The sequence below is a fragment of the Silene latifolia genome, chromosome 11, assembly GCF_048544455.1.
Source record: "Silene latifolia isolate original U9 population chromosome 11, ASM4854445v1, whole genome shotgun sequence".
Lineage (NCBI taxonomy): Eukaryota > Viridiplantae > Streptophyta > Magnoliopsida > Caryophyllales > Caryophyllaceae > Silene > Silene latifolia.
In genome coordinates, this window is record NC_133536.1 from 208,773,571 (window position 1) to 208,914,679 (window position 141,109).

General features: G+C 39.9%; 14 protein-coding genes and 1 non-coding gene across 25 annotated transcripts in view; 6 read left to right on the plus strand and 9 right to left on the minus strand.

The window, feature by feature from the left end:
• Positions 1-4,320: 4,320 nt before the first annotated feature.
• LOC141612506 (uncharacterized) lies at positions 4,321-7,474 on the minus strand. Its single transcript, XM_074431304.1, has 2 exons — positions 7,105-7,474; positions 4,321-5,001 (listed from the first exon to the last, which is right to left on the minus strand). The coding sequence occupies exons 1-2, from the start codon at positions 7,376-7,378 to the stop codon at positions 4,847-4,849; spliced, it is 429 nt and encodes a 142-aa protein (XP_074287405.1). The 5' UTR covers positions 7,379-7,474; the 3' UTR covers positions 4,321-4,846.
• Positions 7,475-7,924: 450 nt separating this feature from the next.
• On the minus strand, positions 7,925-14,161 carry LOC141612517 (ATP-dependent Clp protease proteolytic subunit 3, chloroplastic). The gene is made up of 5 exons (XM_074431324.1): positions 13,729-14,161; positions 10,870-10,984; positions 8,647-8,822; positions 8,449-8,544; positions 7,925-8,354 (listed from the first exon to the last, which is right to left on the minus strand). Exons 1-5 carry the CDS (start codon positions 14,044-14,046, stop codon positions 8,061-8,063), a joined length of 999 nt encoding a protein of 332 aa, XP_074287425.1. The 5' UTR covers positions 14,047-14,161; the 3' UTR covers positions 7,925-8,060.
• Positions 14,162-15,349: 1,188 nt separating this feature from the next.
• LOC141612508 (uncharacterized) lies at positions 15,350-17,306 on the plus strand. Its single transcript, XM_074431305.1, has 2 exons — positions 15,350-16,470; positions 16,984-17,306. The coding sequence occupies exons 1-2, from the start codon at positions 15,655-15,657 to the stop codon at positions 16,993-16,995; spliced, it is 828 nt and encodes a 275-aa protein (XP_074287406.1). The 5' UTR covers positions 15,350-15,654; the 3' UTR covers positions 16,996-17,306.
• A 2,385-nt stretch (positions 17,307-19,691) lies between these two features.
• Positions 19,692-25,607, minus strand: LOC141612509 (dol-P-Man:Man(5)GlcNAc(2)-PP-Dol alpha-1,3-mannosyltransferase). 2 transcript variants are annotated; one of them, XM_074431306.1, is made up of 14 exons: positions 25,431-25,607; positions 24,828-25,108; positions 24,576-24,610; positions 24,357-24,494; positions 23,780-23,848; positions 22,853-23,010; positions 22,707-22,773; positions 22,582-22,635; positions 21,596-21,684; positions 21,058-21,174; positions 20,502-20,617; positions 20,345-20,423; positions 20,175-20,231; positions 19,692-20,050 (listed from the first exon to the last, which is right to left on the minus strand). In XM_074431306.1, the coding sequence occupies exons 2-14, from the start codon at positions 25,012-25,014 to the stop codon at positions 19,879-19,881; spliced, it is 1,338 nt and encodes a 445-aa protein (XP_074287407.1). In that variant the 5' UTR covers positions 25,015-25,108; positions 25,431-25,607; the 3' UTR covers positions 19,692-19,878. The 2 variants fall into 2 exon arrangements, with proteins under 2 accessions (XP_074287407.1, XP_074287408.1); XM_074431307.1 differs by lacking the exon at positions 24,828-25,108 and having other exon boundaries at positions 25,431-25,563.
• Positions 25,608-26,121: 514 nt separating this feature from the next.
• LOC141612518 (uncharacterized) lies at positions 26,122-32,906 on the minus strand. Its single transcript, XM_074431325.1, has 9 exons — positions 32,619-32,906; positions 32,172-32,283; positions 31,247-31,337; positions 31,079-31,138; positions 28,479-28,541; positions 28,177-28,380; positions 27,971-28,082; positions 27,666-27,874; positions 26,122-26,569 (listed from the first exon to the last, which is right to left on the minus strand). Exons 2-9 carry the CDS (start codon positions 32,276-32,278, stop codon positions 26,477-26,479), a joined length of 939 nt encoding a protein of 312 aa, XP_074287426.1. The 5' UTR covers positions 32,279-32,283; positions 32,619-32,906; the 3' UTR covers positions 26,122-26,476.
• A 728-nt stretch (positions 32,907-33,634) lies between these two features.
• Positions 33,635-47,386, minus strand: LOC141612510 (regulator of nonsense transcripts UPF2-like). Of its 2 annotated transcripts, none has more exons than XM_074431309.1 (18): positions 47,266-47,386; positions 46,993-47,091; positions 44,882-44,944; positions 43,996-44,083; positions 43,457-43,659; positions 42,987-43,331; positions 41,431-41,532; positions 40,592-40,719; positions 40,304-40,480; positions 40,010-40,091; positions 38,983-39,285; positions 38,693-38,890; positions 38,484-38,585; positions 37,062-37,313; positions 36,754-36,972; positions 36,241-36,411; positions 35,323-35,508; positions 33,635-34,998 (listed from the first exon to the last, which is right to left on the minus strand). In XM_074431309.1, exons 2-18 carry the CDS (start codon positions 47,053-47,055, stop codon positions 34,042-34,044), a joined length of 3,639 nt encoding a protein of 1,212 aa, XP_074287410.1. In that variant the 5' UTR covers positions 47,056-47,091; positions 47,266-47,386; the 3' UTR covers positions 33,635-34,041. The 2 variants fall into 2 exon arrangements, with proteins under 2 accessions (XP_074287410.1, XP_074287411.1); XM_074431310.1 differs by lacking the exon at positions 47,266-47,386 and adding an exon at positions 47,196-47,261.
• A 512-nt stretch (positions 47,387-47,898) lies between these two features.
• Positions 47,899-49,706, plus strand: LOC141612512 (branched-chain-amino-acid aminotransferase 3, chloroplastic-like). The gene is made up of 6 exons (XM_074431312.1): positions 47,899-48,063; positions 48,444-48,712; positions 48,807-48,938; positions 49,031-49,286; positions 49,398-49,487; positions 49,617-49,706. The coding sequence occupies exons 2-4, from the start codon at positions 48,617-48,619 to the stop codon at positions 49,091-49,093; spliced, it is 291 nt and encodes a 96-aa protein (XP_074287413.1). The 5' UTR covers positions 47,899-48,063; positions 48,444-48,616; the 3' UTR covers positions 49,094-49,286; positions 49,398-49,487; positions 49,617-49,706.
• Positions 49,707-50,425: 719 nt separating this feature from the next.
• On the plus strand, positions 50,426-52,983 carry LOC141612511 (uncharacterized). The gene is made up of 5 exons (XM_074431311.1): positions 50,426-50,562; positions 50,998-51,109; positions 51,200-51,378; positions 51,475-51,595; positions 52,109-52,983. Exons 2-5 carry the CDS (start codon positions 51,029-51,031, stop codon positions 52,598-52,600), a joined length of 873 nt encoding a protein of 290 aa, XP_074287412.1. The 5' UTR covers positions 50,426-50,562; positions 50,998-51,028; the 3' UTR covers positions 52,601-52,983.
• A 2,635-nt stretch (positions 52,984-55,618) lies between these two features.
• Positions 55,619-59,729, minus strand: LOC141612513 (F-box/FBD/LRR-repeat protein At1g13780-like). 5 transcript variants are annotated; one of them, XM_074431317.1, is made up of 5 exons: positions 59,543-59,729; positions 58,425-58,548; positions 56,507-57,490; positions 56,264-56,416; positions 55,619-56,077 (listed from the first exon to the last, which is right to left on the minus strand). In XM_074431317.1, exons 2-5 carry the CDS (start codon positions 58,521-58,523, stop codon positions 56,063-56,065), a joined length of 1,251 nt encoding a protein of 416 aa, XP_074287418.1. In that variant the 5' UTR covers positions 58,524-58,548; positions 59,543-59,729; the 3' UTR covers positions 55,619-56,062. The 5 variants fall into 5 exon arrangements, with proteins under 5 accessions (XP_074287418.1, XP_074287414.1, XP_074287415.1 ...); XM_074431313.1 differs by having other exon boundaries at positions 55,619-56,120; XM_074431314.1 differs by lacking the exon at positions 59,543-59,729 and adding an exon at positions 59,236-59,513 and having other exon boundaries at positions 55,619-56,120.
• Positions 59,730-66,678: 6,949 nt separating this feature from the next.
• Positions 66,679-67,788, plus strand: LOC141615422 (heavy metal-associated isoprenylated plant protein 21-like). Its single transcript, XM_074433787.1, has 3 exons — positions 66,679-66,837; positions 67,022-67,097; positions 67,427-67,788. The coding sequence occupies exons 1-3, from the start codon at positions 66,766-66,768 to the stop codon at positions 67,720-67,722; spliced, it is 444 nt and encodes a 147-aa protein (XP_074289888.1). The 5' UTR covers positions 66,679-66,765; the 3' UTR covers positions 67,723-67,788.
• A 25,058-nt stretch (positions 67,789-92,846) lies between these two features.
• Positions 92,847-92,953, minus strand: LOC141615616 (small nucleolar RNA R71). The gene has a single exon (XR_012530028.1). It is a non-coding gene; the product is annotated as a small nucleolar RNA R71 (small nucleolar RNA).
• A 27,755-nt stretch (positions 92,954-120,708) lies between these two features.
• On the minus strand, positions 120,709-129,331 carry LOC141612515 (uncharacterized). Its single transcript, XM_074431318.1, has 13 exons — positions 129,165-129,331; positions 127,576-127,658; positions 127,339-127,396; positions 127,201-127,260; positions 126,924-127,053; positions 125,887-126,122; positions 125,712-125,804; positions 125,548-125,619; positions 122,557-122,589; positions 122,229-122,369; positions 121,608-121,664; positions 121,035-121,130; positions 120,709-120,943 (listed from the first exon to the last, which is right to left on the minus strand). The coding sequence occupies exons 1-13, from the start codon at positions 129,258-129,260 to the stop codon at positions 120,905-120,907; spliced, it is 1,194 nt and encodes a 397-aa protein (XP_074287419.1). The 5' UTR covers positions 129,261-129,331; the 3' UTR covers positions 120,709-120,904.
• A 2,087-nt stretch (positions 129,332-131,418) lies between these two features.
• LOC141615424 (uncharacterized) lies at positions 131,419-131,943 on the minus strand. The gene has a single exon (XM_074433788.1). It carries the CDS (start codon positions 131,763-131,765, stop codon positions 131,535-131,537), a length of 231 nt encoding a protein of 76 aa, XP_074289889.1. The 5' UTR covers positions 131,766-131,943; the 3' UTR covers positions 131,419-131,534.
• Positions 131,944-134,198: 2,255 nt separating this feature from the next.
• LOC141612516 (protein SENSITIVITY TO RED LIGHT REDUCED 1) lies at positions 134,199-138,910 on the plus strand. Of its 5 annotated transcripts, none has more exons than XR_012529111.1 (5): positions 134,199-134,379; positions 134,479-134,545; positions 136,157-136,242; positions 137,340-137,442; positions 137,961-138,910. XR_012529111.1 is itself a non-coding variant. In XM_074431322.1 (5 exons), the coding sequence occupies exon 5, from the start codon at positions 137,921-137,923 to the stop codon at positions 138,752-138,754; it is 834 nt and encodes a 277-aa protein (XP_074287423.1). In that variant the 5' UTR covers positions 134,211-134,379; positions 134,479-134,545; positions 136,157-136,242; positions 137,340-137,442; positions 137,881-137,920; the 3' UTR covers positions 138,755-138,910. The 5 variants fall into 5 exon arrangements, 4 of the variants coding, with proteins under 4 accessions (XP_074287423.1, XP_074287420.1, XP_074287421.1 ...); XM_074431322.1 differs by having other exon boundaries at positions 134,211-134,379; positions 137,881-138,910; XM_074431319.1 differs by having other exon boundaries at positions 134,213-134,379; positions 137,898-138,910.
• Positions 138,911-139,431: 521 nt separating this feature from the next.
• LOC141615425 (amino acid transporter AVT6A-like) overlaps positions 139,432-141,109 on the plus strand; it is a 1,877-nt gene continuing 199 nt past the window's right edge. The window contains exons 1-4 of the mRNA XM_074433789.1: positions 139,432-140,042; positions 140,130-140,282; positions 140,365-140,568; positions 140,643-141,108. Coding sequence (XP_074289890.1) covers positions 139,613-140,042; positions 140,130-140,282; positions 140,365-140,568; positions 140,643-141,108 — 1,253 coding nt within the window. The 5' untranslated portion in view covers positions 139,432-139,612. The remainder of the gene's footprint in view (positions 140,043-140,129; positions 140,283-140,364; positions 140,569-140,642; position 141,109) is intronic.

Sequence of the window (141,109 nt, forward strand, 5' to 3'; positions counted from 1 at the left end):
CCATTTTCACGAGTATTAGAGATTCGACGAATGCTGGTTTATCGCATATTGACACCCCGAAATGTCCTCTGTTGCTCCTCGAATTTTGTTCGGCCGTTTTTCCCGAGCCAAGGAACCTTCTGTGTGTTTTCTAGAGAGTTTTTTTCGGGACCCTGGAATCCGGAAAACCGTGTATTATACACTTCAATTTGAGCCATTTGGGATGTCGTACTGGACCACATTCTGGTTTCTTTCGGTTTTTATACCACGTGTCTGAGTTCATTGCAGAAGTTAACCTATTTGATTTCAGCCTAAATAACGAGTATTAATCCATTTTTCACGATTATCAGAGGTTCGACCAATGTTGATTTTTCGATTGCTGGCACCCCGAAATGTCCTCCGTTGTTCCTCGAATTTTGTGTGGCTGCGTGCTTTTCCTGATCCGAGTAATCTTCTGTGTGATTTCAAGAATTTTTTTTCCGGAATCCTGGAATCATGAAAACCGTGTATTATACAATTTAATTTAAGCCGGTTGAGAGGTCGTACCGGACCACGTTTCTGTTTCTCCCGGTTTTATACCACATGTCCAAGGCAATTTCAGGAGTGAACCTACTCGATTTAAGCCCCAAATAATGAGTATTTATACATTTTTCACGATTATCAGAGGTTCGACTAATGCTGGTTTATCGCATGCCGTCACCCGAAAATGTCCTCCGTTGCTCCTCGAATTTTGTGTGGTTGCTTTACCTAATCCGACGAACCTTGTGTATGATTTTCAGAGAATTTTTTTTCCGGGACCCTGGAATCTCGAAAATCGTGTATTTATACACTTCAATTTGAACCGTTTGGGAGGTCGTACCAGACCACGTTTCTTTTTCTCCCGTTTTTCTACCATGTGTCCGAGGTAATTTCTGGAGTTAACCTATTCGATATAAGCCCCAAATAACGAGTATTAATCCAATTTTCACGATTATCCGAGGTTCGACCAATGTTGGTTTTTCTCATACCGACACCCCAAAATGTCATCCGTTGCTCCTCGAATTTTGTGCAGCCGTTTTACCTGCTCCGAGAAACCTTCTGTGTAATTTTTAGAAAAAAAAAAATTTCGGACCATGGTATCTCGAAAACTGTGTATTATACACTTCAATTTAAGCCGTTCGAGAGGTCGTACCAGACCACGTATCTGTTTCTCCCGGTTTTTCTAGCACGTGTCCGAGGTAATTTCAGGAGTGAACCAACTCGATTTAAGCCTGAAATAACGAGTATTAATCAATTTTTCACGATTATCAAAGGTTCGACAAATGCTGGTTTATCACATATCGTCATCCCGAAATGTCCTTCGTTGATCCTCGAATTTTGTGTGGCGGCTTTACTTGATCCAAGGAACCTTCTGTGTGATTTTCAGAGAATTTTTTCCGGGACCCTAGAATCTCGAAAACTGTGTATTATACACTTTAATTTGAACCGTTTGGGAGGTCGTACCAGACCACGTTTCTTTTTTTTCCGGTTTTTCTACCACGTGTCTGAGTAATTTCAGAAGTTAACCTATTCGATATAAGCCCCATAAATAACGAGTATTAATCCAATTTTCACGGTTATCCGAGGTTCGACCAATGTTGGTTTTTCTCATACCGGCACCCCGAAATGTCCTCCGTTGCTCCTCGAATTTTGTGTGGCCGCTTTACCTGCTCCGAGCAACCTTCTGTGTAATTTTTAGAGAATTTTTTTCCGGACCATGGTATCTCGAAAACTGTGTATTATACACTTAAATTTAAGCTGTTCGAGAGGTCGTACCGGACCACGTTTCTGTTTCTCCCGTTTTTTCTACCACATGTCCGAGGTAATTTCAGGAGTGAACCTACTCGATTTAGGTCCCAAATAACGAATATTAATCAATTCTTCAGGATTATCAGAGGTTCGACTAATGCTGGTTTATCGCATACTGTCACCCCGAAATGTCCTCCGTTGCTCCTCGAATTTTGTGTGGCTGCTTTACTTAATCCGAGTAACCTTCTGTGTGATTTTCAAAGAATTTTTTTCCGGGACTCGGAAATCTCGAAAATCGTGTATTATACACTTAAATTTGATCCGTTCGACAGGTCGTACCAGACCACGTTTCTCTTTCCCCGTTTTTTTCTACCACGTGTCCAAGGTAATTTCAGGAGTGAACCAAGTCGATTTAAGCCCTGAATAACGAGCATTAATCCATTTTTCACGATTATCCGAGGTTTGACGAATGCTAGTTTATCACATGCCGGCACCCCTCAAATGTCCTATATTGCTCCTCAAATTTTGCGTGACCGCTTTACCTGATCTGATGAACTTTCTGTGAGATTTTCGCAGAATTTTTTTCCGAGACCCTGTAATCTCGAAAACCGTGTATTATACACTTCAATTTAAGCCGTTTGGGAGGTCGTACCGGACAACGTTTCTGTTTCTCCCGGCTTTTTTACTACTTGACTAGGTCATTTCAGAAGTTAACCTATTCAATTTAAGCCCCAAATAACGAGTATTAATCCATTTTTCACTATTATCAAAGGTTGACGAATGCTGGTTTATCTCATACCGTCACCCTGAAATGTCCTCCATTGTTCCTCGAATTTTGTGTGGCTGCTTTACCTGGTCCGAGGAACCTTCTGTGTGATTTTCAGAGAAATTTTTTCCGGGACCCTGGAATCTCGAAAATCGTGTATTTATACACTTCAATTTGAGCCGTTAGGGAGGTCATCTGGACCACGTTTATGTTTCTCCCGGTTTTTCTACCACGTGTCTGAGGTCATTTCAGGAGTTAACCTATTCGATTAAGCCCCAAATAACGAGTATTAATCCATTTTTTACGATTATCAGAGGTTTGACGAATGCTGATTTATCACATACCGTCACCCTGAAATGTACTTCATTTCTCCTCTAATTTTGTCTGCCTTCTTTACCTGATCCGAGGATTCTTCTGTGTGATTTGCAGAGAATTTTTTTCCGGGACCTTGGAATCCCGAAAACCGTGTATTGTACACTTTAATTTGAACCGTTTGGGAGGTCGTACCAGACCACATTTATTTTTCTCCCAGTTTTTCTACCACGTGTCCGAGGTAATTTCAGGAGTAGGAATTAAAAAAACGGGTATAGGACTTTACCGTCATTGTCTTCATCTAGATTGCCTTGGACATCTCATATTCTTTGTGTTCATCTTTATCTTTCCGTCTTCATCTTGATATTACATGATTAAATATATGGTAGATGAGGATATGAGACTATGAGAGTGTGGATGAGGGTGACAGAATATCACAGTGTGGATGAAGGAGGAGGCGAATCAGAGAATAAAAGTGTGGATGAGGGAGGAGGCGGAAATGATTGAGTGTTGATGAGGGAGGACGGAAATGAGAGAATGAGAGAAACGGTGAGGGAGGAGGTGGAAATGAAAGTGTTAAGAGTGTGAGAGGGTAGGGTTAGGGTTGAGGGGAAAGGGGAAAGGGGTATTTTATATAGAGAATTTGTGAATAATCGGGTTGGGCCTTTTGTAGTTTATAGATCGAGGGTAAGGTTACAATTGGGCCATTTTGGTTGTTGTTCTCAGCCCATATATAAGTAATATAATCGATCCATATTACCATACTCGGGTTTGATTTATAAACGTCTCATAATATCACTGTTAGCATATTCGATGTTTACATTTTATTTTATATAATTAATCGTTCATTTTATGAATATCTATTATTTAGACTCTATATATAGATAGATGGGAATTAAAGTGAGAGTAGGACATATATAAACTTTTGTTAGAATAATTTTATTAAACATGTTTAGAAATATATTATTGTTACGATAATTTTATTAAAATTTGCTTTAAATTGTAGGAATTATAAAAAAGTTGACTCTCTAAAATCGCTTGAAAAGTTCCTGCTAATGATTGGGATATATAAGGAATTTTTTGGAGGTGAGCAAATTGAGTTATTTAGATGGAAGTTCCCTTGAATAAATAGATGATTAATGATTTCATAGGATGCTTCATAATTTAGCACAGAAGTTTTAACATGAAGTCAGTAGGATGCGGTGACCAAAGTCCAAATCGGCTTGGCATCATATGGAATCCTTTTCCTCATCAATTGGTCTCCCTTGTGACGGGTTACCATTTGTGACGGATATTTTGTGAGATAAAATGGTAACAAAATGGGTTAGTGGAGAAAGGGGACCACATGAATAGTGTTGCAGAGAGAGAAAAAGTGGATACATTGTGAGGTAAAATGGTATCCGTCTTCAGCTTGTGACGGATATGTCATGTCTTCAATGAGAATTTGTGTTTCCTCATATAGGTCATAGGCCATGGACTTCATTTCATTCTTTATATCTTTCAAATCTACTTGTATTAGACATGGAATTTAAGGAGCGATTCTTACACTAGATACTTTATATATCCACAGTCAAACTAATTACCTTGTTATCAAATGGAAAAGCTAACCATTAAGACTTGGGGTGTTTGAAATCTGATCCGGACTGGAAAATCAGACCGATTCAGATCTGTCCGGACAAATACAATCCAGTCTGGTCCAAACCTAGAAAAAACCGGACATAATGGATTCCGATCAGGTCCCCTCCTAACCGGACTGGTCTCCCGGTAAGGTTTTCAGGCTATCCAGTCTCCTAGGTCCGATCTGGTCCCAAACCGGTGGACAGCCCTAATTAAGACCCCTCTCTTTTCAACTCAAACCGTCCAAAAGAGCTGAATGGAGAAATAACCTAACGAAACGGATGTGGAATTTGTGATTTCATCTTACAAAGAAAATAAATAAATAAAATCATCGAGGCAGAAGTAACAAAAGCTAAAATGTAGAATATGCTCTTCTTTTAAACCTGTCCATCTCAACACGGAGTGTTAATCATCGTAGGATAAGTGTGGAGATGACGTACAACCAGGATCAAAGGCATCTTCTGAGCCACAACAGTGCCAGTATTCGAGAACTTGGCCGGAATTCGGGGTGTTCATTGTTCCTCCGGTGTGAACGCTCTCAAACTTTCTCTTCGTCTCTCCTGTTACCAGGATTACAGCAAATTAAGTAGCGGATGATGAAGGCCCAACTTAGGGGAAAATAAGAACATGCAACATATATGATGACGAACTGTAGTGGAATAATCCAACACTAATGTCGATCAACCCACGACTCCATGACCTTTTGGTTGAGTTGATATGAGACTAACAGCTTAAACAGAGGTCGAGGTCTGGAGATCAAGCTTTAGGAATGTGGTAATGCAAAAACGGGCGTTGGATACCTTTGCCACCTTTTGTGGTTCATCCCAACTGGAATCCAGGGTAAACAGAACCGTGCACACAAAAACAAACACACACTAACATCACTTGTACACTAGTCGAAATCGAATTTCAAACACTAGGGTATAATGAATTTGATACTCAAGTTCCCAAGGCTGTTTGACCATATCTGAAACCTCCAAATAGTCTAGCACACACAGACATATTGGTCACAGGCATGGATGAGTCATATCCGCTAACTAAAATCTTTGAACGCAGAGGCCTGAGAGGAAGAAAACCAGGACAGTGTCTACTCATAACCGCAAAATTTTACTTAAGAAAGATAGGAAACAAGGCAGTTCTTCCATTATCTCGGAAATTAGCAACCGTGTAAGCATGATAGCAATCTCCTTCTCAATCAGACCACAAATACTATAGCAGTACAACTTTGAGTATCAAAGATGGGGTTCAGATTCGTACAGCGAGTAACCAACATGCCAGAGACTCTCTCATTGAGTCAGATCAATTCCGTATATAAAAATATAGTTGCAGAAGAAGCAAAAAGTAGCCAGCAACAGTTTGAGTCACACACAATTGCAGTCATCCACAAACGTACTTCAGGAAGCAATATTACCGAAATAAATAAGATATGGTCAATGCATGTCCTAGTATTCGGCTACACTATAAACTTAAAACTTTCAGCAGAGACTTTCTCCTGATACTCCTCGTGTTAGTAGCCATATCAGTGTCAGGCTTATAGAAGAACATTTCATGCTTGTTACTATGAATTTTGGAACATATTTCCAGCAGAAACTCTACTTAACTTTGCATCAAATCTTAACCTATGACTAATATGTAAACATGCAGACAACGCTGTGATAAATACAATCAATGTAATGGTCCAATAGTGATTATATAAAATTCACCCAAATTGGTCATGCAACAACCCTCCTTAGCTGAGCAAAAGAACAGACGGATGGTTGACAAGATTTGTATGCAAGAACAGCAACAAATAGTACCACAATAGCACAATACGGCATAGATTTAGCATAGTCAGCCAATAGAATGTCAGAGCTGCCTTAAATAGTGTTGAAAAGTGGCTACTGAACAAAATCTCCACCTCATGCATTTTGAAGTTTAAAATTAAACATCAATCTTTCTAATTACGACGCAAACAAGAGGTGCTTTCCAAGAATGGAAGCCTTTATATGATAATCTATGTTAAGACAACTACAAAGTTCACAGCTCACTTGCAAGTTGCAACTATGTTCACAAAGGCCTTTAAGGCTTTAAGCTTCAAGTCTTGGCTACAACATCTAAGGCTCATTCGTCCTACGAATATTGATCACATTGACCGCTTTTTATATCTGATAATCTATGTTACGCATTTCCGCATGCTCAGTTAGAAGTATCTGACATGACACATGAGAATCTCATGTTTTGGTTCAACTCCAGCTTTCAAGTTTCAAGGGCAGATTTGAGTGTCAAGTATCCGACATGGGTACGTGACAGAATTCGAAGACTTACACTAACATAGGTGATAATATTAAATAACCTTTTGCAATTCCCCCATTCCTTTACCTGATCACCAACTAACCACTTGCAAACAATAACTCCCTCCGCCCCAATCATTTGTTAACGTTTTTTATTCTTCTTGACGGGTATTTTAATCAAAGATAAACAAATGATTGGGACGGAGGGCACAATCTAATCAAAGAGCATCGCAAAATAATCAAATTTGTCAGCACAAATTTCAGTAAAATTATAATCCACACAATAAGATAAGATAACAGCCCCATCACGTGGCAATTATTTGTTTACTTGTTTTCATTATCATTCATGGTATTTTAATCGAAGGTAAACAAATGATTGAATAACGAGAATACCTCCGAAATGGGCAGGGTGAAAACGGCAAGCAAGAGGGTGATTAAGAGCAGAATCAAACTGGGTTTTGCAATTCTTACATGTTCGAAAAAGGCTTCTTGCAGTCGAATCATCTGAATTACTACATTTGATTTTGTTCTTAAATACTGAAACTGAAACTGAAACTGAAACTGCAGCTGATTTTGGGGAATTGATTGTTCTTCGAGCTGTAATCAATGGGAGTAGAGGTGTCGGGTTGAAATTGGGGAGATAAACTGATAACCCGGATGACTGCATTTCAGGTTTGCGCCAAATTGATTCGGGTCGGGTTTGGTATTAGTGGAGCTGTGGAGTTGAGGCCTTGAGCACAAGACTACTCGTATGATGTAAGAGTTTGAGGAAGGAAGGAATTTCAAGTTTTAATCCCTGGAACATAGACTTGAGTCACCGAACAAACAGTCAACAGGCTCGGGTGTGAGCCGGGTCTGTTCGAACCGAGTCATTTTCGGGTTTGGAAGGAATTGGGTTGGGTTGGGTCGGTCATATAAGTTCCAATCAAATTGGGTTTTGGGTCGAATTCGGGTACTTGGTTTGGTGTTGTTTTGGTTATCGAGTCTCATACTTGTGAATTGTGATCGAGTTGTGAGTTGTGACGTTGTCGCATTCATAGACTATCCAACTTAAGATTTACTCAACTACTCTCTTCATCTCGGTCAATTATTTATTTATTTTTGTACTGTCCACGTAATTTATTGACATTACTGTTGCGGACATGAAACTGTTGTTAAGTACACTCAATGACTCGATTCGAAATAAAGTACAATTACCAATGATCACCGGATATAGTCTCACCAAAGTAGAACCATACATTACGAAATAATGTGCATAGTTTTCATACATTTGGAATTAGTTGTACATAAAAAATGCAGGAACTAGAAGGCAGCATTATGCACCTAAGCTAGATGATTGACTGTTAGCCCTATACCGAAGTGGAGACATCTTTCTCTTCCGTTGTTCCCTTCTCATTGTCGCTTCCCTGTCCTCCGTTAAGGCCATTTTGAAGCATCTTGTTCTCGGAGGGAAGGTTCTTCTTAGCCTTACGGCTGCCCTCGATTTTCCAAAGGTCCCATACCTTGGTCTTGGGAGGTGGAGCTGTATCTCCAATGGGTGCGATCAACCCCGGCTTACCATCATCAATGACATCATCTACTAGTCCATATTCTTTTGCTTCCCAAGGATTCATGAAGTTGTCACGGTCCGTGTCTAATTCAATCTACAGACAGGAAAAGCCAACCCATTTTTGTAGCTTTCATGACGAAGTAAAGGGGAGACGGAATGAATGTCGTAAAAAAGAAGCAGTGACCAACCTGTTGTTCGGGCTTTCCTGTGATTCTTGAGAAAATTTTGTTTAACTTGACTTTGTGGTACGCCATTTCTCTTATGCGTATGCTCATATCCGTTGACTGATATTAGAAGCAGTCCACACTTAGCAGAATTTTAAGACGAATTTAGCACCTTGAAAACCAGAATAGTTAAAATCACAGCAGTTTAAAGCTCGAACTCACCCTTCCACCAGCAGTTCCAAGTGGTTGATGGATCATCACTCTTGAATTGGGCATACAATAACGCTTCCCTTTAGTGCCAGAAGCAAGAAGAAATGCACCCATAGATGCAGCTAATCCCATGCAAATAGTAGAAACATCCGCCGTGCATTGCTTCATAGCATCATATATCCCCATTCCTGCAAATGACAGCAATGAGCTAAGCAGTTGCAGCGGAGCAAATGGCTTATCACAGAATTTCACCATTGGAAAGATAAGTGCCTCTTTTCCATTTCATCTTTGTTTGATGAGATTAGGTGACTTCATTTTCAACGAGGCCACAGATTTCCCAATTCCCATGGAGCCAAAGTCTCACTATTTTTGGTTCTAGTTCATGGTGAAATAAAACAAAATTACTAAGCTAGCTAAACTTCTTTTTTATTGCGAAATACGTAATTTTGGAGCAATTTCCAATATAGATTTCACGGGAACATCCTATTTGTGTTGTTAACACAATGGTAAGGCTGCATACCCCCACAATCAGCCAATCGCGGGAGCCCTTGAGGAACTAGGGTAATGTTGTTATTTAAAGAGAATAGGTAGTGCAGAATGAACAAGTGCAACTATAAAGATCTGTAGATGTGAGATGAAATTTTTAAGACTAATATTTCAGTCGGAGTGTAATCACTACTTTCATTCCAGCATTAGAAACATAAGAGCTAGAGATAAAGTAACTAAGATCAAGGATGACAAAGAATTTACTTGTGATAATCCTGATGCAATTAAGAAAGCTTTTGAAGACTATTATACTCAACTCTTCGGCACAAACAAGGAGGTTACTAAAGTCTGTGGTCCTACTGTGCAGAAAGGTCCTATTCTCAGCAGGGATCAGCAGTCTCAGCTTCTTAAACCAGTCAAGGGGTTGAGATTAGGGAGGCTAATTTTTTCTATTCCTGGGACCAAAGCCCCGGGCATGATGGCTATAGCAGTCGGTTCTTCATGGACTGTTGGGATATTGTTGGGCCAAGTGTCATTACAGATTTACAGCCATTATGGATGTGTTTGAAAATGGTCAATTATTGAAGCAGATTAATAACACTACCATTACATTGATCCCCAAGGTTGATATTCCTCAGAATGTTACACAATTCAGACCAATCGGTAACACCATCTACAAATGCATTGCAAAGCTCTTATGTAATAGAAGCAGTGGAATTCTTCCAGATATCATAAGCCCCACACAAAGTGCTTTCATCAAGGGGAGAGATACTGTTGAAAACATCCTAATTTGTCAGGACTTAGTGAAGTTGTACCATAGGAAAGCCTGCTCACCTAGAGTTGGGCTTGGAAGAAGCCGGGTGAAGTGAAACAAAAATTTGTGGTTATTCTAATTCCTGTTGGTTGAGACCAGGGAACAGTTATACTATTGCTCAAGGATATGAATGGGTAGTGAATGAGGGCCAAAAGGTGTCTTGTCTAGCCGTCTTAGTACAAATTTGTTTGGAATAGCATTGGTCTACCTATATACAATTTTATTGGGTGGCTTGTTGTGCAACGAAGGTTCTTAACTAAAGACGGGCAGGCAAAAATGAATATATGCCAGGATCAGTTATGTGATCTCTGTGGAATGCAGAATGAAGATTATTCTCATCTGTTTTTCACTTGTGTGGACAGCCAGAAGTGTTTGCATCTTCTAAAAGACTGGTTCAAGATTTATATTCCTGATATGGAACATATGCAGTGGTGGAAGGGGAGGAGTAATTGACAGAATTTACAGAACAGGGTGCTTGCAGCCTGCATTCAGGCCCTGGAGTACGACATTTGGTGGAATAGGAATATTTGCGGGGTGGAGAAACAGATTATGAGGCCTGAATATATGATAACCACGATCAGGCTAGAGATTGGCACTAGATTTAAAGCATCAGAAATACCTGTCTCTATGGGATCAGTTTCAGTTTTAGCACAGGTTCTGTTGTTATTACTTATTAGTCTTGTATTGTGCATTAGTGTTTCGTATCATTTGGCTAAAGACATGATGTAATTTGTGTTGTGGGTTTTGATTAATATATTATTACTTACCTTTCACCAAAAAAAAAAGACGTTTTGTCCCCCCATATACAAGAAACCCACAATTAGATATCAATTCACAAATGTATACGCCTATCGACATCTCCTACAATCCATAACCATGATACAGCAAAAACAATTCAAACAAGCTAAAAAGAAGTGACTTGTGGTGGTTGGTACCTGCAGTAACTGATCCACCAGGAGAATTGATGAACAATTTGATATCTTTCTTCGAGTCTTCTGCATTCAAGAGTAAGAGCTGGGTAATCACAAAATCTGCAGTCGTGTCATCAATCTGCGCCCATAGAAATTGAGGAATTAGACACTCAACTACCACTAATATTCAATATTTCTCAATCTCACCTTCTAGTTTTACTATGAACCCAAAGATTACGAATAAAATCTAAAGTTTAAATCTTTCCTCGTTCTCGTCTCAACACCAACCTATAGCCCTGTTTTATGGAGTTACCAGACTCTTCAATTTACAGTTTTACTGTTTCCATCATAGGGTGGAAAATTACTCTCAATAGAACCAAATGCTAAAATTTCATTAACAACCATAAGACTCTACTTTTTTCCATTTATGGAAACATATCCAACATTCTAAAACACAATTCACTTGGATGTTCACATATTTACTCGAGAAGGTCTTACAAAAGCACAATCGGAAATCAATGAAAGCTTGAGATAATCTACTTCATAAGGCAAATCGGTTCATCTCAAGCCAATTTGAAGGAGTAGCTCCAAAAAGACATTCTCGTCAATAGTGTTATATGACATTCACAGACTAACAAACTTGGCTACAAGGTTAGATGTGATGCCTACAAAGTTGCACAATATTCAAAAACTAATTAAACTCTCCATCGTCAATTGTGAGCCAATTTGCTTCAAAAAATCTCTGAATTTCATTAATAAAGGGCTCCAAAACCTCGATTTTTCTAGGGAGAAATTCACTGACAACCACAACTTTATGAATAAAACAACCACAAAACGTATAAAAGATCAGTCTTGTTCACAATAGAATCTACAAACTGAGAACCTAAAAAATTTATTATAATCACGCTTTCATTGATGGTATAAAATGTTTAAAATCAAATTTAATTTTCACTTATATGGAGAAAGTCTTATCCAAGGGTCCCAATTTTACCTCGTACAGAACTGAACGGGTGAAGGTGGAGAATGGAAAACAACTTCCATCACTTGACAAGATAAAACTGTAACCTTTAAATCACATCTATAGTTCCGCAAATTCAAGTCAATATGGATCAACGACAAGAAATAGGGATAATCTGACTACTCAACCCAGAAATTCAAGCCACTTTGCTATAGTAACTAAGATACAATCCCTAAAATTCATCAACAGCAATTGAATAAGCTAAATTTTGGCCATAATGTTCATGCTAACCCTCTTGTTTCACTATGAATCCAAGAATAGGGATAAACTCTAAAAGTTCAAATCTTTCCTGGCTTCTCGACTCATCATCGACCAACAGGCTTGACTCTAAAAGTTTTACTATTTTCCATCAGAGAATGGAAAATTTATGCCCAACGAAAGCAAATGCTGAAATACTTTTTCGTCACCAAACAGAAGTCCCAAGTACATTGTAATACAGACATATCTAACATTCTAGAACCCAATTCCCTTGCTTGTTCATATATTTTACTAGAGACGGTCTCGCAATAAGACATTTGTGAAGTCCACGACAACTTAAGTTCCTTTATATGGGCAACAGCCATTTTGACCAATCATCTTAAGCGACATTTACAGACTAACAGACTAGGTTGTAAGGTTCAAATGTGGCCCCTGCAAATTGCACAAGATTAAAAACTTCATAATAACTCTGAACCCTTAATTTTGAGCCAATTCGCTCCAAATACAATCCCCAAAATTCATCAGAAAACACTAAACAGCCCCAGAACCTCAATCTTCCTAATGAGAAGTTCACTGCAAACTAAAAAAGAGCAAATTATATATAGTAGCAAACAAAATAAAGAAAGAGAAGCAGGAAAGATAAGTTAACTAATTGTGCAAAATTCTAAAATTCAACTCTCAACCTACAGAGCTACCGAATCAAGCCAAATTGCTAAAATACGCACACCAAATCAAGCCAAATTGCTAAAATACTCACACCAAATCCCCAAGTTCCACGAGTAAAACAACCTCAAAACCTCAATTTTTCGACCATGTAGCTCAACACAAATCAAAGCACCCAACATCTTGTTCAGAATACAGTCTAAAACCCAAGATAAGATGTGCTTCCAACGACATTGAAGTATTTGAATCAAAACACAATGTTTAATCATAGGTCTTACCAAAGGGACTCAATTTAAGCTACAGAGTAGTGAAAGGGCGAAGGTGGAGAATGGGAAACAACTTCCATCACTTCACAAGATAAAACTGTAGCCCTTTCAAAGTCGTCTAATAGCAAGTTCAAACGAAGAACCGAGTCCCCAAACATTTTAGAGACTAATTTACTGGCTACGTGCCCACAGTGGAGTATCATCTACTATTACATAGGGTCTCAAACAGTCTTTTGGAACTCGGGTGTCTCAAAGTTTATTTGACGGCCACATCTAAGTAAATATGAATCAATGATACGAAATTGAGACAACCATAACTCCTGAACCCACAAATTCAAGCTAATTTACTAAAGCACCCAAAATTCAATCCCTTATTCCTCGATAAACACCAATAAAAATACAATCTTCCTGAATAATAACAGGTACTCAGTACAAATGCAAAACAAAGTAATGCAAATATTTTAGTAAACCAAACAAAGAAGCTAACTTTTGCCCAAATTTTCAATTCAATTAGCTAACATACACACAAAAAACTCAATTTTTCAACAAAATAACTCAAACCCAAATCAATTTACAACATATAATCCAGAAAAAACAAGAAAAATAAGCTAACTTTTGCTCATAATTCTTCAATTCAGTTAGCTAAAATACAAACAAAATAATTAAAACCCAAATCAATTGACAACATATAATAATAAAAAAAGTAGAGAAAACAAGGAAAGAAGGAAAGAAGCAAACTTGAGAGCCTAAGAAGATGATTCTTTGACGAAGAAGCATGTTGGTAGTATCAAGTTCTTCAAATTTAGGTAACCATGGTGCAGAAGTTGTTCCTGCAATTTCCCAATTTGAAGATAAAGTTGGGGTTTGAAATGACGATTTTAATGCTTTGAGATGAAGATTTGTTCTTTTGGTTTGATTCCATGAATTTAGAGCAGGAATTGATGGTTTTAGATGATTGAATTCAAGATGATTGTTGTTGAAGAAGGATACTGGAGTTGATGAACATGATATTGATGATGATGATAATGGTGAGGTTGTGATTGTGCTAATCTCCATTGTTGTTGTTGAGTGTTAGTGAGGATGACTTTGAAGAAGTTCCAAAGGATTGGATTTGGGGGTTTGGGCAAAATGGAACTAAGAAAGGAGAAATTATCGTTAATTTTTTTATGAGACGGTTTTTTAATAATGTTTATTAATTTATGTGGTAATTGGGTCACTCGGGTTGGTTATGGCTCGGATCAAAGTGGGTTGTGTTATGTCGGGTTCAGGTTGTGTCAGGTCAGTTACAGTTTTTGTCAGGTCATTTTTTGATCGGGTTATTGACGGGTGGCAAGTCGGGTTAGGTCATTAACGAATAAGTACCAGATCAGGTTATCAATATATATTTTATCTGTAACTGTATAAGTATATTAATTGGGTAAACAATTGAGATAATTTTATGTTTAAACGAGTATAACCGTATGTCTGTATAATAAGTGTATTAATTGTAGTTCTAAGTGAAAACAATTGAGATAGATGTCAAATTTCGTCTTATTTGCACCATTATAAAGCTAGTTCATTAACAGGTCACTTAATATCGGGTCACGGTCAGTTCAGGCCAGGTCGGGTTTGAGTTGGAAAAATAAGGCTGATATCAGCTATCGATTTAGCCTCGAGTCGAGGTCGGGTCGATTTCGGTTCACCCAATTTTCAAATTCTGTTGGGTCGAGTTTCGATCGGGTTGCTCGGGTCGAGTCAGTTGTTGCCAGCTCTACGTGAGACCTTTCATATGAGATGCATAGTGAATTAGTGATATGTTCTTATGAGACGATTTTTCGATCGTGTTTATCAATTTATGTGAGACCTTTTATATGAGATAGGTAGTGTTATGTGCATCGACACTACACTGTCACAATACCTATTATTCATATTAATCTCACACATAAGAGGTGACTTAACAAAATGTCAATTTTAATTGCTAAAATTGTGAAAAATGCATGATTTAATCACTTATGTAAAAACACTTAGTTTGTGTGATAACATGAGGCTGGAAGTTCGATTCTCATTTGCGATTTAATGCAATCCTTTCTAATCAGAAAAAAATCGTTTATTGAGCAATCATGGTTGTCAATACAATTTCAAGTGTTTATCAGTTCACCAATATGTGCAACTTATAATTTAACATAACTTCTTATCTAAGATGGATTTATCAGTTTTAATTACATCGGAAATATTGTTACTTCAACTTTTATATTTACTAAAAATGGCAAGAGAATAAAGCGCCATATCCCTACAAAAAATAAAAAATGTAAATAAATGAACGAGACGGAGAGTTTGACCGAGTACGGAATATATTTACTAATCTACCGAGTACCGACCCAAGACCAATAGATATGTCAAAATTACCCCATAAAATAACTTCTTCAAAATTTAAGAAAAAATGCGACAAGTCTGGTGTCTTCCTGTATCAGTTTATTTGGGTATTTGGTCTGTAGAGTAAACCCTAGCAAAGGATTCTTCAATTTTCCTCCCAATTACCACACTTCACTCTTCAAAGCTCGGTTTGTAAAATATCTTCCCCTTGTTTTCTCCCCTTTTTGTTCTGCTTATTATTGTTATTGTTGTGCTTAAACTGTTAGTTTTTGGGTTGTTTGAGCTTTTTACTGTTAGTTTGTTTGCTGTAAAATGGGTAAATGTACAGACGTCTTTCCGTATGTGTGGTTTCTGAAATCCGATTCCTCTAATGATGTTTCCCATGCCCAACTTATGGGGGGTGCATTATGCATCCACCCGACTGGAATTCTAGTCTCAGTGACACATGCTGTAAAACCGGATTCTCCCTTCTTTAATGATGCTCAGTCCGTAGTGACTTTCGCTGCGAGGAGGCATACTGATGCAACGGGAGTTAGAGTAGTAGAGATGATTGAAAATACCGAAGGGAAAGAGTATGGGTTAAGCTTGTTTAAGTTGCATAAGATTAATCAAGATGAGGTCTTTGATGCTTTTCCGCTCCCTGATAGCATAGCATTCAAGGCGGGGGTTAAAATTTTTGCTTTCGTACACCACCTGTTTCCTTTTAGTGGCGCGTTTGGGTACGTTTGCCAAACTTATAAGTCAAATGCTTGCCTTAGTGTTCCCGTTCCTGGAGGATCCCGGACTGTTGGATCGGTTGTTAGTCAAACACATATGAAGAGGATTTGTGATTGTATGTCATGTGACTCACGTGTCTCTGATGTTATTGAAAAGGAAGTTTTTTATGAGAGCTTAAGGAAACTCAATCCTGATCTCCGGTTAATCCAAGTCCAAAACCTGCTTCATACCACTCTTGATGGTCAGTGTGGCTGGCCGGTCTTTACTGAGAAGACAAACAGACTTGTAGGCCTCATTGCTTTTTCTACGGGATTTTTCCAGTTCTTAATCCCTGCCCAGATTCTCCGAGAGGTGCTTGACCGTAATTTGGTCATTCTTGGTCTCGATGAGGCATCTCCACCGCAGTCAGAGGTAGTAATTCTATAATTCTAATGGTTGGAAGTCGTTTGATAATGGTTATAGGACTCATTTTCTAAGACATGTATTTGTATGGTGTTACAAAATTTACGTTGTGCTTTCTTTGTTTAGTTTGTCTGGTGCCCTGCTGGCTTGATTAATATAACTTATAGTCACCGAGATGTTTGAAATGTTATTTGCAAATGTAAGGGCTAGTGGTGATGTTCCGACTTGCATAAGGGATAGGCTTTATGTTCTTGGTATAGAGGGTTAGTTGAGTATTTAGAGCTTTTTTAAGTAGCTGTGCAGTCAGGGACTATAAGAGGAGAAAGATCAGTAGAGACGTGAAAGCTCTCGGTCAAAAGGGTCTCTTGTCGGAATCAATTGCATCAAAGAATAACAAATTAAGTTTTGTCATCACATGATGACCCTTTAAAGCTATAATGTGTGTTTTACCAGGTTTGGATCCGAGATCCTTAACTACCGACACATTGCTAAGTGGTAACAGCGCCTATGTTTGTTATGCAGGTGGCTCAGTAGTCTGTTGACACTTGACAACTCTACCTCCTCTGTTACGAACCAAGCTATTAACAAGCCTGCTTCATGTTGGTTTGCATTTGTAATTGGGTTTCTCTTCAAAACAGCTTAGTTTGTGTATTGTAGGGATTATGTTTCTTAGACTAGAATCAATTTCCTAATGTCCCGTTAACTTAACAGCCAAGTCTCCCTATGGCTTTGCTTATGTAGTAGTTATGTAGCCTTTTTAACTGATGAATTTAAGGCCTAATGCTTGTTGGATTATTAAAGTTCAGTGTTTTTATATTCAAGAGATTGCCAAGATTGGTTGAAAATTCAATACAGTCATAGAATGCGTATCGCTTTACAGTATTCGTATCAGAAATCACGCGGACCTGTTCTCATTAGAGTTTTACACTGTACTTACTAACTACAGCTGATCAGAAGAAATTTATAAAGATCTTCCATGGATATTATGATACAGTTGCTGATGTTCTACAGGCAGAGCATTCTGCGAGTTCATGAATATTAGGCCTTCTTCACACAATTACACACATCTTGAACCTAACTTTTTCTCTGATCCTGTTCCCTCGTTGGTTTGAGCATTCTGCAAGTTTAAGGACTTGAGTGGTGGTGAGAATACCGTGTGTTTTAAGACATGTTTGCTGCAGTTTTTGCCGCCTTCATGGCTGTACCAGTCTCTGGCTCTCTCTGCCTCGCTAGTTTGTCGCTTTATTTAAATTTCAGCTAATGGCCTTTTGCTTAATATTTTTCTGCCAGAGGATGAACATACCACCAGGTTAACAACCGGGGATGTTTCTGTTTCACTCGCTACTGAAAAACAATCTTCCACTGTCGAACCAGTATGGAAGGAATGCTTGCCAGATCTTAGGTTTGTTTTTTCGGCCGCTGACATATGTTACTTATATTGAGTGAAGCTTATATTGCAAAATAGAGAATTTATGTATATTTGATCCATGTGATTTCCGTCTTGCTTTGCATCTCTCAATACGCTGGAACAATCAGCGTTATAAGGTAATTGAATTCCCCCCTGCAGAAAGGTTAAATGGTGAGCTTTAGGAATGCAGATTACCTGCTGCGTACATGTAATTACCGACAACAATAGCATTCGTTTCTGTAACAGCTTTATGTCTGCTGTCTCCTGAGCAGTTGTCGCAGCAATTCTGTTGGGTGAAGCAAGCTTTATATTGCAAAATAGAGAATTAACATTGTTTAATTTGATGTTTGCTTTCTGCTTTCTAATTATTTTTATGGATAATTCCGACCTGATCTGACCCGTTTGCGATGACACGACCCAATGATCAATGAAGCACATGTTAAACATGAGATAGTTATGCGCCGTGCTTTGACAGGACTCTTTATCCAGTTCCCGCAAATTTCATTCATTTACAAAATAATAAAGCACACTTCTACATTGCGAGGATATTTGACATTTGATATTCCCTATGTGTCACAAAGACCTTTTTATTTGATTTTACGTGATTTTCGAGATAACATTTGATTATACGAGTTTGGGGGTGTGAAAATATGACACTTATTAGCACACAAAATTATACGTAGCATTAATGCATTATAACACAAATCATAGTAGATTACTCTTATGAGCTGATAATAAAGCGTTTCGAGGCCGACTCAAATAGATGAGGAAAGGCAATATGGCTTGGATGATCGATCGAACTAACTTTAAAAAATAGTTTCTCTGATCCATTTCATTTGTATTCAAAAATGAAAAGTACAACGATACAATAATTTGTATCGTTCTACTTCTCATTTTTGGAAGATTTAAGAAATAGTTCACTCATTTTAACATACTAAATTAGAAAGAAGAGAATTAATTTGTATATAAATATTATAAAAGTGGAATAACTTGAGTACTTCGTGTGTGAAAATGTAACATTGAAACGTAAATAAAAAAAAAGACGGGGTGTAACTTGCAACTCCATTTGGGCTTTCTTTTGTTAGTTTATCCATTTGGGTTAGTAAACATGTTAATGTAAGACCGCTTTAATACTTTGGATAATAAAATCAGTTTAGGAATCGATAAATTTGAATTAATTTAACCCAAATAAATTAGAAGGGAGATTAAAAAACTAACATGATTCATGATTTTCAATAAAACTTGACAATGAATAATTGATTTAACTTCATGTATCATAAGTATCGAGATTAAAACTTCGATTTGATCTCATTTTCAGTTTCAATTCAACTTCTAGTTCAAGTCCCAGTTGGGTTTATTTCGCTTAGCCACTTTAATAAGTTTGTGGTATTTCGTGTCGAGTACTGATTGTCTGGGTCGGATCAATGTTAGCTCTAGAGAGTTTCACGTCATCACTTTCTTGATCTCGAGGTCAAAAATGGCTTAGTATTCCTTATATTTTTCAATGTAATGATTCAAAAACATTATCATTAAATAAAGAATTAACGACAAAACCCTAAACGAGAGTATTTTTATCAGAAAATATATATTTTTAATTTAGGGCTCATCAGCTATTATCAGTTCAGATGCATTTGGGTTCGGGTATCTTTCAATTACGTTTAATACGTTTAATTTTAGTTCAGTTCAGATTGATTCGGGTTTCGAGTACTATTCAAGTTACTCAATATCGGTGTTTAATTGGTTATTGATTCAGATATCTTCGATCAGTTTTTTAGGTGCGGGATTATTTTGCTAGGCATAGATGAAGCTGCCGAAACCGATATTTTGAGGATCAGCCAAACTGAAATTGGCAAGGAAGCTGCTTATAATTGACAACTAAACTGTATAAAATGTGTAACATAATACTTTTACTCTGCTTTGATCCTACATGTATCTCACTGTAATGCTAAATGTATCCAAATCATTGAAGGGAAACAAGCTAACTATAGGCGATCCAAAAGTCGGTCTTGCTATTTCTTCTTCTTACTTGAAGAAGGGTTATCGTCCAAGTAGGGGTATCCGACAGGAGCAATCCACAATCCCCATAGTATCAGCAGGTGGACGCAAAGAAGTATAGCCGATGAGTAGCAGTTTGATGGATACACATTCCAACAATACTCCACCGTCGCAAACAATGCTATGCTGCAAACCAAGCACACTGGTTCAATACAGATTATAAGCAAACTTTTCATTTTTGTTCCCACAAGTTTGGGCTTATTCCTACTTCGACGACCCTAAAGTTGAATGGATTTATCAAACAACTTACCGAAGAAGAGTGGGAAAAGGGGTCTTCCACAAAAGATAGGGCACGCTAAAGAAGTACCTGCAATAATAGAATCAGATCAGGGGTCGTCAGGCAAATAATATGGGTTATGTGGTTTAAGTGTTAATTATGAATACTACTGTGAGTCTGTGACGTGACTATCGGGAACTTACCAGGAATAAAACTGGTAATGCAGTGAGCGAGCACAAACAATGCCGATGAAGTTTCCAACAAACATCGTAGTTACTATATCTGAAATAGGCATACTGTGATGTTTAGACTAAATTAACAGAGAAGCTAACAGAAAATGTAGAGACTAAAAATACTCACGTTCTTCCTTGAGAGTTTTGGAGGTAGTCCCGTATGCATAAAGTTGCCGAAGAGGGAAGGAACTTAGTGTAGCGACATAGGCAGTATGCAATACCTTTAAAAGCCCGCCCTCATGCCTGCAAAGCAAACATAGCTTTTCAAAACCCAGGGTATGGACAGTGTAAGACGACTGAAACCTTGAAAAGCAGCTAACCGATAAATGTAAGTTTACTATCGTCCAGGTTATCTCCAGGTTAAAGTTGCGCAAAAGATTATAAATTCTGAGAAAAAGAGACGTATCATTTGAACTTTGAAGAATGTGTTATCAAACCATTACCACAAAACCATGCTGCTTTAAATGAAAAATTCATCAAAAAGGCCATCACAACTCACAAGTTAATAACCCCTAGGTGGCTAAGGCAGTCTAACTTAGGTCATAACCATACGGAATCACAGTCTAAAAGGTGGATACATAGAAAAAAAATTGCAGACGACATAATTGTATCAGCGCATGATGGTAACAGGAATGAAACCATGCACATCCTTATGTTTGTGCAACGATCAAAAGTGAACTTACTTGCACCACCTCCTGTGAGCAAAAACAGCTAGGAGTCCAAGATGTATAAGTAGCAATGAGACTGCAAATTTCTTTGAAACAAAGACTGGTTCTGGAACAAACTTGAAGTTGACAGACCTGGAAATGAAACAATATGTCGAGAAAACGTATGAATCTAACATCAAATATATATGAATTCTTGGCCTTTATAGATTACATAGACGACACATAGTTCTTCCAGATAATGTCCTTTAAGAAAAGGAAAAGAAAAATATGATCACGCATGAAATCGCCAAACATTCAATCAAAGTTTGAGAATAGGTTTACAGCTGATTAGAATTCTAAGTCCAATAAGAACGTTTAGAATAACGAGTTTCTTTGTGGAGGTCAGATTATCAAATTATCAGGATTCTGTGGCCTTCACTTTTTTTTTATGACACCATAATAAAAGAACACATTGACATTAGAGATATCTGCCCTTGTTTGTGCCCATGAAGTAAGGGCCGTAGGGGACACAATTTTAAACTTTCAGCACAAATAAAAATAGAAATTCATGTACCAAAAATGGATGAAGACACGTCCAAGATTGAAGGCCCTGGATATGTATGCCACTGGATATGAAATCAAGAAAGGGAATCCGAGTACAATCTGCAGAGCCATTCACGTATTTGCATGTAGACATCAATGAGCAACTGGAAATCCGGAATCAATACCCTTGGCCCAACAGTAGCACTAGGAATCTTACCTGACAAAAGAAAAAGATATTAAAGAATAAAAATATAAAATCATTACTTACAACAAAAGCAATCTTACTCGGTGTCTCAACAACTCGCTTGTAGCAACGAATGAGAAAGGGTTAGAAATATGCAACCTCATCTCTGCGATGTTTGTGTTACAAAAATGTGGCTGTTCTGGATGACCCATAATTAAAATTGCATCTTAAAATGCATCTAAACTCTACTACTTCCCGATACTAACAAGTAACAGCATAGAGACTTTAGTGAGTCATTTTGCTTTATTCATAATAGCCTCGAGAATTGTGTAATGATTGATACTTTACAATAAGAAGAAACACAACCAGTTTAGTGAGCATTTTACTTTATTTCATCATAATCCAGCAATAACGAGTTTTCGGCTCCACAAAAAGTGCAGACAATCTTTATTTGACTAATAATGAAAAAATAAGCTGCCAGAGCCCTAAAGAGTTCGCTTAATGAGATAATACAAATTATACCCACAATTTCAACATCACCAGAATATCAGACAATAGACTTTGAAACAGAGTATTGAGAGGAGCTTTATCATGAAGACATGAACTTTGTGACACAACCCCATGACCAACTTATCAAGGTTTGAAGAAGGCTACCGAATATTGGCTGTGTTTATGACGCAATGACCAAAATTAGGCCACGGTTGCAAATTCCGGATCAAGGGTCTCAACTCCAACCCAAGATTAAATACCATGACTAAAAGAATGTCAAAACTGGTTTTTAAGATAAATAAAACAGAAATATTCTAGAAGCAGAATACAGGTTAGGCAAGCACCTGAACTGTGGCAGCTCCACCTAGAGCCACTATTGTTCCGCTTATATCCATAGCCTGTATCAAAGTTTAAACCATTAGGATACCCAACATGGTACCAAATTAGTTAAGTAATAAAGCATGTTTACCTTCAACATAAGTAGAAGTAAGGGTGGGGCATAGAGAAGCACGTTCATCTTTATTGAGACAGCCAAGCTGCAGGATACAAAGAATACTGTAAACCAACTTTACTAAAACCTATGTTGTCAACAAATTTCTGAATCCCAAAAAATACCTGAAGACTATCAACCCCAACAACCACTTCTGATAAAGAAGAGTTGCAAGTGCAGCATGTAGCAGAGTCATCGTAATGCAATCGTTAAAGAGACGAAGCACGAAAATGGAATGTACCCTCTTTGATAAACAAAGCAAGCTAAGCGCCCACCATGGAAGCTGTGAAGAAGTTAAAAGTAGATCAACAAACGACAAGATTAATTCATTTAGAAGCCCATGAATAGTGCATGCAGTTCACATAAATGTCACAGGACTTACCTAATGGGTAGTACAAAAAGCATAAAAGTAGTCAATATGAAGCATGAAAAACATTTGCATAAATATGTACAGAGTATGAAAGAGAGGGCTTATACCAGACAACTGTAGCCTAATTAAAATTTTGAAATATAGCAGGTATTATCTATGATATTTACCGGATATATAGCCTTGGATCAAATTTAGTAATATCAAGTAACACCCATAGATGAGTAGATAGTAATATCAAGTAACACCCATAGATGAGTAGATCACAGTTCCAACCTCAAGGCAACGAATAGTTTTTCGGCTTGCAGAACCATTTAGATATGCATTTTAAAGTTTCCAGTTCATCTTAAGCGTTCAAGTTCAAGTCAAAAGCTCACAAAGCAAAATAAATATCTAGCATTTTCTGTACTATGGCAACACTAAAGGGGGCGTTTTTCACTCCCTCACACTTTCAAGACAAACATGAAGGAAAATCAAAGGGAATTCATTTCCTTTACCCTTGTTTCCCTTTCTCATTCCCTTTCCCTTTTCCCTCATGCGAACCAAACGCCCCTTAATTCTTATTCTAGCATCATAATTATGAAGGAGCCTGGATTGCGGGACAAAAAAAAAACCTAAGATGAAATTATCCAGAAATAAAAAAGCATGTAAGTCAAGATTACTTACGAGAGAGGTAGTAACATACCACATCAGTCTTTATATAGATAAATAATATGATGGCAAGATTGATAATGTATAAAATTCCAAATAAAACCTACAAAACATGCAACAGTCAGTTATGAGCCAGCAATATTAGTAATGATTCCCACTCTTATACTAGATATAAAAGGGGCATAAGTGATTAAATGCCTCAGAAACAATATATTCATAAGAGTAATAGAAACATCTCTCGAATTCCTAACTATGTTCACCTAACACCGATAAGGTTCTCCCATTAGTCAGCGCCATGATACCACAGTCTCACTGTCCCACTCCCTACCTAAGTCCTAACCTGAGACAAGCCTACACAATGTAGTCTATACCCATGACAGCTTTTGCATCCAACCTAACAATAAGCATCTGTGTCATTCTTATGGAGGACTGTCATGGTAAGGTTTTAGAAACAAGAATACCCATATCCTTGAAACTTATTAATAATCGAAATAATCACATCAAGAAAGTAGATTAGTATGCTCTTTAACAGTTATCAAGAAAGTTTATTTTGGAGCCCCTAGATTCAAATATTTCCATAGACAACATATACTGAAGAAGAGGGAGCGAACCTGAGCAGGAAGTATCAAACCTCCTGTGATGTACTGAATACAGGAATATACATACAGAAAACCAGCTGGATAAACGAGAGGGCCAGTGTCGCCTTCTAAGTTACTATAATCTCTCTCCCCACCCAGAAACCCGGTTACCTGAACAATCACATTTATATTAGTAACATCATCCCAGAAGCACAAATCACATGAAACAAAGTCAACATCAAAGTTACACACCTGTGACATGTAAGCATCCCAATCTATCTTCGTGTCTGCCAAATAAAATTCAAAACTTTCAACAAAGCCAAGCCGAGAATTATAATGATAAACAAAATACAAATACAAATTCTCATATGAGACGTCGTCATTATAAGATTATTATGAGACAACCCCAAATTATGGGGTACTTATTTGTTGGTTTCCCAATATATTAATATCAGATCATCTCAAAGGAGGTAAATCAGCACAACAAGCTTGCAGATGACTCACATGGGACATAAGCAATGATAAGACAGACAAGAAGAGCATCAGCAACAAGAAGGGCACCCGCAAAGCGCACTGCCAAGTCTTTATTAGATCTGCCTAATGAAGCTATGGGCACTTCTGATAATTTCTGAGATATCCGAGATTCGCCCGCTTTAGATTTCCTTCCACCAGGTTTTACCCTATCACCCATGTCTTTATTCACCAATCACTCAATTATCAAGTAATTCTGCAGTTACTACCCAATCACATTACTCAAATTTCTTAGGCATTGTCCCTCTAATGACCTGAAAGCATCAAGCTTTGATTTAATTATACCTCATAAGTCATAAACCAGAGCCATTGAATTTCAATAACTTAACCAATGGAGCAAGCATGCAGAATTATTATTGGAATTCGATACGGAGCGTAAAATAGCTGATAAAGGTGCAAACTTTATCAATCAAAATAAAAACTAATGAAAACCCAAATTAATTTGCTACATAAAAAATTAGAATCATCACAAAATTTGATTGGGGAGCTCATAAAAATCATTCCGAACTAGATCAAACAAGAGAAAACAACATTTAAAAAAATACAGAAATTAATGGAATGAAGGAGAAGGATCACCTGGGGTTAAAAGGTAGAGAATGATGAACTGTGATGTGGGTTTAAGCGGGTTACTTCCTTATTGACTTAACACTCCGGTCTCTGACTTTTGCTTCTGTTGTAAGCGTCGTAGAAGTGTGTTCTTTTTTCACTTGATGGCACTGCTTGCTCGGTCCGTCCGATTATTTGTTTATCTATTCTATTTTGTATGTCTAAATCAATTACCTTTATATATTCAAGGAATGTCTTTGATACGTAATTTGATCATTCATAGCCAATTTGGTACACTTATCATCTAATAATTGACTTTCTCCTATTTTTTTAGGTTGTGTGCTAAAAACCAGGTAAAAAAATGTACGAGAAGAAGGCTATTCTAATTTTAGCTTACTAAAACTATCGATTTCGCTAAATAGTTATTGGAATGCTAACTAGAGACTATCTTGATGCAAATATTTATTGGTATCAAGTGTAAACTAAGCTTCCAAATTATTACAAGGCGAGATTAACATAATTAAAAGAGAATTTTTATCGAGAATGTTAAAAAGTCCTGGCACAATCTTATTCTCCATCATTAACTATCAAGTAATATGAAACTTTCTTTTTGTCAAGGAAGCAATAGAGAGGAAACTCTTGCATAATTTAAGTCTAGAAAATTCTTTATACGGTTATACCCGTCAAAAAATAATACTCCGTAATAACCTGCAGAAGATGCCATGGAAATACACATGATATTCTTGCAAATTTTGAGAGCCACAATGTATAAAGGCAACTAAGTACACTTAACTACATTATTGGTATCAAACATTTTTCAGCCCGAGGGCTTTATTAACGAAAGGTGTAGTTAGTAGTAGCAACGAATTGGGCAAAAATACAAATAAAGATGTCAAAAAGGCAAATGAATAAATTTTACAAAGGCCATCTCACCCTCAGGCCATAGATAATAATACATCATCAACCAGAAATGTAACATCAACTCCAACATTGATTTCGGTCTTGTTCGACACTCTTTGAACACCTTGCAAATCTATCTAGCTGGAGTAAAGCGATAATTCATGGAACAATCTCTCTTAAGATTCTTGAGGTGTCTCGAATCTTGTTGGAGAATCAATGCCCATCATGCAGCAGAATCCAGAGATCAATATTATAAGCAATACTATCGTCTGAAATACAAAAGTCAAAACATCAGAAACGAGGATTTCATATCGAGATAAAGGCTCAGAATCACAATTCTGTATTCTCGAATCATGAATCATGAGTAATGTAGAGCATGTACAGAGGCTCTTATAGTCACCATGTCGGAGAGCAAAAAAATTGTGTTCTTTGATTCGCTGCAATAGCGAAACAGCGTTGCCTTGCTCTTTCTTAAAAGCAAAAGATAACTTTGCTCTGGGACCAAAAATGAGGCGGAGAGCATATAGATGAATTCTGCCATTTTGAGTGTCAAATTGCTTATTATTTTCCAAGGAGAGGGGACAATGTAGAGGAGAGCAAGTGCTCCACACCATTGAACCACTTTCACTTCTTGTTGAATTAAGTACTAAAATAATTATATTTTATAATACACAAAATCTCATTGAATAATAAGAGACAGTAATTGTACATTTATTTAAAACTTGAATATTTTAGAAAAAAATTCAAAGTAAAACATTATTTATTAAAAAAAATTGCAGGACCAATTATGTTTCCATTCTTTTACTTTATATACCACATTAGTTTAGTGATTTTTTTTTTCAAAATATGAAAATGCTATCAAAGATGGAACATAATGCGATAAAAAAAATTTGGTGTCCCCCTTGTACTAAATTCCTATGTCCAACCCAAAATTTCAACTTAATTTAAGCTGTGTCCAACCCAAACTCGCGTTAAATCAATTCTAAGTTCTAACACCAAGAAGGGTTGGAACTTGGGGGTGTTTATGACAATAGCAACGAGATAGGAGTGGCGTGGTTGCCGTGGTAGCTTGGAGTAAGATGCTGTAAGGAGATGAGACAGAAACAAACAGGTGTAGGAAGGAGGTTTTCCATGGCATGCGAGAGAGCTACTTGGTCGCTCGAACATGATTATTGATGGCAAGAAAAAATTTTGGTGTCCCCCTTGTACTAAATTCCTATGTCCGCCACTGATTCAGGCGCTCCATGCTAAACCAACATGATTATCCATCCAAAAGCAAATACGGAAACAAACAAGAAAAAAAGAAATGGAGATGGAAAAGAAAAACAAAAGCAAGAAAGACCATATCATGATTGCAGGCCTTACCACAAAAAGTGCTTCCAGGAGGGTTTTCTTGATCTGACAAACACCATTGCAAAAAACAGAATCCGTGGAAGCATTTCCAGGAGCTTCAGCCAGCAACCTTCCTAACTGGTAGCTTGAAGGGATGGGGTTATATGTATCTGAAACATAAAGAACTGCATACTTTGCTCCAGAATTGTCTAATGAAGTCATCAACTCCGAGAAAACATCACCTGCAATATTCAAAGTTTTTAAGGGATTCCAAATCATCTGGAAATAATTGAGTCACAACATAACATACTACGTAAAAAAATTATTTCACGATTTACCTTCAGGGTGGGGACCGTCAAGGTTTTTCACTGAACTCAAACCTCTGTGGCAAACCACAAGCAAATCTGTTCGGCCATTCATACCTTTCTCCATAGCTGAGGCAATATACTCCTACACATTGATTGAGTTTGGAATTAGAATAAATGAAGATAATGCATATGCATATATACTAAATTACTAACATAGCATGATCAACATGTGCTACCTGAACTGAGTGCATGCCTGAAAGTTTTGAAAATTGTTTGTCCTCAATTGAACAAGAGTCCGTGATCGCGATACTGCCGACTCCCAATTTACCGTCACATGACTCATCAAACTCTTCAAGCAAAGAATTTTCCAGTGTCCCTTCCATCACATTAGATGTCACATATGGATATGCCATTGAGAAATTGGACTTTGTGAAGGAGTCCTATTAAGGAGGGTGACAAACATGAGGAATTAAGTTTCACAATCAATTACGCCATTCAAAAGTCATTTGGTGAAAGTGAGCAAAGCAGATAGTGTTACCTTTAGCAAATGCACAAGTGAAGCATCTGAGATCACTTTTCCCGATATATCAGATGATCGCAACTACATATAAAAGAAAACAAAGTTGGACTTAGTTTAAAGTTTAAACACATAATCTTAATGAGATTTATCTCAAAATGCATTTCTAAGGGGTGCAATGTCAAGCCCAAAGTTCATAACTTCAGATTGCATGAAAAGAGAGCATATACTCTCTGGTTAAAACAAGTTACAAGACAGGTGCTGTCAAGCCAAGTCCAAGAAAATAACCATCTATCATTTCCATTATTTTTTTAGAAAAAAAAAAATCAGACTAGCACCGGTGAAGCACACTGCAGATGTTTCAATCGAACCAGTACAGCAATATATCACCTCTTATTGACTAAGATTCTCAGCCAATTCGCAAGTTAAATCAAACATAACATATACTCCCTCCAATTCCATATTTTCTTCCCTTTGTTTGTGGGCACGGGTATTAAGGACAGGAATAAAACAAAAAAGTTTGGGTGGGGTTCAGTGGCGGATCCAGGAATTATTTTTTACGGGGTCCCTTTTAAACCAGTTTGATAGGTAGAATGTTCGATCGGGTCGGGTTGAGTCTCGATCAATTACGGGTCAATATTTTTTCGTATCCCTTTTCTTATTTGCCTTTAAAATATCAACATTCTATCGGGTCGGTTTGATAGGTAAAAGTGATTACTAAAAGATCTCGTTTTAGATGAATTTGTGTAAAATTGCCTTATAGTCCCTCGGTCCCATTCATCCATTTGTTTACTTTTATACTCTTTATGAGAGAGATTTTAATCAAAGGTGAACAAATAATTAGGATGGTAAAAGTACAAGTATTTTTGTAAAGAAAAGGATACAAGTTATTCTTTTAGTACAACATTTAAAGAGGAAGTTCACATATATACTCCCTCAAAGCGTCTTGCTTGTGACGGGCTAATTCCGTCACAAGCTGAAGACCTCTCACAAAAAGGGAGAGGGGACAAGGTGGGGCACCCCCCATGTGCTTCCCACTCACCTCTTTATGGGTATTTTGTGAGAGGAAACGGTATCCGTCACAAGCTTGTGACGGATATCGCCCGTCTTCAATGAGATTTTATGATACTCCTTTTGCCCTAATTAATACTCCGTAGTTTACACGTATTTTATTTTACGACGAGTAAATAAAGTAAATATAGACTATTAATTGGGACGAAGGCAGTAGATAAAATGGTTTTAGAACCAGAAACAAAGACACTTATATGATGATTAAAACCATTTACATAGTATTATTCTTGTTGTCTCTATTATTCATTTGCTTTTTTATTCTTTATAAATGGTATTTTAATTACCACAAATAAATTATTGGGATAAAAAGAGTAAACCTTATTTATTTCTACCATATTTAATCTTTATTAGTGAAGTACTCTAATTTGTATGCAAAGACCAATCTACCATAACAATACATGCAATTGGTAGAGTTTACACGTGTTGCCCCAGCCATCTCTCTACATTATTTAATCTAAATTAGCTTTATTATTATATTATTTTTAAGTTTAATTGAATACGTACGGTAATCTTTTTGTTGAGCTCATTTCCTCTCCATTTCCTCAAAAGAAATGGAGAGGCAAGTACCTATTAATGGTCCGGATCGTATCTTGATATCATCTAACGGTTCTAAATTTACGCATAAAAATAAAGGAAAATGAGGGTGAGAGAAGAAATTATTATTTAAGGGGATTGTGAGAGGAAATGGAGAGAAAGGAAATGGAGAGGATCCATTTCCCTTTTTGTTGTATACTTACTGAATGACGTTGATAGCTGTCAAATGTGGGTTCCCACAATCAACTTTATGGGTTCCTCACCTCTTAAAACCACAAATTGCCTGCAACTTTTTTTCACTTTGGGGTGTCCTAGGACCCCGGTTGCTTATACGTGCGTCCGCCACTGGTGGGGTTCGGTGATAAAAGAGAGGGATGAATAGTTAGGAGTTAAATAAGGAATTGTGGGGCCAAAATATTAAGGAAAGTAATAAAATAGGAGTAAAAGAGTTGGGTGGGGTTTGGTGATATGATAGAGGGATGAATAAAATAAGAGTAAAAGTTTCCAAAATAAGAAAGGGGAAGAAAACCTGAATAATACGTTTTAGGAAATAGGGAAGAAAATATAAATAGGAGGTAGTATCAACTTTGGTACGAATAAGTTCTTGACACTTAAAAGACGCATACAACAATCTTGGAGTATATTCAGTCACGAGTAATTAGTGGAGCCATTTTACAAGTCCCTCCCAATTTCGAAAAAGCCTGAATTTATCTCGGTAACTTTTGACATACTTGTGATCTTATTTGTAAAATTAATCCGACCATTTCAAATTTTCAATGAATAAGTCTCATTCGACCTTTTTCTCCTCACTAAAAGTGTCAAATAGGGCCTCATTATAATAGACTAATAGAGGGTACTTATGACTTGCCAGCATGCATGTTGTTCGATCGGACAATTTTAGGCGTGAACATATCAAAATATACACGATTCAGGTAGTAGACCAAATTGAAGAAAGACCAAGCAGCTAGTATTAACGAAGTAAATCAACACAAATGCAAATAGAGGGTGTTGTATACCTCTTTTCCAACAAACACAACGGCAACATCAACAGGCTGATGAGAGCTTTTACTCTCACACTGTAACAAACAAAAAATCATCATAAGAGCCAAAAAGCTGTAATAATAATATGGAATATCTAGAGTATAAATGAAATATAGTAGAGGTGACTATCACAAGTGAAATACCATTATGTTTGACCAGCTTCCTTTGGACATTACAGCCTTTGCTAAATCTTTCGATGTGAGTGTTTGGTAACTTACAGTTTCTTCAAGTTTCCTGTTTAAATTAACCAGGAATCGGGATAACTGAACTATTTTGAATATGACAATAACGCAAAAGGACATCTTGCCTTCAAAAGATTACCTCAATTTGGCAAAATATAATTTGGACAATTTAAAAAAAAAAGGTATTCCTTGTGTGCCAATCATTTCTTTACCTTTGATTAAATATCCCTCGCAAAGGATAAAAGAAAAAAAAAAGGTAAACAATTGTCTGGGACAGAGGGCGTAAATATAGCAAACTAAATGAACCCTCTAAGTTTTGAAGTGTGTACAAGAAGCCATCTCCACCGATGGCCTGCTAGACTATATGCATAAGAATAAGATAAAACAAACTTCGGTATGCAGTAAAGATGCTGAGTATTTCAAGGTTAAAATGCAACTCCTACCCCCCTAATGTGCTACTACTAGTCTACTATTGCAACTTGTACGAATCAGTATCAAGCAAATAATTTAACTGCTACCACTGTAGGAAATAGCAACACTATGAAAACAAGCAATTGTCAAGCTCGACTACTATTTGTGGCAATTGGGTTAGAAGTTCATTAACAAACAACTCTCAAGTTCAGAAACCCAACACTAATTGATCCCAAAAATATCATGAGAAAAGACGGTTATCAAGCTACGTTTACCAGCCAGCGTTTCAGCTAGATGCTCCCCAGAACCGACATTCACCCAAAATCACACACTTTCTTTTTTATCATGTCAATTCTAAATCCTACAGATGCCATATCAGTCGCTTAACGGAATAACAACAATGCTTTTTCCACTGAAAGTAACGGAGATTACTATCGTTTGACTTCAACAATTACTCGAAATCATCAATCCTTACATGTCAATATGAGGAGACCACATGAATGCAGGTCCAGTCGATTCGAAGCTCATCACAGAACATATCTGAGATACAATCAGCAGAATCGCTAATCCATACTTGTTCATCCTCACTGTAGCATTAACAATCAAGATAACGATCAATACAACGAATTCGTAAACGATGAAGATTCATTCTAATCTCACCTCAAAATATCAACAACAAATCAAACATTAATCAATCAAAAGCTTCATAATTTCATACAATCAAACATCGATCATATAATCACATTCCTAAATTCAACAACTTTAGTTCAAAATTTCAAATCATCTAGCTAATAAATAGCTGCGGTAATCGAATGTTTCGATCAAAACACACAATTATATGTACAAAAATTGAGAAATTAATCAACAATTAAACTTAATTAAAATTAGGAAGAAGAGATGCAATAGAGAAGAGAGGAAATACCAAATCTTGATGAAGGAATACGATCTAGAGGTTTGATTGATGAAATTTCTAGGGTTTAGAGTTGAATTTGTAAAACGATTGATTTATTATCTGGATGAAGGAGGAGGACTTGAGGAAGAGGATCGCACGAGTTTTGTTGCGACTTGATTTTGTTGTTGGTTGAGTCCAAAAAATTATTTTAATAATAGAGATAAATCATGAATGAATGGCATGATTAAATTGTGTTTTTAACTCTTTTTTTTTTTTTTTTTTTAACTTAAAAATTCTAGGTGGCTTTGAGGTTTAGGTAAAAAACGTATACTACAAAGTAGTTTTTATATTTGTACAAGGTGTTACAAATATGTCAAAAATAAACGTGGAAAATTAATTCAGCCTAACCCAAGTCATACACGACTCAATGCCCGAAGTGAGAACTTGAGCTTGACCAGTAACTTATGTTGACTCGACCTGAATATTTATTTGTTGTTTCACCTTGATCATAATCCCTAAATAACTAATGATTGGCTCGAAAATGATCTGAAGTCAAAGTGAACTGACTCGTCCAATTTGTTACTCCGTACTATTTTTTGCAAACTTTAAATCCGATTCAAACTGACCTGCCCCGCATTTGACCCGGTTTATGGATCAAGACTGACCGACCCGCCCTCGATCTCTAGTGCTAGGTTCACCCCCACAATGAAGTGAAGATGTTATTGGTGAACTTTTTTCAAAGATGCAGACAACGAGAACAAGAAATGTCGATGAGGGAGGGGCAATGGGATTGATGTTTTGGTCTTTGGAGGTGGAAAAAACTGCACGTCTCATAATCCACTAAACCAAAATTTCAACCTAATTTAATCCGTGTCCAACCCAAACTCGCGTTAAATCAATTCTAACATCAAGAAGAGTTGGGACTTGAGGGTGTTTGTGACAATAGCAACGAGATAGGAGTGGCGTGATTGCCGTGGTAGCTTGGAGTAAGATGCTGTAAGGAGATGAGACAGAAACAAACAGGTAATTGTGGGTGCGATTTAGTCTTAATACGAGCAACGAGTCAAGTAGTATCGGTTTACTTTCAGAAGAACTTCATAGCTCACATAGTTCTTATTTGCACAAAAGATAGTGAAGTTTGCTTTCCATATTTACTTATTGTGTTGAAATAAGCAAAGTTACAAAGATACTCTTCATCCTAAAAATCTAAAGCAGTGGACAAAAGGCCGCCATGTATATCTAGGCAAACATGCTCTTTCTCCTTCCAGATCATTAATCGTCCGTACCGTTAGTAATGACCTTCGTCTTCCAGTAAGTGCTTATGCATTCAGAGTAAAAGCCCCCACATTCCCGGCTCCTGTAAAAACTACGCGCCTTGTCCAAAATGACAGTTTTGAGAGTACCGTCAAGAGCCGTTAGATTGAAAATGGTCCCAGTGCTTCAAAGATGTTTTTCATCTTCTTCGTCCGTAATAATAGCCACCGCCTGAATGATGGTGAAAACGTGAACGTGCACCCGAATGTCTCCCGCCACTTACATCCCAAGTGCTACCACGACCCAAATACCTGCCAACTCCAGCCTGTGTCCAACCCCCTACTTGATTATTAATCCCATTTATCTCCTCCTCTTCTCTATCATTATACTCCAAAACCAACCTCTTTATGTCCTGCTTCTCTTCCAGCTCAGCATATTCTTTCTGCTTCGTGCCCCGGACAAGAGAGCACTCTTGAGGAATGTACATTTGCTTCGTTTGTTGCTTGTGCCCACGCTTTACTAAGACTTTCACCCGGACATCTCGATTTCCTTCATTCTCCTCATCTAATGTATCACTCCCGCTCTCGCCTTCTCCCACCCTCCCATGATGATCCTTGGAGGAACTCTCAAAAATGCTCATTGGTATCTTCATGTCCAGTGTCGGCCGAGTACGCAACTCCAACTTCCGAGATTCCAAGCTTTCTTGCATGAGAGCCTTGAGCTCTCGATCAAAATCATCTTCTTCCTCGGTATTTGGTGCTTTCTGCCTAAAATGGATTTCCCCGTCTTCATCAGAAGCGAGCCCACCCTCTTCATCATCATCTTCCTCGTCCTCAGCTTCACTCCCTGCCTCATGATTCTCATCATCCAAGTCGTCGTCATCATCATGTGGCGCAGCACCAACTGAGCCACTCCCGGTGTCAGTGTCACTATCCCCTGTTACATCATGTACACCGCCATTTTGGTCAACACCATTTGCCAAGCGTTGACCGCGAGCGGTGTTGGTTTGAGTGATGCTATTTGAACGATTCTCTATTTCTAATTGCTTTTTGGTATTGGCTTTGACTTCATGCTCCTCTAGTTCTGCAAGAGCTGTGTTGACTTCGTCAATCGACATATAGCGTGTCATGTTGGGTCGCAAATCTGCATACAGGTCCTGGAGAATATGATAGGTCATATCAATGCAGGAAATCACATAATGAAGAGAAACAAGGATACCTTTCACATAAGTACATAACAGTGAGTCTTATATGAGATGGTTGATCTCACTCGTAAGTCCGTCTCATATAAGGTTTTTGTGCCCACAAATAATTTGGCACGGCATACAAATGGGATATTCATATTATGAATCATGTAGGTAAGCTCATCAAACTTCTATAAAAGCTTGCTCATCATCATTCCAACAAATTCAGGCATATAATTTCAAATGTTTGTCCAACCTTACAGATACGTAAAGGGAAGAGGAATCAGAGTATGGCACCTGTAAATCGAACTCAATATCAAGCGGCAGGACACCCTTGCCTAGTGTATAACGCTGGAAATGTATCAGAAATCGATCAAGTTTTCTTCTGGAAGAACCTCGATCAAAATAATGTCCACATGTCTCTAGAAGCGTGATCACCATTCTGATGCGGAAACAGTCTTCAGGTGGGTCCAGGACACCATGCTGATCAAAGAAAACTATTTAGAAAGAAAAATAGACCTAAAAAACAGATCGTTTGGTCGGGTCCGAGACACCATGCTGATCATTTGATTTATTTCAGAGGAATGAGTCATTTGGGGCCCAGTTTAGTTTATGTTAGGAGACTTGGGACTGATCGAATCTAGTCAATTCAGCTTGTCATATTCATATTATTTTGTTCGCGTACGAGTTGGATCAGATTGGGTCATTTGGGGCAGGTCAGTTGGGTAAAACTGAGGGAGGCATATTGAAAAGAAAAGAAAAAAAATCTAAGTTTAGTATATATAAATAATATAATATATGTCACCACACTGATTTGCTAATGATCATGCAATAAAGAGGCAACACCAAAGATAAACTAGTATAGAATAAATCTGCAGACATTTTGTAGGCGGATTATAAGACTGGGACACTTTCAAAGACAACACCAAGTCTCCCAAACTCAAAATAAGTTTTATTCATAGGGCATACACTCTATAATGTTTTCATAGCCAAAAATTTTATGGTGTAATCAAGGGTATTGGTATCTCAAAGGCTCTATCTATGGAGTAGAGGGGAATCGGATAAGACTCGCACACTTTTCATGGAATGGCGGAAAAGAAAATATAACAGCAAGTAGACGGCGCTATTGGCCAGAAGGTAATGTTTTAGTTAATTGCAGCAAATAAATAGATAAATAAACGTATGTTGCGCTAAAGGACTAATGTCGATCAATACCTCTGGTGTACCATGGCCGAAAACAAGGATCAGATATAGCGTCTCAAAAATAACTGATGTATCCACATGTTTATAGTTGTACAGCTCTCCTAAGAAACGCATGTGTGCAAGGCGCCGTTGCTGCATCCCATAGTCGTTCACTTCTAAGCCCAACCTGATCTCCTCCAAAACCTGAAACCCACGCACCAATGGAGGAACTCCTTCATACTCATGTTACAAAAAAAAATCCCCAAGAAAAAGGAAATGACATCTACTGGATTTAAGTTTAACTGCAAGACTCTGCAATAACATAAATCATTGGTCTTATACAGCATGTGAATAATGTGATTCATATAATACAATAGAGGACTTGAGGATAAGTACTATAAAATCCATCTGAGACCAACCAAATTGGATGTGAAGTTGTGCACGGCAGGACATTTTCAGATCACACAGATTCGCAGATTTAGATGTCAGAACTTATCAAGAAAGTGCTACACAATGAAATTCGTAAAGCCATATTAAATGATATACCTCATCAACAACAGAAACAGAAAAGTGATCATGATAGTAACTAAGGCCAGCTGTCAGAGATGCAATCAGATGAATTTGTCCATATTTTCCTCGGTGAACCTTCAGAAAACATTTCAATAAATACGGCTCACACTCACTCCATGGCAATTTGCGGAGCTGTCTAAGCACATGCTCGATTGATGACTTGTCAAGATCTGAGAAGAGCAATTTTCTAATGTACTGCATATACCAACAAACAGGTATACTCCATCATCACTATTATTAAACAAATAACCAGAAAAATCAACATATTTAACATAAAATCAAACCTGATGCAACGGAGGGCGGATTTTAGAAATTCTAGCAGGTCTTTCTGGAGGTTTGCATAAATAGTAAGCATTCTCAACAAGAGTACTATGACGAGGATCCAAATTCTTCACATTTTTCAGGCGCATAAGAATCTCCAACATGTTAGCCATGCGTACATTAGTCTCAGGAGAACGGTACAAGAACCTTCCACATGTCTCCAGAAGATTGCAAGCCACGTCTATGTTATGGTGGGAAAAGTCATCCAGACAAGCCTATATACAAAAATTCATTACTGTAAATAAAATTTGAAGACAAGTGTCAAATCCGATCACACACTGGAACGAGAGATATCAATGCAGCTTTCGCAATGTTTTGCAACATTTATCCAGAATCAGGAGGTTTTAAAAAACCTCTTATACAAAATGCTAAGATTAAAGGAAATCACAATTCTAGAGATAATATTACCAATCTTCATCCAACCAATTAGCAGCCGCGAGAACAACTTTCACCACAGTTTAAACAACAAGGGGGTACATTCCATGACCCACACAAGGGTGCTAACCAAATATATTACTTCCTTTATTTAGCCAAATTCACTACATCAGTTTTTTGAACCTTTTTAGATATGAAAGATATGTGAGAGAAGGGGGCCAAAGGCCCCAGCTTATATGGGAGTTTCTGTGGGTTATTTCCTATCCAAAATGGGAATGTATTGATTTGATTTGAATGTCCCAAAAACAAAAGTGATTCTAAGTGAATAGAGGGAGTATGAGATAAACTTTAAAGCTTGTAAACATTCAAACGATACAAAATCCACCAAGGCCATTAAAATACACTTCATAGGATTGGCAACCTATGTCTCAAAGTGGAAATGTAGTGACTTGATTTGAATGTCCCATAAAGAAAAATAATGTGATTCCAAGTGAATAAAGGGAGCTACAATAACTTTAAGCTCTCCAAAACTTCAAATGAAACAAAACTAACAAAAGCCACTAGAATATACTTTCTAATTCATTGGCAACCTATATTACTTTGACTCTTCACTTTTGAGGCAAACTTGTGCTTTACACGAAAGTCACTTGTCACTATTACTCCGACAATTCTTCTGAAAGAGCTAAACAGGGAGGCCTGCATGACACTTGCAGAGAAAGAGAACCAGTATGCTTTTAAGCCTTATTTATAAAACATCTTTGTGTTTCAACTAACTTTCATATTTCATAATTTCAATTTAAATTATTTTTTTTTACCACATGTTTCCTGGCCCATACTCATTTGAGGTTAGGGTCCCCGACTCCCTGTGTCTAAATAACTGACCAATATCCAGTATGCATACCAAAGTCTGAGAAACAAAGTTAGCAAAATCATAATTGCATTGCACTAAAAGCCCACCTAAACAATCCATTAATTAAGGACAGAGGTACTAATTGAGTACAAAAACTAACCTTTAAACAGCTAAAAACAAGGCCAGCTGGAGCAATTTTAAATTTACACAGTTCTCCAATAAACCTGATATTCCTGATCTTTGTTTCAATGTTCATTTGGTCCTGAAGTAATCAAAATCAACAACATTATTATAAGCCTCGTTGGTGTAATCAGGATGTTACGAAACAAGGACACTAGACTGTATATGTGTATGATATGTCAAACTCACCTTCTTATTAGTTAAGAAGTTAAACTCCTCCTCCAACAATTGCAACAGCATAGAAGAAATATCCTTCATACAGGTTGACAAAGTCGCAACCATGCGCGAGTAGTAAGGCAGCAACTCAAGGGAAGTCCTGGGGACATTGAATAATGCCCTCACAAGCTTTTTCCGATTAGACTTTGAGTTAAGATAGCAAAATTCAACCTGAATATACACAGTAAAACAAGCCTTATTCAAAAGGGTGTATCGATACACAAAAACAACCATCATTATTAATGATAAACCAAGATACATACAGTCAATTGATCAATAAGGTCACGGCTAACACAACCAGGAAGGCGCTGCAAAAGAGAGTCCAAATTGGTACTATCAAGACCTTTTTTTCCCTTCTCTTTATCTCCCTTCTTATCAGTGTCTTTTTCTTTCCCCTTATCTTTCTCAGCATCCTTAGTTTCTGTATCATCTTTATCCTTCCCTTTCGCATCTTTCTCCTGGCTTTTTTCATTTGTTTTACCATCCTCCAAAACTCCAGACCCCGAAGAGGACTCGGCAATAGCCTCAGTAGCTGTCGGGCTATGATCAGATTCTGTCGCAACATCCTGATGAAGAAACATCAAGTAATTAGTACTAAGAGCAGAGAAAGTTGATTAGTACACAATTTAGGAAGTAACTGCACAGCCATGTCATTAAGATAAGCCACTCAAAAAAGAATTGAAAAATATAAGATAATCAAAAGGATAAACCCTAGCACACCTATCTATAGTTGCAAACTCATGACTAGACCAACGCCATCAGGATTTTCTCAGATCTCAAAATTATTACCGGTCATTACAGCAGAGAAGGCCCCATTCACCACCTTCTAACGCTGCCGATTCTTTTTGGAAACACAAGTTTTAAGAAATACAAAGCAGTAGCAGTATACCAACGATTAGAAATACACACACAATTTCACATGAGCTATTTAAGTTCTTAGTACAAGAATTTAAAAAAAAATGAACAAGAAAATTACAGTGTCAATTAACTGACCACCTTCCCTTGAAAACAGGATAGTCTAAGCAAACATGGAGTAAATGCATTTTAGTCCTATTTTTTCAGAATACTAATTGGAATTTTGAAAAAAGCTTCAAGGATAATTGAAAAGCAGGAGCGAGAAAACCATAGGGAAAAGAGAACAACTTCTACAAAATAAATTCCCAAAACAATCCATACTTTGACTTAGAGGAGTATAATGTACAAAAGTAACCACTGTATTTGTAGACTTCTAATGGTACACAAAGAAATCTAACTCAAAAAGCTGAACTAATGAACAGTACGAGTCCTTACAGCTGATTGTTCATGCAGCTTTGCAGGTTGTTCACTTCCCTTGGACTCCGCTTCACCCAATAGAACTGCTGGAACAAATGCTCTGGAGACATAAACTTGTAAGAGACATGAGCAGCACTACAAATAGATCTGGAAACATACACTTGTAATAATGACATGCCTGAGCAGGTAATCTCATTCCTAAAGCTCACCATTTTTAACCTTTCGGGAAGGGGAATTCAAATATCATATCCTTTCTTAGAGAACCCTACAAATAGATGTGAAATAAGAAACATACGTGGGGAAAAAACAAACCTAAGATCTGGCAAGCATTCATAAAAGGCCCTTGTATCTTCATCATCCCATACTGGTTCGATAGTGGAAGATTCTTTCCCAGTAGCTGAAGATGCAGAATCATCTCCAGTTGTTACTCGGGTGGTATGGCCATCCTCTGGCATGACTGGAGGTTGCATGTCAATGGCTTCAGCTAAGCTGATAGGATGTAAAAATAAAAAGACATAAGGACAAGTCAAAAGAAGCACACCAATCACCAATGACGGAAGAAACACTATCAGATGAAATTTAATTAAGAGGAGAGCTTACGATAAAACACCCCGATACAAATTGTCATAAGATTTTCGTAACTTCTCATATGAAGACGCGTTATCATCAGTCAACTCCCCCTTAAAGTTCAGAATTTTAGCATTCTCATGCTCCAAATGGCGAAGAGACTGAAAACCAAATACAACAAATGAATTTCCAGAATTTTGAAGCAATGAAAAGAGAAATGAATAACAGAGTAACCAAATTTCAACCACAGAAATGCTTCTCAAGACAATTCTGGCACATTTGATACAGATAAGGAGATATAGCCACCGTTCAAGGCATGCATGTGAAAGGGAGAAATGACAAGGGCAGTAGGAACACAAAGTATACAACCTTATGCTGTAAGTAAATACAACAACAGTGTTAGCAACATAAACAGGTTCTTTCCGAATGACCCAAGATAAAAATTGCTGAGAACTACATTCAAGGACCGGTTCTTCACAACAGAAAGAAACACAGTCACTTTAGTGAGCCATTTTGCTTTTTTCCATCATAACAAGAACCAAAGATAACGAGTCTTTGGCTCCATTAGAAATATCTTAAATTTAATAGTGATAAAAAAATGACGCTACAAAAATAACCATATTTTCCGCGTACACGGCCAACATGCAGAGCCTGTGGTGAAGCCATGAAGGCGACAAAAACAACCACGTGAACAAAAATAGCTAAAACTAAAACAGGACATTCTCACCACCACTCAAGTCCTATAACTGAGGACAGAAGGGCACAACATATGTATTAGTAATGACAGAAAGTGAAGTGAGGTAGCTAACTAGAGAACAAGAGTAAGTCTTAGGTGTAAAGTGTGTGTGAAGGCATAATATCCATGAACTTACAGCATGCTCAGCTTGTAGAACTTCAGTAATAGTATCATAATATCCATGGAAGATCTTTATAAATTTCTTCTGATCAGCTGTAACACTAAGTTCCCTGTAAAACTGTAAGAAAAAAAAAAAGAGTCGGCAAGGTTTTCGTCGTTTCGATAGTAAAGCAGTAAAACAAATACACTACATACGCTACCATCATATTGAGCCATGACTAATATAAGCTACCAGAAACGTGATAGTTAAAACCTTTTTTGCCTTGATGCTAACCACGCCCATCTAATGTCCCAAAATTTTAAAAGAGAATAGCATACTGATATACAGAGTACAAATTAATCATGGTGCATTCATCGCATCCACTATTCATACTTTCTTAGAACATCACCCTGCCGCCAATAAGGAAGCTACAATAAAAACTAGTCACTTATCATGCATGCAATTGTGATTCGAGATTTCCAGCACACTTCCAATTTACAAAAGTAGAAAGAGTGACAACAAACAATGATTAGTTTCTCCAAAAAGCAGCCAAACTTATCGGTTGGGCCTTCGCTTGAATTATTCTATATTGTAACATTAAATGTTGGGACTATCTACGGTGTACTCAGTTTTTCTTCAAATTTTATGATGTACCTTGGGTTTTCACGATCATGTAATATTCCCTGAACTCAATGGAAAGTTCTTTAAATAACTTAAATCGGTTTTCCTAACATGTGCCCACATGTTAAGGGCTAATTAGAGAAAGATTTATATGAATATATCATGAGAAATTGAAATATGTTCTCATATTTGCCATACTTAAAAGAATTATGGAAGTAAATCTTTCTAACCGAACTTAAATACTCAAATTTGCTACTTCTAAATGTTGTGTTTGGACCATTTTAACCGACTACTCATCCATAAGACCATAATCCACGGAGCCATCAACCTAATCATCATTTACTCAAAAGCCAATGATTAAAAATCCCGAATTATGGTACTTAGGGTGATTTAGGAACAATTTTGAGTCCAGGAATAAATTAGATGATTCTACAAATCCGAGGGAACATCTAAGAATTTGAGAAATACCAGGATACACTGCAGAAAATATCTTAAATATTTCTTATACTCCTATATGATATAACTCATCTAAAGTGCCGTTTGTGTTTTACCATCTGTTACTTTGCTAATATAATGGCAACCCTTGCACGATTCTGTGAATCTAGTCAAGCCTAAGACAAACTTTAGGGAGGTGGATATGTGCACAGCCTTTACAAAAGTGAAGTTGCAGTATAATAGCATCAGCATAACCTTAGTGACAGAATAATTTGAGCCATCGAGGGGGAGCTGTATAACCCTACATGTGAAAACAAAGAATCGTGTATTTGTGTACTGCTAACTCAGTGATATGGAAACATGCATAAGCACATCTTGTCACTAGTTCCTGGTCTTAAGGAAATTACTAGTCCAAGTTCTAAAACCCCCAACAGAACAGCCAAACATTACTGAAACTAACAAAATGCACCATCATAAAGTTGTAATCCAACAAAGAAGCCAATTTAAAGAAGAAAGAAGAGAAGATAAGAACCTACTTCTTCATTTAGCTCTGGTCCAGATAATGGAAGCCCTAAAAAAACTCTTCCTTGACGAGCAAAAGTGGCAAGAAGAGATAGATTAGTTTGAGTAGCATCTCGATCCTTCAAGTGTTCTACACTAGCAAGATCTTTTATGATATTAATAAAAATGTTGCTGTCTTCGATTACTCCAACAAAATATAATTCCAACAAAAGCTTTAACGTGCTACGTTTCTTCATGGCTTTTGAGTTCTTATCTGCCTCCAAGTCTTCAGCTACCTTTCCGGGAAAGAACACCTTCAACAAGCCTTGGCTTAGGCTTGATGAGAAGTCGGGGTATCTTTGATGAAGTAAGGAACAAATCTGCCAAAATTTTACCATATCAAATACTGCAAAGGCCAAAGTAAAGAACAGAGCAAGAAGTTTTAAAAAGTCAAGGCACTACAAAATGTTTTTGTACAGACAGATCCCAAGGTCAAACAAGCTACCTGAACAGCAGCCAATATGTCTGAACTTTTAAGCTTAGCGTCACATATAGCAGCAACTGCCTCTGTCACAAATTTACTCATGTTGACACCTCGCAGTTCATCCATCAAACTTTCTCGCTGTTCTTCGGTTATCACCTTAAGCTTTTTAATTACTGCAGTGTTGCGTTTGATGCTGGAATCTAGAGTCCTCAGGAAAGCAGGATCTACAAAGATTCAAAGAAAACAAAAGATCAAAAGCAGACACCAAAAGAATGACTTATGAGTTGACATATATGTTCCAGCAAGAGTGCGGATATTCAATCAAGACCCTTTATACTGTCTCAGTTCCATCTTTGAGGCCGAGAAACACAGATAGCATATATATAGACAGAATTCATGAGGAATTCAAGAAAAAGAATATAGCACTTCATACCGGATGCACTATCCCACCCTTGTGTCCCTACTTGCTAAAAGTAATATCGAATGATAATACAAGTAAATAGCAACAAGTCGGAGAAAAACATATTGAAATGAAACCGATGAAGATTATAATGACTTACCAGGCCTTTCAGGTTTCAAATTACTTTGACGTAGAGACATCTTTGCCTCAATTGACTTCTTTAATTCATCAATACGAGCCACAGCTTCCTGCCCAAAAGAATTCTAAAACAATTAACCAAATAACTAAGAACCTTCCTATAGTTTATATTAATTTCATAATTTCTAATAACCAAAGGAAAAAAAACACTACTTAAACTTTTAAAGGAAATCGTAAAGAAACAGACTAACAAAGAATAGTCATGAAATTATCCTAAGGGGTCTTTCAGAAACTTTAACATAAACCAGAACCAACAAAAGATTGAAGCCTAAGAAGGTGACCACTAAAAGGGACACAACATCCCGATCATGCCTTGCAAACATTGAAGGCGTATTAGACATGTACACTAAAACAAAAGCGAAGTCGCAGAGCAGCAAGCTGTCTAATATTAAGGGCTTGTTTGGATTGAGGGATTTGGAGGGAAAGGAAGGAGAAGAGGAGCAAGGGATATAAGATCCCTTGTTTGGTTGGCAAATGAGGGTGGAGGGAAATGGAGGAAGGGATATTTGGAGGGATCCATTTTCCCTCCTACAAGGCAAACCAAAATCCCTCCACCATAGGAAAGATTTGGAGGGAAATTGTATCCAAACACCATACTCCATAGTCCATTCCCTCTCCCCTTCACTCCCCTCCCCTCCCTTTCCCTCCTATTCTGCTATCCAAACAAGCCCTAAGATTACTGCAATGAACAAAACCAGACAGGAAGATAGTCAAACTGCTTTGACAATATTCCTTCAAGACCATAGACATGACGATTCTAAATGTATGGTTCAATATAATATTGGTTTCATAAAGAAAACATCTAAAGTCTACGAGGCAAAAACCGTAGCATTAATGTAATAGCTCACCTCATTGTCTTGTTTTCCATGTTCGCCACCACTACGGCACCCAACATCAGGCAGCCTAGTACCCTAATTATAAGATAGACAATAGTATCAAACCACCAGAGCACTAAACTAATATTCCACGAGAGAACAAAACTTTAACTAGTATGTGCCGCTTGATTATAAAAATATAGAACATAATTGAAGGAAATACTGCGGCTGACCAGCTCAACCCCACCTAGAGAAATGGATTAGCCTATAGACAGCTTATATCAGGTGCGGTACAGCCCATATTAGAAGCGTCGACTTTCGAATACGTGCATATTAAGACGGACCAATTCCATGACACACAAGGAGGACATGGCCCCACCTGAAGGTCGGCCATAGTATCATGCAGATATCATCTTATCCACACAGCCAACCACTAGTCCACTTCGAGGTAAAATGACAAAATCCTATAAATACCCCATAACACGCATTGTTGGCGTAACTACTTCTGACTCTGGAAATGTACTCTGTATTGTCAAAGGGAAATCTCTCTATAGAGGTCTCATTTCAAATTTTGCAAAGCTTCTTTCATGGGTATGAGAGGGAGTTTCCTCGATACACACCCCTGACGCTAGGTTTACTACTTGCGTGAGATCTATCTTTCCATGTCGGCGACAATCCACATCCACGCTTTCAAGTACTTTGGTTGTTTAACTACCCCAAAACAATGATAATTTAAGAGAAGTAGGATCACCAGCCAATATCAATGATAATCCTTAGAAAAGTGATGATAATATGATATTATTAAGATGTTTTTTATAGCCCCTTCCCTATACTATGGCATGAGTATAACAACAACAACAACAACAACAACATCAGAGCCTTAATCCCAAAATGATTTGGGGTCGGCTGACATGAATCATCCTTTCGAACCGTCCATGGGTGAACGCACGCCTCAAAATGCGAATAAAAAGGGAAGATGAAAAACAAAAAGGGAGAACGAAAATGTAATGTAAAGTCAAGGTGAACTAAGGGGTTTTAAAATCGAATTCCGTCTTTCTTTTATAAAAACTTAAAATTTAAATCGAGAGAAAAGATTAAAACGATTTTTAAAAACCGAAATAGAGTTAAGGATCCGGAATGAACCAGGTAAAATCTATAAGAAAGTGGTTGTTGAAAAAGTGTGTAATAAAGGAGAGAAAAATAAATAAATTAATTTCTTTAAATCAAATAAATAAAAAAACACTAAGTCTGTCAAAAAAATATCAAATACTAAAAATCCACATGTATCATTTCCCTCCATTGTGCCCTCTCTGTCACCATACTCTCCTCAAGCCCCAGAACTCTCATATCGTGCTCTATCACTCACAACCATGTCTGTCTCGGTCTTCCTCTGCCTCTAGGGACCTTTTCTGTTCTCCAAGTCTCCGGCCTCCTAATCAAAAGGTGCGTCCATAGGTCTCCTTCTCACATGGCCAAACCATCTTAGTCGGTTTTCCATCATCTTGTCTTCTATTGGCGCCACTTTTACCTTTTCCCTAATCACCTCATTCCTTAACCGATCTTTCCTTGTATGTCCGCACATCCACCTCAACATGCGCATCTCCGCCACACTCATCTTTTGAATGTGACAATGTTTCACGGCCCAACACTCGGAGCCATACTATGGCATGAGTATAAGAAAAAAAAATACGGAGTACATAAGAAATTTCTATAACCTCAGCAAACTTCTCCATCATGTAGGTTTCTGTTTTGTTAATAGGCAATCCCTCTAGTCCCTCATAAGAGTGAATGGCTAAATGCAGAAACTACACAGCTACGGCTTCCGAAGCGATCAATTCCCTTACTTTTTCATCGACAACGTTCCAACATACGACCTTATTTTCATAGAAATGAAGATACAACTATGATGCCGCAGTATGACTGGTTGACTACTGTTTATATCCTCGAAACCAGATAGTGAATGACGCTGAGCATCATACGCCAAAATCAGACAGACATCCAATTCAATTCTTATCACAACTCAAGATACCAATAACATTCAGTTATACGACGACATGACGAACATTTAAAACAATCAAAATCAAACAAAATACATCATTATTCAGTATAATTCATGAAATTGAACAAAGCAAATGATAAATTACCTCATCATCTTGTTTATGTTCACCAACTTTGTTGAATTCCTCTTGTTGTTGTTGTTGTTCCATTTCTTCCTAATCTTCTCCTCTAACAGTAATATTCACCTATAACATCAAACATAAACCCTAATTTAAGTGATCATCATAATCAAATTCAAACAAAGAAACAAACTAACAAAATCAGGAAATAAATCGTTGAAAAGGGGAACCCTAATTTTAGATTGATGGTAAAATCGAATCGAATCAGCGAAAGGGGGAAAAGCAATTGAGTGAACAAACCTGGAAGAGAATGAATAGTGGCAAAACGACGACGTACAATTGCTTTATTTCGTTGTTTCCGTTTTCTCCAAGTCTCGGACATAAGTTAGTTAATTGTAGATGTTAATATATGAGCAATAAAACCTGCGAGACGTTTTTTCAATAAATTATTGAGAGAGCAGTCTTTTGTACCCTTTTATTCTATATATTTTGTGATTTTTTTTATTGTTGATCGTGACATAGTAATTTCGTACTTATTTACATAATAAATGTACTCATTTTATATATTGTTTTATAAACACTTGTTGAATTTTTGTTGGTACATATAAAACACTTGTTGAATTAAATACTTTATTATACAAAAAAAAAAAAAAAACAATACAAATATTAAAACTCACTTATGAAAAGATTCAATTCAAATTTCACTATATTTTATCTTATTCGCTATATTTTATCTTGTTCTTAACTTTCATTGTTTTTCAATTTTGTTTACTCCACGTGTTTTCTTTACCCTTTAAAAAGTCTGATCTCGAACTACTGTTCCTGGAACAGTTACTTTGCCGTTTATTGACAGTTTTGCCCTTCCTTTTATTCTTTCTTAAGTTTATTCTTATCCCTTCTCTCTGTCTTTTTTTACCTCTCTTTTTCTTCTAAACTCTCTTGGTTGTTCCTCTATTCCTTTGTTTCTCTCTTCTTTTTCTGTTTTCTTTTGTTTATTCTTTTCTTCTCTCATTTGTTCCCTCTGTTCTTAGGACGTGTTGCATGCGTTTTGGGGTGGGGAGAGAAGCATCTAATTAAGCATCTAATTTTTGGTGACAGGTTAATTTCTGATTCTTTCTTTTCTCTTCTTCAATCGCACTCCGCTTAAACTTCATTCACTTGTTTGCTTTGATTTCTTTTGGTTTAATTTTGCTTTGATTTATGTCGTTTGGATCATTTAGATCAATTACTTGTTATTTGTGCCACTTATTTGATGTCATTTTGCTTTGATTTCTGTTTTTTTGATCATTTAATTTAGATGTTATAGTTTTTGGGTTTAATTTTTCTTTGATTTCTGTCGTTTTGATCATTTAGATGTTATATTCTTTTGGTTTAATTTATCGCATTTGATTTATCACTTTTATTGTGTCGATGAGTACGATGTTTACATTTCTATTGAGTATATCATCTTTATAAATTTTGATCATTGATTAATGAAGCTAGGATCAGTGATCTCGATGTGCGGTTGCTATGCGCAACACAGCAAAGCTAGCGGTGAGAGGGTTCACAATGACCGGATTGATTCAGAAAGAGGTGATTACATTGTTTTTGTATATGGTGAAGAGAAGACGGAAAGTTAGTGTTGTTCCGACCTGATCAAAAGGCGTTAAGAATGAAAGACGGGCCTGATAGAATGTGCATGCCTTACCGTTCTGTTGTTCAATTTGGTAATGTTGTCGAACAGACTGCTCTTGCTAACCAGCGTTGGGTATGTTTTTATCATATATGCAACCGATTGTAAAAGTGCGTCTAATGCAAGGCTTCCATGTACGAACTAACACGACTTTGTTGCGCTGAAACAGATTCGTCCGCCAGGAAAGGGGTCCTTATACCTAAGACCTTTGATCCTAGGAACAGGATCGATCCTTGGGCTAACTCAGGCGCCAGAATACACATTTCTCATCTACACTACTCCTGTCAGCAACTATTTGAAAGTCTGTAATCTGGATCTTCCTCTACATACACCAATGGCTTCTATATTTCCGACTAATAAGTTATCATCTAATACTCATTTATCTTCTATCAGGATGGAGTTAACTCCCAGTTGAGTCAGAGTAACAACGCGTACAGCCTGATGCAATTTTTGTGATTCTATAATTGGAGGATACAATACCAAGCAGATATCAATTCAGTGTGCAATAAACTGTTGTCAACATATGTATGTGGCTATTATAAATGGTGAGACGGAAGACCATAAGGGTTAGATTACTGAAATTAACTAAAAGGCTCTCGATTATCTGCCGGGGTTTGGGGCTATATCCGCCAAATAAATAATTTATCAGGTAAATTACTCTGTTTCGGAAACAAGGGAGCTGAAGTTACATGATGTTTTATTATTTTATGTATATCATTTGTTTGACGACGAAAATTGATTGATGTGCTTTCTCAAACAGATGAATGCAGGAGCCGTGATGCTCATTGATATGGTGTTTTGGTTCATACTTGTGCCTTTCCTCTCAACAAAGAACTATGATCTCAACTTTGTGAGCACCTAATCTGTAGCTCAAAACTTTGTGTCAGCTAGGTTGAATAACACTAATTTAGGTTTGGTCATAATGTTATTATTATGAAATGATATTATTTATTTAGCTATTTGTTCGTTTTGTGCACAGGTCGGCCAAAGAGATATGCTGGTGAAGGAGGTCAAGCTTGATGAGCTGATGGCAGGCAAGCTCGCATTGATAAGGCGGGTGGTGAATCCCACATATGATTAACTCGATTGCTCACTTTTGATAAATCAGCTGGTTCTTTGAGCCCCTCTTGGCCAGAACACGGATTTACTCATTATTCACATTTTTTGGAGTATTTGTGCTTATTAGGTCTTTGTGCCTGTAACGGTTAGTCATATTCTCCTTATACACTAACATTTTGCAAAAATTTACCTTAGGATATACATATTAATGAATATGCTAAGGAGGAAATGCGCTATATTATGCGCACATAATTTGATTACCAACATTATAACTTTTATTACAGTGCAAGTTATGTTTCTAAAACCATGATACAATGTTAACTCCAATTGAAGGAAACAAAAGGAGAAAATAAAAACAGTTGTTTTTAATTAATTATGCTCACATAAACACGGTTACAAACATTAGCTTCTATAAATGAATGAGCTTTCTTGTACATTAGAAATTTTGTTTTATATATCATTGTTACTGTTATCCTAAAACATAATGAATCTCTTTCTTAAGAAATTTTGTTTTATATTTCATGTCTTTTCAATGGCTTCATTGAGTGTTTGCTGTTTGCTTACAGTATTAAGTTGAAATCACATAATAAAAATTTAGGATACTTGAATTTGATAAGAATGCTAAACTTGCAGGTTCTCTTGATCAGGCAATGAGGAAAATTGGGTTACTTGGTTTAGACACTATCAGCCATCTTACCTTGGTCGTGTTATATTGCATAATGTAATGGATTACTTTTTATACAAATATTATTCAAATACTTAACACATAAAATTCACAGGTTTCTCTATGGCTACCACAATGTCAAATTGTCAACAACATTTATTCACTCACCCACTGGAGATAAACCAGCCACTCTTGAGGACTGGTAAGCCATCAAAAATAGCTATACTCATTCCTTTTTACAAGGACATAAAAGGTAGCTTGTACAAATGTTCCTTTATATTCACAGCTCGCTTAACTCCTTTAATGGAATGTGAGACACCATATACTTTGTTGCTTTATATCCATCCTCTGTTGAGTCGTGTTTAGTCGAGCATGTCTGAGTAGCATACAGGTAGAGCTCTGATGACCTTTTGTTCACTACGTATCCATTTAAAGCTGTGGACACAAGGTTTTTCGCTTTTCCATTGTGCAATACAAATTCAATTACTGCAGCATAAAACCACTGGTTGCTCTTTGTTTTACAATCATGTTGCAATTCAGCTTTCCCCTTTAGTAAATATCAGTTAGTTTATTTTTTGGAAAAGATAATTCTATCATACATCACGCTGATCAGTACATATTGTTTTCAATAATGCAGGCGCAATCGAAACCAAACCAAACTCACAGAAATGCAGGAACGCATTCTAACTGTACGACGCTCATTCCCAAACAAACAGAAGACAACAATTGCAACACTCTCCAAAAAAAAGGTATCTACTTCATCTGCTGTTACACTTTTTAGATTAGAAAATCAGTAACACATTCTTTAACATCTACCATCAATATAATATCTCACACAGCCACATAACACAATTCAAGATGAGAAGTATATCCTGAAAGTTACAATACCTGAACCAAGCTTGGACAAAGTTAATGCATACCTGGGTTGCTCCAACTGCGGGAAAGGCACAAATACACCGGCAGGAAACATTTACAGCTGCACAAACTGTTCAACATGCGATGCTATTTCATCACCTAGGTAATCATATCATTTCCTAAAAACACATCTAAAGAATAATGTCAAACTTTTACACTCTCACAACAATTTATCTATTATAAAAATCATCAAATACAGGGTGACTCTCAACTGTCAAGTTACTGATGGCACGGGAAACTTAGCAATCACAGCATTCACAACTAATGCAGAGAAGATTTTACGTATGCAGGCACCCGACATTTTCAGAATGAAACACACGGTACATTTCAAAAATAATAGTTTTACACCATTTTAATTTAAAAGTGTCACTTAATATAACATGCAAACTATGTTTACTGAAACTTCAATTTAAGTTTCAATTGCTAGCTAGAGTTAGATTGTTGGATGAATTAATCGCACTAAACTTTCATCTTATGTCTTATTTCCAGAGTATTTATTTATTCTCGCGTGTCTTTTACGTTAGATCTATTTATTTTTCACCCGTATGTTGGAATCGAAAGCATTTGATAACTATAGATTTGCGCAGGCTAAACATGAACTTTTAAGTGTGTTAGTTCACATATTTAGCTAAATTCATCCAGAATACACATTTTTTTAATAGTCAATTCAGAATTTATGAGTTAACGTCTAATAGTGAATTAAAGTGATTATTCCATTTTTCAATGTCTAGACGTTGGAAAAATTACTGACATTAAACCGTCTCTTAGATAGTTAAACAGATTACGTCTTAATGTTTAACTGCACCAAATTTTGTTCTTTGGAAACCGTGCAGGAGGATAATGCAACATTTGAATCAATTAGAAATCTGCTAAAAACATCTCCAATCACGATCGAAGTAGGACCAACTACAACACTTGCGATTAACAACGTTCTACAATGGGCATTAAAGGACGTGGAGAACAACTACCTACAAAACCCAACAGAAGCTGCAGAAAGCGCCAAAGAAAAAGAAGCAATGGATCTCGCTGAACACAACAACTCACACAAAAATTCCAGTGAGAGCACAGAATGCTCCAACAACACACACAAACATGATATCAGCAACAAAGCAAGAATGACTGAGAAAGCAACTGCAATTACAAATGCACCAGCCAGCCCACAAGAACAGCCTGAAACAGAAATTCTGACTACCGAAAAAGACACGCAAAAACTGATTCAGATAAAAATTGAAGGCGCGAAGAAAGCAAATCCAAATGTTACTGCTCCAAATACTGAAGGAAGCAATCCTAACAACCAGCGGAAGATCACTTCACCAAACACTTAAACAACAACATAAATGCAATAAGGTACCCATAAAATGTGTGTATTATAAATTACTGAACTTTTGAGAACACTAGAGCTTACTAAGCTAAGTGTTCTGTTCAAAAGCAACGCACCCCCGCTTTTGATCCAGTATCTATCTAAATCCTTTGCCCTATGAATTAAGGCACATCATCTACTCTCAACCGTTACACTACTGAAACTACAATGTAAACCTTTTGCTATGATGATGTTATAATGTAAATATCTATCTATGTAAATATCTATCTAAATCCCCTGCCCTATGAATCAAGGTACATCATCTACTGTGAACCATTACACTGTTGAAGCTACAATGTAAACCTTTTGCTATGATGATGTTCTAATATAAACATTTTCTTGTAAATATGTACTTTTGTACCTTCTGCTATGATGATGTTCTAATGTAAACATTTTCTTGTAAATATGTACTTTTGCAAGGCAATCTAAAAAAAGGCCACTGTGCAACGTGACATCTACTTGTACAATGCTCAAATTTAAGAAAATTACATATCTAATTTCAAAAAAAAAAAATGCAAAATAAATCATACAAAACAAATACGAAAACAATCCATGCAAATTGGGGCACCGCGCCCGGTAGGGCGCGGTGCAACAACTAGTTTAATAAAAAAAGCGTATGGACTAGCTACTGCAGCCTTTGCTTTGTAAGATACTAGTTTTCCACTTGGTAATAAATAAATTCCAATCCCGCCTATAAAGAGGCCAGATGAGACTAGAGGCGGCAATCATTGACAAGACGCGAGCCCGACACGAAGTTAGGAGGTTAGGGTCAAGAGTCAAAACGTTGTGCGCCATTTAAGTAATTAAGTTGACATAGTGGTGTACACTGGGCTTGGTCGGGCTAGGGGGTTGGACTGTCAATTTGTTGCCCATGCCCAGCACTAAAAAGGGGTCGGGCTGGGCTCCATAATGTCTGTCACGGTCGGCCCATATAGTGTTTTTTTAGCGTTTTTTGAAATTTTAGCGGACCAAGCCGGGTTGGGCCGGAAATTTGGGGTACTGGCCCGGCCCGCGTATAGGGCGATCTGTGCTGGGCTAGAAAAAATCGGCCCATCGATGCGGGCTGGGCTGAACTGGCCCCCACCGTTGAACATCTCTAGGTTGACACGAACCCGGCACGAATAGCTCAAAGTGACTAATATATTTAGGTTGATTCAATAATTTAGCAAAACAACTTAAAAATAAGGATTTTGATTCATCGTTTTTAATAATAAAGATATAAAGCGTAGTTTATTTTATTAGTTGATTGGGTTAAACAGGTTAAGTCGGTTAAAAATGACCTGCTTAAAAATAAATGAGTTAAACATTGGGTTGGGTTATAGAAAAATTAAATGGGTCGGGTTAAGGTTGAGACAAATAACCTATTTATGCTCTACAATTTTAGATTGTGTATGAGATTTATCTATATTATTATTATTATTATTATTATTATTATTACTAACGTTAATTTTCCGAAATTCGCGTTCGTCTTCGTGTTCCATATAAATGGATCATCTATCCTCAAACCCAAACCACTTGGATATCTCATACACTCATAGTCTCATACACATTAACCCTCCCTAACCCAACTCATCTAACTTTTTAAAAGCTCAATCCACCCTTATTTTAACCCATTTATTTTTACCAACTCAATTTCATCTTACCCAACTTGTCTGTCTAACATTTCCTTCCAGCTAGTCTTGCTTGTGACAGGATTATCCCGTCACAAGCTTGTGACCTCTCATTAAAAAAGGGAGAGGGACAAGGTGGAGCACCCCTTATGTGCTTCCACTCAACTCTTAATGGACATTTTTATGAGAGGAAACGGTATCTGTCACAAGTTTGTGATGGATATCGCCGTCACAAATGAGAATCTGCCTTTCCAAATAGCCTGTTCAACCCAAGTATATAAAATGAAAACTTAATAGATATATTCAGATCCGCGAAAGTGGTAATTAAATCCCATAATTTATAGCAATTGTGAGATTAAGCCACATAAGTTTTATTTGTAACAATTAAGTCCCTTAAGTTTTGTCAAAAGTGAAATTCAACCTCTTTTTAAAAATTTCACAAGAATTAAAATAAAATTCATTTTATATTAATATTATAAAATTTATTAAATACTAAAAATTACAATTGGAACTTTATGTTTTTTTACATAATTTATTATTCATTTGTTGAACACATTTACAAAATCTTTAGTAAATTTCTTGTAATTTATATAGTGTTATTCATGCATATATAATAAATTGTCAAAATACTATAGAATTCAAAAAAATAATTCTCAAATTTTAATATAAATAAATGTAAAATTCTAAATTTATTAAAAAGAATTTTTTTATATTTGATAAATTGGATTATAAAATGGTTTTATAATAAGAATTTGGTGAAAATTTATCAATTGGGAGTTAAATTTCACTTTTGATGAAATTTAAGGGGCTTGATTGCTACAAATGAAACTTATGGGACTTAACCTAACAATTGAACAAAATTATGGGGTTCTATTACCACATTCGCGCATTCAAATTCTAGTATTACTTAAACTTACGATGAAAAATATCGTTAAATCACTTCGTTCCATATTGGATTACATTCAATTGTGATACTACTAAAAAAAATACTACGTATTAGATTGTCTAAGTACAATCTCCATCCCAATTATTTATTTGTCTTTAATTAAAATACCTTTGCGAAAAATAAAAACGTCAAACAAATGACTGGAGCAAAGGGAAGTATTAAGTTTAGCACAAATTCTTGTTTGTGACGGCACATATCCGTCACTCTTGAGTGACGGATACCATTTTACCTCACAAAGTACTCACTTTTTCTCTCTCTGCAACACTATTCATGTGGTCCCCTTTCTCCACTAACCCATTTTGTTACCATTTTAACTCACAAAATATCCGCCACAAATGGTAACCCGTCACAAGGGAGACCAATTGTAAGTTTAGATGCAAGAAAAAGATGCACACTACGCTATAACCTTGAAACCACCACCACATATATCTTCAGTTCCCCTTCTCTTTTTTTACTCTCAACAACCCATGTCTTGTACATGTTACAATAGTATTACTGAACCGCGAAGGGTCCGAAGAAGATAAATCAAACGGGATTCGTGAAGGCTCCACATTTAAATCAATATCCAATAATGAACTTAAGCTAGGTGTTAGGTAATTGCAATTCCTAACATCACTTATGATCAACCGTGCAGTGGGTGATACAGCCTTTCCCTTCAATGCCGCAGAAATTTGCACTGAATCTCGCAAATTAAACCATGCATCATTAACATATACCTTCCACGATCCACAACCGACATAACGCTTTCCTATTTTGTTGATCACCATTTGGTCAAGTAAGGGACAACTCCTCAACAAATAGCTAGCAAAAAATAACCAATCTGGTTCAAAACCACCCAACTCCACCTCCTTTAGATTCGCATTGAAATTGTCTACTTGTATCTTCCCTGGAATATTATGCCGTTTGAAATAGTTAATCATCATTGGCAGCTGCAACGGAAAAGAACGAGAAAATTGTTCTTAAATAAAGATAATTCAGCTAGATTCAAGTTCGTAGATTTTCAAACATCAAACATACACATGGGGTCACATCAGCATACATACTATCTTCAGGAATAGCGGTGTATACTCACCTGCACAGAAAACTTCTGCAACAATGGAAAAGCTTTAAGAACTCTAGGAAGCACTTTTTCCAAATCAAAGTTAGAAACATCTTCTTCGAGAGATAGGTTCAATTGCAAAACGCTTTGAAATAATGTGCCAGATTGGGTGGGTAGCTTACTTATCTGAAAACAAAATAACACAGCATTATTAATGAGGTCCTGAAACTGATAACAATAGAAGATAATAGGACAACCTGACAATTTTGAACGCACCACAGAATATGTTCCTTCGAGGAATAGAGTGACAACGCCAGAGGAACGACGAGCAAGGTTTTCTAAGAAATATTGTGCATCATAAATCTCCTTTTCCAAAGGATATACATACACATTCTCCAACCTCGGAGCATTCAAGGAGGAGAAATTCGCTATTACTTCACCAATAAACTCAAGACTTTTCAGGTTCCTGGAATTAATATCAATTTCCCGCACATCTGGACAACTGTCAATCATCAGAAAGTTCAAAGACCATAAATTATAACCGATGCAGAACTTTTCAGGAAGGTTACAGTTTCTTAATCGTAACCATTCAACAGACGAAGCTTCAGAGAGAAAACACTGCCATTGGGCCCCGTCTAGAACCACATAATTTAGATCAAGCTTCACCAATCTCTTAAAGCTGAAGTCACCATATATCTTCAAGATGCAGAAGTCTAGACGCAGGTTCCTCAAATCACGGAATCGGGTAAGGAATGAAGTGCAAATGACATACAGCTCATCACGCTCCAGGTATATTATGGAAGATTTTCTATCTATGCAGATAAACTCAAGCTTAAGACACTCTAAGTCCTTTTCAGCAGCAAAGTTGATCCACTTATCTACATCAGTAGAATATCGCTTATTGTAACAGAATGAAAAGCGAAACTTTGTGATGTTTATATCCTTGTAAAGCTGCAAGACCTGATCCACACTCTCTATGAATTGTTGCTTGTAGTTCTCACATTTCTTCATGTGAAATGGAACTTTACAACCAGACATTACACGCCAATCCAAGTCAAGGTATGGCAAATACAAATTTTTCCAACTTCTAGATAATGTACTCATTCTCACAGCATCTCGTAATGTCAAATGTGCAAGAATATACGACAAGATCTCATCTGGGAGTACACTTATGCGATCTTCCATAGGCTGATCTTCCACAGCCAGAGAAACTGGAATTTGGACAAGCTTTCTATACTCAATCTTGTGAGCATCATGCACCTATATGATAGGATTTCTTAGCTGAGTATACAAATTACAAAGCATTTATCAGGCACAAAAAGTATGTTCATCAAAATGCTTTCCGTTTGTTCTAGTTTTCAGCATGAAAAAATGGGGTATTTTAATAGTGCCCTTAAAGGCTTAAAATACTTCATATTCCTTGGAATACCTGTATGATAATTCGCGTTTCTTACGATAACCTGGGTCAAATTTTCAAGTTTTCTAACGATTGGTAATGTAGTTAGCCCGTAAGCACTAAAATGATTTTTATTTGTTTTATTTGTTAATACTCCATTTAACCCCAACTTAAACTAAACCTCAAGATTAAGGACGAAGATAGTTGACATAGAGATACCTTTTAAACTATGCAAGAAATGGCGTCTAATTTTCTTTTTGTTTGGAACAATGTGAAGTTGTGACATACAACACCAAAAATAGCCTCAAAATGTGTGAAGGGATAAAAGAGATCAAGCCAAAGTATCCCATGGTTCCCCAATCCATGTGGTCTCGATTATAATTTTATGCATAAATTTGTAGCAAATGAACAGATAAAGGGCAGGGACTAGTCCCACGACCCTCCTGCACCAACTCATTATGACAAAAGAGGTCCCCTAATATAGATTAATTTGTTAGGAATAACCCCTGAATAAGGTTTACGAACCAGCAAAAGAATAGCGGAGAAAATGAAGGTATTAGGCAACATATGACATAAAATTGAAGGCAATCGCATGAAGAACTTGCAATTTACCGGTAGTAACTCCACAAAAAGTTCATAAAAGGTAGTTTTCGTACGAATTGTCAAATTCTATTAAAGGTAATTTTTGGCAGGGTAATAGATGGTATTTTTTGACAATAACCCCATCGTCTGTTAGTTACTTTTATCTTTTAGCCAAACTCATCAAAAGATTTATGCCAAAAGAGACAAGAGATATACCTGAACAGATTCCCTACGGTTGTTGTCAACTATCTTTGTAACTTCTTTAGGATAAAGTCCATAAAATTTAGCTACAATTATATCCAAGAAAGCCATCATTTTCCTCCGTGAACAAATTATCACTCTGAAAGGCAATTGAGTTTATTGATTAGAAAGGAAGCTCTAATGAGAAGTTCAAATAATGAAAACTACAATATGCAATCTACATGTTAAAACCCTGTTAGAGGCCGTGAGTTATGATGGTTAACATTACTCAAGGAGTCGAGGCAAATTAAATAAAATTTCCTAACAGAGAGCTACACTTGCTAAAAATTCTAGTAAAATGGTAGACCCTTGGATTGAAATTTAGGTCTACATGTTGAAGACTACTAACAAGTATCTTTCGTGAAGTCAACAAGGTTGCTGACTTGATGGCTTTTGTTAGGACATTCATGTCCAACTCTTTCGAGGTGGTTTGATAGCCGGTGGCTTTAACTTACCTCCCTCATTCGAAAGGATGAGATAGGTTGGTCCTACCCTAGAGGATCAATCTCCGGCTCATGCTAAAAAGAAAACAATTTATATACGCGGCTATCAGTCCCTAGTTTCTAAAATTGAGTCCTTGGCAATTACTCACGGCTACTCTTGAGTCTTGACCAAATAAATCCCACACTCCACTATCCCTGACATTTTCACTTATTGCTATAATGCTATCTCTAAACAACAATTGATCAATGCAAGAACCCACTTGAAAACTATACACCATACTAATCAGCCAAAGATTCCAACTTTAAGGACTAATAAGGACTAATATCTCTGCGGCTCTACGCACCGGAATTTCTACACCTGACGATGAGTCCTTAATTTCTAAGAACCAATCCCTGGCATTTACTAAGCTAAATCCCAAGCCAAAGATTCCAAGTTTATGGAGTAATAAGCATTGGAAGCCAATATCTCAAACAAGAAGATGAAATCACTAAAAAGATATGAACTTTATCAAGTATAAACACCAGAAAAGAGTATGAGATAATCAAAATTAAATGTCAAAAGAGAAATCAATAAAAAAGAAGGAAGAAACAGCACATGTAAACAATCAAATCAAATCAAAAGTGAAATTAAAACAGAAAGATGTGTGGTACCGGCGAAGAGCGGTCGGAGTAAAAACAGATGTCACATGCAAAACCAATTAATAAAAAACACTTTAGGAATGTTTAAGTCTAATCCTTGTGTAAAATTGTTAATTTTCGGTTTCAGATTGATAAGGGAGGTTGGAAAAGATAAATAAGCAAGTTTGTGCGTTTTGTGTGTTTTTATGATTTATTTGTATGTTTATTTATGTTTGTCCTAATTAGAGTTGGTCATGGATGTGGTATTGTGGTGTTATTTCGATCGGGGTCCTTATCCGTCGTGTCGAGCCGAATTTTTGGCCCGGACCAGTCATGGTCAAGCGTGCTTTTCGGCTTTGTCGTGTCGGCCCGATTTTTCGACCACCCACCGTGGCGGAGTGGCCCTTCCTTGGCCTGGTCAAACTTTCCCGGCCCATGAGCTAGGTCGTGTCTGGCTCGTGAACCGGGCCATTGACTTTTTTTTTTTTTAAAATGGTTAGAGTAATGTGTGAGTGACATTTTGTAACATGAACCTTCAAAGTAAGTTACAAAGTACAACACTATTTATGATTTCCCAACACTACACACATATAGCGCCAACTTTAGGGTCAAGTCGTGCCAGGCCCACCTTGCTTGAACGGGCCATGCTCGTCGTGCCTTCGGGTCGGGTCGTGCTGTGCTCGGGCTGGTCCGCTACAGGTTCCCGAACCGTGTCGAGCTCGTGCCGTTCTTGGGCTTCCCATCGTGGCCATGCCCGAATTGCCTACAGTTCTACCACATGTCTACTTTTAGTTCTTTGTTCTGCCCTTACCAAGACAAATTAGGAGTATGAGACGCGCTCTCTTAGTCCTCAGTTTGTTTTTAGTTTCTCAATATTCCATTACCAAGGCAAATTAGGAGTATGGGAGAGAATCTCCAAGTTCTCAATTCTCAGTTTCTCAATAAGTTTGTGAGAGACGATCTCTCTCATATTTTCCAGCAAATTTTTCCACATACATGATCCTCTTCTTTATACATCAATTCCGATCTTGCACTACATTTCTTACAACTTACAAGATAGGTTACTAACCAAGTATTTACAAATCACAATTCACTCTATATAGCGATTAGGAGTATCAAAGTTATATTTGACTTGTATTAATATTTATCGTCCTTTTGAGATGAAGTTCATATATGACTGTTCCGGGTGTAATTCTGAAGCAGTTATTTGTTACCACTCGTGGCTTGTAGAATGACGTCTTTGATTGAATCCTCCTTTGGCCTCTCCTGAAACAATGAACAAACTGAGGGCTCGGCTTTGGCTGAGCGTACTCACTCCGACGCTCAAGTCAGTGAACTTTAAAGAGATAAGTTGCGTGTCACTTGGCGAAGTATATATTGTAGAGAGATAAGGAAGATATTACCAGATTATGAGGTATTTAGGTTATTTTTCGGATCCTTTCCTCAATGAGGGTTGAGGAGTATTTATAGACTTTCACCTTTTGTCACGTAGTGGCCAAGTGGCTAGCAGGTGGAAATACCGTTCTACCCTCGGCCGATGGACCCATGGCAGGCCGGCCGAAGGGTCTTGGATATGAGTACGCGGATATGTGCCCCGGCTGGCTAGTTGCCTGGCCGAGACCCAGGTGACAGGCCGACAGGTTGCGTCGGCTAGGCTGTCCGAGGTGTTGACTTGTGGTGGATATCTTTGACCTGACCTCAATATGTTGACTCGGTCAGCGGGTGCAGAATATGCCCCATCAATTTGCCCCCAGCGTAGTCTATGCCGTGGTATGGGCTCCGATGTGTGTTGAGCGTATATTCTGCGCAAGTAAAAATTTTCTGGCCCCGGCTTCGTCTACCTCGGCTTGGTTCTGCTTAGGCCGCCGTACCGTATCATCCCCCCTCCACATGGATGTGTAAAGGGCATCAAATGTGGAAAAGTAAGTGACGCTGGCCGAGACCGAGGTTGTGAGTGCCGTGTGCTTTTGATTGCCCCCAGCCGGTGCTGTCTAGCTCGGTTGATCAGCGGGCCGTTTGGCAAGTAGATACCAAGGGTCGTGTTGAAGAAGATACGTCGATTGGCATTCTGCCAAGGAGCGTGTTGAGGAAGTTTCGTAACTGTTTGTCGATTGACATTCCACGGCTGCATGCTTGACACGTGGCTCGGCGTTGATTGGTTGACGCTTCATGGGCTTTGCCCTGATTGGTCCGCTTTCGTGGGCTTTGCTCTATAAATAGAGCAGTGTGCCCCTTAAATTTTCCGCACAAAGTTCATTTTCTCCAAAAATTTTCTTCTTTCTTAGATTTTCAAGGGTTTCTTTCTCTTCAAACCTTCAGAATCGTTACTCCGGCGTAGCACTTTTTCTTCAAGGTAAACAAACAAATTTTTCAATTCTTACTTGTTAAGTATTTGTTGTTATGTCTTCTGCTGACGCTGGACCTAGTAACCCTGCGCCAGGGGGCTCCCCGTCGCGTCTTGATGAAGAGGAGGCGCTGGCTGCCGTCCCGATAAGATCTGGGGGCCCCAGGTCTCCGTCTCCTGAGGTTGACGATCAATACATGGATGGTTTCACGGATGATGATGATGATGCTGATGATGGCGGTGATGATTTCGAAAGGACTCATCCTAACGAGGGGAGGCCGCATGTCTTGGATCACGGCGACGCCTGTAAGATCGGACCTGATCGTGCTTGGACCAACAAGTTCGCCAGTTGTTCTGGTTCTGAATTTTTCGAAAATCACTTCTCCTTCGGCAGGGAGTATAGGATTGTCATTCCTCAGGAAGGTCAGGCGGTCTGTTGCCCTCCCAAGGGCCATATAGGCGTATACATCAGACACTTGGGGTATGGACTCCGGTTTCCTCTGGATGAATACGTCATGGCCATAATTAAAGCCATGAACGTCGCCGTGGCCCAACTACATCCGTTGGCCATTAGGACCATAGTTGGGTTTGTGTGGCTTTGTCTTTTCAAGGGGGAGGCCCCAACGGTTAACTTATTCCGCCGGCTTCATCACCTTCGGCCGTCAGCCCCCGGTCGAGTGGGATGGTACAGCGTGCAGACGGAGCCGGGTTACGTCTCCGTTGATAAGCTTTCTTCCTGCAAGGACTGGAAGGCGCGGTGGGTGTACGTTGAGGTTCCGAAGGGTTATCCGTTGCCCCGGTCTTTTCAACACCGCGTCAATTTACGGTGCGAGAGTGAGGGGGAGCGTGACAAATGGGTCTCCCGGAAACACCTTAAAATGGACGCCGCCAAGGTCTACCTTAATGCGGATGAGAAACGGGCGATGAGTCTGTTTGAGGCTGAGAAGGATGGGACGCCGAAGGGATGGATGCCCCCGACGCAGATCATTCTTCAGGACGAGCTGCTCTGCCACGTCGGCCTCATACCGGCCCTGGAACGGGGTGAGTGGGGTCGGTGTGAGGCCCATCTCTGCTTTTAATGAATCTGTCTTTTTGAACTTTGATTTATTTCTTCTACTTAACTCTTGCTTCGTTTCCTTTGCAGACCGTTTTGGCCCGGATCTGTCTGAGGATATCCGCGAGAGAATAGGGCTTGATAAGGACAAGAACGTTGTCAATTTGCATCCTAAGGCCCAGACCCGTGATCGCAGACCGGCGCCAACCGACCTCATGGATCAGCAGCTGAAGGCAATGGATGTAACGGCGGCCCAGGCGAAGGTTGCCAGTAAAATACCGGGCCGAACGCGAAAAGCAAAGTCTTCGGCGGCGACGGCGTCAACTTCAATTCAGCCTCCCATCCCTGCAGTCCAAAAGGAGACGGTGGTGGTCGTCGATATTTCCGAGGAGGAGGTCACCGTGGCAGAGGAATCTCCTCTTTTTCGCAAGAGGAAAGGGGCTGCTTCTGCCGCTGCTGCAGCTACTGCTACCGGGGCCGGCAAGGAAGTGGGGCCAGCTGGCCCTCCGCCTAAGAAACTCAGGACTGGTACGGATCTAACCTGTGGCTCAGATTTAGCCGGTTCATTAGACGTTCCTGATGACAGACTCTCCGGCCTGTCAATGACTGTTGACATGGATGCTCTGTTTAAATTTTTTGTTGATCAACCGCCGCCGTCTACCGGTCCTACTGAACGGCGTGCTGAGAAGCGATCTGCGCAGACGGGTGGCAAAGATGACACCGTCGTTTCCTCCTTCCCGAAGCCTACCCCCGCCCAGATTAGGTCGGAGGGCCTAAGTTTGTCCAGGATGGTGGCGAAGTGGGCTGATGTGGCCGGTGCTCATATGATGGAGCAGGAAAAAGTCATGGCTGAAGTTGCCCCACAGCTTGAGCAGCTCAGGCTTGAGCTCGCTGCTGCGAAGAAGGAAGCTGAGGGGGCCAAGGCTGAGGCTGAAAAGGCGGTCCTTGCTGAGCAAAAACTTAGGGAGGACGCTGAAAAGGCGGTCCTTGCCGAGAGAGCCAAGGTCGAGGCCGCGGATGCTGGTGCCGCTAAGTTGCTGGAGGAGCGTGACCAGGTTCAGGCTGTTGCTGACTTCAATGCCAAGAAGAGGGACGAATGGAAATCCATGTTCCAGGCCCAGGGGAAGGTGCTTCGGAATATGCAGGCTATCATTGCCCAGAGGGAGTTGGACATCGAGACGCTCCAAACCGTCGTCCTCCCTAACATGTGCGCCCAATACCGAGACTTGGCCGAGGACGCCGCTAGAGAAGTGATCGGGGAGCTCTTTCCTGAGGGCTCCTTCCCGTGGGAAAAATTTGATGAGCTGTTTGATGATAAGCTCGATGCTAAGGCGAAGGCCGCGGAGGCGAAGGCCGTTGAGGAGGCAAGGGTGAAGAAGGAGGAAGAAGAGGCTGCGGAGAAGGCGGCCCATGCTGAGAAGGCGAAGGCGGCCAAGGAGGAAGCTGAGAGGGCAAGGGCAGCTGAGGCTGCTGAGGCTAAAGCTGCCCAGACAGTTTCTGGGTTTCCTACCAAAGACGATGCTGCTGATGTCGCCGGTGGCGAGCAGCAACAGGCATAGGGAGACGGGCGGTCGTCACCAGGTTCACCCGGCATCTCGGATAGTTTCAGCTGTTCGGGGGCCAATTATTAAGCCTTTCCTCCCTGCCACCTTTTGGCGCTTCAAATGATATGTCTGTAACCTTTTGTTCTTCTTTTCCTTGTTTTTTGTAAAACTTTGGTAGGTTGTGTTTTGGCTTATCCCTATGGGGACGGCCGTCGTCTGCATTCTCCTTACTTGTAATCATTTTCAATAAAGCTTGTTTATTGGCCCTCGGCTTTGCCGGGGCTTTGATCACGATTTTTCACTTGTCTTCTTACGTTATTAATTGAGCGCTTTTTTTTTGTTTTTACCTTCGGCCTGGCCGAGGCAGTTAGAATGCGTATCTCAACTGTGCTTAACGTTTTCTAAACATGTTGGCATGTTGGTCGCTTCCTCTTTCACTCTCGGTCAAGCCGAGGCGTCAAATTTGCGCTTCCCAACCGCCGCTGTGAACATGTTAGCGTATCGACCGTTGTGTCCCCTGCCAGGCCTTCGATTGGCCGAGGCGGCTAGAGGTTACGGCTCGACAGCGTTCGTATCTGTAGACATATTGATCGCTTCCTCTGCCAGGCCTTCGGTTGGCCGAGGCGGCTAGAATTGCGTCTCAACTGTACTTATACGTTCCTAAGGCATGTTGGTCGCTTTCGCGAGTATCAACTGCGTAGGTAGTGACTGCCGCGGCGTCTACTTCTTGGGGTGACTGCCCGGCTTGGGCCGTGGCGTCTACCTCGATATGACTACGGAGGGGATAAACACTTTGATGGAAAACTTGGATGGTTCTTCATTAAATATAAACATGCGTTGGGGTGCCAACAATAGTTTTGGACACCTCCGCCGCTATACAAAGTATTTCCTGAGGTTGTCGGTGTTCCAATGGCTCATCAAAGGCACACCCTCCATGTCTGTCAGCCGGTATGTACCCGGCCTCATTTCTTCAACCACTTTGTAGGGACCCTCCCAGTTGGCCGTCAATTTACCATGAATGTTTCCTTTGTTGGTGGCGGCCGACTTTCTTAGGACCAGATCCCCTACTTTTAAGTCCCTTTTGTGGACTCTTCGGTTGTAGGCTCTTCTCATTCGGTTTTGGTATACTGCCAAGTTGAGGCGTGCTGTATCTCGGCTTTCTTCGACCAGGTCTAGGGAGATCCTCAGACCTTCCTCATTTTCAACTGGGTTAAAGGTGGCCGTTCTGAATGTCGGCACCGCTGCTTCAATTGGTAGGACTGCTTCAGACCCGTAGACTAAGTGGAATGGACTGTACCCCGTTGCTTCTTTCTCCGTGGTCCGAAGGGACCACAGGACGCCGGGTAGTTCATCGGCCCATCTTCCCTTTAGGTCTTCAACTTTCTTCTTCAAACCGTTGAGGATTGTTTTATTGGCTGCCTCCGCCTGCCCGTTGTTCCGGGTGTAATTCCGAAGCAGTTATTTGTTATCACTCGTGGCTTGTAGAATGACGTCTTTGATTGAATCCTCCTTTGGCCTCTCCTGAAACAATGAACAAACTGAGGGCTCGGCTTTGGCTGAGCGTACTCACTCCGACGCTCAAGTCAGTGAACTTTAAAGAGATAAGTTGCGTGTCACTTGGCGAAGTATATATATTGTAGAGAGATAAGGAAGATATTACCAGATTATGAGGTATTTAGGTTATTTTTCGGATCCTTTCCTCAATGAGGGTTGAGGAGTATTTATAGACTTTCACCTTTTGTCACGTAGTGGCCAAGTGGCTAGCAGGTGGAAAGACCGTTCTACCCTCGGCCGATGGACCCATGGCAGGCCGGCCGAAGGGTCTTGGATATGAGTACGCGGATATGTGCCCCGGCTGGCTAGTTGCCTGGCCGAGACCCAGGTGACAGGCCGACAGGTTGCGTCGGCTAGGCTGTCCGAGGTGTTGACTTGTGGTGGATATCTTTGACCTTGCTCAATATGTTGACTCGATCAGCGGGTGCAGAATATGCCCCATCAATGACAAACACTAAATAACCCGATATACTATAATTTACAATGTATAAACTATATCGAGCTTACTTATCAAGTAAGTATATCAAAATCAAAACAAGAGAAAAGGAATATTGTCACCCCTTATACAATTCCAACTTTTTCATTGGACTTCCCTATATTAACTTTTCTATCGAAGGACTGGACCAATTATATACAACTGTGCTAGATGCTTTTATGTGACATTTGGATAATTTTAAGACCAAGTTTCTTTGTATAAATACAAAGTCCCATGTCTTCCAACTAATGTAAGTACATACTTTGCTGCTATATCCTACAAAAAATGGGTGCACTCGACTACCTTGCCAACTTTTGCACTGTCACCCCAATAAGGCGCAAACGCAAACCATTGCAGGTAATAATCATCTTCCTTTATTCCCAACTCATCCTACACACTATTATCTCCGTTCACAACCTCATCATATTATACTATATTCTGTTGTTTTGTTTTCTCGTTTCTTGTCTATCTTAAATGGTTTAGATTAAGACGACGATTTTTATTGTTGTCGTCGTTGTTGTTGTTGTTGTTGTTGTAACAGACGGTTGAGATCAAAGTGAAAATGGATTGCGATGGTTGTGAACGCAAAGTTAAAAATGCCGTCTCCTCTCTAAAAGGTTCATATTCTTTTTGCTATATCCTTGACTTTAATTCTGATTATATACTTCGAAAAAATTGAACTGAAATGAGCTCAATTGAACTGATATCGACTAATGAATAAAAATATGCATGCATGACTATCTATATATTAGGAGTACTAAAAGTAGTCCAACCAGTGGCAGATTTAAGGGGGTTATGTAATGTTAGCAGAGGTGCTCATCTCTGCTGGCCAATCAATGAAAAATTCGAAAGTTTTGGTTAAAATTTCAAATTTCTCAAGTTTACGTTATGAAACCATTACTTGTTCACCCTGAGTCCGACATTGATTGTTTTGGTGTTGATGTAGGTGTAAGATCGGTAGAAATAAGCCGGAAGCAAAGCAAGGTGACAGTAACAGGACATGTTGATCCAAAGAAGGTATTGAAGAAAATAAAGGACACGGGGAAGAAAAGAGCAGAGTTTTGGCCATATATTGAACATAATTTAGTAGCATATCCATATGTTGCCGGAGCATATGATAAAAGAGCACCTTCTGGTTATGTAAGAGATGTTGTTCAAGCTTATCCTACTTATCATTTACCTCAAGAGAATATCTCTACTCTTTTTAATGATGATAACCCTAATGCTTGTACAATTATGTAATAATTATTCGAGCTTCATGTACCATTCCTACGTTACTACTATGATGTGAAAATTTCAGGAAATTAATTATTTTGTTGGTATGAAATAAATGAGCTAGGTATAAGACAAGTGCATATAGTGTACCTATCGTCGACAACACTTCGTCTCTAAACGATAAGAAATGGCCTTACTCACCTAAAATCATTAGAAACGTGAAAATAGTTTTCTTACTAAGTTTGCACACGGTTTTGTTTAAGAAGGCAATATCTGTTTTAATAGTAAAACACATCCAAATAGATATTATATGTACTCCTATATGATAAGGAATTAAGGTGGTTGTCTAGAAATAGCAAAAAGTTTGTTTTATTATCATCAACTGAGTAATTGAATCAGTTTTATTATTAAAGTAAGTATTGTCCTATTAAGCAAGATTAGCTGTAAGTAGTGGCGGATTTAGGGGGTTAGCAGGGGCGCTCGTTCTCGCTGAACATTGAAAAGTCCCGAAAGTTTTAGCATTTTCGAATTTTTTTCGCGTTTGCCTTGTTACATTACTTGTTCACCCCATTGAACTTTTTCGCCGCCCCTAATCGTCAATTTTAGCTTCGCCACTGGCTGGCTGTATGTTATGACTTATGACAATATTACATGCACGAGTCCAATCCAAAGCATGTTCAATTTAAAGAAAGTAGAAACTAAAACTTTTTTATAATTTTATTGTGATCTTTAATTTGAGCTTTTGAAGATGATAAGCTTACTTTTTCTTGATCATGTTTGATTTTATGAAAGTGATATATGTATAAAACAATAATGCATTCTTTTCAATTTTTATAGTATTAAATTAAATAGGATATGAACAGGTGAGAACAATGAGAGAAAGCAAATTAAAAGAGAAGCATAGTAAAAATAAATAGCACAAATGTATGTAGAATAGTGGGTATCTTTGAACTAATCGAATGAGGACAACTCTTGAAGAGAAAAAGATTGCGAAAATGGTGGCTTTAATTACATGACAATCACAACCAATTACTACAAACTTTTTCTTTGTGCCTCCTACAATTTTGGATCATTAGTTTACACTCTTGTGACTTTGTGAGTATTGCCACATAAAGTGTAACACTATTCTTCTATTCATATTAGGTTGAGTTTGGACTATCAACCTCTTACAACAATGCTAACATGAGATATGAAATACATAAAATTATGATTCTCCTAGATTTTTCCACAATCTACGAAAGTCTTTTTTCGGACAAAATCACAATCTACGCCTCATACTTAAAGTTGTGTACATCTACGAAAGTCTTTTTTCCGACAAAATCACAATCTACGCCTCATACTTAAAGTTGTGTACATAATTTGTAGTATTTTCTTAATTTTATTTCCTTCCAAATTAATTTTGAGTTTACTGAATGGTAGATGGCCCTTCGAGAGCTTAGGCAAACCTTCGTTAGAACAAAAATGTTTTTTGGTTAAGAAATGAGGCTAAAGGCGAAATGATAACATATATTGTATATTTGTATATTATTAAATGAAGCCCTATGATCAGTTTACAAGTCGAATATCTCGTGTTCAGTAAATAGTAGATCGATAGTCATTCGACAGCTTAGACAAACATTCATTAGAACAAGATTTTTTTTTTTTTTTAGAAAACGACACTCAAGGCGAAATGATAACAAATATGGATATTATTGGAGGAAGGCCTGTGATAAGCTTACAAGTAATGCTCAGAGTATATGGAAGTTGCTTTCAAGAGAACAAAGCATGTGCATGTTTGTAGGAAAGCAAACAGACCAATTTCAAGTGATGGTCAAGTCATACCCACATGACAATATGTCACTTAATCTCTAGGATATAACCTCCTACAAAAGTACTTTTCTAGCTACTTTGACTTCCTTTTGTTTTATTGAATTATTATTCTTCTCCTTTTCAATTACAAGATCTTATATACTTACTTATAATTTATAAGCTTAAATTTGAATAATAATTGTAAGGTCTAATTATATTAAGAACCCCCAAGCAAGGTCAATTAGGGAGGGTCAATTTGTGAAAGGTCACCTTAATCCACATTTAAGCAAAAGATTAGGGTGACCCAAGAGTTGAAAAGGTGAGAAGAGGTTAATTGATGACCTTCACTTGCTCAAATTGACCCAAGGATTGACCTTACATGTGTCAAATTGTAATTGGTTACAATATTTAAAATCCAATAAAAAAAAGAAAACTAATACGAAGTATATTAACATTAAAAGTACAAAGAGTACAAAGGCCTAGAAAATAGTCTGCCCAAGTGCCAAAAGCGTCAAGAACGATTCGTAGAAATTCATGGTGAAATTCGTGATTATGCCACTCATATTGCTCTGAAAAATGATCTCATTGAGCATATTTGGTAAAACTTTCTGATGGGGCATATTCTGCACCGCTGACCAAGTCAACATATTGAACGAGGTCAAAGATATCCACAGCAAGTCAACGACTTAGACCGCCTAGCCGATGCAGCCCATCGGCCTGCTAGCCGGGTATCGGCATGGCAACCCGCCAGCCGGGGCACATATCCGCGTACTCACATCCAAGACCCTCGGCCGGCCTGCCGTAGGTCCATCGGCTGAGGGTAGAACGGTCTTTCCACCTGATCAGCCACTTGGCCACTTGGTCACTACGTGACAAAAGGTGAAAGCCTATATATACTCCTCAACCTTCATTGAGGAAAGGATCCCACAACTTAACCTAAATACACTATTCATCTGGTAATATCTCCCTCATCTCTCTACAATACATACCTAGCCAAGCAACACAACTTAATCCTTTGAGTTTGCTGACTTGAGCGTCGGAGTGAGTACGCTTGGCACAAAGCCAAGCCCTCAGTTCGTTCATTGTTGCAGGAGAGGCCGAGAGGAACGATAAGGACAAGAAGAATCCAACCAAAGACATTACTCTACAAGCCACGGGTGGTAACGATACTTGCTCGGAATTACACCCGAACAATTGGCGCCGTCGTCGTGGGAAACGACACTAGAAGCTAGTCACATTCATTCCCAAAAAAAAAAAAAAAAAAAAAAAAAAAAAAAAAAAACCAACAAGAACCCACCCAAAAAGCTAAGAAAATGTCGAAACAACAAGATGCAGTCGTAACTGACGAAACCGCATTTTACCAAGATGATACTTTCAACAATTCTGGAGTCATACAGCCCGCCACCGGCGGTGTAATCCAACCGGAGTTCGGGATGCCACCAATACCCGACACGCCGCTGCCAGCCAACCAGGTCACCATCATGGGACATATGGTTGACGTAGCAAAGCTGAAAATGCTCCTGGACCTAATTAGTAATACGCCCGCTCACACTGTCACGCCGACAAGAGCGGCGGAAACTGTCCGGGAGACCAGGGCCCAAAATGTGACTCCGAAAAATTTGAACGGAGCACTAGGAGAAGCCGACCCAGTCAAGACGCCGGGGGAGCCCAAAGTGGGCGCGGCAGACCTAAGTCCTTCCCGCACTCGTGGGAGGACAGCGTCCCCGCCACACGAACGAGGCTCACCCCGGAGGAGCCAGAGAAGTCCAACTCAGCAGAGTTGGAGAAGAAGCCCGAGTCGAAGAAGGAGCCCCTCCCGTCACGTGGGAAGAAGCCAGGTTAGGGACGAAAGGAGCCGATCGCCGCGTATCGTTCGACACATGGTTAGACAGCCCCTCAGCGCCTACGTCCTAGAAGTCCCGGTGCCGAACAAGCTCAAGCTGCCACCTCTGTCATACAAGGGAGATGGTGACCCAGTCGACCACGCTGAGGCTTTCGAGTCTTACATGTCGGTATGGGAGCAGCCCGACGAGGTCTGGTGCCGAATTTTCCCAACAACTTTGCATGGGATGGCTCAGAGTTGGTACAAAGGGCTTCCTGACGGCTCGGTGTACTATTACGCCGACCTGAAGGACGCTTTCCTAGCCCAGTACTCCTGCAACAAGAGAAGGGCCGTAGAGACATCTGACCTCCTGACTATCCGACAGGAGGGGGGCGAGTCTCTCCGGAGCTACGTGAAGAGGTTTGACGAAAAGGTCCAGCAGATTCGAGAAATCAATCCCGAGCTGGCGGCCTTCGCGCTGATGAAGGGCCTCCCGAAGGGAGATTTAAAAAATGAGCTCATCAAGTGCGGAGGCCTGAGCATGGACGCCGCCAGGAAGTTGGCCGACCAGGCCATCAAAGTAGAAGACTATCACAAGGCCTGGGTAGGCCCCAGCGAAGCCGAGCGCCCAGGGGAAAGACGCCGTGGCAACAACAGGTCACGGTCCGATGAAAGACGCCGTAAGAATGATAGGACACGGTCAGACAAGCCTGCCTGGAAACACAGCCCGGCGGATACCCGGGGGAGCTCGGGAACGTACTACAAAAAACAGTACGAAAATCACACCCCTCTGGTTATATCAGCCGCCGAAGTTTTCGCTTTGAGTAAGAACGAGGGCCGAAATGGGAGAGACCCCCTAGGCCGAGGAGTGACGGTGACACGAGCCAATCGCAAGTACCACGCCACACCGACACCTTACCAACGATTGCCGACACCTGAAGGATGCCATTGAGGAATTGATCCGAAAGGGGAGCCTCGGCAAATATGTTGCCAAAGGCCGAAAACCGACACCGGCGGATCGAACAATGAAAGTCCACCGCCGAGCGGTTAGGAGTAGTCAACGTCGTCATCGGCGACAAAGAAAAGCGGCGGTCCGCTCATGAGCACAAACGGCCCCAGGATGAGCCTCATCCGGCCATCAACTTTGTGCCCAACACAGCAACCCCCGCTTCCAGCATCCCAGACATGACCATTGGACAAGCAGATTACGATGGAGTCGCCGCTTTTCATAGCAGCCCACTTACAGTCCGCCTGGACATAGCCAACCATTTGGTGAAGCGATGCCTGATTGACACGGGCGCCTACACAAACGTTATGTACAGAGAATGCTTTCTCGGCCTCGGATCGAGGATCGAAGATCTGAACCCCCGCACCGACCCATTGTACGCCTTTTCTGGGACGGTGCGGTACCCCGGGGTCGGTTAGATTGCCGGTGAAATTTGGCGAGGGGAATACAGCCAAAAGCGTTATGTCTGAATTCATAGTCATCGACGGCGTGTCCGCCCACAACGTTCTCGTAGGCCGGATCACTTTGAGCGAGATCGACGCTGTGGTATCCATCAGGGCCCTAACACTGATATATGTCTCGGACCGGGGGGAAGCGCAGAAGCTCACCTCGAAAAACGAAGACCCCGATTTATGGGAGGTTCACGCTAATAGCTCGAAGGGCGACATCGTTATTATCAGCCCAAACGGAGACGTGTTTGAGCACGCCCTGAAGCTTACCTCATTGGCCTCGAACAGTGAATCCAAATACGAGGCGGTAATAACCGGAGTTAAGCTAGCTAAAGCCGCCGGAGCAGAGCGTATCGTAGTGATGACGGACTCACTTTTAGTGACCAACCAGATCAAGGGCGAGTGCGAAGCCCAGGACTATGGGGCAATCGTATCCGGTGAGGGTGAGAGCCGTCGCTTCGAACTAAAAACCTTCCGGATACAGTACACCCCCAGATCCGGGAACGACCAGACCATCGGCATGGTCGAAAAAGCAGAGACCGAGGAGGTAGAGATTGACCCAGGCCGCAACATAACAATCGGTGTCAACCTGGAACCAAAATTCAGAACCGACCTCCTGGATCTGCTAAGGAAAAATAAAGATGTTTTCGCATACTCGGCGGCCGAAATGCCAGGCGTGAGCCGGGAGGTGATTGTTCACAAGCCGAACGTGCTCCCCGCCGCCGCCCGATCAAGCAAAGAATGAGGAACTCCTCCGCCGAGAAGGACGACGCCATCAAAGCCGAAGTAGATAAATTACTAGAGGCAGGTTTTATCATGCCTTGTACCTATCCCGAGTGGTTAGCCAACGTTGTAATGGTGAAGAAGTCATCGGGGGCATGGAGAATGTGTGTGGACTTTACAAACCTTAATAAAGCATGCCCCAAAGATTGTTATCCCTTGCCTCGAATAGATAGTTTGATCGACGCCACGGCGGGCTACACCATGCTGAGCCTACTGGACGCCTTCTCGGGATATCACCAAGTGTTTATGGCCGAAGAAGACATGCCTAAATGTGCATTTATCACCGCCAACGGCACATACATGTACAAAATGATGCCGTTTGGTTTGAAGAACGCCGGAGCAACGTACACGAGGCTGGTGGACAAAGTGTTCCAAAACCAAAAAGGGCGAAACATTGAGGCTTACGTCGACGATGCTATTGTAAAAAGCAAATCCGACAAGAGCATCCGGCCGACTTACACGAAACATTTTGTTCGCTAAGGAAATACAAGATGAAGCTCAACCCGATGAAATGCAACTTCGGTGTCCGGGCAGGTAAATTTCTTGGTGTACTTGTCAGTGCCAGAGGCATAGATGCCAACCCAGACAAAGTCCGAGCAATCCTAGACCTGCCGGAACCAAGGAATCGAAAAGAGGTTATGATGCTGACCGGGAGGATGGCGGCTCTCGCCCGTTTCATCTCCCGGTCAGCCGACAAGAGCACCCCATTCTTCAAGGTGTTAAAAGGAAATAAAGACTTCAGCTGGGGGGAAGAACAGAGCACGGCTTTCAAACAACTAAAAGCTCACCTTCAGACTCTCCCAACTCTGTCCAGGCCGATACTGGGGGAGACGCTATACCTATACATAGCAGTTACATCGGCCACGGTCAGCGCCGTGATCATCAGGGAAGAAGACAAACAGCAACACCCAATCTACTTCGTCAGCCATACACTGTTGCCCGCCGAGAAAAATTACCCACTAATTGAAAAAGCAGCCTTTGCCGTTGTCATTGCCACAAGGAAGTTAAAACCCTACTTCGACGCACACCCCGTGACGGTCCTGACCGATCAGCCGTTGGAGAAAGCCTTGGAAAAATTCGAGCAATCCGGCAGGCTCATCAAATGGGCAGTGGAACTTTCTGGCTTCGGCATTCAGTACAAACCAAGGCCTTCGATAAAGGGGCAAGCGCTCGCAGATTTCCTGGCCGAGTGCACATATCAGGAAGAGCCAAACCCTGGCATATGGGAGGTCTACACCGACGGCTCCTCCACGACGAATAGCTCAGGAGCCGGCATCCTTATCATCAGCCCAAACGGGGACGAGTTTGAGTACGCCCTGAAATTCACCTTCTCGGCCTCGAACAATGAGTCCGAATACGAGGCGGTGATAACCGGAGTCGAGCTAGCTAGGGCTGCCGGAGCGAACACATCGTGTTGAAGAACGACTCGCTTGTTGGTTACCAACCAAATCAGAGGGGAGTATGAGGCTCGGGACGACGGAATGGTAAGGTACCTGGAGAGGGTAAAAGCCGACGTAGCAAAATTGAAATCCTTCCAAATCCAGTGTGTTCCCAGATCCGAAAACAACCGGGCCGACGCTCTCTCTAAACTGGCCAGCTCAACCATCAAGAATGTCAGCCGAACCGTGCTGGTAGATATCAGGAATGCGAAAAGCATCACTGAGACCGTCGGCATGGTGGGTAACGTAGAGACCGAGACAACGTGGATGACCCCTATAATGAGATACAAGCTTACAGGTGAATTGCCGGAGGGCCGCAATCCCTCGGCCAAAATAAAAAGGATCGCCGCAAGGTACCTGGTATTCGAAGGGGAGCTGTATAGGAGATCCGTAATAAGACCACTCTTGAAGTGTGTCGGTCCGGCCGACGCAGAACTAATACTGACAGAAATTCACGAGGGCATCTGTGGACATCACATGGGGGCAAGAACACTAGCCCACAAAGCTCTCCGAGCTGGCTACTTCTGGCCCACCATGCTTCAAGATTCCAGAACGAAGACCAAGAAGTGCACGAACTGTCAGATGCACGCCCGTGATACACGCTCCCTCCGAGAGACTTACAAATAGGTGCTTAGTCCCCTTCCCTTCGCGCAATGGGGGATGGACATGCTAGGACCGTTCCCAACAGCCTCCGGAGGAAGGAAATTCTTAATCGTCGCCGTTGACTACTTCACCAAATGGGTTGAGGCCGTAGCAGTGCCAGCAAAGAAGACCACAAAGCAGCCGTCAGAAAGGTAATCTGGGAAAACGTTATAACCCGCTTCGGATTGCCCCAAGTTATGGTATTTGACCACGGTCGAGAATTTTGGAGCGACCTGATAATGAACTGGTTAGAGGAGCTGGGCATCAAGTTTGCGTACTCCTCCGTCTGCCATCCACAGAGTAACGGGCAGGCGGAGGCAGCCAACAAAACCATCCTCAACGGCTTGAAGAAGACAGTCGAAGACCTTAAGGGAAGGTGGGCCGATGAACTACCCGGCGTCTTGTGGTCCCTTCGAACCACGAGAAAAAGAAGCAACGGGATACACCCCTTCCACCTAGTCTACGGCTCCGGCGATCCCGCCGATCGAAGCAACAAAGGTCGACATTCGAAACCCACCTTCGACCCAATTGAAAACGAGGAAGGCCTAAGGGCTTCCCTGGACCTGGTCGAAGAAAGCCGCGACACAGCACGCCTGAACTTGGCCGTATATCAGAACCGGATGAAGAGAGCCTACAACCGAAGAGTCCACAAAAGGGACTTAAAAATAGGAGACCTAGTCCTAAGGAAGTCAGCGGCCACCAACAAAGGAAATATTCACGGCAAACTGACGGCCAACTGGGAAGGTCCCTACAGAGTGGTTGAGGAGATGAGGCCGGGTACATACCGGCTGACAGACATGGGAGGTGTGCCCTTGATGAGCCATTGGAACACCGACAACTTGAGAAAATACTTTGTATAGCGGCGGAGGTATCCAAACCCATTGTGGACACCCCAACGCACAATCATAACATATAAATGAAGCGCCCAAGTTCTCCATCGAAGTGTCTGTCCTCCTCCGAAATTTGCCACCAGACGAGGAAAGAAACGCTATCGAAGCCGCAACCCCGATTACCTCGGTCAAAACCGAGAGCGACGGGGAACACGACGGCCGATACGCTAAAAGAGAGACGTATACTCAGCGCAATTGAGACGCAAATCTAGCGGTCAATATGCCTACACAGTTACGGACGCTATCGAAGCCGCAACCCCGATTACCTCGGTCAAAACCGAGAGCGACGGGGAACACGACGGCCGATACGCTAAAAGAGAGACGTATACTCAGCGCAATTGAGACGCAAATCTAGCGGTCAATATGCCTACACAGTTACGGACGCTATCGAAGCCGCAACCCCGATTACCTCGGTCAAAACCGAGAGCGACGGGGAACACGACGGCCGATACGCTAAAAGAGAGACGTATACTCAGCGCAATTGAGACGCCAATCTAGCGGTCAATATGCCTACACAAGATTCGGACGCTATCGAAGCCGCAACCCCGATTACCTCGGTCAAAACCGAGAGCGACTGGGAACACGACGGCCGATACGCTAAAAGAGAGACGTATACTCAGCGCAATTGAGACGCAAATCTAGCGGTCAATATGCCTACACAGTTACGAACGCTATCAAAGCCGCAACCCCGATTACCTCGGTCAAAACCGAGAGCGACGGGGAACACGACGGCCGATACGCTAAAAAGAAACGTATACTCAGTGCAATTGAGACGCCAATCTAGCGGTCAATATGCCTGCACAGTTACGAACGCTAAAGGCGTTGAACACGGTTGGGACATGCATTCAAACTGCCTCGGTCAGGCCGGATGTAAGAACGAACGCACTCAATTAGTAACGCGAAAAGACGAACGAAGAACTGTGATCAAAGCCCCGGCCAAGCCAAAGGCCGACAAAATAGCTCTATTAAGGATGACTGCAAGGAGAGTACAAACGACGGCCGTCCCCGTAAGGGTAGCCTAAACTCTACCTACCAAAGCTTTACAAAAAGCAAAGAAACAAAAAAGCAAAAGATTACAGACTTAGGATTTGAAGCGCCAAAAGGATGGCAGGGAGAGAAGGCTCAATAATTGGCCCCCGAACAGCTAAAGCTATCCGAGACGCCGGGTGAGTCTGGTGACGACCGCCCGTCTCCCTATGCCTGTTGTTGCCCCCCATCAGTAGCAACAACATCTTCGATGGCCGGCGTTGAGGAAGGCTGACCATCTCCAAGCAACTCCTTGGCCTCAGCTGTCTGAGCCGCCTTCGCCGTCTCCGCCTTCTCAGCAGCCGCTGCCTCCGCAGCCTCAGCTATCTCATCCATGAACTGGTCATATTTATCCCACGGGAAGGAGCCGTCGGGGACAGACCTTTTGATCGCCTCCCTGGCCGCCTCCTCGGCCTGGTCACGGAATTTGACGCACATTTTTGGAAGGAGATCATCTTGGAGCATTTCAATATCCTTCTCTTTTTGAGCAAGGATAGCCTGCACGTCGCTGAGCATCTCCGCCTGCTTGTGAAACCGCTCCTCCCACTCGTCCCTCTTGGCAACCACAGCGTCATAGGCACCTTTATACCTATCCCGCTCCTCCATCATCTTGGCCGTGGCGCCATCAGCATCCTCAACTTTGGCCCTCTCGGCCCTCGGCGGCTTCTCGGCCTCCTCCGCACGCCTCACAAAGAACACGAAGATCCGGTTGGGCCTTCCCGCTTCCCCCTCGCAGCGGAGAGATCGAGCTTGAGCCGTGCAATCACCGGTCCCGACCCGGGCCGCAGCCTTTTCTTGCTCCTGGATAAGAGACACGGCCAGACGACTCCATCTCCCCAGCCTCTCATATATCTTCTCGCCCTCCGCCACGAGCTCGGCGGGAGTAACCTTCTGGGGAGAGGAGTCCACGACGACGTTCTGGTCACCACCATCTCGCCGCCTTCCCGATTTGCCTTCTCAGTCGCTTCCCGCTTGCCGTTCGGTGGGAACGACAGCCGCCGACGATGGATCTACAAAAATTTACACGAGCATCCATGTCACCTTGCGTTGGCACGTCAGAAAGCCTGTCGTCGGGAATACCCAACGAGCCGGCTAAATCCGAACCACAGGTTAAATCCGTACCAGTTCGAACCCTCTTAGTTGGAGTGCTGGTGGAAGCAGGCTCCTCCCCGGCAATGGTGGGAGCAGACGGTGGGTCTTTCCTCTTCCTCGGAGAAGGGACCTTAGCAACGGTCACCTCCCCCTCAGAAATGTTGATCACCTCCACATGAACCTTTTCGGCCACTGGGGCCGAAGAAGGAGTTGCCATTGATGCAGCCCCCGACTTGGACGCCGCCCTCTTTGATCTCTTCGGCACGCCACCAAGAACCCGTGCCTGAGCCGTCTCCTGATCCAACGCCTTCGTCTGTCTTTCCATGAGTTCGTTAGGGGACAATCGGCGATCCTTCGCTTCAGCCGTAGGATGACGGATAAGAACCTTCCCGTCCTTATCAAGCCCCAGCCTCTTCAGGTCCTTCTCAGACAGATCCCGGCCAAACCGATCTGCAAGAAACCGAGCAAGAGTTACACAAAAAAAGGGAAAAACAAAGCTCAGAAAAAGGAACATAACGAGCAAAGGTGGGCCTCACACCGACCCCACTCACCCCAGTTGAGGGCCGGTATGAGGCCGACGCGGCATAGCATCTCGTCTTGAAGAATAATCTGAGTCGGGGGCAGCCATCCCTCCTCGATCAAATAGCTGCATTGCCCGCTTCTCATCCGCCGAAAGAGGGACAAAAGTGACGTCCATCTTAACCTTGCTACCCCGGGAGACGTATTTCTCATACTCTTCCCGGGTCTCACACCGTAAATGAACGGGGCCCTGAAAAGACCGAGGCAACGGGTAGTCATCCGGCACTTTGACATACACCCATCGCTCTTGCCAGTCCTTACAAGAAGTAAGCTTGTTTACGGAGACATATCCCGGCTCCGTCTGCACGCTGTACCACCCCACCCGTCGGGCGAACGACGGCCGAAGACTATGAAGTCGGCGGAATAAGTCGACCGTAGGGACCTCCCCTTTATAGAGACAGAGCCACACAAAGCCGATTATTGTCCTCACGGCCAACGGACGGATGCGGTTGGGCCACGCAAGATTCATCGCTCTGATGATGGGCACGACGTGTTCGTTCAAAGGAAACCGGAGCCCGTACTCCAATTGCCTAATGTACACGCCGATATGACCGGGGAGGACAAAGAGACCGCTGACCCTCCCGAGGGTAAACAATTTTATACCCCTCACCAAGGAAGAAGTGATCTCCGAAAAGAGTTTCCCCGAGTCGCTTGCGAATTTATTTGTCCAGGCACGGTCAAGGCCAGTCGTGCAGGCCTCACCATGGTCTGGAATAGCCCTCCTCCCACCACCAACGGAAGCCCCCTCACCACGATCCGGAGTAGCCCTCCTCCCACCGTCACCAGGAGCCCCCTCATCCTCATCCCCATCTACCAACTCCTCCAGGAGAGGCATCTCAGCTGCGGGGGAAGGAGACCTAGGGCCCCCAAACCTTAGCGGAACGGCCTCCGCACCTCCTCCTCATCAAAACACGACGGGGAACTCCCGCCGCAGAAGTACCAACCCCCAAAGATCGCGAAAGACATGATTCACAGAGATTACTAGCAAGAAAAAAATAAAAAGTTTGCTTGTTTACCTTAAAGAAAAACACACGCCGGATCAAATACTCCGAAGATTAAGAAGAAGAAAACCCTTGAAAGTTTGGAGAGATGAAGATTTTAGAGAAAAATTTTCGAAAATAAAATGGAGGCCAAAATCACGGAATAACTACCCTATTTATAGAGAAAAGCCCATGAAGAAGGACCAATCGGGCACGACCCATGAAGCGTCAACCAATCAGCGAACACACGCGTGTCAAGCATGCAACCGCGGAATGTCAATCGTCGCAACAGGTTGAATGTCAATCAATGCAACGTGACCAAACGCTTCAACACGCCTATCCACATCTCTTCGACTGTTCATCTCCCGCAAACAAATATGTAGGTACCTAGTCTCCGCCGCCACCGATCAACCAAGCCAGGGAGCACGGCGGGGCATATCAAAGTCAACCGCACCCTCACTTCCCCGATCTCGGCCGGCGTCTTGATTCTTTTCCACATCGGATACCCTTCACGCATCCATGCGGAGGGGGGATATGGTATATGGTACGGCCTAGCAAGAGCCACGCCGGTACACAAGAAGACGCCGACAGAGAGATTTTCGAAACTTACTCCGCATGAATATACGCTCGGTATACATCGGAGCCTATACCACGGCATAGACTACGGCTGGGGCAAATTGATGGGGCATATTCTCGCACCGCCGACCAAGTCAACATATTGAACGAGGTCAAAGATATCCACACAAGTCAACGACTTAGACCGCTTAGCCGATGCAGCCCGTCGGCTGCTTGCTAGCTGTGTATCGGCATGGCAACCCGCCACCGGGCACATATCCGCGTACTCACATCCAAGACCCTCGGCCGGCCCGCCGTAGGTCCATCGGTGAGGGTAGAACGGTCTTTCCACCGATCGCCACTTGGCCACTTGGTCACTACGTGACAAAAGGTGAAAGCCTATATATACTCCTCAACCTTCATTGAGGAAAGGATCCCACAACTTAACCTAAATACACTATTCATCTGGTAATATCTCCCTCATCTCTCTACAATACATACCTAGCCAAGCAACACAACTTAATCCTTTGAGTTTGCTGACTTGAGCGTCGGAGTGAGTACGCTTGGCACAAAGCCAAGCCCTCGCCTGTTCATTGTTGCGAGAGAGGCCGAGAGGAACGATAAGGACAAGAAGAATCCAACCAAAGACATTACTCTACAAGCCACGGGTGGTAACGATACTTGCTCTGGAATTACACCCGGAACACTTTCGTAACTAAAATTAGTTTCGGATGCTTTATATTATTTCGTAGTATTACATGTTTTTTAATATCATGTTGAGTAGGTCTCCTGAGAGACGGTTTCTTAATAAGTTTTATTGAGAGACCATTGTACAATTTTGAGAAAAAGTGGTATTAAAGATAATAAAATAGGTACAAATCATGATTAATGATAAAATGGGTACATTTATTATGTATATAGGTACGAAATTACTATGTCACGATCAACAATAAAAATGGTACGAAATATAAATAAAAGGGTACGAAAGTTTGGTCTCTCAATAACTTAGTGAGAGACCGTCTCTCCCAAGTTTTAGTGTATCATGTTTGCTTTTTTTTAAAAAAAAAAAAATTATGTATGCAGCTTTTTTAATTATGTATGCGGGTTTTTTTATTGTCAATGAAATCATCTTTTCGATTATTAAATTTTAATTTTGTTATTTAATAATTTTTTCAGAAGTGTACGTCATTAAATTAATGTTTAATATATTGGAGTACTTTTATTTTTTTTAAAATTACAATAAAAACTTGTGTATAATTAGTTAGTAAATAATAATTGAAAAAGTAAAAGAGAGGTTTTAGTGGGGTAGAGAATGTGAGAAATGATTGGAAATGATTAGAAATATTGAAAAGTGGAAAATGATTGGATTAATTGATTACTTGGGAGGGTAAAAATGGATCAAGTTAATAAGGGGTGATTAAGAGTAAAATTCTGATTGACCCGATTAAGTCGATCTTTTGCTTGGGGATGGTCTAATAATCCAAATTCAGAAGAAGAGGATGCACTTCATTAACGGGTTAAAATAGGCGATTTCAGAATTATAAAACAGGTTCTTCAATATGGAGTCTATACCTAAAACTCTGTATATTTTGCAAGATCTAAACTAGTTAACTACCAAGTCATTCAAAGACGATATAGATCTTTTTCAATTGTAGGCTCATCCTTGCTAGGCTGCTACCAACCTTATTACTTCAACTTTACTCTGCATAATCTTTATAACCCTATTCGACTTGAATCGATCAAGATCAAACGAAATCACAACAGCAAAAAAATTAGGCATGTGGAATAACCAATTAAATGACAACATATAAGAAACTTATGGAAGAAGAATAAATTGGGCAATGCCCACATAAATAAAATTGACAAAGAATCTAGAAATGCAAGGTTGTGATTCACTTAAATAAATAAGCATAATAAAAATAAAAATAAAAATGACAAAAGGGGCTTATAAGTTATAACTAGTCACTGATTGTTACGGTTTCGTGTTACATTTGGTGCGCAGCACAGGCCAAAAGATAAGTAGGATTTTGATAGCACGAAAGTGTTTAACTATGGGTGGGGGTAAAAGTAGAGTCGATCTTGCCAAACAAGTCATCTCCGTCTCAAACAATAAGATGTTTTTTTGAGACTATTTTGTAGTTAAATGTGACTACTTTTGAAAAAAGAAGTCACCATAAATTGTAACACTAGTTAGATTATGGGTTCATATTTAACCATAAAATGATCTCAAAGCTCTGTCTTATTATTTCAGACGGTAAGAATTTGCGAAAGTTAAAATGTTCTTGCGGCGGGTTGCTTCCCACTAAACAAAGGTGCTTTCATTGCAAAGTTAATAGTAATACATGATTATATATATGCATGAAATGCATCTTACAGTACGTAAATATGTTTATGTGTCAACTAACTTAAGGATTATTATTAAGACACAAATTCTTGTTTCAGACCGACACTTTTGGTCTTATTTGTCAGACGGCTAAAATGTTGCCATTTTTTTAAGAAAATGTAACCAATTAATTCACAAAATGTTATGACTAGAGGTGTCATTTTTTACCCTGAAAATGATGTGAACAATAATGGTAACATGTTATCAGAAAATAACAACATTTTATTGTAAAATGATGACATGTTACCCGTCTTATTTCAGACCAAAAGCAATGGTCTTAAGAAAAACGGACCGTTATTAAGAGCACTAATGCAATATTCCAACTTCACATTAAAAAAATATGTGTATCATAAAAAGGGTGCAAGACAATTTTACATGGACTTTATGGTAAAACCGTGTTATTTTATGTAGATACTTTTACAAGAGTACTCCCTCCGTCTCTTGTTTATCTTTGATCAAAATACTGTTCACAAAAAGGAAAAAAGGTACCTATTTTGATTAAAAACAAATGGTGGTTTTACAGTAATGTATTGTAAAACAACTATACAAGACGACACCTTTTGCGACAATATTGTATAAAACCATTTTACTGTTATTCCATATTACAATTACTTAACATTAGGTAACACGAGATAGGCATGATAAATATAAAATATATATTCAGAAACCTATTTTTAGTTAAGACGAGCACCACCGTCTTAAACAAGAATTTGTAAATATATTTATCGTATACCGAGTTGTATTATTGTCAGGTAAAAAATCTTATTCGAGAGACTTGTTGCGTCATGTGTATTTCACGTCCTTAAAGTTATTTGTATATCCTTCTAATCCTAGCATGATAAACACGAGTCAATGATTTCTACAAGTATACGTAGTCAAAACTATGAAAATTCTTAACTATGGACCTCAAATACTCCCTTCGTCCCGATCATTTATCGTTCTTTGATTTTGGCACAAAGATCAAGAAAAGAGGAGAGAGTCAATTACTAAATGACACGTGGACCAAATTGAGTGTGAATGACCAAATTGTTCATCAAATGCATTCCTAAAATAGAAAGGACAATAAATGACCAGGGAGTATTTTTTAAATTTGTTCAAAACCTTAAACTAGTCAACTAGACAACTACTCCATATACATAGAACTAAACTATTTAAGTTGGTCTCAATACATAGAAATCGCCTCATACAAGATTCACTAGTTTACGCTTAATTGCTAGATTTAGCGCATATGTACATATATATTGCTTCACGCAACTTAATTAATTACGATACCATAAAAGACGAACAAATTTACGAATAATTAAGCATTATAAAAGCTACTAGAAAATGGAATAATAAATACAGTAGGTGTCAAAAACAGGAAAAAACAAGAGTTAAAAATAGGAAGTTGCAGAATATGGTAATGAGATGATTAAGATGCAAAGTAGAAGGGAAATAAAAAGGGAAAAATGGAGAAAGGTGAGCAAAAGAGAACCGTCCATGCGGTGTACCAACTTATTCACTGCTTTCTTCTGTCTAACCTATGACTTCAATAATGAACCTACATACATTTTATATCTAGACTAGACTCTAGTGTGTGTGTGTGTGTGGGGGGGGGGGGGGGTCCGTCTCGCTAACTCTTTGTGTTGTTCAGGACTCAGGATGGAGGGGTCATGGCTCTCATGATTCACGGGTGTTTCGGTATATGCAGAGGTGAACTGCTGTGCTCTAGGCATCGGGAGCAATGTGTTAGAACTATCCATTGTTATCACTGAAAGAAATGTATTCCGTAATTATTTCATAATGTCGATTGACGATATATAATATATACCGGGTAATACAATGTGAAAATATGTGTGAACATAATAACAATATGTGCAACTAAATATATACAATATATTTATTTACTAATACACCCTCGCAGTCAAAGTGGAAGGAGGTTGGACGCTGAGACTGGAGCGAAATTGAGTAAACAACAGTCGAGGAAGGCCCTTCGTAAAGATGTCAGCGTACTGAAATGGCGAAGGAACATGTAGAACTCGAACGCGTCCAAGTTGCACCTGTTCACGAACAAAATGTATATCAATTTCAATGTGTTTTGTGCGCTGGTGCTGTACGGGATTGCCGGCTAGGTAGATGGCGGAGATGTTATCACAGTAGACAAGAATGGCGGTGCGAATTGGCATGTGAAGTTCAAGAAGGAGATTACGATGCCAAGTCGTTTCAGCCACTACATTAGCGACACCCTGATATTCAGCTTCGGCACTAGAACGGGATACGGTAGCTTGACGTTTTGAAGACCAAGAAACCAAATTGTCACCCAGAAAGACACAATACCCGAAAGTGGAGCGGCGAGAGTTGGGACAGCCGGCCCAGTCAGCATCGGTATAAGCGATAAGATCGTGTGACTTGGACACGGTTAGTGTGAGGCCGTACTCCATGGTGCCCTTGATATAGCGTAAAACACGCTTCAAGAAATGTAAATGGGGCTCACACGGGTCATGCATCAATAGACAAATTTGATGTACCGCGTAGGAAATGTCAGGACTAGTGATAGTAAGATATTGTAGTGCACCTGCAAGACTTCGATATAGTGCGGGATCAGCAACCGGAGGGCCATCTGAGGCACTCATTTTGGCCGGAGTATCTACTGAGGTAGCCGAAGGATTGCAGCCTGTCATGGAAGCTCGTGCAAGGATGGACTTGGCATACTGACCTTGTGAAAGAAATAAACCGGATTTAGAGCGGGTTACAGTAATGCCAAGGAAGTGGTGAAGAGCACCGACGTCCGTCATAGCGAATTCACGAGACAAAGATGTAATAATTTGCTGCAAAAAATGTGAGGAGGAAGCAGTAATAACAATATCATCGACGTAAAAGTAATAGATATGCAGTTTGAGAACCTTGTCGATAAATAAAAAGGGAAGCATCAGATATACTGCTTCGGAACCCCTGGGATGTAATGAAAGTAGCCAAACGATGATACCACGCCCTTGGGGCTTGCTTTAGATCGTATAAAGATTTCCGAAGTTTACACACATGGCCCAGCCGAGACTTGTCGACAAAACCTGGAGGTTGGTGCATAAACACCGTCTCATGTAAATCACCATGTAAAAATGCATTCTTAACATCCAATTGATGGATGGGCCAAGAACGACTAACAGCTAAACTCAACACGGTGCGAATAGTAGCCGGTTTGACAACGGGGCTAAAAGTTTCATCGCAATCAATACCCACTTGTTGGGTTTTACCATTAACAACCAAGCGCGCCTTATAGCGTTCAAGACTACCATCAGAGCGATATTTATGGCGAAAAAGCCACATACACTTAATCACATGAGCATCTGAGGGACGGGGCACTAAATACCATGTATTATTATCAATAAGAGCACGATATTCGGTGTTCATGGAGGCAATCCAATTCGGGTCACGGAGGGCGTCAGAGAGGGATTTGGGTAAGGGAGACACAGTTTTTGGTGTTTGGGTGATTAAGTTCATGTGGTCGATGGGTTTGAAAATGCCATGGCTAGCACGGGTGGCCATAGGATGAGGCTGGGGTCGTGGTTGGGGCTGGGAATTTGGTGGGGGTTGGGACGGTTCCACCGTGGTCGATGGGGTGGTGTTTGGGAATGGGGGTGAGGTCGTGGCAGGAGTGGTGGAGGGCGTAGTGGAATGTGGCTAGGAGGGAGGTGAGGGTGGGGTCACGGGTGTAGCTGGGGACACGGGTGTGGATGGGGTCACGGGGTCAAGTTGGTTAGGGGAGGAGGGATAGGCAAAAGTGTCATTAGGCAGGGGAGGGGCGAGGAAGTCATAGGCTGTGGGAGTAGTCGGGTTAGTGGTGGCGAAGGGGAAGGTTTGCTCATCGAATGTGACATGCCGAGACAACAGAATTTTACCTGAGGCGAGCTCAAGACACCGGTACCCTCTATAGTTGGTGGGGAAGCCTAATAAGACACAACGAGTAGACCGAGGTTGAAGTATGTGATGGCGCGTGGCGGAGGTGTTGGTGTAGGATAGGCAACCAAAGACTCGTAAGTGTTTGTAAGTTGGGTATCGGAGGAAGAGAGCGGAAGCGGGGGATCTATGTGATAGAAGTTTGGAGGGAAGAACGTTGTAAATATATGTAGCGGACTAGCGGTGTGAAGTGCATGGACCCAAAATGTGGGGGGAAGGGGAAGCATGAAGTAAAAGTGTGAGCATTATTTCATTTAGACGACGTATCATGCGTTCTGCTTTACCGTTTTGAGGTGATGTGTGTGGACACGGGAATCGGAGAGTGAGGCTGTGATGTTAGGCAAGGTTGTGAAAGGATTACTTATCAAACTCCCGGCCCATGTCACACTGAAAGCTTTTAATTTCTTTTGAAAATTGAGTGCGAATTAAAGCGCGAAATTTTTGAAATTTTTGAAATGCCTCGGATTTGAATTTTAGTGGATAAACCCATACGTACTGAGTGTAATTATCAATAAAGACCATATAGTATTTAAAACCACTTTTGCTAAGAAGAGGGGACGTCCACAAATCACAATGCACAATATCGAAAGGAAAAGGTGACATAGAATTTTAATCATTAAAAGGGAGATGTTTGTGTTTTCCGACCTGACACGAATGACAAAGGTGGGAGTGAGGCTCCTTATTACAATGAATAAATTTGTGACTATTAAGAAAACTAATAATATTAGAACCAGGATGGCCTAGGCGAGGGTGTCATAGCTAGGTCACGTGCTGACTCGGCAAGGACGGTGATAAGCGGATATTTTGATGACATGGCTGGCACGAGGCAGAGAGTACTGGTACTATTGCTCCTTGATGCGTGTATTTTATATAGACTTTTTGTATCATATTTGCATGCATCTCTATGCATTTTGTGTAGTGTTTAGCTACAAATGTCCCCGGAATTGTCTACTTTGGTTTATCTTGTATTATTTACAGGTATGAACCGGAAAGGAACATAATCAAGCTTAATACATGTCCCTATGCATGCATTTAGGAGATGAGTTGATTCGGAGCTTGGGAACTACTAATTGTGATGCGCAAAGAAGTAAGATAGCTAGGCGAGCAAAGGAAGAACTTCAAATTACTAGTGCCTAATTTGAAGAGCCATATCTCGAATTCTACAACTGATTTTCAGGTGATTTCAATTGGTGATGAAAGCTTGTCCTATTAGCTTTCCAACGCCATCGGAAACGCTCTGTTTTCCCAATTAACGAAGAAATGACAGCCGTTTTAAGTTCAGTGCGCGAAGCAGGAATTGTGCGCTGGAAACCACTCGATCGAGTACTATAGTGTTCGATCGAGTAGTTTAAAGTCCTCGATCGAATAAACTATTTTAGATAGTGTTCGATCGAGTAGATTTTCTACTCGATCAAGAGGGTTTTGCTATAAGTTACTCGATAGAGGAGTTTTAAAGTACTCGATCGAGTACTTTCCTATCTACCGCAAGGTTTTAATCCGTGTTTAGGTTATCTTTTGTTTATTTTTCACTTCCCTATATAAGAAAGTCGTTATTAGGTTAATAAACATCTCTTATCACATCTCATATACTCTTAATCATGGCTTTACTCTTGAGATTACTGCTGATACTTGTTCTTTACGCCGGATTTGCTTTATTGTAATCTTTCTCTTCCTTTTTATTCTTAATTCAATACTTTGTTTTTCTTAATCTTTTTCCTATTGCTCTTCTAATATCCTTGTTTAGTTTATGCTTAATCTTAATCTTTCTAATATGTCTCTTAGCATGTTTATGTTTATTGGTGTTGATTGCATCGATAGCATGAGTAGCTAATCTCCTTATGTTAGGATTAGGGGAGCCATGGTAGTAAAGTGGCGATGTTATGAATAGGCTAGATGATTAATTGTGAGAATCTGTCCCCATAACAATATAACTGTAATCTGTTTAGTTGAATGCGCACTTCTAAATAACTTTAATTTGGTTAACTTTGTTCCTGGATCGAAAGATTGGAATGAACAAACCTGCTATGAACAGTAGACTACCTAATGAGGGCGAAAGTTAAGTTAGTAGTAGTTTAGGGTGGATAGCGGACCGAAAATATCTTTCCCTTGCCCTTCTCACACTAGATTGTCTAGGCTATTTATGACTGAATTAGTAAACTGCCGTCGTAAACCGAATTCATGACATATCCCTCTTTATCTGATCACACCTAATTAGCTTTTCTCGCTTTTATAGCTCTTGCCTTTATTTCTCTTACCTTATGTCTCTCTTAGTTTAGAAATCATACTCAAACCCCCCCGTTACTCTTAGACTAATTTAAAACAGATAAATCTCATTTTTTGCCTCCCTGTGGAGATCGACCTTACTTACTGCTAGCTTCTGTTAGTAGTACTTAGGTATTTATTTTTGATACTAAAACGACGGTATCAAATTTTGGCGCCGTTGCCGGGGAGGCAGCGTAGTTTTATCTGTTTTTATTTAGTCTATTTCTTGTCTCAAGGAACCTCGGTTCCTTGAGACTATTCTCATGTCTCTCGTTCTAGACTTTCCGCAGAGAGAGAACGAAAGTTTTGGTTCTTATATAGACAGGTGGGAGGAGTGGCTCGAACCAAGAGGAGGAATGCTTTCGGGACTCCAAATATGCATGTCTATCATCCGGGGAATCAATGCCCATACGCGAACATACCTCGAGGCTAATGGTAAGTGGGATTTCGAAGGAATCCCCGTAAAAGAGGTATTAGAATTTTTTGAATGGTTTGCTACTGAAACTCTTAAACCCAATTTCTCTCTTCATGTTGACTCAGATGAGGGGGTGGGTGAGACCTTAGAAACCGTTTTAGGAAATACTGACGAAGAAATAGAGGAGACCATTAGCGTGGTTGATAATCCCTTTTATAAGGATAATTTAGAACCCCTCTATGATTCTTGCACAGATAGTGAGGACGACTGGGAATGTCTCTTTGAGAACTTCCCTATTGACGAGTCTAGCTATAAGGAGAGTGAGGAGAAAAGTTTTGACAGTCTTGAGGTTAAATGGGATAGTTATGATGATACTATGGATGAACCTATTATTAAGGACCCAATTGACCCAATTGACTTTACCGTCCCTTGCATCTGGGATGAATACCCATCTTCTCATTTAGCAGACCAGATTCCTTCACCTTACAATACAAACCCGTCTGTGCATCTGGATTATACTCGCGTTATTTTTGAGTCAAATGCTCATGAGCTCTCTTATTTTCCACTCGAGGTTAATTTGAGCTTTTATATTCCGCCCTTAGCTGTAGGGTGGAATAATTTTGTGGATGTTTTTAGGAGCCGTCATAGGAAATTTGTTAGACTTAAATGTTATTTTATTTTAATTTCCTATGCTATTGCTATTTTATGGTGCTACTTACAGTTTTGTGTAGCACATGCGCATTTATTTTATCAGCTGCTGCGTGGTTTGAGCTGTTTTGACTGGGCTTAGTTGAAATGGCTGGATGAAGAAAAGATGGTCGAGCTGGGACCTGTCTGAAACTAGCGATGTCCGGAAGGTGATAAGTGCATATTTTATATACTTTCATCCCCTATATTAGCTTCATTTTATTTGTTATTTAGCACTTATCATAGTGTCATGAGCTAATATTTGTTGTTCTAGTGTATTTGCTTGTCTTAACATGTTTTTGTAGGAATCTAAGCATTTAGAGGCTTTTTCCTATCATTTTATACACTAAGTTCATTAAGCTAAACAAGACCAAGTGTTGGACTAAGCATGGAGCATTGGATTGGGTTTTGCATGAAGAAATTGGTGGATTGAAGTGAGAATTGCAAATGTTGCCAACAATCAAAGTCAAAGCCCAAATGTTCAAGTCCAAGTCAAGGTGGAAATCATAAGATTCTAACAAGCTTAGGATGCTCATTTACATGCTCAATGAAATATTTATGAAGCATTAACCGGGTGCATTAAGGAGCATTTATCGCAAACATTGGATTCCTTAAGAAATTAAGAGGAGAATTAAGCGAATTAACCGAGAGACACACGACCCCGATCGGGGCCATGCAACCCCGATCGGGGCCATAGACATCTTCAATGTTTACGTTTTGCTTTCCTCTCCTATAAATAGGAGAGGTACTCCGAGGCTTTGGGCATCTCTTCTTCACGTCTCATTTTAGTTCTTCATAGCCTTAAGCAATATAATCTCTCAATAGTTTTCATATTAGTTTACAAATTAGTTAATCTTGTAGTTCTTAAACATTTGGTTATTATTACATTTCAAGCATTTGGTTCTACTTTGTTTCTTCCATACAAGTTATTTCTATTAAGGTATTTCTACTTCTATTTTGCATTTTACATTGTTATTTAGTTTATTATTAATCTCATTTCATTAGCATAATTTCCTCCACATGTTAAATCAATTAGTTTATATAAATCATACAATTATGTTTAGCATTTCTTATAATTTAGTTTGCAATTTACACCTTAACATGAGTAGCTAATTTCTTTAGTCTAAGGGTTAGGGGAGCCATGCAATAATCAAATATGTAACATGATAAAATAGTTAATAATAATATCGTTCATATTGCTTCTATCACATGCTTGTGCCACAATGTTTAATCTTTGTTTAGGGCCTTATTCAATTGATTAAGTTTGTTTATTCGTTCTATAAGTCGAGAGGCACGGAATTGAATTAGACTAAGCATGTATAGTAGGACGACCTAGTCATGGACGAGAGTTTCTCTAGGACCCGGTCTATGGTTGATGCTAATATCGTAAGATGGGTATCTTATAGCCTAAGCAATTGACAATGTTGTTAGTACCAAGTTTATCATGATAATATATTTACCCTTGCATGTGTGACCCGAACCCCTTAGACTCCCTTTTATTATATAATTTACATCATAATTCTTATTAATCATCAAACAACCAAACCAAACCAAATCGTAATCGACCTTGATAAAAATCTACCCATAGCAATTCACGAAGTAATTCCCGTTTCCTTGTGTTCGACCCCTATTACTACATTAACTTGTTGTTTAGGGAATTTATCTTTGCATAGGTACGCGATAAACCTATCAAATTTTGGCGCCGTTGCCGGGGAAACGGTTTTATTGCATTGTGAATTGTTGATTTCTATCTTGTTTTTCTTTGTCTTGGGGAACACTTGTTCCTTGAGACCGTTACTTATCATTTTCCTAGAAATTGTTGTCTTATGCCCAGGTCCTCTCGTAGTGGAGAATTGCTTTCACCGGATTCCGAACCCGAGAAAACCTTTAGGAGAAGACGACGATTTTGGAAGGAAATTAAAGAAGCCACTTCTCCCATCCAAGTTGAAAGTGCTAGAAAGTCTTACTTAGACGATCTAGAGGTTCTTGAAGAGGAGGAGGTTTCTTGTTCATCAAACCCACCACCATCACCATCTACTACCAAAAAGATGGTGAAACTTTCCGATCATTCAAAGCCCACCGCGGCCATGCTTCCGGCCGGAATCACAACTACTCAAATCACCGCGCCGGACTTCGAGATCAAACCGGCTTTCATTAGCCTTGTGGAGAGAAAGCAATTTGGGGGAAGTCCTTTGGAGGATCCCAATTTGCATGTTCAAAATTTTTGTGACTATTGCTCCATGATCCGTCAAACGGGCGTCACCCAAGCCCAAATAAGGGAAATACTTTTCCCTTTCTCTTTGAAGGACAAGGCCAAGCTTTGGATCAATAGCCTTGACCGCACCACCTTGGGAATCACCAATTGGGAGACATTAGCTCTTGCCTTCTATCAAAAGTTTTTTCCACCGGAGAAAACTCAAACTTTGAGGAGCCAAATCACCGGATTCCGTCAACAAGCTCTTGAGAGCTTATATGAGGCTTGGGAGAGGTACAAAGAGCTTCAAAGGCAATGCCCACATCATGGGCTAGATGAATGGTTTCTAGCAATAACATTCTACAATGGATGTTGTGCCGAGTCCCGAAGGATTCTTGATTCCGCCAACAATGGGCGGTTTGATCAAATTGACACCGATCTTGCTCATTCCACGATCGAATCCATGGCAATCCATGATGCCCAATATGTAAATTCCCGAGTTGTGCCATCTAAAGGTAAAGAAGAATCCTCTAACAATTCTGTTTTGCTAGCTCAAATTGCTTTGCTCCAACAACAAATAGCGGAAAGGGATGCTAGAGATTCCATTCAACAACTCAATGTTGTGTCTTCAACAAGCCAAATCATTGTGTGTGACGGTTGTGGAGGTGCGGGTCATTATGCCGCTCATTGTCGAGCCACCATGGAAGAGGTAAATGCTTTTCAAGCCTTAAGACAAAGTTTATATCCACCAGGTACATTTTCCAACACTTATAACCCAAATACAAAATTCCACCCGAACTTGTCTTATAATAGCAACAATGTGCTTAACCCTCAACCCCCACCACAACAAAATGCCTATGTTCCTCAACAACAAAAGTATATCCCTCCACCGGGTTATCAAAATCAACAAAGGCCCCCACAAAACAACTTCCAACAAAATCCACCACAAAATAGCCAACAAAACAATCAAGGAGGTGGTAAGCTCGAGGGCATGATAGTTCAAATGCAAAGGGAATTGTTGGCTCAAATTCAAAAGAACGATCAAGCTCATAGTGCCGCGGTCAAGTTGTTGGAACAACAAGTGGCTCAACTAGCCGCTTCTAATTCTCAAAGGAAGAATGGTCAATTACCTCCCCAAGGTGAGCAACCACATGAAACCGTTAATTCTATTTCCTTGAGAAGTGGCACAAACTATGATGGGCCATCCATGACTTTGGATGAAGAGGTGGTTGTTAAAAAGGCCAAGCTTGGGGGAAATGACAAAAAGAAGGCTAGTGAAGAGCCTCTTGTTAAGGATCGTGTACCATTTCCTCATCGATTGTTGATGCTAAAGAGGAAGAGCAAGCTTGATGTCAAAGGTGTTGGGTCTTCTATGCCAAAAGAAAGTGATGAGGTGGTTATTGAAGAAATCTCTCCTAATGCTATGGAGAGTGATGCCGTTCCAACAAAGGTGAGTGTTCCCATTGAGAAAGAGATAGTGAAAGATGTGGAGGATGCTCCTCCCAAGGAAATTGTTCAAATACCATTTCCCCATCGTCTAGCAAAGCACAAGGAGGAAGGTAAGTTTGCTAAATTTTTGGAAGTTTGTAAGAATTTGCAAGTCACCATCCCGTTTATGGAATTGATTACCCAAGTCCCTTCTTACGCAAAGTTTATGAAGGAAATCCTCTCAAAGAAGCGATCCTTCAATGAGGTTGAGACCATTGCTTTCACCGAAGAGTGTAGTGCACTCTTACAAAACATGTCTCCCCCGAAACTTAAGGACCCCGGTAGCTATTCTATTCCTTGCACTATAGGCAAATATACCATTGATAAGGCCCTTTGTGACCTAGGTGCTAGTGTAAGTGTCATGCCCTATTCCCTTTGTGAAAAACTTAACATGGGTGCTTTAAAATGCACAAGTATTACATTGCAAATGGCGGACCGTTCTTTAAAGCAACCTCTAGGTGTCTTAGAAGATGTTCCCGTCAAAGTTGGCAAGTTTTTCATACCCGTTGACTTCCTCATACTTGATATGGCCGAGGACTCACAAACCCCAATTATATTGGGTAGGCCATTTTTACGCACCGCGGGTGCGTTAATTGATGTGAAAAATGGGAGGTTAACGTTGGAAGTGGGTGATGACCGGGTTTCCTTTAGCAAAAACAACACCATTAGAAGCCCAATGTTACAAGAGTCTTGTTATTTACTTAGCACTGAGGACTCTTCTTATGCCTCTACCATGCTTGGATCCTCACTAACGGATCCGTTGGAGGACGATATGGGTGTTGTTTGCCTTGTAGGTGATGATGTTAAGGACGCTATTGCTAAGAATGCCAAAAAGAAGAAAGGGAAGTTTTATTTGAAGAATTTCAAATGGTTGAAGAATGCAAAAGGAGCTATGAAATGGAGCTTGGTTGGTGGCAAGCTCAATGACAAAACTTGAATTAAATAGCTTCTTACGTCGTGCGGGACGTTAAACCAGCGCTTCTTGGGAGGCAACCCAAGCTTTTTATTTGTTTTTATTTATTTTCTGCAATTTATTGTTTTTCGTAGTTTAGAAATAAAATGTTCGACTTGACGATGTTTCTTTTTGTGATTTTTAGGTGAAAATGAAGGAAAGAGAATCTAGCACGTTTCCCCATGCAATAACCCCGTTCGGGGACGTGGTTTTCAAGAAACAAGAAGGGAATTAAATCAATGCGGGAAAAATCAAAAAAGCCAAAGAGGAGGTCAACCCCGATCGGGGTTGGGTGGCCCCGATCGGGGTCGTGGTTCTGTGACTTTCCGGCCTTCTCTTTATACGGGTAAAAAAAAAAAAAAAAAAGAGGAGGATCGAATTCTTTCGATCATTTTCACACCCGATGGTATCTTCTCTTCCTTTCTCTTCCATTTTTTTTCTATAATTCTTCACCTCAATCACAAGGAAACATTTTCATCCCCCGAATTCATGCTAGCTTGGGGGAGATTAGCAAGTTGAGTAAGTTTTTAATTGCTTTGCATTTTAGTTTCGATCTTGCAACCCATTAAACATAACCTCTAGTCCTTCCTGTTTTGTGCCTTGAGCCATTTTTATGGTTTGATTGGGTGTTTTGCATTGTTGGCACATTGAGGACAATGTGATGTTTAGCTTGGGGGAAGATATTGCATTTGCATATAGCATAGTTTGCATGTAGTGTAGAAATTTGAAAATTTTTGAGAGAAATTTTTGCTTTGTGCTTGCTTGTAGCCTACTTTCCTCTTTGCTTATCCTAATAATGGCTTGTTGCTAATGATTTATTCTTTCATGTTGGGATATTAGCTACATGGGGATGTCTTGACATAGTAGGTGGGAGATGGAAAATGAACCGAATAGGCTTGATCTTGACTTGTGGCAAGCTATAAAATGGTAAGGTAGAACCTCTTTTGACCGATGCATCCATATCCGGTCTCTCTTAGGTGAGTGTAGGTGTCTCCTTATGATGTGTGTTTCATCAATACGCACAAGTATGGTTCTCATGTCATCTTTTGGTAAGCATGCATTCACTTGTTATAGCATTTTGGAGCCATTCACATGAATATAATTGCCTTATTGACCCCTTCACAAACAATTTTTCCTAGCTACATTATAACTTGCCTACCTTGTTGAGCTAGTAGCTTTGTTTGTCTTGTTTGGGGTGCTCAATTGGGATTTGTTTCAAAGTTATGGAAATCATGTGAGCTTGGTCTTAATGCTCAAGAAAGCAAAAAAAGAAAATGAAAAAGAAAGATGGAAAAATGATGAATTGAGAAAGATGAAAAAAAAAGAAAAAGGTTGAAAAAAGAAATGAAAAAAGCATGAAAGTGAAATGAAAGAAAAGAAGTTTGCATTGAAATGAAAAAAGAGAAGAAGAAGTTGATGTGAGAAACTCTCATGCATTATTCACATATTTTGGAGAGTTTTCTTATGATTTGAATTGCAAAATTGGGTTAGAATTGGAATTGAGCACCTTTACAATTTGGTAGTTGCTAGCTTGACTTATCTCCACATTACCATAATTCATTTGTTCCTCCTTCCTACCCATGTTTGTTACCTTCTTCCTACACATTTGGCTTCTTTATCATGCTTGCATTTGATTGTTTTGGCTTACTAGTTTTGATTGTTTACCATACTAGATTGCGGGCACATTATTACAAGTCGAGGATAGTTGAGTGTTTACTCACAAAAATTGTCCTTTCACATATAAATGAGTTTGAGTGTCCCGTGAGAGTCCATAAGTCAAAAGATCATGCAAGAGCTTAAAGGTTCATTCAAAGTTTTCCATTCTACGCCGTCATGTAAATCTCAACCATGCTTTGCTTTGTTCCTTGCCCATGTTGATTCGGGTTTTCAAAATCATTATGCTTAGCTTGTTTGGATATTGCAATTGATGGGATTTGGTTTCTTGCTTGAGGACAAGCAAGGGTTTAGCTTGGGGGAGTTTGATAAGTGCATATTTTATATACTTTCATCCCCTATATTAGCTTCATTTTATTTGTTATTTAGCACTTATCATAGTGTCATGAGCTAATATTTGTTGTTCTAGTGTATTTGCTTGTCTTAACATGTTTTTGTAGGAATCTAAGCATTTAGAGGCTTTTTCCTATCATTTTATACACTAAGTTCATTAAGCTAAACAAGACCAAGTGTTGGACTAAGCATGGAGCATTGGATTGGGTTTTGCATGAAGAAATTGGTGGATTGAAGTGAGAATTGCAAATGTTGCCAACAATCAAAGTCAAAGCCCAAATGTTCAAGTCCAAGTCAAGGTGGAAATCATAAGATTCTAACAAGCTTAGGATGCTCATTTACATGCTCAATGAAATATTTATGAAGCATTAACCGGGTGCATTAAGGAGCATTTATCGCAAACATTGGATTCCTTAAGAAATTAAGAGGAGAATTAAGCGAATTAACCGAGAGACACACGACCCCGATCGGGGCCATGCAACCCCGATCGGGGCCATAGACATCTTCAATGTTTACGTTTTGCTTTCCTCTCCTATAAATAGGAGAGGTACTCCGAGGCTTTGGGCATCTCTTCTTCACGTCTCATTTTAGTTCTTCATAGCCTTAAGCAATATAATCTCTCAATAGTTTTCATATTAGTTTACAAATTAGTTAATCTTGTAGTTCTTAAACATTTGGTTATTATTACATTTCAAGCATTTGGTTCTACTTTGTTTCTTCCATACAAGTTATTTCTATTAAGGTATTTCTACTTCTATTTTGCATTTTACATTGTTATTTAGTTTATTATTAATCTCATTTCATTAGCATAATTTCCTCCACATGTTAAATCAATTAGTTTATATAAATCATACAATTATGTTTAGCATTTCTTATAATTTAGTTTGCAATTTACACCTTAACATGAGTAGCTAATTTCTTTAGTCTAAGGGTTAGGGGAGCCATGCAATAATCAAATATGTAACATGATAAAATAGTTAATAATAATATCGTTCATATTGCTTCTATCACATGCTTGTGCCACAATGTTTAATCTTTGTTTAGGGCCTTATTCAATTGATTAAGTTTGTTTATTCGTTCTATAAGTCGAGAGGCACGGAATTGAATTAGACTAAGCATGTATAGTAGGACGACCTAGTCATGGACGAGAGTTTCTCTAGGACCCGGTCTATGGTTGATGCTAATATCGTAAGATGGGTATCTTATAGCCTAAGCAATTGACAATGTTGTTAGTACCAAGTTTATCATGATAATATATTTACCCTTGCATGTGTGACCCGAACCCCTTAGACTCCCTTTTATTATATAATTTACATCATAATTCTTATTAATCATCAAACAACCAAACCAAACCAAATCGTAATCGACCTTGATAAAAATCTACCCATAGCAATTCACGAAGTAATTCCCGTTTCCTTGTGTTCGACCCCTATTACTACATTAACTTGTTGTTTAGGGAATTTATCTTTGCATAGGTACGCGATAAACCTATCAGAAGGCAACCCAGAGTTTAAATTTTTAGTTGATTTGCTTTTAAGTTTCTGTTGCGTGTGTAATAATTGGTTTTTAAACCACAGAATGGAACATTTAGCTTGTTTTGTTAGTTTCGCGGGCTGTTTATTGCATCTTTGCAGGAATCTAACGTGGATGGCTCGATCGAGTATTTTTTATACTCGATCGTACCCTTTTGTTGCTGATTTCACTCGATCGAACATATCTTCTCCTCGATCGAGTGCCTGCAAAAGAAGGTCTTTCGATCGAGAGCCCTGTTTCCTCGATTGAACTGCTTAGACGCCCAGTTCACTCGATCGATCATTGTGTCCTTTCGATCGAGTACTTCCGCTTTGATTCGCTTCCTGTGACGCCACTGTGAAGCTGTTTGTGACCTCCCATGTTGCTGGTTGGTTTGGAGAGGTCCCTTCTTCGCGTATTCTTATGAGTTTTCCGCATCTCCACTCTCTCCTTTTTAGTTTGCATTTCCTTTCCTTATTTTTGATTAAAATGAGGGCATTGTACGGTTTGGTTTGGGGAGGTTATGCATCCATATCTGTGTCTACATGTTGTTTTTATTGCATTCCTTTTGTCACGTTTAATTTTTGTATACATTGTTGTTTATTTTTACAAAAAAAAATCAAAAATCTTATAAAAACTAAAAAACTCTATAAAATTTCATGTTTATTTTAGCATATAGGTTGAGTCGGAACGGTAGATTTCAATGATGAAATTGCACTACATTTAGTCATTTTGCTTAAGCCTTGCTTAAACTGATATCTATAGCTTTGTCTTTTCGCATATCTACGAGTTAATGTTAAAATACAGCTGAACAAATAGACTTGACCTGAAATTTTGGCAAACTACTTATAATTTCTAAGGATTAGAGTCTGATAGTTGGTGTCATTTATGACCAGTTCATGTAGGACTGTGAGTAGTTACTCCTTGCATAACATGTATCATCAATTTGCACAAATATGAAATTCAATTGTTTTTTGTCTGCACACATTCGGATTAGTGGTTGGTGTCACGTGCAGGGAGGTGCTTACATTTCCTTTTCTTCTATTTTTACCCATAAACTCCACATTTAGCCAAATTTGCCTTTTTGACCCTTAAATACATCCCAAATTTAGCCTGCCTTGTCAAGCTAGTTTAGTGTATGTTTTTGCGGTATATATTTTATCGATCAAAGTTTGGTTCATATTATATCGTTTTGGAGTTGGTAGAAAAGAGAAAAAAGAGGATGATGAAAAAAAAGAATTGGAAAATGAAAAAAAAAACGTGAATCGAAAGAAAAAATAAACCGAGAAAAGAAAAAAAAAAAGAAAAAAAAAGATGTTTGATTTTTGACGGTTTCACTCCTATGCATTATTTATATCTATTGAGGAGTATGTTTGGTTTCGTGATGGGAGAAAAGTTGAGGTGGATAAGTGATTAGGATAGAGAAATGATGAAAAAGAGTAAAGTGATGGAAATAAGTGATTACTAGTTTTAAACCCGTGCAAAATTGCACGGGTATGTATTTAGCTCGGTATGAATGTTTTTTAAATGAATTTTTTATTTAAATTTCTATTGTAATTATATTAAGGATGTAAATCCATGATCTACATGATTAATATTTACACGTGGTTCAATTACGTGTTGAAATGCAATGGTTTAAGATGAAAAAAAGTAAATTATGTTAAACGATATTTGAAACATGAACTTCCTTTCGAAACAACCGATAACGTCTATCATAAGAAAATTATGTTAAACGATATTTGAAACATGAACTTTTTTTAGTCTTCAAAGTTTTGGACCGTCTGTAAATAGATCCCGAACATGCATGAAAGAGACACACGATTTTAGATAATGGACCCAATACACTAATTGGACCAGATTTTACAACATGGACCTTATATTTAACAAAATGGACCCGATACTTAATATTCCCGACCCAAAACCATTACTTAAAAACCCTAAACTAACCCATGGTGTATATATACCCCGTCTCCCTCACTCTGAAACCCTAATGTAATCCCTCATTCTTACAATCCGCCCTCCTTATTTTCTATCGTTCTCACACACACTCTCTCTCTCTCTCAATCACTCTTTAATCCTCACTTAGATCAACCCTCATCGTCGATTTCTTCAATAAGTCATGGCCAATCTCTAATCACCCTCATCAAATCTCTTATCACCATCTCAAATCAGTCCTCCTCTCATCACCATCATCAAATATGAAGATGTCAACGATAGCAACGATACCATACTTCTTAAGCAAAATCAAGTTTCGAATGTTTGGTATGTTAACTTTTAATCCCATATTTTCTGTATTCATTACATAAATCATGTTATGAATGAATTAAATTTCGGATTTTTTTTTCATTTAGGATAATTAATATGATGTTAAACTTAATAAAGTAATCTAGCGAAGTCTTTTTTATCTCATTTAGATAAAAAAATCAACATGCAATTGATTATTTCACATATTTAATTGAATTTTTCATCAATATGGTTTTTAATGAACATTTATTGTGTATTTCAATTAAATATTTTGACATGTATGACTTGGAACAAAGAAATCGATTGTAAATAATTTTTTTTAACATACTTTCATATTCAGACCAATTTTTTGTTAAGGAAAATGTAGATCTACACTTGTAACTTGAAAACAAAACCAAAAGAATGTTAAAAATATGTGTTTTGTCACTTGCATGTGGAAATTCATTAAGTAAAATTTTATTTCTAGTTGGTAAAACCATAGATCTATAATTGTTAATTAAAAATTTTTATTTTTGAGTTGAAATGCTTAGATCTATGGCTTTAAACATGTAAAAAATAATTTTTAAATAATATTTCGGCTATTTTTATAAAGTTGATGTGAAATTGGCAGTAACTTAAACTTACATAATGCGAAACGAAATTACATAATGTCTGTTTGGCAACCAACATTTCATTTACAAATCCATATTTGGCACAAATTTGTTGTTTGGCAAGTGTAATTTCGTTTTAACAAAATCTGGTATGTATTTAGGTGAAAACTATATGGACGGTATGAACTTGATCGTTTTAACAATTTTGTAGAGTTTCACAATGACACAGTTTATTAGAATCAGTTCAACTCCTTTCACGTCATATGGCTTATTGTCTGACTTTTTGTGCCATAGTCTCATAACCCGAACAGTAATTTGCTTTGTCCTCAGCGTTTCTTTCTTGATGTTGGCGATGGAAATACTCTGAAACTGTGCCATTGTGTAGTTTTTTTAATGCTTTGTTATTGTTTTTGATGGTGTGAGTTATATTGTTGGTTTGCACTACTATTTATACTGCAAAACAACCACAAGTTTTAACCCTAACTTACCACCTTTGTCATTATTCCACTAAGCCACTACTTGCAATACTCTGTAACTGTTCACCACCACTTAATTAACTGCATAACTGCCTCGCTATTATATCTGCAGTTGTAATTTTCTGTTTTATATTACGGAATTTAATTTTGCAGATTGTACGGGTGATGTGTGTTTAACATGACGATATTAATGTAGCCTCTAAAATTTACTTGTTGAAGTAGAAATTATTCAGTAGCCCATCATTGTCACCTTCCGACTTCGGAGTGCGCGACTGATGGTAAAGTTGTCGTAATGTTTGCTCTAAGTAAATAAATCCTCGGTGATGAACGGCTTTCTATACAGATCCGAGAGGATTATTTTTTTTAAAAACATATATTAAAGTTTTACAATTTTTTTAATTATCGTGTTATATTTTAAAAAAACAATTTTTTTAACAATTGTGAATCGTTTGTGGTATAAATTTTTAAATTTATAATTTTAAATATTTCAATGAATTTAAATTTTTTTTGGTTTTTTTTAGCGAAATAAAAAATTTAATTTAGCTTTAAGCGCTTGTCGAATTTAAATTTACTCGGTAGCCTATATCATTGTCACCTACCAATTTCGTTGTGCACGGCTCATAGAAAAGTTGCCGAGTTTTTTGCTCCAAGTAAACGGGCATGATTTTTTTTAATATAGATCATTTGTAATAATTAATTTCATTAGTTTTTGTAAGTTATTTAATTTTTTTAATTTATTCGCATTGTTTGTAATAATTAATTTCATTAATTTTTGTAATATATTCCCATTATATATAAGTCATTCCCGTAAGTAAATGTAATTTATTCTCGTAATTATGTAGTTTTATTATTAATTATGTAATTTTATTATTAATTATGTAATTCATCCGATTATATATAATTTATTTCATTTATTCAGATTTGTAATTCATTCCGATTATATGCAATTAATTTCATTTATTTCGATTGTATGTAATTATTTCATAAATTTTTTTTCCAAGATGAAAATTATCGCATGGTTGTATTGGCAGACGATTTGAAGAAATAATTTTTTTACACACCAACGGGACCCAGCATAACCTGAATTTCAAAAAAAAAAAAAAACGGTTGTAGAAATGACGTGGCGCATTCTCCATTCAGGATTGTCTTCTCAATTAATAAAGATAAGATTGATGCGGATAGTCTTAGAGCATCTTCAATGGACATCTACAACACGGTGTAGCTTGAATTACCAACTTGGTTTTTGAAGCTACTTTGTTTTTAAGCTACAAACCGCTCCAATGGAAAGCTACATCATTTGTGTATCTTGTAGCTTATATTAGTCCTACTATATTATTTTCCTCCAATATTTTTTTTTTCTTTTTTTTTTTCATTCCAAACATGTAGCTTGATAGAGCTACAATGATTTCAAGCAACTCATGTTTATCTGCTCTCCAATTGTAAGCTACTTGATTAAAATTTTACAAAAATTACAAACAAATCCCTAAAAGCAAACGTTGAAAATGCTCTTAGTCACTCTAAAACTCCCTCTCTACTTTCTCTCACCCAAAAAACTCATCTTTCTTTCTTCTAACATGGAAGGGACGGACATTACTCCCATAATTCGACACCCACTTATTTATGTCCCTTTAGAATCAAATACCGATGAAACATACGAACAATTTAAAGCTAGGCATCAATTTATTTGCCACATGAGAGACAGACAGTCTTAATTCTCTTGAAAGTTATTCAACCCATGAAACATGGCGTCGAATATTCGCTTGTATGATATTTTTAAGCTATTATGTGAAGAAATGTGGTTATATCCTTACCCCAAAGACTTTTAAGGATGATAACACGATTATCCAGGGGGGTGGGAATATTAAGTTTAAAGTATTATACGGTGTCCCAGTTCAGGGGAACGAAGGAACCGGAGATATAGATTTTTATGAAATCTCAAATTTGCTCGAAAATCTACCTTCAAACCATGATTTAGAAGATGTAAAGATGTTTATTAGTCAATTAAGGGCATTCGGAATCAAGGCTCAATCAAGACCGTAAGTTAGCTTTTAAAAGGGGAAGATGTTTATTAGAATTTAGAACGTTCTGTGAACGCCGATTGCAAAATATTAAAGGGGGAAGATTAATAGCTGAAATTGATAATTTTTAATACACTTTTGACCTTATAGGCTCAATTGCAGAATACTACCTATTAGTTTCAATATTTTTCGAAATACTACATATTATATTTATTTTTTCAAATTACAACCTACAAAGCTACAACTTTTCCTAAGTTGCTACCTAATATCTAGATTTAGGACTTAATTAACCATAATCTATATATCTATATAAAAAGGCAAACCTAAACATTCGATTTCAGCATTCATCTTTTAAGACTATTAGAGCATATCACGTCATCATTATTATTTAAAATTTTTGAAAAAATCATAACATTAAACACTAATTAAAACATAATAAATATTAATATTTACTTTTTATTTGTTAAGAAAATTAAACAAAAAATTAGACTTAAAATTAAAGCCAATATATCTAATATTAAATACAAATTATAATTCTCACCATAATCTTTCAAAATAATATTAACCATTCAATCTACCTTGAATGATTGTTCACGAATAAAATATAAAAATTTATATTTTGAAAATTTTCTTGTAGGTTGAATTAATTACATAGTTAAACAAAATTCAAGACAATAATAATAATAATACCAATAATCGTGACAAAATAATAATAAACATAACAATATTCGTGGTAAAATGTTAATATTCCATGACAAACGTTTAATAAATTGTGGAAAATATATTTTGACGACATGTTATTGCAATATAGGTATAAATTGATAAAAAAAAAAATCTTACGAGTCTTTTTTGTCAACAGTGCTCAGTGCGACCGCAAATCCGGGATTGCATAACACCACCAACGTGACAATACAACTAACCCCGTGAATTTCAAGGGTAATAAAACTAGTTCATTAATCATATACTCACCCAAAATCTCCCTTCTCCCTTAGTCAATCTAAAAATCTCTCTCTACTTTCTCTCACCCAAAAAACTTATGTTTCTTCCTTCTAACATGGAAGGGACGGACATTACTCCCATAATCCGACACCCACTTATTTATGTCCTTTTAAAATCAAATACCGATGAAACATACGAAAAATTTAAAGCTAAACATCAATTTATTTACCACATGAGAGACAGTCTCAATTCTCTTGAAGGTTATTCAACCCATGAAACATGGCGTCGAATATTCGCTTGTATGGTTTTTTTAAGCTATTATGTGAGGAAATGTGGTTATATCCTTATCCCAAAAACTTTTAAGGATGATAACATGATGATCCAGAAGGTTAGGAATATTAAGTTTAAAGTATTACTAGTATTGGCCGGTGCCCGGCTTCGACCGGGCTACCTCTACTTACCATTTTTTTTTCCCATTAAATAAAATTAATTAAAGTTCCATAACTCATAAATTTATCATTAATATATTTTTTTACATATCCTAAAATTACGATGAAATAAATTTTGAGATAAATTCACTACTCCCGCTATTAATATTTTACTCTTATTAATGAAACAATAGTAATAACATTTCACTACTTACCCGTAATCATTGTTACTTTCACTACTCCCGCCGTAATTATTGTTACTGTCACTACTGCCGCATTAATATTGATAAATTCACTACTCCCGCCGTAATTATTGTTACTTTCACTATTACCGCATTAATATTGATTATTTCACTACTCCCGTTGTTGTTTCTACCACGCTCGTTAATCTCGTTGATCGTATTGTTACTTTTACTATTCAAATGAATGATTACTATCATATAACTATATTCAATGTTACTACAATTCTTTTATTTACTGACGAAATTACTTTTACTACTTAGGCATGCAATTTTATGAGGATTATATATTACATATATGCATTAAATCAAATCGAAAGAATTATGCAATATTATATATTATGGAATCTAACTTGAATTATTTATAACCTACTTATTATATTTCTGTATGTTAAATAATTAACATCTCTATACATCTAATAAACTATAAAGTTTAAAAAAATTGCATTGATTTTAAATTTAATATATAATTTTATGATGATAATAATTAATACTGAATTGATGGGGCATATTCTGTGCCCGCTGACCAAGTCAACATATTGAACGAGGTCAAAGATATCCACAGCAAGCCAATGACTTAGACATCCCAGCCAATGCAGCCTTTCGGCTGCCCGGCTGGTCTCGGCATGGCAACCTACCACCGTAGGGCACCTACCCGCGTACTCATATCCAAGAACCCTCGGCATGGAGTCAACCAGGCTCGCCGGCCGCCATAGGTCCCTCGGCCGAGGGTAGATCGTCTTTCCACCTGCTATGCCACTTGGCCCACTTGGCCACTACGTGACAAAAGGTGAAAGTCTATAAATACTCCTCAATCCTCATTGAGGAAGGGATCCGGAATCTAACCTAAGAACCCCTTAAATTGGTATTATCTCTCTCATCTCTCTACAATACACGTCATCAAGCAACATACCACTTAATCACAATAAGTTCACTGACTTGAGCGTCGGAGTGAGTACGCTTGGCACAAAGCCAAGCCCTCAGTTTGCTCATTGTTGCAGGAGAGGCCGAGGAGAGCAGTCAAGGCTAGAAGAGGCATTATTCGACAAAGCTAGCGTGGTAAACAAACCTGCTTCGGAATTCATACCCGGAACAATTGGCGCCGTCTGTGGGGAGCAAACTAGAAGCTAGTCATTCCCAAATCAAAACAAAAAAAAAAACCCACCCAAAAAGCTAAGAAGATGTCAAAAGAACAAGAGGTGTTCGTAACCGAAGAGCCCCTCCACCCAGATGACACCATCCACAATTCTGGAGTTGTGCAGCCCTCCACCGGCCGGGTAATTCAACCGGAAGTCGGGATGCCAATAATGCCAGATACGCCGCTGCCCGCCGACCAGGTCACCGTCATGGGACGCGTGGTTGATGCAGCAAAACTGAAGCAACTCCTGGACCTGATTGTCAGTGCGCCGGCTCACACTGTCACACCGACAAGAGCGGCGGGACCGGTCCAGGAAGCTAGGGCCCAAAAGGTGACTCCGAGAAACCTGAACGAAGCACTAAAAGAGGCCGAACCTGCCAAGACGCCGGGGGAGCCCAGAGTGTCAGTGGTAGAACTAAGCCCTTCCCGCACTCGCGGAAGGACGATGTCGCCGCGACGCCTACGAGGCATGCCCCAGACGAGCGAGAGGAGTCCGACTCACCAGAGTCGAAGAAGGAGTCCGACTCACCAGAGTCGGAGAAGAAGCCCTTCCCGCCACGGGGAGAGGGACCGGACTAGGGATGCGAGGAGCCGATCGCCGCGTGTCATTAGACACGTGGTCAGACAGCCCCTCAGTGCCTACGTCCTAGAGACCCAGGTGCCGCCGAAGCTAAAGCTACCGTCTATATCATACGAAGGGGAGGGCGACCCAACCGATCATGCCGAGGCTTTCGAGTCTCACATGTCGGTGTGGGAGCAACCTGACGAGGTCTGGTGCCGAATTTTCCCAACGACCTTGGTTGGAATGGCGCAAAGCTGGTACAAGGGGCTACCCGATGGGTCGGTATACTCCTATTCCGACCTAAGAGACGCGTTCTTGGCCCAGTACTCTACCAATAAAAGGAGAGCCGTTGAGACATCGGATCTCCTGACCATCAGGCAGGAGGGAGGCGAGTCACTCCGAAGCTATGTGAAGAGGTTCGATGCCAGGGTTCAGCAAATCAGGGAGCTGAACAGCGAACTAGCGGCCTTCGCACTGATGAAAGGCCTCCCCAGAGGGGACTTGAAAAACGAGCTCATCAAGTGCGGTGGCCTGGGCCTAGGGTCCGCCAGGGCATTGGCCGATCAGGCCATTAAGGTCGAAGACTATCACAAAATCTGGGTGGGCCACGGCGATTCCGGACACTCAGAAAGAAAGAGCCACCGGGAGGACAAACCGGATGAAGGACGCCGCGACAATAATAGGTCGCGGTTTGACAAGCCCGCCAGGAAGCAGAACCCAGCGGACGCCGGGGGGAGTTCAGGTCCGTACTACCATAAGAAGTACAAAGATCACACCCCCCTGGTCGTATCGGCCGCCGAGGTCTTCTCCCGAGCGAAACGAGGGGCGAGAGGGGAAAGGCCCCCCAAACCTAGGGGGGACGGTGACACGAGCCTGTACTGCGAGTACCACGGCCACACCGGTCACTTAACCAACGACTGTCGGCATTTGAAGAATGCCATTGAAGAGCTGATCCGGAAGGGGAGCCTCGGCAAATATGTTGCTGGAGGTCAAAAGACTAACACCGGCGGCTCAGATAAAAAGTCCGTCTTTGAACGGATAGGGACAATTCATGTTGTCATCGGGGGAAACGAGAACGGCGGATCCGCTCGCGGACACAAACGGCACCTGAACGGACTGTATCAGGCCGTCAACTTCGTGCCCACTACAGCGGCCCGCGCTTCCAACATCCCGAACATAACTATTGGGAAGGAGGACTACGAAGGAATCATCGCCCCACATAGCGACCCACTCGTAGTCCACTTAGACATAGCTAACCACCTGGTCATGAGATGCCTGATTGACACGGGTGCTTACACGAACATCATGTTCAGGGAGTGCTTTCTGGGGCTCGGCCTGAAAATTGCGGACCTTAGCCCATGCACCAACCCATTGTACAGCTTCTCCGGGGCAGGCTTGGTCCCCCTGGGGTCTATCAAGTTACCAGTGATGTTCGGCCAGTCCGACGCGGCCAAGAATGTGATGTCCGAGTTCGTGGTCATCGACGGCTCATCCGCATACAACGTTCTCATCGGCCGTGTCACCCTGAGTGAGGTCGATGCTGTAATGTCCATCCGGGCCCTGACACTGATGTATATCTCGGACCGCGGGGAGGTTCATAAACTCGTCTCAAAGAACGAAAAAGACGAGGTGGTCAACGTCCAAATATCGGCCAGAGGATGCAACATGCAATCCTTCAAAGTGGCAAAGAAAGAGGAAAAAGGGAAGAACCCATCCTTAAGACAAGAGGACGAACCGATGAGCACCAACCACGTCGCCATGGTCGAGGGGCGACACCGAAACAGATAGAGATTGATCCAGGGCGCACCGTGATCGCTTGGTGTCGGCCGGAACCAAAATTCAGGGCCGATCTCCTAGACTGCCGAGAAGGAACAAAGACGTCTTTGCGTACTCACCGCCGAGATGCCAGTGTAAGCCGAGAAGTCATCGTTCACAAGTGAACGTACTCCCCAGCCGCTCGCCCCAGAAGCGAGGATGAGAAACTCCTCGGCCGAAAAGGAAGATGCCATCAAGGCCGAGGTTGATAAGTTGTTAGATGCAGGCTTTATCATCCCTTGTACATACCCCGAATGGCTAGCTAATGTTGTAATGGTTAAAAAGTCATCGGGGGGGTGGAGGATGTGTGTTGATTTTACGCAACTTAATAAAGCATGCCCGAAAGATTGCTACCCCTTGCCTCGGATAGATAGTTTAATAGACGCAACGGCAGGCTACACAATGCCGAGCCTCGCTCGACGCCTTTTCGGGATACCATCGGTATTCATGGCGGCAGAGGAGGACATGCCTAAATGCGCATTCATCACCATACACGGCACCTACATGTACAAGATGATGCCGTTTGGTTTGAAAAACGCCGGCGCGACTTACACAAGACTGGTGGACAAAGTGTTCCAAAATCAAAAAGGGCGAAACATTGAGGCTTACGTCGACGACGCTATTGTCAAAAGCAAGTCCGACGGCGAGCACCTAGCCGATTTACACGAGACATTTTGTTCACTAAGGAAATACAAGATGAAGCTTAACCCTACAAAAGTGCAACTTCGGTGTCCGGGCGGCAAATTCCTCGGCGTGCTTGTTAGCGCCGGGGGAATTGATGCCAATCCGAGAGAAAATCCAAGCAATTCTAAACCTGCGGAGCCGAGGAATCGCAAAGAGGTTATGATATCTTGACCGGGAGGATGGCGGCCCTTGCCCGTTTTATCTCTCGGTCAGCCGACAAGAGCACCCCATTCTTCAAAGTGCTAAAAGGGAATAAAGACTTCTGCTGGGGGGAGGAACAGAGCACGGCTTTCAAACAACTGAAAGCCCATATGCAAACTCTCCCGACCCCGTCCCGCACCGACGCCGGGGAAACGCTATATCTATATTTAGCAAGAACCTCGGCCACGGTCGGTCGTAATCGTCGTCGAGAAAAAAACAAGCAAAGAAGACCCAATATACTTTATCGACCATACACTCATGCCCGCCGAGAGAAACTACCCGCTGATTGAAAAAGCAGCCTTTGCCGTGGTTGTTGCCGCAAGGAAGTTGAAACCCTACTTCGACGCACATCCCATAACGGTCTTAACCGACCAGCCGTTGGAGAAAACACTGGAAAAATTCGAACAATCAGCGGACTTATCAAATGGGCAAAGGAGCTATCTGGCTTCGGCATCCAATACAAACCAAGGCCTTCGATAAAAGGGCAGGCACTGGCAGACTTCTTGGCCGAGTGCACGTATCAGGAAGAATCGTGTCCCGGCATGTGGGAGGTATATACCGATGGATCCTCCACAACGAACGGCGCAGAGCCGCATCCTTATCATCACCCAAACGGGACGAGTTCGAGTACGCTTTGAAGTTTACCTTCTCGACCTCAAACAACGAATCCGAATATGAGGCAGTGATAACCGGAGTTGAGTTAGCCAGAGCCGCCGGTGCAGAACACATCATTTTGAAAACAGACTCTCTCTTGGTGACTAACCAATACGAAGGAGAGTACGAAGCTCGGGACGATGGGATGGTAAGATACCTGAAAAGGTAAAAGCCGAGACCTCAAAATTGAAGTCATTCAAAATGCGACACATCCCAGTGTCCGAGAACAACCGGCCGACGCTCTCTCAAAGCCGCCAGTTCAACCATAAAGAATATCACCAACCGTCTTTGGTGGACATCAGGAACGCTAAAAGCATTGACGAAACCATCGGCATGGTGTGCGACGTCGAAACCGAGACAACATGGATGACTCCGATAAGGGGGTATAAACTTTCAAATGAATTACCAGAGGACCGCAACCTCTCACAAAAGATAAAGAGGATCGCAGCAAGGTACTTGGTGTTTGAAGGAGAGTTATATAGGAGGTCCGCGACAAGGCCACTCCTAAGATGTGTCGGTCCAGCCGATGCGAGCTAATACTTGTGAAAATACACGAAGGCATCTGTGGTCATCACATGGGGGCAAGAACACTAGCCCACAAAGCTCTCCGAGCCGGCTACTTCGGCCCACCATGCTTGAGGATTCCGAAACAAAACCGAAAAATGCAACAATCGCCGGATGCACGCTCCGGTGATACACGCACCTTCCCGAGACCTCGCAACCAAAGTGCTTAATCCCCTTCCCTTTGCACAGTGGGGAATGGATCTACTAGGGCCATTTCCAACGGCATCCGGAGGAAGAAAGTTCCTAATCGTCGCCGTCGACTACTTCACCAAATGGGTTGAGGCCGTGGCAGTGCCTGCGAAAACTGCGGCGGCCGTAAGAAAGGTGATCTGGGAAAATGTCATAACTCGTTTTGGGTTACCCCAAGTCATGGTGTTCGACCATGGCCGAGAATTTTGGAGTGACACAATAATGAGCTGGTTGGAAGAACTCGGCATAAAATTCGCATACTCCTCCGTCCGCCACCCCCGAGCAACGGACAAAGGAGGCGACCAATAAAACGATCCTCAACGGCTTGAAGAAGACAGTTGAAGACCTCAAGGGAAGATGGGCCGATGAGCTACCCGGCGTTCTATGGTCCCTCCGGACCACGGAGAAAGAAGCAACGGGCAGTCCTTTTCACCTAGTCTACGGTCCGGCGATCCCGCCGATTGAAGCAACGGTGCCAACATTCAGAACGGCCACTTTTAACCCAGATGAAAACGAGGAAGGCCTAAGAACCTCCCTGGACCTGGTCGAAGAAAGCCGAGATACGGCACGCCTCAACTTAGCAGTATATCAGAGCCGAATGAAAAGAGCCTACAACCGAAGAGTCCACAAAAGGGACTTAAAAGTAGGAGATCTGGTCCTAAGGAAGTCGGCTGCCACCAACAAAGGAAACATCCATGGCAAGTTGACGGCCAACTGGGAAGGTCCCTACAAGGTAGTTGAAGAAATGAGGCCGGGTACTTACCGGCTGACGGACATGGGAGATGTACCTTTAATGAGCCATTGGAACACCGACAATCTCAGAAAATACTTTGTATAACAGCGGAGTTGCCCAAAACAATTGTTGGCACCCCAATGCATATTCATATCTAAATGAGGAGTCATCCAAGTTTTTCATCAAAGTGTTAATCCACACCAATCGGAAGGCGTACTAACATATGTACACAAAGAGACAGAGCCAAAACCTCGATCATCCCTACTTTAACGGAGTGACGGGGGACGAGCCGATATGCTAACATACGTTCAACGGCGGTCAAAACGTAAACTCCGTTGCCCCGGTAACTGGCCGGGAAGAGACGAGTAAAACGCGACCGCTCTCGGCAAATTAAGACCGAGCTTAAAGACGTTAAACACAGTTGAGATACGCATTCTAACTGCCTCGGCCAAGCCGAAGGTAAAAACGAAAAAGCGCTCAATTAATTAACGCAACCGCTCTCGGCAAATTAAGACCGAGCTTAAAGACGTTAAACACAGTTGAGATACGCATTCTAACTGCCTCGGCCAAGCCGAAGGTAAAAACGAAAAAGCGCTCAATTAATTAACGCAACCGCTCTCGGCAAATTAAGACCGAGCTTAAAGACGTTAAACACAGTTGAGATACGCATTCTAACTGCCTCGGCTAAAGCCAAAGGTAAAAACAAAAAGCGCTCAATTAATTAACGCAAGAAGACAAGTGAAGGAATAAATCAAAAGGCCTCGGCCAAGCCAGAGGCAAAGCAAGCAAAAATCTCATTAAGGAAAAGATAACGAAGTTACAAGAAGGAGAAATACAGACGACGGCCGTCCCCTTTGGGATAAGCCAAGACTCTACCTACCAAGGTCTTACAAAATACAAAGAAAAGTAAAGCAAAAGGTTACGGACTGGTTCTTTGAAGCGCCAAAAGGATGGCAGGGAGAAAAGGCTTAATAGTTGGCCCCGAATAGCCGAAGCTATCCGAGACGCCGGTGAGCCTCGGTGACGACCGCCCGTCTCCCTATGCCTGTTGCTGCTTGCCCTTACCGCCATCAGCAGCGTTACCCTCGGTGAGCGACTTAGATGCAATCTGGGCAGCCTTAGCATCCTCAGCTTCCTTGGCAACCTTAGCATCCTCAGCTGCCTTGTCCGCCGCAGCTTTCTTAGCTGCCTTAGCCTCCTCAGCTGCCTTATCCGCCGCAGCTTTCTTAGCTGCCTTAGCATCCTCACCCTTCTTCTGCGCGGGGCCGCCTTTGCAGCGGTCGCCTCCTCCTCCTTCTTGGCCCTCGCATCCTCGGCAGCCTTATCCGCCACAGCCTTCTCTTTAGCCTCGAGCCTATCGTCGAACAGCTCGTCAAATTTTGTCCACAGAAAGGAGCCATCCGGATAGACCTCATCTATCACCTCCCTGAAAGCTTCTTCGGTCAGGTCCCTATACTGAGCACACATGCGAGGGAGAATCGTGCTTTGAAGTGTCTCGATATCCTTCTCCCTTTGGGCAAGGATAGCACTAGTCTCCCTATGCGACTCTGCTTGGAGCCGATACGCCCTTTTCGACTCCTCCCTTTGGGCGACAACAACGTCGTAGCCGCCCTTGTACCTGTCCCGTTCCTCCTTCAGCTTGGCGGCGGCAGAATCAGCAGCCTCTACTTTGGCCTTCTCGGCCGACAGCAGCTTCTCAATTACCTCGACCCGCGCTTGTGCGGCAAGGAGGTCATGCTTAGCCTTCCCGGCTACCCCCTTTGCGGCAACAACATCGAGCCTCAGCTGCTCTATCAACGGTCCCGTCTCGGCCAAAGCCTTTTCTTGATCCCTAATACGAGAGCCGACCATGTCAGACCAAATCCCAACCTTCTTGCTCAGCTTTGTACCCTCCGCTATGAGCCGGTCGTTGGATATCGACGCGAGTACGGAGTCGACATTTTTTCCCGCCACCTGCATGGGCCTCTTCTCAACTCGCCGCTCAGTAATTGGGATAGACTGCGCCGGTTGATCTACAAAAAATTCAACCAAAGAGTCCACGTCAACGTTCATGGACATACCAGAGAGCCGGTCATCAGGTATATCTAATGAGCCGGCTAAATCTGAGCCGCAAGTTAGACCTGTACCGGAGGGTTTGCTCTTCTTGGCCGGTTGACCCGTTTCCTCGGCGCTGTCATTAACATGAGCGACGGAAGCAGAAGCATCGGTGGCAGGGGTGGATCTTTTCCTCTTACGCCTAAGCGGAGATCCCTCAGCATCGGAATCCTCTCCATCGACAATATTAACGACCTCCACCTCTGGTGGAGGCGGAACTGAGGGTGACACCTTCGCCGCCTTAGACTTGGCTTTTCGGACCCGGCGAGGCAAGGCAGCAGCTACCTTGGCCTGGGCCGCCGTCTCGTCCAAGCCCTTCAGGAGGTCAGTAGGCGACGGACGGCGGTCATTCACATCGACCTTCGGATTCTTCTCCGTAACGTTTCCGTCTTTGTCCAGCCCCATCTTCTCGAGGAATTGCTCAGACAGAGCGGGACCAAAGTGCTCTGTAAAAGAAACGAAGTGAAACTTAGACAAAGGGACATGTCAAGATACAAACAACGAAAAACATTAAAGCAGAAGTGGGCCTCACACCGACCCCACTCACCCTGTGCTAGGGCCGGTATGAGGCCGACATAGCAAAGCGGCTCGTCCATCAAGATGATTTGCGTCGGGGGCAACCAAACCTTCGGCGCCCCATCATCATCGACCTCGAAAAGCTTCAGTGCCTGCTTCTCGTCCTCATTAAGATAGACATTCGCGGCTTCCATTTTATTCTTGCCCTTGGGGATCATCTTCTCACGCTCCCCTTTGCTCTCGCACCGCAAGTTGACGCGATGCTCAAAGGACCGAGGCAACAAATAATCATCTGGGACCTCGACGTACACCCACCGATCTTTCCAGCCCTTGCAGGAGGAGAGCTTAGACACGGTGAGATAGCCTGGCTCAGTCTGGACGCTATACCACCCCCGACCGCCTTGAACATTCATTCGAAGGAAATGCATCCGGCGGAATAAATTTACCGTTGGGATCACCCCCCTAAAGCGGCACAGCCACACAAAGCCGACTATAGTCCTAACGGCAAACGGATGAAGCTGCGCCACTGCAACGTTCATCGCCTGTATTATGGTAGAGACGTAAATATTGAGAGGAAACCGGAGACCATACTCCAGGTGTCTCATATATACGCCGATGTGACCCGGAGGAGGGCAACAGACGGTCTGATCCTCTCTAGGGATGACAATGTTGTACCCCTTGCCAAAAAAGAAGTGCTCTTCGAAAAATTCGAGCCGGAGCGGGGCGAGCCCATCGGTCCAAGCACGATTGGTGCCGATGGTACAGGCATCGTAATGATGCAAGACTGTCGCCCTCTCCGCACCGGAAGGATTCCTTTCCTCATCATCGTCATCATCCTCCCACTCCTCCAGAACTCTGCGGTCAACTTCAGGGGAAGGAGACCTAGGGCCCCTCGACCTTAACGGAATTGCGGCTACCGCCTCCTCCTCATCAAAACGCGACGGGGAACCCCCCGGCGCATGGGTACTGGGACCGGCGTCAGTAGAAGACATGGTTCACAACAATTACTTAAACAAAACAAAAAGTTGAAAAGGTTTTTGTGTTTACCTTGAAGAAAAGTGCTACGCCGACGTAAAAATTCTGAAGATCGGAAGAGAGGGAAAGACTTGGAATTTTGGAAAGAAGAAATTTTTTAGAATGAATGAAATTATTAACCAATTTCACTTCAAGATCTGGTATTTATAGGCGAAGGCCCATAAAGGAGGACCAATCAAAACGCAGCCCATGAAGCGTCAGCCAATCAACGAAGAGACACATGTCAGGCATGCATACACGGAATGTCAATCGACGCAACAGTTGAATGTCAATCAAAGCAACAAGAACTGCGTCTTCAACACGCCCCTTCATATCCCTTTGCCTATTCACCTTCCTCAAAGAAAACTCCTAAAGTATCTATTCTCCGCCGGCAACACGACTAACCAAGCTAGGTGGCACCGGCCGGGGCAATCAAAAATACACCGCACTCTCAACCTTGGGTCCGCCGGCTAAGAAGACTTTCTCTTCCACATTTTGATGTCCATTACACATCCATGTGGAGGGGGATACGATGCGGCCTAACAAGAACCACGCCGATGCTTCAGAAGAAGCCGATACCAGAAATTTTGCAAAAAAATACTTGCACAGAATATACACTCAGCATACATCGGAGCCCATACCACGGCATAGACTACGCTGGGGGCAAATTGATGGGGCATATTCTGTGCCCGCTGACCAAGTCAACATATTGAACGAGGTCAAAGATATCCACAAAGAAGCCAATGACTTAGACATCCCACCGATGCACCTTTCGGCTGCCGGCCACCGGGTCTCGGATGGCAACCTACCACCGGGCACCTACCCGCGTACTCATATCCAAGAACCCTCGGCATGGAGTCAACCAGGCTCTCGCCGCCGCCATAGGTCCCTCGGCCGAGGGTAGATCGCCTTTCCACCTGCTATGCCACTTGGCCCACTTGGCCACTACGTGACAAAAGGTGAAAGTCTATAAATACTCCTCAATCCTCATTGAGGAAGGGATCCGGAATCTAACCTAAGAACCCCTTAAATTGGTATTATCTCTCTCATCTCTCTACAATACACGTCATCAAGCAACATACCACTTAATCACAATAAGTTCACTGACTTGAGCGTCGGAGTGAGTACGCTTGGCACAAAGCCAAGCCCTCAGTTTGCTCATTGTTGCAGGAGAGGCCGAGGAGAGCAGTCAAGGCTAGAAGAGGCATTATTCGACAAAGCTAGCGTGGTAAACAAACCTGCTTCGGAATTCATACCCGGAACAAATACCATAGGTGTGCATGTTTATACTAATTAATTATTTTATTTTAAGGAAACTGACCATATTCTAGTTTTCTATAAATATTTAGGAAAATTACCAGACATCTTCTTTCTTTTAGTTTCCTTGAAATTGACCATCTTAATTAATTATTTTATTTTAAGGAAATTGACCATCTTAATTAATTATTTAATTTTAAGGAAATTGACCATGTTTAGGAAATTTACAAAGCTTCTATATAATTTAATTTTAACCCAAACTATGTAATATTTGCTTTGAGATCCCTTAATCGGGTCCATCACACGGTGCTATTGATTTAAAACTATATAGTATAATTAATATGTATAACTTTCTTTAATTACATTGAAGTCCCTTGATTTTTGAATTTAATATATAGTATTGATTGATACGGTGTACCAGTTCAGGGAAACGAAGGAGCCGGAGATATAGATTTTTATGAAATCTTAAATTTGCTCGAAAATCTATCTTCAAGCCATGATTTAGAAGACGTAAAGATGTTTATTAGTCAATTAAGGGCATGCGGAATCAAGGCTCCATCAAGACCGTAAGTTTCTGTTTTTTTTTTTTAAGAAAATTGTTAATTATTTGAGGATTCTCGGTGCTTTAAACTGTCGCTAAATAATTTCTAGACGCTTTTAGGCGTCACTCATATCGTCGCTTTAGTGCGTCATGCTCGTTATATTGACGCATTTTTCTGTCATCATTTCTGCCACTTTTCGACGCTATATAGTGTCGTAAAATAATTTAGGCGGGAAAGTTAAATTTTGGGAAATCCCCCACCACTAAAAAGCATCAATATTTTGCGATACTAAAATTTTTCCGCTCGTCTAATTTACCAACTAAATAAATGTAACTCATTTCCCGTACACAATAGTAAACAACGGAGAAATCTCATATATATAAATTAAAAATACAATGTAGTATTTATTTAGAGAAAATATTTCATACAACATAAACTCCAAGAGTACATATTTCCAAAAACATAGTCGTTTACTCATTTATTCATCTACTAGCTTAGAACCCATGCAATTTTGCACGGATATATATAAAAAAAAATTATATTGATAATGTTCTAAAATTATTACATTATTACTCCCTAATAACTGAGAAGCTTGGAGTTTTTTATACTCTTATTCTTAAACTATATGTGTTTCGATTTTTTATTTACTGAAATTATGACTCTACTTATGTAGTTCTGATTTTCCATCTTTCATTAAGAGTAAAGTACAATAACTAATACTGTGCATCCAAAAAAATTTCAAATGAAGAAAAATGGAATCGTTTCACAGAACTACATACATAAGTATTAAGGATAATAGAAATTATGCTACGTTTCCCATCAACAATTTTGGGTTAATTCATTTATGCTTTCAAACTATATAACACTTTTGAATGTAGTGGGTAGGGATGGCAATGGAGCGGATCTGGGTAGGGTCCGATAGGATCCAGATCCATATCCGCCACACCAACGTTGGATCCATATCCGACCCATATCCGGCGGATCCAAATTTTCCAGATCCATATCCAGATCCATTTTTAAATAAGTGGATCCATATCCAACCCATATCCACGGGGTCCAAAAAATTAGGATCCATATCCTATCCATCAGGGTCCGATCCGCGGATCTGGATAGGGTCCAGGATCCGTTGCCATCTCTAACTTACAACTTGTGTACTGTGTTTGTGTAGTGTTAGTAGGGATGACAATGAACCGGATCTGGGTAGGGTCCGATAGGATCCAGATCCATATCCGCCACACCAACGTTGGATCCATATCCGACCCATATCCCATGGATCCAAATTTTCCGATCCATATCCAGATCCATTTTCAAATAAGTGGATCCATATCCAACCCATATCCACGGGGTCCGAAAAATTAGGATCCATATCCTACCCATCAGGGTCCGGATCCGCGGATCTGGATAGGGTCCAGGATCCGTTGCCATCTCTAGTAGTGGGGATCCTCTGTTTCACCTTCGTGTCTTATTCTGTGTCCCACTTCATACACATCTTGACACATCATTTATTTCAAATAAAAATATACAAGAAATATGCTAATGTGTTGATGTGTCAAGATGTGTATGGAAAAATCAGCATCATTACATCAAGAACATTTTTCAAGATGTGTATGGAAAAATCAGCATAGTTGCATCCTCACTGCTTTTGAATGCACACCTCAAGGAAAAATCAGCATCATTGAATCAAGAACATTTTTCAAGTGTGCTAGCTTAAAGTCTTAAGGAGGCAAAGAAATTTGTCTGCAATTAGAGATTAAAGGCCAGATCCATCAAATAGTATGTTCTATGTTTGTGATTAGCATGACGAAACCTTGATCAATTTGAAGATAGTTCAGGCCATGTGTATTAACCATTGTAATAACCCTGTTGGGCAGGGCATGGGCACAGTGGTATACCCCAGGGAGCGTTCCACGGTGAACCTGGCCATATCGGGACGATGATGGCTGCCGGAGTGGAAGATAAAGGCTTTCCACCACCAAAATTTCCACCCTCTTTGTCGGAATTTCGCCATCCACCATTTTTACTGCCCTTCTGCCTGTGCTAAGATTTATTATTGTTGTTCCAATTATTTCCACCACGAGAAGAGTTAGATCGTGCTGATTTGCGCTTCTCCTCTAACTGAAGCATACTCCTTGTGGTTTCAAATGACGATAGCTGTTGATTGATGAATGCCCCGACAACGTCATATTCTGAGGGCAAACCTCGCACCAATTGGAGAACCAAGCGTTGATCGTCGACGGTGCTGCCGACATCATTTAATTGAGTCCCTATATCTTGGAGGCGTTGACAATAATCGTCAAGAGATGACGCTTTCTCAAGAGAGATGTGGGTGAACTCATGTTCCAAGGCCGCCGCGCGAGAACCTTTGTTGGTATGGACGTGTTTCTTGAGCCGCAACCACGTCCATGGGCCGTGGAGTCAACCACAAGAATTCGGAGAAGAAGATCATCGGAGATGGATCCGTAGATCCATTAAAGGACATGAGCATCAATCTCGCACCATGACGCGTATGTAGGATCGGTCTCGGCTGGTGTCTTGGTACCATCGATGTGGTGAATTACCTTGTCGCGGGCATGAAGGGTGAATAATTTTACCCAAGCGGAGTAATTGACTTTTACTGCGTCAAGCATGCGGACTTTGTTCAAGATATTAGTGACGAAATAGACCGGGTGGAGGTTGGGCTTACCATAGGCTCCATTGACGGCTTTGCTGCTGTCGGCGTCCTGAGTCATGGCCGTGGCAAATGACGAGACGATGACGGCAGAATTTTTAGGATTTGGAAAAAAACCTAAACTACTGATACCATGAAAGAAATGTATTCCGTAATTATTTAATAATGTCGATATACAATATATCTTATGTAATACAATGTGAACATATGTGTGAACATAATAACAATATGTGCAACTAAATATATACAATATATTTATTTACTAATAATCGCATTGATTGCTTATATGTTTTACCAGACGAGGAGATGATAAGGAAGAATTTTAAGCTAGTTTAAAGATAGCATTTCTCTTCCATATCTTTTTTTCGATGCTAGACGGCTTTTGATTTGGTTGGTGGGAGGGAAATGGTGGTGGTCCTCCTCGGTTTCCATCACCTCTATTCCTATTCCCTTTCAACACGACTACTTTAGGTAAAAAACTCGACAATCATCCTACAATTCAACGTAATAACTTTTCCTCGAATGGTGGATGTCATAGAAGTTTAAAATTGAGAACTCACCCCAGGCCAAATCCACGCCTTAACATAATTTATCGTAAAACGGTCTCGTACACAATAGTTAGAATGTTTGACATGATTGGCGAACTTACACTTTAGGAAGTATACTAGTCACTTCTCAGTCATCTACAAACTGGTAATAAAGCTGCAATTGTTCACATCTCCAAAATATGTACATGCAGCATCAAGCCTATAACATCTAACTAGTTTGATTCATCCAGCATTTCAACCACCGGGGCGTACTGCAATTAAGAGGGACAGACCGTAAGGTATCACGGTATGACAAAGAAGACCCCTAAAGCAGTAATATGAAAATGAAAGGATCAAACGGACCTCATCGCCCTCTTCGAAACCCAAACCATCTACTGTACTTTTTTGCTGAAATTCCCACCCAAGTGTGTTCTCCAGCAATTCCCTGAGCTTTCTTGTCTGTTAGAGTCGGAGGAAATGTCAGTATCAGCAGAAATCACATGTAAAATGTTGAACACGGGTTACACACACTATCTCATGTTACCAGATTTATAATTTTATTTTTCTACGATGGATTTTGAACAGTGCAAATATAATACACCCGGAACTAAAGATGTGTTTCAAATTTCAGAACTTCGTAGTGGCAAGGGAGGCAGTAGAAGTACAGTGTCTCAAGAACTCTAATAATTTATGACATACTCATGTTACTTCAATGCATCCAAATGTGTAAAATGTAGTCCTGGTTTACATACGACGACACTAATTCTCAGAATGAGGACATATGGCTTGTCTCTACGGGAAAATAAGAAAAAGAACGAAAAATACCATATATAGATTCCAGTTTGAAGACGGAATATTTCAAATCTAATAAATAAAGAAGACAGTAATTCAAAGGAAATGCATGGTATTCAAAGGCCAGGTCAAGTATATACCCACCCAAGTCAAAAGATCACCATCAACAACTGATTCCTCACTGACCAGTGAAAAGAAATCCTGTAATACAGCACAATAGGAAGTCAATACACTTATTATCACAACAAATTTACGAACTACATTTTAAAATGATCTCTTTAACTGCTAAAATTTAGCGCTTTCTCGCCATATGCCTATGAATTCATTCCATTTTACTTTGAGTTATAACAAAGATAATGTTACGGGACAGACGTCTGAGCTTAAGTGAACGCCAAAAAGTCGTGTGGCTTTATAATAAGATATTGTAGAACCGCATGCTTTTTAAAGGGTACTTCGGTCAAGACAGCGGCCGGACAGCCAACATAAGTATTTGCGAGTAAATGCTTGTACAGTCTTGATCAGGGTATGAGTGAACCTTCATTGCTTCATGTGAATTGTACAACCCAAACTCCCGAATTACCACAAATCAAGATAATTTAAAGCCATATAAGCCACGTCCACTAGTCGAACGAGACAATGTAGAGTGCATTTTTACTAATCTCTACATTGGGACTTGGGTAGACATATCCTAACTTTAAGAGTTTCCAGTGTCATAGATAGGAAGGTAGCCTGCAGTAGAATTGACAGAAATGAATCGATAATTACCTTACAGAGATGGTGCAGGAAGCTATCAGCAGAGAACCAGGAATCATCCAACAATAATGGTGACTCTTTCTCTAACCCACTCGTTCTTGTATTCTCTCTCTGAAATCCATATTTTAGCTGGAAGTATATGCATTTGATGAACTGCAAGAAGTGATTTTAAAAATCAAAAAAGGAAAAACCGAAGGAAGGAGGCTAAACATTAACTGTTACGGTTCAAGAACAAAAGTTCCTTCAATTTGTTTTGTCAAAAGATTTTTCTCCAATTAAAAGTTCAAGCAGTGTGTATGCTGTCAAACTTCGAGCTAAATAGTTAGATACTCGATCTTACCTTCGTAAATAACTGGCTCCTAGTATGAAATGGCTGCAAGACCAAGAAGAGAATATAAGAACAATTTTGATCGCGAGATTCTGTCTCAGATATTATTTCACAGGGATGTAACCATAGTAAACAGATCAAGATTCAAGATGCAAAAAAATATATGGAAAAAAAGAAACTACTTCAAGTATATTGAAGATCAAACCTTAAATGTTAAGAATTTCTCTACTGATTTAATTTTCAGCATTTAAGTAAACTTAAACCATTGTAAAACACGAGTCTGAAGGAGCAAGGGACGTAACATAATGGGTAGTCATCATAAAAGTCGAAGTGTTGAAACTATAGTTTGATTCGCATTTTGAGGCGTGCGTTCACCCATGAACGGTTCGAAAGGATGATTCATGTCAGCCGACCCCAAATCATTTTGGGATTAAGGCTCTGATGTTGTTGTTGTTGTTGTTGTTGAAACTATAGTTTGAGGGAAAAAAGAGAAAGGACTTTGACACTATTATCAAACACTCACGCATGAAACTCAAACCAGTAAAAAACTAAAAACTCTTCGAAAGCTTCTTTGTAATTGGTTAATTAATTTTTCAATAAACCAACTACTACATACTTATTATGGAGTATAAGGCACACTTATATCATTATTTACCCACCAACCCGAGTGATTGTAAATTAAGCTTTTTGTTGTAAGTTGATGTATGAAGAGGGAAAAAGGTAAAACTGCAGAAACAAAACCTCAAAATCCTCAGAAACATAGGGTTGATGTATGGTCCTTTTTTTTTTATGAGAAGGTAAATTATCATTAGAAAAAAAAAAAGCCAATTTGTCAACAAGACATCAGACCGTTATCATCCATATGTGAGTCATCTCACACTACTCATATCTCACACACTATCAGACAAAACATCAAAGGGACTAAATGCCTAGCCCATATTTGCTCAGCCATTGTTTATCAGCATTAGAGACTGGCCTACACCAGTTGTGCTGTAACCTTACTCAGATTTACATATAGACTTGTTTAAGAAGCAAGCATGGACTTCTCAAACACCCCTCTAATCTGCACCTGTCCCTTTTTCTCCATATAAAAAGAAACTAGATTCACCATACACGCTATTATCACCTTCCTCCTAAGCATGGTTGTTTTTTTCCTTCAGACACTAGATCTAGTAACATGACCAGGCCGACCAACATCCAATCGGTCCAGGAACTCCATTAGGTACTTCTTGCTATACGCCTATACCCACATTCACAGAATAAATGTTGAGCTGTTTCAGTGTGCATTTCAGACATAGGGCATTTATCAGAATCATATATCCCCTTTCTCATTAATCTCTATCCCTAGTTTGTATCCTGTCCAACAAAACAAGTTAACAAATAAAGAGTGCTTGGGGACATTAAGCCCACTCCAGACGAGATGGAACCAAGGAACCTTTCGTGTATCTCCCATCAACCACTGACAACTAGGGATGGCAATGGGTAGGGTCTGGGTAGGGTCCGCCTAGACCCGGACCCGACCCGAGATTTTCCCTTTGGACCCGTACCCGACCCAGACCCGCAAGGGTCTAAAATTTGAGGACCCATACCCGGACCCTATGGGTAAGGGTAGGGTCTGGGTCTACCCGTGGGTCCGAGTTTCAGCCACTTTAGTAACAAGATTAACCGCTATGGGGTCTATAATATTAAAAAAAAAATCATACTACTTTAACATTATGAGTTTATTAATCTGCCGTTAATGGTGGTTGTCGGTCGCCGGCTATTAGAGAGGTGGTTGCCAGTCGCGTATCAGTGATGTGGTGGTGGTTTTCTTGTGTCAGTGGTGGAGTGGTGGTATTGTCAGAAGAGTTTGGTTGGGTTTTATCACTTTATGGGATGAGGGAAGAGAAAGAGACTTTAGTTGGGTTTCTACCCGTATGAATTCAGAAAAGTTGTAATTTTGATTTTTTTTTCTTTAATAAAGGGTCTAAGGGTCGGGTATGGGTCTCATAACATAGACCCGGACCCGGACCCGAAATATTTTCTTAAGACCCATACCCGACCCATACCCATTGGGTCTGAAAAAATGAGACCCATACCCGACCCATTAGGGTCCGGCCCTCAGGGTCTGGGTCGGGTCCCCGACCCACTGCCATCCCTACTGACAACCACTACCAGTTGTGTACGGATGATCAAAATTAGCCATTTTATTCCAGTAACCATCCATCAGCTTGTCTTTTATCAGACAGAATCTTCTCCGAGCCCAAGACCCACTTGCCTTAGGTGAATAAGTCCTCCAGTAGATAAATAGCGTGTATCCATTTAATCCAAAGATGATCCGTCTTAGACACAATCCACCATATGTAACTAAAAAGTTTGGCGTAATTCCACTGTCTAGCATTAAGACCCAATCCACCACAATCCTTGGGCTTGCACATAGCAGTCCACGCCACAAGAGGGCTCTTGGAATAGTTCTGTTCGCCTTTCCACAGATAATTCCTAAAACTACTATTGATGTATGGTTTATAGGGTGTGTTTAGATACAAAAAGAAGAGGGAAGGGGAGTTGGAGGCAGAAGGAAAGAAAGGGGAGGGGAGTCAGAAGGAGGGAAGGGAAGCGGAGGGCAAATGGAGGGTTTTTATTTTTTCCTCCAAATTTTTCCTATGTTCGAGAGATTTTAATCAATCTCATAGGAAGGAAATAGAGGGATCCATTTTCCCTCTTCTCCAAATCCATTTTGTCAACCAAACAAAGGAAATTACCTCTGTCATCTTCTCTCCCCTCTCTTTCCTTCAAAACCACCAATTCAAACACACCCTTGATGACATGATTAAGCCATAATCTAAAATGATCTTGCAGAACTAATTCGAATAACAAAATTATTGTTATGGAACTGAAAAGCCAAGGGCTGAAAACGAATATTTACATGATGAGATGCAAACATCAGAAAAGTTGTGGTTGAGAATTATGATACACTAATTCTATGTGTCAATGCGAGGAAGGGTAACGAAAACGTATACTTACCGCTTCAGTACATCCCAGTAGAAGACTAACCAAAGATTTCCATTGTAGAAATCCTTCTAATGATTGGCCCATCTGAAAAAGACACGAGCGCCAATAACATTTGAATACTATAAAGAAAAATCAATAGAAAAGTTGATATAATGACTTATAAAGCCTATCCATACCAAAAATGCAATAAATGAAAATTGGAGCTCTCCAAGAAGTCTGTCTTCAACACCATCATATTCCTTGAGGAGAATCCTTTCCAGAATCTGAGTCTGAATGAGACAGCGAAAGAAAAAAAAATGTGAAACAGCAATTGAACCAAGCAAATATCTTGATGATTTGTGAAAGAAATACCTTATCAAGATTTAATGATGTAAGTTCTGCTCCAGAAATGCCTTTCTGCTTGATAATTCGAGGGATTGTTGTATAGTAACATCCTTTCTTGGATCCCTTGTTTTCTGAATTTTTATCTTCCGTATGAAATTTACTGTTCTCTAACTGTTCAACTAAAGCTTTCTCCATTGCGGTTTTAGGAATGACGCCAAGTAGGCTTGATTCAGATTCCACTGTAATCTCCCCACCAATAGGTTCTGCAAATGAAGAAAAAAAAAAATAGGTAACTGTCTAAATAAACTTCGAATAAATCAGATCAAACAAAAGGTATGTTAGTATGTTACCACGACTCTTCGTTTCTTCGTTTTTATTTTGCGTACTTATGTCATCCTTTGACACTTCATTTGAAGCTAGAAGGAAATAAATACTTACTTATAAAATAGTCCAGTCTGAGACTTGGTCACACACTATTCTCGTATACTTCTAACTGGGTTTTGATGACATAGGACAATAAAAGTAATACGCCAGAACAAAGATGTAGGGCGGAAATCAAAATTGTAGAGAAGAGCAATAAGAACAAGAGACAAATTGCAGTGTGAAGGTGCCTTCAGAATAAATAAACAGCTAGAATCAATTGGCATAAAGATGATGATACGTCAAACCCTATTCATTATATGTGAAATATCATTGAATATGTATCTACATAGTTACTGTGGTCTCTAAATTTGTTCAAAGAGTTTATATCAGGTCACTAGTCATCACTACTCCTTTCTCAGTCATGAATTCCTAATCGAAACCAATAGTATTAAAACCTTGCTCAAGACCGCATACATGGAAGTAGTATGGAACTTTTTCTATAAGTTGTAGATATTTTGAAAAAAAGCACTAGCTGTAAGACTGACATTTATAAGTATCAGATTAGTGCTTATAATTCAACAAGGCAACAGGATGTATGTCTCTGTCTTAATGTAAGCAAGAGGGGAAGTGGCCTTAGGGTATAGAAATGTACACCGTAATACCAAGGCCACGAAAGATAAGCCTAGTTCACAACTACATACCAATTCTGTCGATGACATCTTTGGAGATGTAATTAGACAGCCTCTTCCAATCTCCATAATCATTTAGTGAGTAAGGGCCAAGATGTTTATCAAATTCCATGCATTTCACTGCTTGAGCATACCTCTCTTCCTATATCGAAGAAGATGATATCATTAATCAAGTTGTAACTAGGAAGTCCTGACACAAAAGAAGTAAAAATTCATAAAAGCTCCACGGATTGAATTAAACAAGCACTTTACAGTTTACACACACAGACAAGCATGACTAAATGCTCACCTCTTCCTCTGGAACTTTGACCAACCTTTCCTCTTGTAGATCCCATTTTCGAACAATCACCTGTAGGATTCAAACAAAATGAAATGCCGCCACTTACTGGTGTATCAATAGCTCACAGGATTTACAACGCAAGCAAACCTCAGTTGGGGAAGTATCAACAAAGAAACCAATAACAGGAGAGAACTCCTTTCCATCTCTGCAAGATAATACAGAGCTCCAAATCAGTCAAGCTGCCAAATTGGTGGGCTAAACACTGAGAGGAAATACAATAACGCATAGCAGCTGTGAGAAAGTTTATATTTGCCATTAACTAAAAAGCATTACATTCTACTCTCTATGATATAAACATAGAAATAAGATACCGGGGACGCATACCTAGTTGAAGCACTGTAAAATACATAGTGAACACCAGGAGGGATCATCTTGATACCCTTGAAGATAGGCCCAGCTGAGAAAACCTGACAGCGAATATAACAATATAACTGATTCAGCAAGTTGAACACCCTCCTTGTATCGAGCTCATAGTTTTAGTTTATTTCAAGATATGTTTTGCGTGGTAGAGAAATACATTTAATAACACAAAAATCCCCTTAAACCAGATAATAACAAAACACCAATTGCAGAGGGAAATTTTGCCTCTGAATCATCAATCAAACTAAAACAGATTAATGAATGAGAATCAACTAGCCACAAAACGGATTGGCAATGAAATATGATAGTCTGATTGCTCTATCCACACGATCCATTTACTTCAAGCACATTGCAAAAAACTAAGCTTAATAGCATGTGAGCTAGCTCAACCGGTAAAGTCACGAGGGTGTGGTACTCATGACCTTGATTCAAGTTGAGTTAGCATGAAATTTGCCCTTGCGGTAAAAAACTTGAAAGTGGAATCATACTTTCATTCTGGTGATTAATTAAATTTTCGTTATGAACATCAGTTGGTTGGCCTAAGAGATACTCCCACGTCATTAAACCCACCATGAGAATTCTCTTACGGTGTGTTTGGATGGAGGGATTTCGAGGGAAAGGAAAGGAAGGGAGAGTAGGGGATTTAAAATCCCTTGTTTGGATAGCAAATAAGGAGGGAGGGAAATGGAGGGGGAGGGATTTATTTTCCCTCCTCCAAGACAATGGATGGGAAAGTGTGTATACAAACACTAACACCCCATTTTACCTCCCCTTCCCTTCTGCCTCTTTCTCTTCCCTCCTTCCTCCTCCCCTCCCTTTCCCTCCTATTTTGGTATCCAAACAAGCCCTTAGGGTGTGTTTGGATGGAGGGAAAGGAAACAAAATCCCTTGTTTGGGTAACAATTGAGGTAGGAGGAAAATGGACGGGGAGGAATTTGGAGGGATCCATTTTCCCTCCTCCAAGCCTAACGAGAATCCTTCCACCATAGGAAAATTTGGAGGGAAATTGACCTCCTCCATTCTCCCTCCCCTTCCCTTCCCTCCCTTTCCCTCCCCTCCATCCCCCTCCCCTCCCCTTCCTTTCCCTCCATTTTTGCTATCCAAACACACTCTTAGACTTAATATCCTTCATCCTAAACAGTCATATTATGTAAAAAAAAAAAGACGGCTTTTTATCCTAACTTTGTAGTATCACTTGCAGAACTAGAGTCGTCTAAATCGAAGATTAACCTCAAAACCATATAGTTTTCATTTTTCGACTTGGAAACAATACAAATCTAAGGGAGCTAAATCAATGCCATTCTATTAGGGTTCATCATGCTTTTAAAAGGTCATTGAGGCATTTCAACAAACACCTGGCACGCAAATGAAATCGAAGTTTTGGGACACCGATTTAGCAGCTAAAGCAATACAACGTGACGCCAAATTCATCAAATAAATTCTTAAAATATAGGGATTTGAATCATATGTAGCTCAAATGATGTTTATTGCGTAAAAAAACAACAATATTGGTTAGAAAACAAAAGAAAAAAGATAATGAAGTAAATTAGGACCTGGGTATCGATGCCAATAAGAGTATACTGAGGAACATCGAGGAAGAGAAGAGTGGAACCATGTTTAACTACTTCTCCTGCCATCTCTGCATCCATTCTTTTTCCAAGTTTTTCGAGACAATTTTGCACAAACTACAGTCAGTCAGTCAAATTATTTTTAGTCGGTTTCTTATATGAGTCGGTTTTAGTCAAATTATTTTTGAGTAGGTCTCGTGAGAGACGTCTCTTAATAAGCTTTATTGAGAGAAGATTGTACAATTTTAAGAAAAAGTGGTACTAAAAATAATAAAATAGGTACAAATTATGAGTAAGGATAAAATTGGTACATTTATTATGTAAATAAGTACGAAATTACTGTGTCACGATCAACAATAAAAATGGTACGCAATACAAATAAAAAGGTACGAAAGATTGGTCTCTCAATAATTTAGTGAGAAACCGTCTCTCCCAAGTTTTAGTGATTATTTTTACATTAGCGGGATTTTAATTGGCTTGATTAATTGGCTTTCGCCACAAAATAAACTTCGAATGAGCCCTATTACTAATGTTATTGTTAGCTTTGTTGAAGCTCGACAATACACTTCTCTTACCGTTACACAACTTTCTCTTGATAAAATCCACTTCTCATGAGATGCACATAAAAACATGACTGGGGAAAATATGCAAATCTAAACTACGACCGCGAAAATTATATAGATTAGAGACATTCTGATAAATGGCACGGTAATTCAAATCATTGGGACAAGCTAGCCTTGCCATGGACTATTTAAGAAGGTTTTATAAGGAGGGTGATTTTAATTTGTAACGTGTGTGGTTGGTTCATCATTTGATTTTGAGGCAAGCCTTGCCATAGACTATAATTTACTAAATATTTTAGTGATTTTATTATTTGAGGATGACTTAACTCATTCTATTATTACTGTGTATAAAACAAAATTATAAACCGTTTTAATTACTTCCGAAATAAAAAATTGAGAAAAATTGTAAATTGGAATCATTAGCTTTACGGTACAAAAAATATTATTTACAAAAATACTCGTACATTTCAATATACTACTCAATTCTTTTAATTAGTTTTCAGTTTTAACTTTTTATTTTTCAAAGCAAAATGCAATGATGAGAAAAATGAATAACTAATGAAATACCACTATTATATATCTAATTTAGTATAAATAAAAAAAAAACTTTATAAACCGTGCATTAAGAGCAGCATGAAGTGTCACCAAGAGGAAACCCAAGTGCCAAAATTGGCGATTTATTAGTACAAAAATTTGCTTTCCTATACACATGCTGGAGTACATATTCCTCTCCGTTAGCTAGTAATCGTTTGCATTAATAAGGGAGCCATGGGTAAGGTTGTACTCCGTATTCAGTATTATTACTCCCTCCACGTGTATTTGTTCTACCCATTTACTTTATATACGGTCTCTTAAATGACGCTTTAATTGTCATTTTAACCACCTATACATTATTTGTTTCAGTTGAAAATTATTTTTTTGTGAAAGATTTTTGTTATAACAAATGTAACCATGTAAATATCGTATTATAAATGATTATATTTTATGATATATTTATGATCAAAGTTTCAATTCTTTGAAAGGTACCCTACTTTGACCTCTAAAACGGTAAATGGGTAAAACAAATAGATGTGGAGAGAGTATTAATAAGGTTAACCTCATTCCAGTGGCGTATCTAGAAATCCGACGAAGGGGGTGCAAAATTTCAACGCATCCCGCCATTAATTTTAGTCCAAACGAAATTAATTATATTTATACACAAATGATAGATAAGACGGTCTCCCACCGTGAAATGGTATATTTTTGTAAAAAATCTACTCATCATTTACTAATAACAAATAAGTTGGTCATTTTATACAATGAGATCGTCTCACGCAATAATTACCGTACAAAATATATTCTTAACATAAACTTTTGAAGAACAAATACAAAAATAATTAATTGTCTTTGTTTATATTTAAGGTGGTGGCGTGGTGCATCTTAAATGCAAAACGTAGCACTAAGGTCTAAGAGGCAATATATACATGCATTTAATGTTGTTGAATGTGCGGTCATTTCTGTAAACATGCAAAAATAAATTGGCTGGTAGAAGATTCGAACCCAGGATGTTCAGATCTGCAGTATAAAGCTCTACCGCTGAGACACTAGTACGAAGATGTTCTAACTCTACACTATATTTTATTCATTTTGGGGGATGCAGCTGCAGCCACTGCACCCCCCTTGGATACGCCTGTGCCTCATTCAAATTTATTTTATACGGAGTACATCATTGTCTCCTAGTAGAATTTGAAAAAACATTCTTAGTAGTCTTCGAACAAGATTACATACATGATACATTATACATAATAGAAAATCAAATGGGAATAGCATTAGTAACTCTAGGAAAAACAACACTAGAAGGATGTCCCATAATCTTACGACCCTTCCTATGCTTAAAGGGATACACCAATACCCCCAACGGCCACTCCACCACCGCCGCCACCGCGAAAGCTAAAAACCCCAAGGTTGGACCCACTATCTTGCATCTACACGGGTTGCTTCTCGTACCACATTGTACACAGATTGGCACTCCTAATATTGGCATGTTTTCCAATAACTTGAAAGAAATAGGTACGTAAATTAGAATAATCTCGTAATGGAAGGGACTATAGTGTTATATATGAGGTAGATTAGTAGAGCAACTTTTCTGAAGATGGTAAGATTATATGCTACGCGAAACATGATTTTATAGGAGAAATATATCGTTCAACTTAGATTTTGTGTTTAGGACATCTTTATCTTTATTTTTGTTAATATTATTATTGTTAGGTGTTTGAAGATGGAAAATGTCGGTGACACGTGTCGTTTTTTAAGGGCTATATTTGCTACGTGGAAGTTGTGAGTTTGGTAACTCCTTAAATTTAGATGACTCATACCGGCCCAAATTTCTGCCTTTATTATCCATTTCGCACCTCCATTTAGATGGGTCATACACTCATACCGGCCCAAATTTTGACCCAATTGGTGGCCCGGAGCCTCTTCTTATGGGTCCACCACAAAGGAGATGTGCCCATTTATCTTTCAGGGAGTGTGGTTGAGCACGTTTGGCGTTTGCCACGTGATTTGAGTATCACTTATTGTCGTGTGATTTGTAGCCCACATTGATATTGTTGCCGGGTGATTTAATTTATACTTCCTCCATTCAACTCCACTCTACCACTTTCCTTTTTCACGTTTGCCAACGCGTGTTTTACGCGCTAAATATCGTTAGCTACTTATTTGCAAAATTTATAAAAGTTAGATATTTTTAATATACTCGTAAAGACGAATCAAACAAGATCCCACATGAATATATTTCTACTTACGTATCGAGAGAAAATCGAAATTGAATACACAATTGTGAATAGTGTACAAAAGTGAAATAGGTAGAGTGAAGTTGAATGGAGGAAGTAGCACGCATTGATGTCCAATTGCCTTATCAGTCTGATCATGATATCTTGGACATTATCACCTTGAGGTTTACTTGTGTATTGATTGTCTCTACTCGATCATGTGGTTAACTGTTTGTTTCATGTGTGTCAAACTCTACTATCTGTCGTGGTTCACTTGATATTTTCGATCATTTGGTGAGCAGTTAGACTTTCAGGTATATGATATCAGTCTGATCATGATATCTTGGACATTATCACCTTGAGGTTTACTTGTGTATTGATTGTCTCTACTCGATCATGTGGTTAACTGTTTGTTTCATGTGTGTCAAACTCTACTATCTGTCGTGGTTCACTTGATATTTTCGATCATTTGGTGAGCAGTTAGACTTTCAGGTATATGATGGTGATGCCATGAATGTTGGTGCGGCTATGGTACGAGCATGACGTCATGTCGAGAGTCTAGATTAGATTGTTGACATTTTGACTTTAGACTTATCTCATATTTCCACTGCTAGCTGCATTTGTAGTCTTAATACTTTTCACGTTTGCCAAACTACCATAGTACACTTTTCACGTTTGCCAACGCATGTTTTGCGCGGTAAATATCATTAGCTACGTATATGCAAAAATTATAAAAGTTACATATTTTTAATGTACTCGTAAAGACGAATCAAATAAGATCCCATAAGAATATATTTTCACTTATATATTGAGAGAAAATTGCAATTGAAAATTCATTTGTGAATAGTATGCAAAAACCAATATGGTAGTTTGGAGTTGAATGGATGAAGTACTTGGTTTGTAAATCACTAAACTTTGGACTTTATAATAATTGTTTCTTAATTGGAGTTTTGATGCATTAACTCGGGAAATCGAGATGTTAGCATCCCTTTTATATGTTGACTTTGTGCCAAATTAAAAGTAAACAAATGACTTTGACGGAAGGTGTGATTGAAGTATGTCAATATTAAAATGAGGACAATTTCAAAAGTACGCTAAAAGTGATGAAAATGGGACGATTCCAAAGTCGACCAAGAGTAGATTATTGTGGGAAAATTTCAAAATATTAAAGGGAGTATTTCAAAGGTAACAAATTAATCCATAATTTTGTGAAATGAAATAATCACCCTCGTCAAGTACGAAGTACATTGTACTAACTTGACTTTCGAGTTCGAGTTCGAGTTCGAGTTCGAGCTATGAGTTTCGAGTTCGAGTTCGAGTTATGAGTTTCGAGTTCGAGTTCGAGTTCGAGTTGGTCCCGATACGCGCGATAGCGGAAACCGGTGATGATATGACTCATTTGTTACCACTCGTTTACTCGACTAGATTTTGGATAAGAATGGTACCAAAGTTCATTGTGATTGTTGTATCCTCGAATCTCCATCGGTTATGAGTGATGACTAAAATGCTTTCCTAAAAATAAATAAATAAATAATACATAGACCCTACAAGACCTGGCAAACAGGTGGTCTAGACCGGGTTTAGGTCAATTCAGTTCGAGTTTGCAAAGAGATTGAGTCGGATCAGGTCAATTCGGGCAAATTAAAATATCGAGTTATTAAGGCTAATAATCAGAATGAAATTAATAAACTTTAGGGTCGGATTATATTGGACCTGAGCAATTCGAATTCGGTCAAACTTGAATCTCTACTACGGATGTCTGGTTCAGGTTATTCGGGTTAGGTCCTTCAGACCCAAAACCCCCCTCACACTTGACGTCCTCCATCGACGACCACTGCTTCTTCCCCCACCGCGCGTGTCTGGATTCTTTGTGGTCGAATTTTAAGGGTTAGCACATACTAACCCTACAATTTCCTAATTACTTCAATTAGGGTTGGATTTGTGTTTTAAATTGTCGAAATTAACCCAATTTATTCATCTTTGCAGGATAATTGCTGTAATTTAAGGGATTAATCTCAAATCTTATAGTGAAAATTCCACCTGCATTTCTTTGGTATTTCATCCTTACTTTTCAACTTTTGTGCTTTCTCAGTATAATTTTGGATGAATTTGGTTGTTGTCGAGACTAAGCTTGGGGGAATTGGGTGAAAATTTTGGTTCCACCTGTGGTTTGTATGTTGTAGTTAGGGATTGATTTGTGTATTACTTGAGTTGTGTTCTTGTGTTCAGTGACTTCCCAAACACAACTATCCAAGAAAGCTCCTGCCTCCACAATCAATCCTTGCATTACAAAAAGAATAAGTCATCGTAAATGAGCAGTTTGCGAAGTAATTTCCGGCAATTAGTTGACGGGTTAAAATCCAATGAGTGTTTATTGAAGTGAAGTGGGATTTTGGTTTGAAAGCTTACAAAATACAAGCTGATAAACACCCATCTGCTAATCTCACATAATATTACGAAAGAGTATTGTTTTGTCTCTGACTTGTAAGTAATGTATGAAGCTTGTCAGTAATTATACGTGTGGGAATGAATTAAAGAATACGACCCATTACTGCAGTCCAAGAGAGCGGCTTAGCTTTATTGATGTTTTACATGATTTTTCTGAGGAAGATGCTATATTGCTACATAATACTACACTTTAGATTAGGAAATAGTATTATTTTATCACCATGGTTTTAAACATCTGATTCTACCAATCACCTACTGTTTATCATTGCATTAACTCAATAAGTTGCATCATATAGTGAAGGTGTTGGAGCTGGAAGTGAATCCAAGAGGGTCAAAAGTGTGGTTGTGTTTCATTCCCTTTGTGATGATTTTATAGCTATTATTGTGTTGTTTCTGTCGTTTTTTGTGTGTGTGTAAACTAGCGCCTAAATCATGCTCAAGTGATGATTTTATATGTTGATTTGCTATTGTTGTTTAGCGTATAACTCAATAAGGCGATTCGAAAGGACAGTGTCGAAAATGAAGGAGGTTTTTATGAAATGGGTGTATACAAGATTTAAGCAGGCTCCTTGTATTAAATTGCCTTCTACTAACATAGGAAATGGGCTAAAAGCTCAAACATTTTCGTGGTTTCCCTACTTCCGTTCACTAATTCCTTTTTTCTAATAAAATTTCTTGCTTCCCTCTAGAGTTATAACTCAATTTGCGTGTGGTCTGCCTAATTTTATTAGGTGATTGATAAAAATGTAGAGTTAACTCAATTTGCGTGTAATCTGCCTAATGTTATAAGTAACTGATTAGTGGCTGTCGGCTGATTTTGTCATTAGCATAAGGTAAGATACTGTGAATATCTAGTTCATTTTTGTTTGTATTACTTGAGGACTATGGGTTGTCTATTATGAGTTCAGAGTTGCACTGTTTCGATCTGCTCTTGGTTCTCTTCTTCAGGTCTTGTATTTGAGTAATGTTTTGACATAAACTCGACACGAAGTACTCCGTATTATTTTTACTTGGCCCCCTCTTGCTAATGGAGATGACTGAGAACTGTCCCTCTTGCTTGGCTATACCATTTTCTGTCTTGTTTTTTGTTTTTGCGTTCCTAAGACAGATGCTTTGTATAATTGCTGTTCGTGCGGCTGTTTTTAGCTTCCTCATGTTTCTTGTTGTTTTAAAACCTTAGGTAAGCTCTCTTACAAGAAGTTTTCTTCCCTTTCAGTTGTTGCTTTATGCTCTTCGGTGTTGGTGTATAATGTAATCTAAAGAAAGGCATAGATCAGCCAGAAAGAGCGTATTCAACATCAGGTTACTATTTGATCACTATCCTATAAGAATTTAATATCGAAATTGCTATTTTCAAACTATTGTTGTTGTTGTTGGTAGCAATACCCCTTTGGTTTTTAGTACCAATCTCAGGTGGGTTGGAGGATGTCATAAGAAGGTGAAGGGCTCAAAGTCCTTGTGTCAATTTGATGTTTTGTTAGAGTTTCCTTGGCATTATGGATATTTTATTAAAAAATAGCCTGTAAAAACGTGAATGGGGGGAAAGTGACTGAAGAAGCATAAACTTACAAAGATTGTATTCTATAGACATATATTGCTGAATTTGCACTCGGAAACAACGATGATAACGTCTCCCACCCTGAGTCTTCTAGACTGTAATTCAAGGGGCTCAATTAAATGAGTTTCTTCTCACTGTTGACACTGCCGCCTTCTATCACATCACAGTTACTGTCTGTCCGTCGCTATCTTCAAACAGCTAACTTATTAAACTTAGCTTGGGTCTTTCACATCTACTTATTCTCTTAGCTTAAAACACTGTGCCTAGACCGCGTTTAAGCCCAATAATCAAAAGGAGGGGAAGCGGGGAGATGGGACGGACGAAAGGGAAAAGGAAGAAAGGGAAAGGGTCGAGTTTTTCATCTTAATTTTGCCCGCGTTGAAAGGATTTTAATTTGCATTGTAGGAGGGATCTATTTCTCTTCCTCCAAATCTCTTTGTCTCTGTCTTGCTAACCAAACAAAGTAAATTATCTCCCTCCACCATCCACTTCCGTCCCCTTCCTTTTTCGTCTAAATCCCCTTATCCAAACATGCCTTACATTAGTAAATGTTGTTTAGTTTGCCAACTTTCGTGACTTGTGAACTTTTTCTCTTTACGAGTTACACATTGAATATCTTTTATTATCTCTTGCTGTTGTTAGTATACTGATATTCAATTGTCTTATATACTGGGGATGAGGCTAAATAATCTAATTGTTATAGTGGTGTTTCAAATTTATCGTGGGCAAATGTATGAAACTATGCAAGTGTATGTACACTAGCAGCTTGTCTTCTATATTCTTCATTTTTATTTATTTACCGTGTCTTATCTTCAATGTTGTTTGATATGCACATCCCTAGGTGCTTAACCCTAAAAAATTTCTAGCTCGCAAAGCCAGGGCAGTAGGGCGTGGCTGCACAGGATACGGTCCTAGGCAGGAGAACCAAATATAAGCATCGTAAGGTAGATATCTCAATTCTCATCTTGTGCTATTACTCTATTACTATATGATGTTGATTTTTAGATCTAGTTTCACTACGTCAAATCCCTCTTCTCCCGTAGGCTACAATCATGGAAACATTGGGTTAATGACGCTTTATGGCTCTACACTCATTTTAGATGTGTTTGGATACAAAAAGAGGAGGGAATGGGATGGGGTCAGGGGTATTGGGGGAATGAGGGAGTGAGTTTTGCTTCTAAATTTTTCCTATGCTAGAGGGTTTTAAATTTTCCTTGTAGGAGAGAAATAGACTGATTCAGTTTCCCTCCCTTCTAAATCCCTGAACATCCACTTTGCTAACTAAACAAGCGAAATATCATCCATCTCTTTACCTTCTTTTCCCTTTAAATTCTTGAATCCAGACAAAACGGTTAATGTTCTTTGTATTAAATCACTCATAGCTCGTTTTTGCATCAAGGACTGACGGGTCTTGAATTGACAATGGTTGCTGCTGCTGATCCCATTGCATGTGAGAGTTCAGAATATGTGGATCCTGACTGGATTGTAGTTCTACCTCGTCGCAAAAAACGAAAAGGGCAGCCTAAGACTCCCCCGCCAGAAGACGAGCACCAGAAGCCGTGGGCCCCACCAGACACTGAAGTTGACAGCACGAAAAAATTGAAATTAGTGCAAAACATGCAAACCTGCTTGAAAAAACTGGAGAGTTCCAAATTTTATGATCTTTTTATTAATCAAATCCAAGATCCTGAAGTTTCTACTTGTTTTACTAGAGTTTTGGGTTCCGAACCAAAAATGAACATGGTGATGTATGGTATAGGAAGCATTGAATCTTTTGAAGCTCCTAGGCTACAACTCAGCCTTGCAATCTTGATGAAGAGACGTTTCGAATGGGTAGGAGAGATTGAAGTGTTTGACCCGGTTCTTTCGGCAACGGAAATAAAGGTTATAGAATCTTTAGGATGTTCTGTTATGTCGTTGAACGAGCAAGGTCGAAGAGAGACTGTAAAGCCGATGTTATTCTTTATGCCTCATTGTGAGGCCGTGTTGTATCATAACTTGCTAGAGACAAACTGGGATGTGAACAAGCTGAGGAATATGGCATTGTTTGGAAACAGCTTTGAGGCATATGAACATCATGCTTCAGTGGTCAAGGACTATATAGCTTCCGCTTACACAAAGCGTATCTTAATTGCTCGAACCTTCACAGACGAGTTCAGAATCCCAGTGGTTCCTGATGATCATTGTAAAGCCTTCCATGAATCTAGTTGGCATTTTTTCAACCCTGAATCTGAGAAAGGGCTGCCGATTGTTTAGTTATTATTGAAAATGTTACTCTTGTTAGCTCTTTTGTTGTAAAAGGTGTATTGATTATTGTATTGTACCGAGTATTTCCTTCTCATTCTTTGTATTTTTATCATACATTTACAGAGAACACTTGAAGTTATGACTACACTTGTACACCTTTTGTTATTATCGTTCTATTATTCGTTTCATTTTCATACGTTTGATTAAAATTCTCCTCTATTCAGTGAGATTGCTCATTCTGTAAAGTTGGAGTCTTTTTGTGCTGACATATGCAAATCTAATTTGACCAGTTAGATTAAAAATGAAGCACAAATGTAACTAATTAATAGCCGTCTGATGCATACTATTTAAGAACTGTCCCGACTGTCGGACCGTGTCTTTTTGTTTGTAACTAATTAATTATTGGCTATGCACACTGTTGATGAACTGTCCGACCGTTTCTTTTTGTTTGTATATTTCCGACTGGCAATCACGTTACTAAAAAATTAAGGATGACAGTCCCTACACCTTTGGAGACGATGACAGTAATTGATAAAGATTGATTAACTTGGGATATGTCGCTTTATACTTGCTGTGTATACCTTCCTTGAATAAGTAATATGTAACTAAGGCAAGCACGTTATGTCAGTTGCATAAATGGTGGCATCCAATGACTTTGGAGTTAGAGTACCAAGTCTCTTCTTCAACTGACGCTCTAGGATGATATATACCCCGTTCTTCCGCCTTTCCTTGGTTATGATGTTTTTGTGTTTCGACATCATCTCTCCTAAGAATCACATCACGGGCTGTGTCGATTTGTATGCATTAAGTTAGCTTGCATACTTCGACGACTGTCTTATAGTATTGTGACTCAGTGACCAAAACACAATGAGTCTCATTGATTTAGAGAGTCAGAAGAGTCGTCTATTAAGCGACACTGAGGGCTTAGAACAGACGAATGAAAGAGTGCCCTTGTTACAAGCTCACTCGATCATTTTAAAAACGCAGGATGTAAACACAGCTTCACATATAACGGGTGTCTTTAATCTCACATGTAGCATGATTGGTGCCGGGATTATGGGCTTACCGGCTGCTGTCAAAGTATTAGGTGTCATTCCAGGAGTTTTAATGATTTTGGTTTCTGGTTTTCTAACTAAGTATTCTATTGAAATTATGATTCGCTTTAGCGACCATGGAAGAGCATACACCTACGGACAGCTTATGGGTGACGCCTTTGGTAGGATTGGCGAGGTTTTGTTGCAGATTTGTGTTATTATCAACAACATTGGTTCCACAATGATTTACCTCATAATAATAGGTAAATATTTCTATATGGTCCAAATATGTATCCAAATACAGTATTTGGTTTATTTAATTTAATTGCTCATGTGTCTTAAATGTTCAGGTGATGTGTTATCTGCATCAACATCTAATGGAATTCACCATCCCGGCATTTTGGAAGAGTGGTTCGGAGAACACTGGTGGACAGGCCGCGTCTTTGTGCTTATCTTTCTGATCTCTTTCGTGTTGATTCCAACATCCTGGGTTAAGCGTTTAGGTCAGTAAGCTTTCCTGTTTTTTCTTTTCTTCCCGATAATCTCTGCTAGGTTTGAATTTACAAAATCACGCAAATGTTGCAGAATCTCTGAAATACACATCCGGAATAGCAGTAGGGCTGACAGTATATTTTATTCTGATTGTCATCGGTGTTACGAGCTACAAATTGACAATGGGAACAATACAGCCACCAGCATTGTTTCCAACCATGGACAATCTCGGATCCTTCTTGAATCTATTCAGTGCAGTTCCGGTGCTTGTCTGTGCATTCATCTGCCACTTTAATGGTCATTCTCTGATCTATCACTTTCAATTTTTCTGATATACCAATGCTTATTTTCGATGGGTTTCTATGTTGCAGTGCACGCGATACAGCAAGAGCTAAAAGACCCATCTCAGATGACAGGAGTAGTAAAGTCATCTATCAGTCTTTGCAGTATGATATATCTAATGACAGGATTATTCGGGTTCCTTATATTTGGAGATTCAACCGCTTCTGACATCCTATCCAACTTTGATTCGGACTTAGGAGTCCCATATAGCTCAGTCTTGAATACCATGGTTCGCCTTAGCTACGCGGCCTATATAATACTTGTGTTCCCGGTTGTCTTTTACCCGCTTAGACTTAACTTTGACGGCCTTATGTTTAACAAAGCCATCCCATTGGATTCAGATGACAAAAGATTTGCTATGACCACATTGGGTCTACTCCTTGTTATTTTTGTCGGAGCAGTGTCGCTTCCAAGTATTTGGGTAGTCTTTCAGTTTATTGGAGCCACAGTTGGAGCTCTAATCCTCTTCATTTTCCCTGCTTCTATAGTTCTCAGG

Bases quoted from the DNA above. Each gene is read 5' to 3' on its own strand.
- LOC141612506 (XM_074431304.1), bottom strand. From the start codon at position 7,378: ATGCAGTCATCCGGGTTATCAGTTTATCTCCCCAATTTCAACCCGACA. The intron at 5,002-7,104 runs GTATTCTCGTTA...TCCTGGTAACAG, and splicing joins TCACCCTGCCCATTTCGGAG to GAGAGACGAAGAGAAAGTTT.
- LOC141612517 (XM_074431324.1), bottom strand. From the start codon at position 14,046: ATGGAGATTAGCACAATCACAACCTCACCATTATCATCATCATCAATA. The intron at 10,985-13,728 runs GTTTGCTTCTTT...CTATGGGCGCAG, and splicing joins TCATCTTCTTAGGCTCTCAA to ATTGATGACACGACTGCAGA. The intron at 8,545-8,646 runs GTGAGTTCGAGC...TTCTAATATCAG, and splicing joins TTGGAACTGCTGGTGGAAGG to TCAACGGATATGAGCATACG.
- LOC141612508 (XM_074431305.1), top strand. From the start codon at position 15,655: ATGGGTAAATGTACAGACGTCTTTCCGTATGTGTGGTTTCTGAAATCC.
- LOC141612509 (XM_074431306.1), bottom strand. From the start codon at position 25,014: ATGGGTGATAGGGTAAAACCTGGTGGAAGGAAATCTAAAGCGGGCGAA. The intron at 21,175-21,595 runs GTACATGAATTT...TTTCATTTCCAG, and splicing joins CGTGTCTTCATCCATTTTTG to GTCTGTCAACTTCAAGTTTG. The intron at 20,051-20,174 runs GTAAGTTGTTTG...CTTGGTTTGCAG, and splicing joins CCTTTTCCCACTCTTCTTCG to CATAGCATTGTTTGCGACGG.
- LOC141612518 (XM_074431325.1), bottom strand. From the start codon at position 32,278: ATGAACAAGTATGGATTAGCGATTCTGCTGATTGTATCTCAGATATGT. The intron at 31,139-31,246 runs GTATTTCACTTG...TGTTTGTTACAG, and splicing joins GAAGCTGGTCAAACATAATG to TGTGAGAGTAAAAGCTCTCA. The intron at 28,083-28,176 runs GTAGCACATGTT...ATCAATGTGTAG, and splicing joins CAGGCATGCACTCAGTTCAG to GAGTATATTGCCTCAGCTAT.
- LOC141612510 (XM_074431309.1), bottom strand. From the start codon at position 47,055: ATGGAACAACAACAACAACAAGAGGAATTCAACAAAGTTGGTGAACAT. The intron at 40,720-41,430 runs GTAAGTTCATGG...TTTGGTTTTCAG, and splicing joins TTCTACAAGCTGAGCATGCT to TCTCTTCGCCATTTGGAGCA. The intron at 36,412-36,753 runs GTATATCATTTA...CGTGGGTTTCAG, and splicing joins CTGTTTCTGTTGTTGATGAG to GTTTTGGAGGAGATCAGGTT.
- LOC141612512 (XM_074431312.1), top strand. From the start codon at position 48,617: ATGAAAGACGGGCCTGATAGAATGTGCATGCCTTACCGTTCTGTTGTT. The intron at 48,713-48,806 runs GTATGTTTTTAT...GCGCTGAAACAG, and splicing joins CTCTTGCTAACCAGCGTTGG to ATTCGTCCGCCAGGAAAGGG. The intron at 48,939-49,030 runs GTCTGTAATCTG...ATCTTCTATCAG, and splicing joins CTGTCAGCAACTATTTGAAA to GATGGAGTTAACTCCCAGTT.
- LOC141612511 (XM_074431311.1), top strand. From the start codon at position 51,029: ATGCAGGAACGCATTCTAACTGTACGACGCTCATTCCCAAACAAACAG. The intron at 51,110-51,199 runs GTATCTACTTCA...TATCTCACACAG, and splicing joins CAACACTCTCCAAAAAAAAG to CCACATAACACAATTCAAGA. The intron at 51,379-51,474 runs GTAATCATATCA...CATCAAATACAG, and splicing joins GATGCTATTTCATCACCTAG to GGTGACTCTCAACTGTCAAG.
- LOC141612513 (XM_074431313.1), bottom strand. From the start codon at position 58,523: ATGATGGCTTTCTTGGATATAATTGTAGCTAAATTTTATGGACTTTAT. The intron at 56,417-56,506 runs GTGCGTTCAAAA...TTTTGTTTTCAG, and splicing joins TCGAAGGAACATATTCTGTG to ATAAGTAAGCTACCCACCCA. The intron at 56,121-56,263 runs GTGAGTATACAC...TTTCCGTTGCAG, and splicing joins TGCAGAAGTTTTCTGTGCAG to CTGCCAATGATGATTAACTA.
- LOC141615422 (XM_074433787.1), top strand. From the start codon at position 66,766: ATGGGTGCACTCGACTACCTTGCCAACTTTTGCACTGTCACCCCAATA. The intron at 66,838-67,021 runs GTAATAATCATC...TTGTTGTAACAG, and splicing joins GCAAACGCAAACCATTGCAG to ACGGTTGAGATCAAAGTGAA. The intron at 67,098-67,426 runs GTTCATATTCTT...GTGTTGATGTAG, and splicing joins TGCCGTCTCCTCTCTAAAAG to GTGTAAGATCGGTAGAAATA.
- LOC141612515 (XM_074431318.1), bottom strand. From the start codon at position 129,260: ATGGATGCAGAGATGGCAGGAGAAGTAGTTAAACATGGTTCCACTCTT. The intron at 126,123-126,923 runs GTATGTAGTTGT...CTTCATTTGCAG, and splicing joins AGATGTCATCGACAGAATTG to AACCTATTGGTGGGGAGATT. The intron at 122,370-122,556 runs GTAAGATCGAGT...CACTTCTTGCAG, and splicing joins GGAGCCAGTTATTTACGAAG to TTCATCAAATGCATATACTT.
- LOC141615424 (XM_074433788.1), bottom strand. From the start codon at position 131,765: ATGCCAATATTAGGAGTGCCAATCTGTGTACAATGTGGTACGAGAAGC.
- LOC141612516 (XM_074431322.1), top strand. From the start codon at position 137,921: ATGGTTGCTGCTGCTGATCCCATTGCATGTGAGAGTTCAGAATATGTG.